The following is a 121,896-nucleotide window of genomic DNA, read 5'->3' as shown; positions in this document are numbered from 1 at the left end:
AAACTGTGGTACTTGACGTGCTAATAACTCGTTAATGAGACGTTGATGCTCCTAATCTGCGATGTAAATTTTCTCGCTCGCCAGAGTCAGAGAGATCATTTAAAACAAAACCAGACTAGTCACTGGGTGCTGTGTGTGTGTGTGTGTGTGTGGGGGGGGGCTTTCTAGGAGCGCAATGACCTTCGTGTGTCCAGCGGTGAGGTGCAGAACAGACCCAAGTGACCTCCCCCAAGTGCAACACTTTGCTGTGGGATTGTAGTGCTGCCCCCCTCCACCCCTCAGGGAGGTCCACTGCATTAAAGGAAATCTAAAGGGTCAACCCCCCTAGAGCCTGGTTGAGACCAACGTTAATTCCACAGCCGTCTCTCTCCAGCTCTTCGGGTTCCGGAGGAAGATGATGGAGCATCTCTCTCTCTCGCTCTCTCTCTCCCCGTCCTTCTCTTACTGCCTCTTTGTTTACTTGTTTGTTGTTTGTTTTGTGTCTTCCAGCTTCACAGGGACTGTTTTTGGCTCTCGGTTCCGGAATGGATCAGATGGTAATGGATCTGCATCTTTTCGTCACACACCTCGTCCACCTGTTCTGCCTCTGCAGATGGCGGGAATTACGAGGTCCGTGACATATCTCAGCTTATGATGGTGGGGCGGGGCACCGCGAGGGGGGAGGGGCACCGTGATGGGGGTGGGGCACTGCGATGGGGGCGGGGCACTGACCTGTGGGAGATTGCTCTGGATCCCATTCTACATATTCGTTATGGTGTTGCACTTAGTGCTCATCCCACTTTCCCAGCACACCTTGAGCATTGCTGCCGCATGTACATGTGTACATACGTTTACATACATGCGGATGCATGGCTGCACATGGACGTAAACCCTTACATCTACAAGTGCAGACACACACGGACATACAGATGTATAATTATACATAAACACACACACGGACACATTAAATGTAGGTGAGACTGCCTGTCTGCGTTCTGGCAGGATGCCGCTGCCGTGTCGGGAGGGGAATCGGACAGACGGTAAGTAGAACCTGGTGCCGTTCCTCTGGGACGGAACATCTGCCGGCGGGGTCCCCGTAAACAGCCGATCGGCTCCCAGCGGCCCCACGATGGACGTGACTCGCTGGACTCCACCGCACGTCCGCCGTGCTCAATCACACACACGTGGAGCCTATTACAGTGCTCCTATTAGCCAGGAAGTGGCGACGGTTGCATTTTAATTGGACAGGAAATGTTAAAAGTCACACATTAGCTGGACAGGAAGTACCAAGAGACAGATATTGGCTGGGCAGGAAGAGGCAGGAGAAGAGAGAGCGATGGAGGGGTCAGCGGGCCGTATAGACTAAGGGACGCACACATCTTCCCAGTGTGTGCATGCAGTCACGTGTCCTGATGGGGGAAGCAACGTCCTCTAACTGTCTTTTTCCAAGGTTTCCCTGTGTCAGGCGCCACGGCGAGGACCCGCAGCCCCCGTGCCGTTGAAGCCGCCGCCTTTCCCGTCGCGAACACAAACACAGACCCGGGAGTCATGTGATGCGCGACCTTTTCTGGCTCCGGCGCAGCGGTTTCCACGGCAATGTGACACAGGTGACGGGTGGAGATCGATGGCTGGCAGCCAGACGGTTGATGGGCAGCGGAGGGCAGAGACGCAGTTCTCACTACTGCCCTTAATGAGAGTCTCTGCCGTGCGCTCGCATGCGCAAAAGTCGTCACCGGCTCTTCTAATCCTTTTTAACGATTAACTTTTATCACAATTTGCTTATTTCTTTAGCTCGTGCAGTTTACGCTGCCGATTTATAGAGCGGAGTAATTGTTACTCTGTCAATCCGGCGTTGATCAAGGGTACTGGAGCAGGAGGCGAGATTCGAACCTGGGTCTTTCCGCGGCAGCTCTAACCGCTATGCCACCTGCTGCCCCCTTTGGAAAGCTCTGCATTTGGGATGAACTCCATTGAGAAGGAGGTTCCACAGCTTCTCCTCATGTGCTTTAGCACGGTAAACGCACCTCCGCCTGCCGGCCTAGCGGAGTACGTGCATTCCGCCGGGTTGTGCTCTGTTGGTCACCTTCTGGGTGCCACTTGTCTGCTGTAGGAACCCTGGGTGGTCATGCTTGGTCCATACACGCGCGCCTCTGCTTTGGCTCACGCGTGACCTGTGTGTGACTCTGTAGGCACTTGTGTGTGTGTCCGGGAATAACAAGGTCTTTTACTGGGGTGTGTTTTGCAATGAAGGCATGAGAACCTTCATATGTTTTACCCTTTCGACCTCTGGCGTTGCGGACTGTTGGGTTCGTTGAATATCTTTTGCGTGTTTTACGTCCTCCTGCTTTTCTGGTTTGTGTGTTTTCTTAATTAAATGTGACAGAGTAGGATTTTTAGACAGTTGAAGCGGTGAAGAGCAGCAGGAGGGCAAGAGGATGGGAAAGGGGACAGGGAAGGGTCGCGGTGCTGTCCCGTTAGCGACGCACCGCAATCTCACCGAGCGCCGTGTGCTGTGCAGGTCATGGCTCGCGCTCAACGGTCTGACCGCGAGAATCACGGAGTCGGCAGCTGCAGGTTCGCCGAAGACCCCCCGGCGCCGAGCTGACCGACACGTAGGACGAGAGGATGCGAAACGCACGACAGGCACAAGGATGTCAGCGTGCGGATTGATGGGAACGATCACAACCACTTTATTTTATGAATGTATGGTTATATTATAGCGAGTATGATGTGTACGATTATGATGATACAACTTTAGGTTCTTTTAAAGTGATGAGGAGCAGAACAGCAGAGCGCCAGGTCACAGTGACAGAGGCAGCGCAGTGCCAGGGCGAAAGGGGACCGCATGTGTTTCACAGGGTTGGTCCGGTCCTGTCCTGTCCTGTTCTGTACTGCTGTCCAGAACTTCCCGCGCTCATCGCAATTATGATGCTGCCCAAATGTTAATTTTGCCGAGAAAGTCGGACACTTGAACGAACCTCATATTCTTTGAGTCTTTGATGCTTTTGATCTTCTCGCCGAGCGAGAAAGAATAACCAGCGAACGATTCGCAACTTCGTCAAGAACGTGGTCGAGCTCTGTCGTGAGGCGACAGAACGAAGGGGGACAAATCAAACTTTTAGTGAAAGGTTTTCCAAACTGTTGCGTGAACCCACCCTACACGTTACCGGGACAGATGTACCACGGTGTCCGGATGTCCTCGTGAACGTCCTGCGAAGGTCCCGCGCGTTGGGGACGGTCCTGTGAACGAACCTCAGGTTTAGTTCCCGGATGTCGGGGGAGGTGCAGGCAGGGGACACTTGAGCACATACAGCAAATACAAAATCGTGTACAGTTCTGCATGTTCATGTGAGCAGCGGATGCAACGTTTTGAATTTACGGCTGCGGTTCAGTATGGCCTGAAAAGGAGTCCCACACTAATGCGCATCTTTAAATGCGTGTTCCTTGCATAATTTTTACATGTGGAATTTTCAGCGAGAGTGTGTATTTATGCACAAGTATTTTTTGTGTGTGTGTGTGTGTGTGGATGTGCGCGCACGTACGTGCGAGTGTGTGTTCGATCGGGCTCGTCTCTCAGCTCGCTAACGCTTGGCCTCTTCCCCGGTGGATTTGGCCGCCCCTCTGCGGCGCTCCAGCCGGGCCCGGTCACTAATCGCTCTCCGTGTCCCGATTGACTAATGGCAGCTCCGCAAGTGCGGCGTCACGCAGCATATCATTTACTCGTCAAATAAACAGGAGCCTGGGCGCTGACCCAAAAACATACCGTTATCCTGAGCAACAAAACCGGGTCTCTTTCTTCATCGCACTACATGGACCCACCCCCATAGCGGTTAAGGATCAGGAGCTATGAGGAAATACGTAAGATTATTAAAAAGGGCACTGATGTTGTACCCTAGAGATAAAGTATCTATGTTGAATCAAAAAAAAGGCAGCGGGGGCGAAGTGGTTGGAGCCGCAGCTTCCCGCTCATAGGATCCAGGTTCAAACAGCCCTCCTGCTGCAGAACCCTGTATTTCCCCTGAACTGATGCAGTAAAAATGATGCAGTTCTATAAATAGGTAAACTGGTGTAAACTGCTTGAATAAATACGACTGTAAAATATCAGATTTTCTTTGTTGAAATGGTGGTGATGTCAGCGAGAGGATAAGGATATTTACATAAAGTAAATATGGTGATCGGTACTGATGGTCAGTGGGAAGAAACTGTGGAAGCAGCCGTCTCTTTGTGTGTGTCTGTGTGTGTGTGTGTGTGTGTGCGCATCTAATAGAAAAGGCCCCCACCCCGACACCAGACAGGAAGCTGTCCAGTCTCGAGTCTGGCTCGGCCACCGTGACACACTGCAGAGTGGCGCATTCCTAGTTCCGCCGATGGAGCGACCGGGGTCCCTAATCGCATCAGGGGTCCTAATCCGAGGAGCAGGGAGTGACAAATCTCATTGAGGCCTCATTGATTCAGTCTGGGCGTGTTTGATTTCATTTTTATCAATGGAGATTCATGTGTTCTGCCGGGCTGTAATGTGATCAGCCGGCGAGGAGCTCTGCCCAGGCCGGTTGTTTGGGTGAAGCCCCCCACCCGCCGCTGCCCCCGTTTCGGCGAGTGATGTCACCGCTCCGCAAAGCCCTGCTCTTGCGCTCCCCTCCGTGTCTCCGGCGCCTTCTCCCCTACGCCGCAGCCGACCGCATCTCACGCCCCCTGCGGTTGCGCGGTGCGCCGCGATCATACCTTACCTGTGGATCTGTGATTTTTGGCAACGTGGGAGGGCTGCAGAGGTCACCGTGGCAACCGCCTCCTCCCAGCCCACCTCTGCTACCCCGCTGTTTGCAGGCGCGTGAAGAGGAGAAGCCTGCCACAATGTGGATGTTGATCATTGATCTGAATTCCGACAGGCTGTTCTCAATTGGCCCTTCAGACGCAGCAGTACGTAAACACACACACACACACACACACACAGAGTCACAGACATTCAGATACAAAACACACGCAACTCTTCGTACACAGACTTTCTGCTGCTTGGCCCAGTTTGGCCTGTCAGACTTGGCCTCTTGGTGAATCTCCCCGAGTGCTCTTTGTTCCGACAGCCTTCCCACAATCCGCTTCCGGCGTGAGCTGCTGCATCCTGCCCGTCTGCCGCGCAGAAAGAGAATGGCTAATTGCTCCGATGGAACCACTTCTGGCTTTCACGTATTTATTTGTGTAAGTAATGGACTTCACTCACCCACTGCTGGAGTGGAGAGCCACAAACACCTGTGTGCACTCGTCTCTCTGTGTGTGCATGCATGTGAGAGGAATACAGGGGTGGCTGATGGCTGAATCACCGGAAGTGATTCGGGGGGGGGGGGGACTCTGCTTAACAAGATTTAATTTCCTCTGATATCTCTCACACCAGCATGGTTTGGAGAGAGAGTCAACAGTGTGTGTGTGTGTGTGTGTGTGTGTGTGTGTGTGTGTGTGTGTGCGCGCGCGCGCTTGCATGCAAGTCATTAGGACATCACTAAGGTGAAATACACTGGCAAAGCTGAGATTCACAACCTCCCTGCTGCTCTCTGTGTAAGCAAAGGGGTGGGGGTCATTAACCTTTCTGATGTCAAGGGTCACGGTTCTTTCTCAGGTCGGGGGTCACTGATGTTTCTCCTGGGCATGCTGGGCCCTGTCACAGCGTCACCTCCTAATCAGGAAACGGACCAGTTTAACCTTTTATAGAGCACAAGGACATCAGTCAGCACTTTATCTGCACTGAAAAAGGATCAGCATTTGAAGGATCTGAATAATATTGAGATGAACGCTAATGGCTGAACCTGAGTAGATCACCTGAGGTCTGCCTCGCCTTCTTTCTGGGAGCATCTCCTGCACTGCTGACGTCTGCCATGTAATCAGGAAGATTGGACCACTCCCACTATAAGTAAAGATGGTTGGGTGGGTCGGCGAGTAGCGCTTCTGTCTCACAGTGCCTGGGCGGTGCAAGAGAATGTGGGTTTGATCCCCGCTCAGTCTGTGTGGCGTTTGCATGTTCTCCCCGTGTCTAAATGGGTTTCCTCTGGATGCTCTGGTTTCCGCTCACACTCATGCTGTTCAAGTGGACTGGTGGCTCTAGAAGCACCCATAATGTGTGAGTGAGTGACAGAGCGAAAGTGTGTTCCACTGGTGTATGGAGGAGTGACTCATGGTAAGTACCGCATCTAGCGTTGTAAATCACCTTGGCTTTAATTAAAGTTTGAGATTACAATATGGTGCTTATTGGAAGGAGCTTTGGAGAAAAGCCTCTGTGAAATGAGTACATGTAAGTGTATATAATGTAAAGACTGCTGCACCTGGTGTGAACATAGACTTGGAGGCGGAGGAAGTGATGGGCTCAAATGCAGAGTTTAAATGATCATGGTGAACGGGGCTGGTGATCTTGACACAGTGACAAGGATGAACATGATGGTGACAGGTAGCACTATGACTAGGGTTGACACGAAGATGGGACAAGCACTGGGACTTGGACATTGTAACATGCACTCTTTAGAGTGGGTGACACTCTTTGGAGTTGGTGTGGCACTCTAGAGATTCCAAGAAGAGTGCTTTGTCTTCCCAAGGTTTGTGCTGTCCTAGAGTAGCCAGATGTGGGACGGATGCATGGGGGCGGATCATCTGCAGTTCTGGGCTTTCCCCTGGCGAGTGTGACACCTGCATTCACCCTCAACTCACTTGTCTGCATTATTAAAGATAGATTTAAAAAAATCTGCCAGGGAAGAAACTAGTTGGATATGATTTAACTACTCAGTTCAGCAGGCAAACTCTTCATCGATAACCACATTAACCACATGAAGTACACTGACTTCTTCATTTTGAAAGTTCTCCCCGCTCCTATCACAGTGTTACATATTTAATTGGGACCAGAGGAGAAAGTTCAGCCAAAGTTGGAAAAGCGGTGTTTTTCTTGAGCTGCCTCAAGGAATGCCCAGGAAGACGCGTTCGGCTGTGATGAATATTCCGTTTCCATTTGCATGCGCTTAACTCTCCCTCTGCCTTTAGCCTGCTCACCTTTGTGACTCATGCACTTTTCAGTGCTCCGCCCTCCTTGAACATCACTCCTGGAACACTGCCTCCTCATTGGCACCCTGTGGGTCTTGGAGACAGACAACCCAGGTTGCCATCTTGGTGTTCAGAGGTAACGGCAGAATCCAAACACAAAACGGCATCATGATGACAGGGAGACTCTTCGCTGGTGGTTTGTCTTCTGTTCCTTATCAGCACATCTTTGGAAAAGTATCTGCAGTTGCCCTGAGAGCAGAAGGAATTGGTGCCATTCATTGCATGTCTTTGCAAACTTGACAAAGAGTGCCAGGTTGTGGCTGAAAAGTGAGGGGTTGAGGACCAAAGAGTGCTATGATGTAGCTGAAGTGTGCCAGGTTGAGGGCGGAAGAATGCAGGGTTAAGGACCGAAGTGTGCCAGGTTGAGGGCGGAAGAATGCAGGGTTAAGGACCAAAGAGTGTCAAGTTGAGGGCGGAAGAGTGCCGGGTTAAGGACCAAAGAATGTCAAGTTGAGGGCGGAAGAGCGCCGGGTTAAGGACCAAAGAGTGCCAAGTTGAGGGAGGAAGAGTGCTGGGTTACAGACCGAAGAATGTGAAGTTGAGGGCGGAAGAGTGCCGGGTTAAGGACCAAAGAGCCTCAAGTTGAGGGCGGAAGAGTGCCGGGTTAAGGACCAAAGAGCCTCAAGTTGAGGGCGGAAGAGTGCCGGGTTAAGGACCAAAGAGCCTCAAGTTGAGGGCGGAAGAGTGCCGGGTTAAGGACCAAAGAATGTCAAGTTGAGGGCGGAAGAGTGCCGGGTTAAGGACCAAAGAGTGCCAAGTTGAGGGAGGAAGAGTGCTGGGTTACAGACCGAAGAATGTGAAGTTGAGGGCGGAAGAGTGCCGGGTTAAGGACCAAAGAGTGCCAAGTTGTAACTGAAGTGTGCCAGAATGTGAACCGGACGAGTGCCGGGTTGAGGGCGGACGAGCACCATGTCACTGCAGCAGGCTGTCTTCAAGATGAATTAGGATCTGCGGTAGTAAACCTCGGGGCCCCCTGCAGTCACAAGGGCTACACATCCTGATGTGACCCATCGCTGTGAGAAAAGAGTTTCCCTCATTCCATCCCCAGCTCAGCGGCCTTTCTGGGGTCTTCACCACAGGGGGCGTCACTGAACCAGTACATCTCGGTGAGCTTCTCCACGTCACCAAAGAGCGTGACCAAGTTCGGCAGATCCAACGCGCTTCACAGTGAGTCCTCAGTGCCTCCCCACTGCCTCACAGGGACACTTCTCAAAGCCCCGTTAGTATGAAAGGCCTGGTGACAAGATGATTGTAAATGCTTTTTCAAAACCTCCAAGGGAACCGCAAGGGACCGCTGTCCTCCCTGTGACCACAGACAGACCGTCTTTCATTGTTCCTTTGACTTTGTTCGTTCACTTCAGTCTTTTTTATTTCTTTGGTTTGTTGGAGGCCGTATTTAAATCGCTAGGGGAAGGTCTGCCCGCATGTTTTATTAATGCTCATATGCAACATAACCCAACATCTGAGCCAAGAGCAAGACGTACTTGGCGTTTTTTAAGGCTGGTGAAAGACACGATCACACTGCGCTTCCCGTGACGTGTGTTTGGCGTGTTCTTATTCTTCTTTCGAGGGGAGCGCGGTGGCGCAGCGGGTTTGGCCGGGCCCAGCCCTCTGGTGGGTCTGGGCTTCGAACCCTGCTTGGGGTGCCTCCCTTCCTGGGTGTGTCCCCTCCCCCTGTGTTGCCAGGGTAGGCTCCGGTTTGCTGCGAACCCGCTTGGGACAAGTCGTTTCAGACTCTGTGCGCGCATGTGTTAGTCGATCTTCTTTCCCCATCATTTGCTCTTGATTTCTGTTTCACTCACTCACTTTTGTTACCCGTTTGTCCTTGTGAGGCCTGCAGCGGTCCAGAGCCCATCCCACAATCCCCGGGCTACGAGGGGTACGTGCTGGATGGGACGCCAGTCCGTCGCGATGTCCTTTCAATTTCCACTCCTTTTATTTCACATCTGCTGCGTTTGAGCACTTTTTTGACCCATAACAACCGCCACACTGACACTAACGATCTGAGTTATGGCACCAAATTCTGTAGCGGCTCTCGGATCTCGATCAGAACCCTACAAAGAACACCGACCCACTTCAGACAGTTCTCTCTCTTGGCATTTAGAGACAGAGCGAGTCACAAAGATGAGATGAGCTGTGCCCCCCCCCCCCCCGATCATCGGTTGCACCTCACTAAGTGGCAGGATCCGGTGTGGGCATCGAGTTGAAATGGACCGTCATCGACCCAGGTTGTCGCCCTGCGCAGCTCACGCTGCTCTGGATTATTTTAATTCTTTTAAAATTATTAATTTTATTTATTTATTAATTTTGGGGGGCGCAGTGGATTGGATCGGGTCCTGCTCTCCAGTTGGTCTGGGGTTCAAGTCCCGTCTGGGGTGCCTTGCGACGGACTAGCGTCCCGTCCTGGGTGTGTCCCCTCCCCCTCCGGCCTTATGCCCTGTGTTGCCGGGTTAGGCTCCGGCCCCTCGCGACCCTGTATGGGACAAGCGGTTTAGACGATGCGTGTCCACCCTGTACTGTCTCACACCTGGTCACTCCCCAAACTTGGCATAGCCAGTGTGCCACAGATTGATTTCACTGTTGATTATTTTTTTTTCTTTCCTAACAAACTTCCTAAATGAAAACTTAGGAAGTCAACGTGTGCGTAAAGGGCTCTGCGTCTTTTTCGCCGTTCCGGTAAACGGTCCCACTTGGCTTAGTGTCGGTGCTCCAAGCCTGAGGTGACGAACTCCTTGAGGACCCACTGCACTGATGCTTGAGGTCCACGTCATTCGCCAGATTCCACGGTGGACGTCGCATCACAACCAGAATCCCTTGGGGAAAAAAACAACCAATCAGATCATAGAAATGAGGACACGCATAATAAAGCATACAGTGTATATCTTATGGGTGAGTGTATACCTATGGTGAGGAAAGAGTCTTTTTCTGAAGCGTCAATTGTCTCATCTATATTTATCTATCTATCTGACACTTTTACTCTGATTTACCCATTTATAGAGCTGGGTAATTTTTACTGTATCAGTTCTGGGTAAGTACCCAGCTCAAGGGTACCACTCTTACTGCTCTTGCTCTCACTTCTCTCTAATGTTTACCATCTGCTGCTCTTGTTCTTTCTCTGTTTCCTCCACATCTTGTTCTTTGGTGTCGTTCTTCTCCCTCTCCGCACGTCACTGTGCCCCCCCCCACCCCCACCTCACCTGAGTCGAGTCCATTATGTATTCCAGGTGTGTTCTCTCCAGCTCCTCTCCTCCTTTCTTCCGCTGACCTGGTTTTACACGTCTGTTGGCAAATGTTACCTGTGGGATGTCTTTCTGGGGGGTGGGATTCGGGACAGTGGGTTCGAGGGAAGGACACGTCGTTTCTTCTGCTTTGCAGAGACTGATGTTGAAATGCAGAGAAAAGATGATGGAGCTGAGAGGTTGTGTGTGTGTGTGTGTGTGTGTGTGTGTGTGTGTGTGTGTGTGTGTCAGGGTCAGTGTGTTTGCTCCTCTGGACCTGGTTCTTCAGGAGAAGAAGCACTTCAACCTCATATTGCAAACCCTAAAATACACATGTAAACACACACACACACACTCCGACACACCGACTCAGGTACAGCGTTTGCACATAATCTTCCGCACACCCACACTGATCCACAGACGCACATACTCATAAAATGAAAGACTCACACCAACTCTCTCCCACACACCTGCTCGTATTCATAAACTCTCTCTGAGACACACGCGCACACACACACACCCCCCCAGTGGGGATGAGAGCAGAAGAAGACCATTGCAACACAGCAGTTTGTCTTTTGTGATAAATTCCTGTCGGTGTCCCCAGAGACGTCCGACTCACGCTGGCAAATCAACACATTTTTCACTCGCTGTGCCCCCCCCCTTCCCCCCACCCAGCTACAATCCCCCACCCCCTGACTTCGTTCCCTCCAACAGCCCTTTCTAGTCCTTTCTTCCCCTTTTCTTTGAGCAGCGAGCAGCAGTGGGCCGTGTCTCCGACAAACTGCAAGCCCTTCGATAGGACAGCAGGCGGCGAAGCGGTTAACGATCTGGACCCCTGAATGTGGACCCTGGGAGGAGACACTGCTGATGTCAAACTTGTCTAAAAACGTGCCACTGCGATCGTGGGGATGTCCGCACTGGTGCATTATCTGATACTTTCCTTCAGAGCGACTTGGAATTTTACGCCGATAAACCCAGTCATAGAGCAGGGTAATTTCTACTGTGTCAATTCAGGCCTTGATCAAGAGCCCAGCAGGAGGAGGTGGGATTCAAACCCAGGTCCAGCCGCTCTAATCGCTAAATTATCCGTGTGTGTGTGTGTAAAGCACAAAGGTGGGGGACGACGATGCAGCTCGGTTATGAGAAAACCATTTATTCATTTTAATAAAAAAAGAACTAAGGCTGACAGGTACACCATTGTGGGTCCGATGGACACGTGTCCTCTGAGCGGTACAACGCGCCACCAAGGAGACGACGGTTACTGTTTTGTGGGGGGAGGGGCCTTTGCACTGATCTCCTGTTGATCTCTATGGAAATGGGAGGGGGGCACGCAGCACCCCCATGCCTCCCGGCGCTGCTGACTCCAGCACACGGTCACGGCGAGGCGACCTGACGCAATACGGAAGGGAGCAGCCGAGCAGGACGCCGATACACCTTCTTCCCGAACGCGGCTCCTCGCTTTCCGGCACAATCCCTTCTGTGGAAAAAAGGGAAACAGAAAAAGAGGAAAAAAGGAGTGAGCCCACCACCCCCCCAAACCCAATTCCTCCCCATTGATATTTAAAGAAGCTACGCTTCTGCGGAACCCCTCTGATTCAGGATGTTGTGTGGATTGTGTGGATTTCGTTCCCGCTGCGCCACCTTGCCCTCTGCTCTCCTCAGGACGTACATTTCCACAGTTGGACCGTCCCAGCGTGTCTCCCCCCCATCGCACCATTATTCCTCATTATTTATTCACGGCCCTTATCTGCAAACTGCCACATGGACCCCCCCCCACACTCGTCGTCGTCGTCGTCACTGGAAGGCGTGCGCCGAGACGGGCGAGAAATCTTATGACCGCGCGGGAGCATGGCCGCGGTGCCAAACGTCTCCACGATGAGATCTCTGTGCTGACAAACGCTGTCATAATATTAAGAACATCTCTCGACAGCAGGGGGCGCTCCGGTTAGAGGTGTGGTTAGAGCTACCGCCCAGCACTCAAAGGTCCCAGGTTCCAATCTTGCCTCCTGCTCTAGTACCCTTCATCAAGGTACTAACTCTGACCCGATACGGTAAAAATTACCCTTCTGTGGAAATGGGTAAATCAGTGTAAGTAACGGTGTACAACCCGAACACTGTAAGTCACTTTGTAGACAGGTGAGAAAGGAGAGCTGTTCTTCTTCATGGCTCGGGAGGACAGAGGTGTGGGGTTCGAGACCCTGAAACATGAGCCGCAGAGGGACCGTGAAGAACCCTTGGAGAGACGCAGTCAGAGCAGCTGTGGAGATGATTAAAGGTAAATCAGACAAATTCTGGGTAAATTTGCATGTCACGGTATGCTTTGTGGTATGCTCTGCAGGTTGCTCTGTGTGTGTGTGTGTCTGAGGGAGAGAGAGCACGTGAGAAGACACTGCAGTAACACAGCTCTCACTGACAGCTCTCCTCCACAGGCTCTACAGCACATGTGTCTGGACCCGTGTGCAGATCATACCGAAGGAAGTATGTCGACATTTCCTCCAGGGTTGAGTGCTGATTTGTGCGTGTCAGCGTGTGTCACCGCGCACCCAGTGTGTGGCGTCAAGAGTGTGTGCGCTGCCCGAACAGAGACCAACCTTTGACCGCAGTAGCAGAAACAGTTAAGGTGTGTGTGTGTGTTTGTGTCTAGTCTAGTGGTGTTATTGTGTGGCTCCAGGGTGGCGTTGGTTCACTACCTGCGCATCCCTAGCGAGGGAGTGCAAACAGTGTGTGTTTCAGAACTGGAGCTCCAGGTTCGAGACCCCTAATGGAGCATGTGGACCTGCCTCGCTGCTGTCTCCATCATCCCCACCATCTCCATCCCTGTAAAGCCCTGTGAAGTGTGACACTCCCGATGTTTATGCGAGGACTGCTACGCAACAAGGGAATACGGAACACACGAGAGCGCAGACCACGTGTGTGACATGTAACTTCTTCAAGTTGTGATGCACGTGGCAGTGCCAGGGTGGAGGGCATGCTCTAATAATAATACTACTACTCCTACTAATAATAACAATAATAATAGCGATTAAGGAACCACACACACAGACACACACTCGAACCCGTGTCCGCCCTCTCTCTCCTGTCTCCTCCTCGTACCGACCCGCGGGTTTCTATTGGCGCGCCGCGCGCACACCCTCCGCCCCAGCGCGAGCCCCATTGCGCGGCCACGACGTCAGTCCGGCCCCCCCTCCCCCGCACCACCCCCCAGCCAACCGAGCTGTGAAATAGGCGCTCGGCGGCGGCGGCGCGCAAAGCCACGGGCGGCTCGTGCACGGCGTGCTGGGGCTGCGCGCGACGGCAGGACGGCGGGACGGACAGCGGGGCGATCGGACAGTGGGACAGTGGGACAGTGGGACGGGGTGGGGGCGCGGAGCGCGAGAGACATGAGCAGAGGTGCGCGCGCCTGTCCGGGGAACCATGAAGCTGCCGAACACCTTGAGCATCATGATACTATGGATCATAGTGGCGCTGCGGAGGGAGCGGGGCCGTGCGGAGGAAGGTCAGTGTGTGTGTGTGTGTGTGTGTGTGTGTGTGTGTGAGAGAGAGAGAGAGAGTGACTGAGTCAATCAGTGTCTCTGCGTGCCTTATAAATAACTGTCTCTCCAGATGAGTGTGTGAAAGACAGTGTTTCACACACACATGTGTGTGTGTGTGTGTGTGTGTGTGTGTGGGAATGAGTTTGAGGTTTCCTTCTGTCTGTGTCTTTTTGTCCCAGTGTGTGTGTGAAATTGAGCCAAGTGCTCCGCTCACACGATGAATGACGACCGCTGTGTAAAGAGTGTGTTTAACTCTAGTTCCCTTCGACTGTGTCTCTATCCATTCCTGGAGCCACCTGGACAGCTAGGGGTTCGAACCCTGGGATGGAGCTCCGCCTCCTGCTCGTCTCAGGGTTGAGATGCTCTCTGGGGGTCTGACGCTTGGTGTGCGAGGTGTTCCGGCTCAGGGTTTGGTTTGCCGTGAAGTGTGTTTGTGTGTGTGTGTTTTTCCGCTCCATTTGGCATCGACCCCATTCCACCCCAGTGCTCCACTGTGCTCAGGTGTGTTGATGGACTCGTGGATCACGACCCAATGTCCTCAGTCCTCATTCCTCCTTCCCTTGCTAAAGTCTGCGGTGTGTGTTTTGCACACTTTGTGCCCTGGGGTGGGCTGCCTGGGGGGGGTTTGAGGAGGTTTGGGGGGGCTCCCACCACAGGGGGCGCCGGTCGGGTTTCGGGGTCGAGCCGTTGCTTTGGTCTCAGGTGAGACCATCAGAGCATCCTAATCGGGAAGAGCGGATAATCGGCGGATCCCTGAGGCAGCGAGATGGGGTGAGCGAGCTGGAGCACAGCTGAGCTGCATGTGCACGTGTGCGTGCGCGCGCGCGCACACACACACACACACACAACGGTAAGCATCACTTTCACATGGCACAAGTAAGTGTAGTAGCGATTCTCTTACGGAAGCATGACAGTGATTAATTGTGGCATGCTCAGCAGGTTGCTCTGTCTGTGTGTGTGTGTTTTGTGTGTGTGTGTTCTATCAGGTAGTAACTCTTAACTGTCCCACCCCATGTCTCTACATCAGGGTGAATCCTGCTTTCCATCTGGGGTCCACTGTGTTTCAACCACGGTACCCCCACCGCTGTCACATCACCGTCACCCCCGTGTTGTTCCCGTGTTGTTGGACCACGTTAACCCCCCCACCCCCCGCAGTCACGCCCCCGATCACACACGGATGAGCCGTGTTTCTTTGCGTGTTTTCCAGGTCAGTAACAGTAGCTACGCCGGGGAGCTGCGGGGGATCTGTGTTGCCTGCCGGTGGGTGGCGGGGGTGTGAGACCCTCCTCTTCCTCTGTGGCTTCGTGGTGGCACCAGTGAGTCCATGTGGGGTCCATGCCCCCCCCCCCCCCCCCCGGGCACACAGGAGGTCAGGGGTCTTGGTGAGGCTGGTAGGAGTGTGTGTGTGTGTGTGTGTGTGTGTGTGTGTGTGTGTGTGAGTCTTACAGGTACAGGGGATGCTGTGGAGGGTTCTGGTGCCACTCCTGCACCCCAATACCTTGTGTCTACTGGGGCATTGTGGGTGGGGCCGGGGCGGCACTTCAGGTGAAAGGGGTGGAGACATTGTGAGGAAAAAAGAGATGGATGAGTGATGGACAGGTTGAGGATGGATGTGGACCTAGATTAGGGGTTTAGGGTTGGGTTGCCGTGTGTGAGTGGAGCGCTGCGCTCTGGTCTGCCTCCTTTTCGGGGGGGGGGGTCATTACGTCATACTTAAACGGTTTATATGTTTACCGCAACAGTCATTACCCCCAGCAGAGCCCTTTCTGAGTGCCGTTTGTGACGGGCAACTTCTGCCGTTTGACTTGCAGCACGAGTTGCTCCCTCTGTCGGCTACCGAGGAATCTCGGACGGGAAGGGCCCCCGAACCCGCGCCACGCCGCTGGGGAGCCGGTGCAGCGTGGGATCGGGGAGCGAGCGTGACGTGCGTCTCCGGCATGTTCCGCCCCCGTGGCCCATTGACGCGAATTTGCTGGGGAACCTGGGATCGCGTGTAGCGCTTGTCGCCCGGAAGCCTCTGCGAGATCCGTTCCCTGCGGAGTCTCCCGTCACCCCTGGGTCTCGTGGGAACTCGGCCAACGCTCATCTAGGGGGCGCCGGGCATCCTGGGAGTGGGAGCGCCGCAGCACCTCCACCGCTCAGACGCATGTGACTGAGGAACACTTAGCAAAGGACAGCAGGTGGCGCAGTGGTTAGAGTCCTTAGTTCTCAGTGAATGGACCCAGGTTTGAATCCCATCTCCGGCTGTAGCACCGTTGATCGAGGTGCTTAACCTGAACTGAAGCGGTAAAAATTACCCTGCTGTGTACAAGAATAAATATTTATCACTGTAAGTACTCAGTGTCAGATAAATGAATGAATAAATTAAATAATAAAGTTGAATGTGGGTTTGGAAACGTTTGTTCCTGGACAGGCTGGTGTCCTGTGTGCGCGTGTGTGCGCGTGTGCATGCGTGTGCATGCGTGTGTGCCTCCTTCCTACTGCCCGCACCGTGTGTATCTCGACTCGTGGGGGTGGAGCTCCTCTTAATGCACTTTCCGTGTCTGCTGTGGTCGTGGTGCCGGAAACACGTGTTGGCGTGTTGCTTCGTGCTGAAGGGACTTGAGCCTCGATGCGTAACCCCCCGCCCCCACCCTCGGGTGCTGACTGTTAAAAGATGAACTGTTCCTCCTGGGGGGGTTGAGTGGTGTCCTTGTTGTACTTCTCTGTGTGTACGAGTCCGGGGATCATGAGAAAGCCTCCTGGCCCTCGAACCCAGTGTCATGACTCCGTGTGCATGTTAGCTGCTGGGTTTGTTCCCGTGCGGCCTGTCCGGTGACCCCCCCCTCCACCAGCCCAAACAAGAGGTGGTTGTACCAACTGGTCACTCGTGGGTTAAAACTGTAGCGTGAGTGGGGCCAGCAGGTGGTGCAGTGGTTAGAGCTGTTGTTACACCTCAAATACCCAGGTTCTACTCCCACCTTCTGCGGCAGTAGTAGTCTTGATCAAGGTACCTTCTGTAAATGCGCGCGCACACACACACGCACACGCACGCACACAGACACGCACACACACACAGTCTGAAATCACTTGTTCCAAACAGGGTCACTGGGCTGAAGCCTAACCTGGCAACACAGGGCGCAAGGCTGGAGGGGGAGGGGGCATACCCAGGATGAGATGCCAGTCCATCACAAGACACCCCTAGTGGGACTCGAACCCCAGACTCACCAGAGAGCAGGCCCCAGTCAAACCCGCTGTGCCACCGTGCCACTGCGTCCCCTTTCCCTAAATGGATACAGTAAAACTTACCCTGTTACACTGAAAAATCAGTGTAAGTCACTTTGGAGAAAAGCCAGATAAATATGGATAAATGAACAATATTGTAAATATAATAAATGAGCTGCTATTACTGTGGTGGGGGTGTCGTCTGGTGTTAGCTGGTGGAGTTGAGGTCAGAAGCTGGATACCGAAACACGTGCTCCGCATCACACGTGCTCAGGTGCACCTGCGTCCCTCCGGAGGGTCACGTGAGGACAGGTGGGGGTTGATGGGGGGGCGGTGTCACCACGCTGATCCCTGCCTGTCCGTCCCTGCAGCGAACACAGCGGTGCTGCGGTCTGGGGCCGTCCGTCAGGATCCGTCGCGTTGCGTGTCTGTGCCTGCAGAGAGAGGGGTGGGGCTGAGCGAGAGGAAGTGGATTAAATGTGAGTGTAAGTGGATATGATTGATGGGGGGGGGGAGGGGCTCGAGGTGTGAAGAGGAGCGAGAGCCGTGCTTTACACGCTTACTGTTGTCGGAATCAGTCTGGTGTCAGCCTTGACTGATTGGGCCAGGCTCTTTCTACACACACACACACACACACACACACACACACACACGACAGAGAGGTGCTTGCAGCTTCACACCTCTCGGTCAGTGGTGGTCAGTTGAGCCTCTTGCACCTGGTTTTGTGCAGAGTGAATCAGACTGAACCCACCAATGTTCCCGATCCATTTTGTGTGTGTGTGTGTGTGAGTGAGTGAGAGGGAGAGAGAGGGGCAGTGGTGGATGTCTGCAGGTCGAACCTGAGCATCTTCAGCACCTCCTTTAGTGTCTTCAGGGCCCAAAGCTACTTATTATTGATGAGTTGCCTGATTGAAGCCCCCCCCGCCAAGTCCGGCACTTGCGTAACCGGATGCGTCACTGCTGCCCGAACATCTGAGTTGTGTGTGTGTGTGTGTGTGTGTGTGTGTGTGTGTGTGTGAGAAAGACTAAGACACACACAATCCACAGTAGTGCTCTGGGTCGGACGCTCCCCTGGGTCTGCAGGGTCTCGCGCTTCTGGGCGGGAAGTTCCTGTCCGCACCGGTGTGCCACGTGCCATCCCGGCCAGGGCCCCATTTTCCAGCACCTCCGCCGACTACTGCGGGATGGGGTTGGGTTTGAAACCTGCGAACCTGCCCAAAGGGGAGTACCCTTGTAGCTTTTCGCGAGGTTCTCGCACTGAGCTGCTGGAGAAGATGTCATAGTGCTCCACGTAGAGGAGATGGATGCAGCGAGGGGCTTTGCTCCGGGTTCTACGCTTGGAACGGGTGCAAGTTATGAGCCAACGCCTCTTCCCCCTGTTGGGCACCTGATGGAGCCTCTCCTTCCCTTGTGTGTTTTTCATTGTGGGAGTCAACAGGTTTTGATTTTTGCTGCTTTGTTAATTTGTGTTTCGTAGACCTTTTCATCGCAGGCCCTAATTTGAATAAGTGCTGTAAGTTTCCAGTTGTCCTGCTGTGTCACGCTCACACTTGACCGGTTCTGAAGGAGAACAGCGGTTCCGTTTCACTGACCGCTAAGTGTCCTGCTGGGGTGTGTGTGTGTGTGTGTGTGTGTGTGTGTGTGTGTGGGGGCGGGCGGGCAGGCGGGCGGGCGGGCGGGCTGCAGTCTTTGCTGTGTGGTGAGCGATGAGGTTGACCCCGTGTGCACCTTGGGGAGCAGCGCTGTGACCTTGCGGAGGGTCTGTGCTAGGAGCACTTCCTGTTCACGTCCCATGTCTTCTGGAGACCCTGCAGGTGCGTGCGTGCGTGCGTGCGTGTGCGCAGGGCTGACCTTACGCCAAGTCACCTATTTGACCCCAGTGGGACCTGGCATCAGGGAAAGGAGCTTTTCCAAATGAATACTGATCAAATCTTACCAGACCAAACCTGCTGAGACAAACTCAACAGCCTTGAAGTATCATCCATAGAATGTGATGGAAAAAACTTTAACTTGGTCAGAGTTTAGAAACAGTTTGCAGAGAACAAAGCAAGAAAAATGTCTTTAGTCATTTATCTCACTCTTTTCTCCAAAGCCACATACACAGTTACGCTATTTACAGCCAGAGGCGGGATTCGAACCTCTGACCTTTGGGTCTGAAGGCAGCAGCTCCAATCGTTATGCTACCAGCTGCCTGGGTTCATAGTTTTGTGGTTATATTATGTAAAAATATGAGCTAATAAAGAGTGTTTTGTTTTCTTTTGTGGGGGCGGTGGCGCAGCGGGTTTGGCCGGATTCCACTCTGTGTCGGGTCTGGGGTTCGAGTCCCGCTTGGGGTGCCCTGCGGCGGACTGGCGTCCCGTCCTAGGTGTGTCCCCTCCCCTCCAGCCCTATGCCCCGTGTTGCCGGGTTAGGCTCCGGTTCTCCGCAACCCCACTTGGTACCAGCGGTTTCAGACAGTGTGTGTGTGTGTGTGTGTGTGTGTGTGTGTGTGTGTGTTGTTTTGAATACAGTGTAATAGCGTATAGCCCCGATACTGATATGTTGCTGATACTTAACTGCAAATACTGTAAAGTCCAGGAGCTCCACCAAAATGGTCCACATTGGGCCCCGGGAATGTGCTTCAACCCCCCGTGGCTGTGAGCTGGTGCGAAGTGCCCCCTCCCAAAAAGCCCTCACCAGTAGAGCGTTCTACAGCGTCGCGGCGACCGCGAGAACGTCTCGGCGCTCGGTGGCAGAGGGCTAATTAGGCTACATAATTAAATCCAAACGAGCCGACGGGAGATGTTTCCTCTCGCATTTGCATAATGAGTCGAATTTGCCATTTTAAACAATGAGTTAGCGGATTAGTACTTTTCCATTACCAACACGCAGATAAGTAAATAAACTATTGTGGGAGAGCGGAAGCGGGACAGTGGCGTCCGAGGCGTGCCGTTGACGTTGGCCTTGCGCGGTGAAAGCCTCTAGACGGGGTTTGGGGGAGGGTCGGGCGGGTTCGGGGGCCGGGCTGCAAGTGGAGAGCCTTCAATCAGCACAGAGCACTTTATCTTTCATTGGGATTCAGCTTTGATTCCATTAATTACCGGCGCGGAATGTGTGCGGCTCGACATAATCTGCATTTCAGATTTGTCTGTGTTGTTTGTTTATTGCTTCCGTTCGATAATTAACGCAGTTGTTCGGGGGGGGGGGGGCGGTGCGTGTCTGAACGTAGGTGCCCTTGTGCCCGTGAGCGTGATGCTCCATCAGTCCCGCCCTGGACGACCTTTAGCTCTTACTGGTGCTGAGTGTTGTGATCGTGTCCTCCCTGCGATGGACTGGCATCCCGTCCAGGGTGAACACTGTTTAAAATAAAATAAAAGCGTACGGTTTAAAACATGAATTAAAAGTGTTTTATGTGCTACATAAAAGCATATAATGGATAATGTGATGCATTACACAGTTAGTGCCCTTTAATAAAAGTACAGTTTAGCGTCATCCATTGGAAAATGGTAAATTAGCTGAAAAGTGACTGTGATACTTTGCAAAACGTTCAGAATATTGTGAAAAGATGGGATATATTTAAATGCACCGTTAATTGCACTTAAATAAAGATATGGACATAATTGACAGAATTTGTGCCAGATTCACCATTGCATTAAGATGAATTGGTTTAAAGAATCAATGCATTGTGCCTTTTTTGTGATATTTTTAATATATCCATTTTGACATTTTGGGACACAAAAGAATAAATATAAGGAGCACAGTGACATATCTGTATACACTGTATCGGATTTCAGCCAGACAATGTTTGCGAAACCCCTCCGCTGCCACCGCAGAGCTATTCTCTCACCTTCCTTGCACCTAGCAGCCCGATACAAGGTTAGACTGCTCATTTGCATAAAGGGCAGGGCTTTCTGGTTAATAGCCAGTTGTTTTGCTGATGGATTGTTTGTGGCACTGTTGTTTGTGTCGTTGCGCTGTTTACGTCACGTGTTTTTGCGTTGGGTTGGTCTGTAGTTAAATATTTGGTTTTCAACATTTGGCATTTTGAAAACCGTCAATAGGAAAGCTGACACCAGTAATGGGTTGAGTGACAGTGACAGCTGCTTAAAGTGTGGAAGATTCATGTTGGTTATTTGCTGTTAACAATGATGGATGATGTCAGTTTATGAATGTTTCGTTCTGCTTATTTGTTGATTTTAGCTTTTCTGTGGTGCTTAATTTTTTTTAATGAGTTTTTTGAGTATATTGAGTTTGTGTTGGTAACTGATGATTTTACTGAGAAATGTGCCAATGTCTGTTTTTAATTTGAATAAATTCAATAAATGGGAATAAACAGTGATGGTCAAATATAGTACTTATATTTGTGTTCAAGTGTAATTCTTCATTAAAAAACTCCTGTGACACTTCTAACAATGTAGCCAGGCATCCTGTACCTCCAGGATAGACTCTGCACCACTGTGACCCTGCTTTTGGTTCAGTGGTTATAGGCAGTGAGTCTGGTGCCAAAGTGCGGCAGCAGAGCCCTTCTTGGAAGCGGAGCCTGATATGTTCTCATCTATGGTCCAGCTCATTATCCATATCCCTCGCGACGCCTTGGACTCAAAGGGTCGGCGCCAGGCCGGTCGCCCCGAGTTGGAGACCTTCAGCTATTTGCCTGCTTCTCTTTCTGGCTGAGGCTGGCGAAGACTCAGGACCTGGTCCTGCTTGTTCCTCAGACCGTGTGTTTGGCGACGTTCCTCCATTCTCCACACAGATGGATTGCTGTCCTCAGCTATTGACTGCTGCGCACCTTTTTCATCGAAAGACGGTTATGTTGGCGGTGGGTTGATTGACCGTGCTGCGCTTCGATCCTGTGGTGCGGAGATATGTTGATGGATGGCCACGGTGGACGGTCTGACTGGACCTGATGTCACCCATGTGGGGGAGGGGGGGAACAATGTGACTGATAACGGAGTCCCGTCGTGGGACAGACAGGGACAAACGGCAGCGGCGGCGATTCAGGAAATGGTCTCCCAAAGTGCGCAACACCTCTCTGTCCATTTCCTTCTACTTCACTGTTGCTCTGTCACCCTTCATCTCCTCCTTGTCCCTCCTCTCTGTTCCCATCATCCCTCCTCCCCCGAAAATGAAAGTGCTAATGATGGTCTGAGGAACCAAAGCAATGAAACATGGAGAGGGTTAGTTTCAGAAGGATGACTGAGCCTGAGAGCAGCAGAGGACAGTGATGAGTGTGATTCGTCTGAGAGAGGTGACTGATTTCAAGGGGCATGACGGTGTTGATGGAGTTTGGGGGCAATGAGTACTTTGTAAGATGAACGAATGAAGACAGGAGATGACTGAGCGTCAATGAGATGACTCTTGCAGTCAATTCATCCCTCCCTCCATCTTTCTCTACTTCGTATCCTTGAACTTTGCAGATAAGTGAAACCAGTGAAATTAATGTTTAAACACATTGCTGAGCTGCGTAAAAACCATTGTAATTAATAAAATTCTTAAAATTAATGTCAACTTGTTTCCTCGGGGTGGGGGGATGGACCGATCCACACGACAACGACCCTCGTTGTCCCGCTCGCTTCATCCATCTTTTCTGCAGTCGTTTCATAACCGGCGTTGATGCAAGAAGCTGAAAAACCGGCCGCACGCAACTTGCGTGTCTATTATTTAACAAACAAATGTGTCTTGGCTTTGAGTTGCTCACATTTTTCGGGTAGAATATTGTTCATAACGTAAATATAAAGCATTCTTCTGCTGACAATACTCATGTGGCAGGTTAAGCCTGGTTGACCTGTCTGGGCCAGATGACGCACAAGTGCTCTTTCTCAGTGTCACCGCAGGAAGGTTTGCGAGAGCCCCGAGGTCACTGAGGTCATGTGAGGATTTCCGAGGTGGGTAGGAGAGCATGAACATGGGGGGCATACTGTACATGTTGCACATCCTGGGCTAATCTGTGCTGGATTTTAAACTCGGATGGGTGGAAACCCAGGCTGCTGAACTCCTGCTCTGCTTCCAGAATAACCTTCACACAGAGAATGGTTATTAAGGAAGTGTGCGTGTGTGTGTGTGTGTGGGGTCTTAATTCCGATTTACTGAACACCACACACGCGTGGCACCCAGTTCCTCGTGCAGCCGTTTTTCTTTCCCTTGACATGTAATAAAAAGAGTTTGAAAGTGAGGACTACCCACGCACAAGAAGCTCTTTCCTGCATGACTCTGGCTCAATGAACCCTTCAGCTGCCTGTACAATAATTAAAGACGTTCGGGCGCCGTGGGTCTCGTGTCCCGTGTGGCCGGATCAATCGGAAGACGATCGCTGTAGTCGTTCCGAGTGTGTTTTTTTTTTTTCCTCGGGGTTATCGTGCTGCCGCGTGCGTTTCCGCCGGTCCGGATGCGCAACTTCACGATGCGGGTCTGCGTACGCTCTTGTGTGCGTCTGTGTCTGCGCGCGTGTTTACGTGCCTCTGCTGCACCGTTTTGCCCCAGCAGCCGTCTCCGTTATGTAATGGCAGACAGCGCCTGAAGGGGCGGTGCGGTGGAGCGTGGCGCCGTGGAGCTCGCTTTGGCACTGCGCACTCGCACCCTGTGTGTCGTGCATCTTAAGTGGGTGTTGCATTCTGAGGATGGCGGCCGGCGGACTGAGGCCGCTTGTTGTGCCGGAGCTTTTTTTTTTCTTTGCAAATGAGTCGGGGTCTAGTGATATTGCTGACGCTAAGGCTGTTTGCTTCCGCTGCAGTGTGCGTGCGCGTGCGCGTTTCCCTCTGCCACTGCCGGTGCCCTGAATGGAAGTTAATGTGGAGTGGCACATGAACTCAGGGTTGAAAGACTGTTACATCACACGCCACGCGGGTATTTCGGGAGCTGCAGTGAAGAAGTTGCTGGAAGCCTCGTTTCAGGCCCCGACTAATTGCAGCGACGTACGCGTGGAGCGGGAAGTCCTCGGCTACAGCGAGGGATGGATGGATGGAGCCTTCTTGAGGGACCCGTCGGGACAAACGGCCCCCAGCATCCAGGTGGAGTGTCCCACGTGGGTCAGTTGCAGAGCTGCTCCGTCGAACCCTCTTGCCGGCGAATTCGCGTGTCCTGCCCTCGCAGTAAAGCTCCAGTAGGGTCCTTGGAGCAAAGACCAGGAAGGTCAACTTGCCTTTTAGGATCCGATGCGGCAAAATGAGATCGCAGGTCTTTCAGCCCATCTCGCTGCAAAAAAGGTTCTCTCGATTTCACAAGTCTCCGAATGGTTGTCTGGAGTCGGTCGTCTTCAAGTTTCCTCTTTCGCTTACCTTATACTGGCTTCTCGACCAACGAACGCAACTGGTGCCGGAAGTCAAATGTGGTCAAATCCTCATGCCCTCGGTTGCTTTTGCTCAAGACCGGCGAGATTTTGACATGCCAGCTTCTCCATGCACCTAGGTTGCTCTGGGTTGACCCCCCGTAGTGCAGCGGTGGTATTGTGTCATAATGGCCCTGTCGACTGCAAATATGATTCCGCAGGGACTCTCAGGAAAATAACATACATTGACAAAAAGGTCTTCTTTCTGTGTATTAAAAATGGTACAAATCTGCATCCATCTCCAGTGCAGATGCTGTGTGTGTCTTGCATGTGCAGCGTTACCAGATTGTATGAAGGTATCAGTGGGTTGTATCATTTCATTAACCGTCAGCTGCCCTTTTTTGCGTCTTCAAATGAATCCAACGGGTTATCGAGCTGAAGTTCATCACAACTTTTATTGTTCTGCTGCTTTCACCCGCAGTGTTGGCCACGCAACTGGAAAGGGAGGCAGTCAATGTGGTTGTGAACCGGTGTGTCTGGTTCTGTGGCCTTTTATACGGATTATTACATTAACCCTGCTCCGTGTGAGGATGTCTTCGAGATCCGCTCCATATTATGCAGCAGTGATGTTTGAGCTCTTGTGTGACATTCACCAGTATGTTGTTGGTTCAGCTCCCCATTGGGATTGCTTCTCTGAGTACATGCGCAGTGCTGAGAGCAGAAATCCTCCAAGGTTCCTGCGTCTGGAGAACATCCTGCAGTAATAATGATGTCAGCTCTGGATGGAGGTGGGAAAGAAGCAGCTCTTTATACCGTATTGTCAGAGATGTCAGTTTAACTTGGACCATGTGCTGTACTGGTTTTAATGGCTGCCTCGGGGAGAGGCGCTGGCGCCGGCGCCCTGCTGCTGCCGTGGCAAGACGAAAAGCTAAAGACCCCTTATTTATCCTCCCTCTGCACCTGTCTGTCTTGCGAGAGTGCCAGTCATTGTTTGTTCAGTAGTATTTTGTGAAATCTGGACTAAGATTTATGGAAATTCATTAGGGGCAGTAAAAAATCCTTTCATGCGCAGATGTGTAAATCAAATGTCGGAAAAATCCATGTACTGAAATAAAAGCGTTTCCAGACACCACACATCCTCACCCTCTCCGAATACCTGTTTCTACGGCGCACTGATTAGCCGATTGGCTCTTTCGATTGGCCAGCAGACGTATTCGTCCCCGCCTCCTTCCGTATACAGGTACTTGGTTACCATGAAGACGGTGCCCAGTGCTCACAAAACCCATTTACTTATCAATCAGTTGAGAACAAGATTGTCAAATGTGACAGAAACCATAAAATAAAACAAGTAAGTGGAGATAAGTGCTAATGGCAACAATTAAAATGCTACAAAAATTATGGTAACAGTTATAGTTGTGTAACAAGGTGTGTGACTCTGCACTAATGAACGTTTTGTCGGGGACCTGCTGGCTCTCCCTTATACCCTCATTAGACTGAACTGCTGTAATGGGACACAATAGGCACCGTGTGTGTGTGTGTGTGTGTGTGTGTGTGTGTGTGTGTGTGTGTGTGTGTGAGTGAGAGAGGGAGAAATGCCTCCCTCATTTCCTTCCTGGCCTCCCACCTCTCCCTGTCTCTCTTTCCAGAACCCATAATTGGAGGATAACCAAAGCACACCATTGTACCCCCTCACCCCACCCCCACTCTTTGGGCTCCTTGAGCCCCTCCCCATTCTCTGTAAGGTGTGTAAGTGTTTGGCAAGAGGACTAAGCAACATGTGGTTAATCCATTCAGTTGAACTTTGCATGGTGTTTTTGTGCAATGTTCCTCTTCCCCAAGGAGTTTGTGTGTGTGTGTGTGTGTGTGTGTGTGTAACAACTGCAGAGTGAAACGTGGTTTGCATAAATTAACGTGCTGGTGAGGTCGCAGTCCTTTGACCTGTTCTTTGAAATGTGTAAACAAATTGATGTTTTTGCAAGAATTGATGCTTTTGCGTCAGGATGTGTGTGAGGGAGAAGTTTGAGTTGTGACTCATTGGCCAGCTTGAACCCTGGTCCTAGATGGCGGGGAGACAGAGAGGAGTACTCGCTCTTTCGGTTGCCTTCCTGCCAGCTGGGAAGCGGCACGGGCCAACGTTCGGCCGTGTGTCCGCATCTCTTGCCGTGCGGACTTGGTGCAAAGCCCTGATGTTGGTTGGATGCTGAAGAGTGACAGTTTTGCTCTGATGGCCTGAGCCGCAGAGGCTGAGCCGAGATCCCCGACTGGCACGGATCCTCATCATCTTTTATTAACCGTGAGCTAAAAGCGTGCGGTGTGGAGTCCAGAGCCACGCCTCGAAGGCCGTCCGCCGCTCTCTGTGGCTTGCAGAACTTTGGTTCCTTAAACAACGGGCTTTCCGGGTTTTGGTTTTACTTGGTAAAATATAATTTTATTTGGATGTTGTGTTTTCGCTTCGCTGTAGCTGAAAATGGTCTTTCATGCGACCGCACCACGTTCAGAGCAGAGCCACGGACTGTCCTCCTCGGTGGCCTCTCTGCCATTCCAGCAGGAGCCCCGCTGATATTTCCTTCCCCTGCTGATCGGTTAACCTCACGAGGAAGCTGATTAAGAACCGGGCCAGCAGGTGACATAGTTGTTAGAGCTGTGACCTTGCGCTTGAAGGTTCCAAACCTGTCTTCTGCTGTAGGACCCTTGATCAAAGTAGCCTGAATTCCATCCCTCCGTTGCCAACAACCGCTCGTCCCGAGCGGGGTGTTGCGGCGAGCTGGAGCCTAACCCGGCAACACAGGGCACGCGGCAGAAGGAGGAGGGCACACACCCAGGATGGGACACCAGTCCATTGCAAGGCTCCCCAAGCAGGACTCGAACCCCCAGACCAGCCACAAAGTGGGCACCGGGTGAACCCACCGTGCCACCACACCCCCCATGTAGCCTGAACGGCTGTATGAATAGGTAAATCACTGTGAGATTCTTAGAAAGAAGTGTTAGATAAATGTATAAAGGTGGTCGCGAATTCCTTTGTCATTTGTGGAGTCATTTGTGGTCCTGAACATCCCTGTGACACATGTTGCCAGCTGCTGTCCGTGGTGCTGATGCCGGTGCCGCCATTGTTGTTGCGGGTTGCTGTCCGTGGTCCTGAAGCCAGAGTGGCACTGCTTCGTCGCCAGTGCTTGTCAGTGGTTTTTCCTCGCAGGGTTGAGCCACTGATGTCGTCCTCTCCACGATGCGCATCACTTGGGGGGTGTGCGTGCGCGTACGCGTTTTTCTCTCTGGCCCTGGCTATGTTCCCAGCTCACACAGGGCTAGGATCCTAGTCTAGAAGCCTCACGGACTTGATTTTTTTGGGAGGCCGATGACAGGATGAAGGGCGGGGATCGTGAGGGGACGCTTCTCGACACCCCGGGCTTTTCCGCTAAGCGCCTGTCGTGCTGGAGTTTAATACGGTCCGGTCCACTGGAGTGTTACTGCTCTTGTCCTGTTGTTACAGCTTATTATTACAGCATGTTCTTACGGTCGGCCTGAACTTGAATCTTTCTAAATATGAACCTGTCTACCTATTCACCGACTCATCCGTGTGTATATTTACTGTATTGTCCTCCATTAATTCTTCTTTTTTCCTTTTTTTTTTTTTTTTTTGTATTCTTTTTATCCTTCATTAGTTTTTCATTTATCTATCTGTTGTTCTTTGTTTCTTTTTTCTTCTGCTTGTTCGTTCTTTTGGCCGTTTCATTTGTTCATTTTCTTTTTTGGTTCTTTCCTCCACTTTTCTATTTTTGGGTTTCTGACATTGCTTTGCTGTCCTTCCCTCTCCTCTAGTTGTCCTGCTCAACTCAAAGGAATCTCAGGCAGAGCTGGGCTGGACCTCACACCCTGCTAATGGGGTGAGTATCTGAGTGTGGATTACAGCTTTTGTGTGTGTGTGTGTGTGTGTGTGTGTGTGTGTGTGTGTGTGTGTTCCTGCTTCACCTTGCCACACCACCAGGAGTTGGTCTGCCTAATGGCCGGTGCTTCAATCCAGCCAACATTATAGTGAAATTGACGGAGATTAGACATCTGGACACCATCACCCAAAGCCCCTGTCTTCCCAGAATAGACCCATCACGTAATGAAACGGGAGGGTAATCCCCGAGATCCCATCTGAAATTGTGAAAATCACGTAGAGAGAATCTACACGAAGCGGCGTAAGCGAAACGCGCTTGAGATCTCGACGTGGAATTGACCCGGTGCGGTAGTTGGTTAACGGAACCCCTCCGTTACGGCACATTATTATTCATTGGGTACAGTGGTATTCCCATTAGTCTGCAGGACTGTTGGCTGCGCGTTGCTCTCTGCGCAAGCTGTTATTTATTTACCTTGTTAATTTGAGATGCGGCGCCGATTAAATTCACTCTGCCGAGCTGCACGACTTGGGCGGCTGCAGCTGCGAGCGTTCTGCCGCGCAGACGAGCCGAGCAGACGCCCGCCCCCCGCGGAGACCTCCTCGGAGCCTCCTTAACGCACGCCGATAGTCATCTGCGAGACGTGCGTCTCCGTCCCGTAGAGACTCCCCCGGCGTCTGCGCTGAGCTGTGCGGCCGTTGCCCAGTTCGTCCCGTAGGTGATGGAGGGCGCTGTATTTTTGGACGACGCTCAGCAACGCGCGCTTCGCGATGCTCACGTCTGCAAGCGCATCTGTAATTTACCGGAAAATATTTTCTCCTTTTTATTAATTTTGCAACTCTGGTGCTCATTTCGAACGCGTAATGCGTTACATCGGCAAATTCATACTCGGTCCCTGATTCCGACGTTACCGTGTACAGCATGTACGTTTATTAACCGTTTCAATTATTTGTAGATATTATGGAGTCGATGCTTGATGCACGAGTAGGAGAACCCGGGTGTGAAGATTTAGGTCCAGATGAACCAGTTCCCACTACATTCTCACCCCTTGATCTTATCTTTTCTTATATCTACAGCTGTATCTGCATCTTCCTCTCCATCCGCTTTGGTTTCGTTACCTTTCGCTCCTTTCTTCTTCCGTTAACTGTTCTCCCATCTCTAACGTTTCAACCTCGCTTTGATTCCCCATTGCTCCTCTCTTCTCTTTCCCTCCGGCTCTGCTCTCCGCAGTGGGAGGAGATCAGTGGAGTGGATGAGAAGTACAAGCCCATCAGGACCTACCAGGTGTGCAACGTCATGGAGCCCAATCAGAACAACTGGCTGCAGACAGGCTGGATTTGGCGCCAGGGCGGCCAGCGAATTTTCATCGAGTTGCAGTTCACGCTGCGTGACTGCAACAGCATCCCGGGCGTGGCCGGCACCTGCAAGGAAACCTTTAACCTGTTGTACGCCGAGGCCGACTGGGACTCGGGCCGCGTGGTGCGCGAGGACCGTTACACCAAGATCGACACCATCGCGGCCGACGAGAGCTTCACGCAGGGCGACCTGGGCGAACGCAAGATGAAGCTCAACACGGAAGTGCGTGAGATTGGACACCTGAGCCGCAAGGGCTTCCACCTGGCCTTCCAGGACGTGGGTGCGTGCGTGGCGCTGGTGGCCGTGCGCGTCTACTACAAGCGCTGCCTGGCCACCGTGCAGAATCTCGCCGTCTTCCCCGACACCGTGGCCGAGGCCGCCTTCGCCACGCTGGTCGAGGTGCGCGGCGTCTGCGTCAACAACTCCGAAGTGGAACCGGACAGCGCTCCCAGGATGCACTGCAGTGCCGAAGGGGAGTGGCTCGTGCCCATCGGGAAGTGCAGCTGCAGTGCCGGGTTTGAGGAGGGACACAGCAGCTGCGAGGGTAAGCGATGCGGCGGTTGAGCTCGTAAGGGATGGGGCCGGGGGTGCAGCCGGGATGGGGATGGGATCAACCGTAAAGCCGCTAAGTGGCGAATTTACGCATCCCGTACTTCATTTTATCACAGCTGCTCGATGTGAGGTCCTGCACCGTTTGGCTCGCTCGCTGCGCCGGGCTGTGGGGGAGCTGCGGACGGCTCCTGCTGGGCCGCGTGGCACCCGCGCGTTCGGTGCGGCGTCCCCGGCGACCCTGCTGTCCTCACGCAGCGCTCGTTACAATCCGGATTAACCGACACTCACCTCGGTAGCGTTACCTCCTTTCCTGGGCTGGAGACCCGACTTCGACCTCACGGGACATCGCGACGTCCGCGTGGGCTCCGGCGCACGGTGTCGCTTTCTTCTCCTCGTGGGCTTCTGCTGCTCCCGGCAGGGCGACCGCTGCACCGTCTCGCACAAAACGGTGGCGGAGTGGCGAAAACAAGCTCGGAGGCAGAGTTAGGAACGCGCAGAGCCTTGGGGAGGGAAGGAGGTCCGGGCGGGCTGCGGACGAGGGAGCTGCCGCGAGCCCGCCTGGCGCCGGCAGCTCTTCCCCTCCAGGTTACGGCTCCATTCGGTGGCGACGACATGAATATGCAGCGGCAGCCAAGCGGCTCCCTGGGCTGCGCCGCTATTGATCAACAGTAATGCTTCGCTAAACTGTGGTATTAGGCCGGGAATGAGTCCGCGGGCCCCCCGAGGATGCCTCTGTGCATGTCTGAGAGCGGGAGATGAAGTCTGTGTGCGTGGGTGTGTCACTCTGACAGAGGCGGACGGTGAGGGAGAAGGTGTGTGTGTGCGTGCGTGTGTGCGTGGGGATCATTAACAGCACAGTGTCAGTGCTCTGTGTGGGTCACATTCAGTCTGGCAGGAAGACAGGAACCGTGAGCCTGGGTTACTTCGTTCTCAAGCGCCGTTGAGTCGATCCTTGTCGACCACATATTTATAGTTCTTCTGGAAAGTTCTGTCCTCCACGTGTGCCCAGTGACCATGCGATCGAGTCCCTCCGTGTGGCTGCTGCTCGTCCTCTTCTTCATTTTCCTCCTCCTTTTCCAGTCGTCACCGTCTTTTTTGAGAGAATCCGGTCGTCCTGTGATGCGCAGACAGTTTTTCCAAGCGCGACATCCTCTGTCCCGTCGTCTGTGTGAGTCAGACTTCCGGTTTTGATCTCGGTTTAGATTTGATGCGGAAAGTAGAAAGGGGTCCGTTTTTTTTCCCGCCCTGCTCCGCGTCTCCATCGTCCACCTTTCCCACCCCTACAGCGTCACTGGAAATACAGGTGAGGGTGAGCGTGTTTGACGAGTGTGGTTAATCTCCAGAACTCTGCTTTGTCCCTGATCGACAAGCACATGGATGAACCGTTGGGGTTCGGATCCCCTGCTTTCCCACGGGGCCGTGCCGTGGGTGGACTTTGCGTACCCGGCGGTCTCCTGGTCCCCGCGATTCCCTCGTTCCGCATGGACTCCGCTACGTTGGGCTGCTGTTGCTGCTGCCGGGGAAGTTTGCCCGTTTATTTCAGGTTGGTGACATTTTGCAAAGTTAATATGCAGCGCGACGTGTAATTTCTCAACAAGCGACTGCCGCTTTCAGGCTGGTTGGCAGCGAAACGGTGTCTTCAAAGGGGTTTTTTTCGCCACAGATGCCTGTGAGGTCGATGGAGTTCCGCTCACGTATTTGACTCCTCTTTGGAGGTGCTTTTTGTCTTTGTGTCAGCGCGGCGCCGTTATGTAATTCGTTCACACCTGGTTTGCTTGAACCCCCCCATCCACTTCCCTCCCCTCACGGTTCAGGCTGGGCATCAGACCCAAGAGCTGAGAGAGCAATGAAATGGAAGGAGTCCGACTCCAGGGAGACCATCTGGTTAAGTGGTGTCAGGCTACACTGCTGTGTGTGTGTGCGTGTGTGTGTGTGTGTGTGCGTGCGTGCGCGCGCGCGCAGAGCATCATTCTATGTGAGCACACATACCTGTGAAGCCACCTCACACTCCAGCTCCCATCTTCTCCCTGCCAATGGCTATGCCTGAACTGGGGGGGTTGGAAGGCCAGGTGGGATTTGAACCCCCGTTCTCGCCACCCCCCCCCAGGTTTACGTGCGGCGAGCGGCAGGTCCGCACCCATGACCCCCACCGTCGGGTCCCTGCACTCCAGGGCGAAGGAGGAGATAATACACCTGTGTCTAGAGAGTCAGTATGCGGAGGCAGGGTGGTGGGGGTCTTAATGGCCTGATGCCCCTGTCTCTGCCCATCCGGAGACAGCGATGGTGACGCGGACGTCCAGAGACTTTCTCTCTGTTGCTCTCTTCTGCTCCACTCTTGTCCTGCTCTTTCCGTCCCCTCTGTCCCCCCTACGGTGAAATTAAATAATTCACGCTATGCCCAGGAGACTGAAACCGTCCTGCGCTTTCCCGTTTACTGAGCCCTTGTTCGTCCGCTGCCCTCCACCCTGAGCATCGTGTGTTCATCCTCAACAGCGCTTGTTTTTTTATGAAATATTCACTGCGCCGAAGACATTGAGATTCCGAGGCGTGTAGGGTTTGCGCCGAAGCCGCAGCGTGCGGGTAGTATTGACTTCGGGGGGGCGGGGCGTGCGCCTCGCGCTGACTGGTGGGGCTCTCCGGCCTTATTAGCTCAGACCGGGTCACTTGTGGCCTCCGGTGCCTCGGTCCCTGTTAGCGTGTTGCTCGTCAGCCTGGCAGAGTGCCAGCTGCCACTTTGCTGTTCCGTTTACTGAAACGGAAAGACGGACGACGTTTCTCGGGACACCTGCGCCCCTCTGTGTATCTCACACGCACACCTACACCCACACAACAACATTTGTCTCTCTCATTCCGTCTTCTCACTTTGAAGCGCACACACGCAGAAGCACACACTGTTACACTTCACAGCTAACACATGTCCACAGACTTTGGCAGACACGTGCTGGATATGGTCTCGGTCGACGTCGCAAGTACGCTCGCGCAACCAGGGGTCTGGGGCTGAAGTGGAGCCGCATCGCAGAGCAGCGACACGCGGCCCGGCCCGACACGCTCCTCGCTCGCGTGCGTATTTTAGACAAACCGTGACTGCAGGCTGCAAGGCGACATGATGTAGAAACACTTGAAGGGGGAATGAAGTGTGTGTGTGTGTGTGTGTGTGTGTGTGTGTGTATGTGTGTCTGAAGGTCCCGGCACTTGAACAAAAGTGTGAATGCGGGGCATCGGGGGAGTTTGAGAGACAGCTGCCCGATGTTATGGGCACCTTGGAACACGGGCCCCAGGGGCGCAGCCGCGCTTCGCCTTTCAGGGTTCCAGAACTCACCAGCAAATTCCAAGAAGCTCGATGCGTCTCATCCCCGCGACCCGAGCGTCTGCCGGTGTCCAGCTAGTGTGGCGCGAGGGCTCCGGAGCGCCTTCTGAAGGGCGATGGGTAATGGGGGGGGTGACAGCGGCGGTGAAAGTTTCTAACAAGTGCCTTTTCGTTTGTGCTTTTTCCACCATCCTGACTCCAGCTGCCACCCCCTAAATGGGGAAAGTGCTGTATCAAATATTGATGCCGGTAACATCCTGTTCCCTATTAGCGATTCACTTTCGAAACCGCATACATCTCAGGAATCTGTCTGAATCCGAAGTGTTTTTCCCTCCTTTTCCGTGTTAATGTTTGAGGGCCGCCCTCCGTTGACCGTAAAGCATATAGCCTCAAGGGTCGGTGACGAACGCTTCTGGAGAAGACGCTTGCTGTGTTGCCGGTGCGAGACGTGCCGAGAGATTATCGCGAAACATCAGCGCTTATTTGTCTTATTTATTCCGGTTGGGCCTCCGTCCAGCTCTTTGCCCTGCAATCTGCTGATGGTAACACACACACACACACACACACACACACACACACACACACACACACACACACACACACACACACGAATGGAAGCAGTGGTGCCGAGTTGATGAGCCCTGGAACCATGGACCGCCCATCAGCTGTAACCTAAAGATGACGCCGATCGTCACTTGTTTAATACGACCTCGTCGACTCACGTCTTTGGAATGGAAACGCGGCGTTGGACCGCTCTTTTTAAACCTACCGCCCTTCGGGTGATGGAGCCCCGCTGAGTCCCGCTCTGGTTAGTCACCGATGACCGGGACAACGGGATCGTAATCCGGCGACCCGTCGGGTCTGGACGCGAACCGGTGCCGCGCTGCCAGGACACCGCCTTTCAGCATGAAACTGTTGCCTCTTTGCTTGCGGACAGACGTCGGGACCGGAGGGAATAAATTTTCCGCGACGCTTTGGAGCCGGGGGAATCGATTCCCTGTGACACCTCAGATAAGGGCTGCTGAGGGGAGAGAGAAAACGTAAATTTTCCCGTCTCGGAATATATTATCCTTGACAGAGGGCCGGAACCAAGTTCCGCTGACCTTCAGTTGTCGTCATTTGCATGTTATCAGGGAAGGTGCGCTGAGCCCTCGCTATGAAGATGTCTGCGAGGGCATTCCAGGACCTCATCTCCCATTCCCAAACACTTTCCTTATGCAGATTACCTGTCCAAGATGGTAATCTCTCTCTCTCTCACACACACACACACACACACACACACACACACACACACACACACACACACACGTCACATTGTTTACATGTCATTGTGGGAGTGTCAAATTGACTCTTTTCAGTGCAATACACAATAAGTGATCCAACTGCAACAAATTTTAAATTAATTACAAAGATTTCCGGGGGAAAATATATATTTTAAATTCATTCTGTTTCATGGTTACCTCCCCGCAAGCTGTTTATCCAGGGTTTACTGTTATTGTGGGCGACTGTTCCCTCAAATATAAGATGCGCACAAACACACATAAATGTTAAATATGTTAACGCACCATTTCTCCATCTCCAAGGTGGAAAATAGAGATGATCTTCAGCAGAACAACACAATTTTAATTTTCATATCATCTGCTCTGGCTTAAGATATTTTTTTTTCCTTTTTTTTCTTCCCCCTCTCCAGAATTTTTTTTCCCTTGATTCCTGGAGCCACACTGCCTCGGTATTTAGAGAGTCGACATTTTCTAGGCAACTGTCAACCTTCACCTATTGTGTCCCTTGTCAGTCTCCTGAGGATTTCCAAAAATCAATTCAGCATCTTGATCCTTATTGAATCCTTATAGTCATTTGTTTCCTCTCACCCTCCCATCTAAGTCACTCATAATTTTGTAAATATCTTGATCCAATAGCTGACAGATGAATGACGTGAAAAGAGCCTCCTGGGAACTTTGGGACATATTGTGTCACATACATGAGTTCCTTATTCATTTTGATGCGTTTTTTTTTTTTTTTTCATTTTTTAAAGAAGTTCCACTTTGCTCATTTTTTCCCCCCCAAATATTTTCTAAAATTCTGTAAAATACGTTTAGTAAAATGTATATACTGCACTTTACTGTGTGGTCGTCCTAATATCTGGTCACCTAAGGTGCAGTCATGCATGGATGAACTGTGCTGATGGGCACAACTGTTAGACTTGAGAAATAAACCATGGCACTGAGCTCTCATGGTCTTGAGAAGAACTGCTCCTTTTCTCCTTCTCTCAGAATTCTCCCCCCGGCAGCAAGAAGCACATTGTTGAATTGAGAAAAAAATACTCCCTCCTCTTCTCTACTCGCTCTAAGTTTGACTAACATCCTTCTCCTGCCGAGTTCTTTTCTGCCATGTTTGTATATTGGATCACTGCCCTTCCTGCTCTCCGTGCTCTCTGCGTTTTCAGCGGGCTGTGACCCACACCGTGCGCTGAGCTCCGATGCCTCCTCTTCCCTGCCACGGCACCCCATCATGCTTCCCCACGCTCCTGGATGGGCTGTTTTGGGTGATGAGATCGCTGCCCTTCACTTGAGGCCGGTCCTTCAAGTGGTGACCGATTGGAATTACGCCTCCCCCCTCCCCGACTGCTTGCGATGGGTCGATGGTGGCATCGGCATGACGCCACCCGGCAAACGGCATTGATCCGGACCCGCGGCGCAACGATGGGTCTCGGCTCGGCGGGAGCGGAATGCCAAGTAGAAGGGGGTGCCTCGCTGACATGGCTCCCCTGTGACGAGTAAGGGCTTTCACAGTGGGAGTGGTGCTGGTGTTTTCCTGGTCTTTCCTCCAATGGCCTGTCGATTATTGCCTGCGTATGGAAGTCAGGTCGTGAGGCTCCCCCCCCCTCAGCTAGCAGGTGCTGTTCAGCATCCAAATCACTCTGCGGCTCTCTCACGTAGACCTCTTCTGCTCGTGTTAGTTGTCAGAGTTTTGTGTTGCTCCGAACAAAAAAAAAACAAAACAAAACGGCAACAATAAAAAGCAGCCACGCTGAGATGATAACCACGGTTCAAAAGACAGAAAGGCAAACAAACAATCCAGCAAATAGAAATCAATAGCTGACGAAACACAGCACAAATGAGTGTTTGCCGGAGCTCATCAAGAGGAGTTTGTCTTTGAAGTGACTCTAACTTGCTCCCACTCCTACACACACACACACACACACACACCACACACACACTCGCTTGTTAACAATCAACAGTGTAGGACTCCTGGAATATGGCTTTTCTCTAATTGGCTTTAGATGCCTAGCTGCGCTTGTATAGTATGGTGAAGTTATGGGCACCGCGCATCCTTTCTGGACCGGGTGCCTCATTTGAATCTCATTTGCAGGTCTTTGTGATGCGGTCTCTGGTGTGGATCCTTTGAATCGCTATGCATGCTGTATGGTCTAACCGAAGCTCCGGCAGGTGCTTTTGTTTTGTTCTGCAGCTTGATGTGTCCTCCTTTGGTGGTGACAATAGTCCAGGATGTATCTCTGCTGGGCCACTGAAACTGCAATGTGTTTTGGCATTACTGATGCGTGCCTGCTGCACGTTTTCACCATTCCAGGCCATGTTTTATTCACTGAAGTGTGTGCACGTGAGTCCGTCTTTCTGCCAATCCATCCCAAAGGACCAGGAGCACCACCCCCACGCGGCTCCACCCGTTTCCCCGGCCTCCACTGGCGCATGAATGCAGACCGGACCAATGCGGTCGGTCCAGCTGCGATGCTGCGTGTTTCAAGGCGCTGGGAGAGCGAATTCCCGAGTGCGGATTGCGATGAATGTAATGCGATGTTACGTTGAAAGCGTCAGCGGACAAATGAGTAAACAAACAGCCCTGTAACGATTGCTGACGCTGTGCTTTCCGCACGCTATAGATGGCGAAGTACAAGCTCAGCACGAGGATTTACTTGAGCCTGCGGACACACCGGTGCGTGTCTGTGTGTGCGCATCCCACCTGGACAGGTGCTGAGTGATGCTCAGCCCCAGTGAGTTCCTGTCTGAGTCCGTGTACCTTTCCATGTCTGTCTGAGGGGTCCGGGACATGATTTGGTTTTTGTCAACTCCGCCTTTGGTAGTATCTCGCCGCGTTGGCTCCAACACCGGCCGTCCCACCGGCTCCTCTGCCATCCGCCACCTTTATTTGGATGCCTCGGCTCATTTTGCAGAGTTCATCTGAAGGTTTTGAGCGTGACTGCGCCGCAGTGTTGGCAGGAGATGGAGGAGGAGGCCGATGATGAAGAGCGTAAGCCTCGACTTTGTGTATTTTGTAGTCTCCTCACTATTGGTAAGCACAGGTGGGCCGCTCCGGTCCTTGCGGGACTGCAGGGTGGGCTGCTTTCCGCCTGTCTCAGCTCTGTAATTGCTTTATTGAAGTTATTAGTCTGATGGCAGGTCGCCTTACCTGATGTTTTCCAGAGAAAACTGGCGCTAATTGAAATTTATGCTAAAATCGGCAAGACGGTGTCCCAGAAGGAGCTGGAGTGGTGTTCCCCAGCTGTGGAGCCTGCGAGTAAGGCTGTGTTTGCAGTGAGTGAGAGGACAGATGGAAGGGAGTACCGGCGGTCAAGGGGGGGAGGGACGGAGGACTGGAGCAATGGTGTGTTCGCCCAGCCGCTCCAAGCACTGTCAGGGTCTCCTTATTGCTGCTGCGGCATTGCCACGTTGCCTCGTCTCCCGTCCACCCTCCAGGAGACTAGGTGACGATAGAGGTCCTCGGAAGCCCAGAGACTGCGGCCGTTCACCGGGCAGCCTTCGAAGCGGTCCCTCTTCCGTTCTTCCCTCCTCATCGGCACCCCATCCATTGTCTTCTGCCAACCCCTCTCCGATCAGATGCGGGCGCGTGGGTTTGCGTTGTTCAGCTCGAATCCACCAAGGCCTGGGAACAGGTGCCGGAGAGCGAGGTGATGCTGGAAACAGAGACGCGTTTCTGGGATCTTGCTCAGAATGTGCCAAAACCTAGGATAAATATCCACAGAAGTTGTGGTTAAGTCCTCAGTTTAATCTTCTCTCAGACTTGGTTAAGTCTTCATCCTGCTTGGACAGGAGGAGCAGAGTACGGGATTGGCAAATCGGTGGTGGTAGTTTGATTGTGGGAACGTTCTCAGTGTTTGAGTAAGGCTTAGTCTGTGTGTATTGGGCTTGTTCAGGTCTACTGCATCCTTTGACCTCTAACCCCTAGTTTCGTTTTAGCCTTTTCTGTCCAGTGTTAAGGTAGCTGACCTCTTGAGTGATGAAAATGCTAACACTGATGGCGAACAGGACGCGGAGAGGAAGAAAACATGGCTTCGTGCCCCTACCGTACCCTTTCTGCTGAACCCCGCCGATGTGAGATCAAACACAATTAGGCGTAGAGTTGAGTGTGCAGTTTGCCGAAACAACCCCTGCAGCACGCCTGTGCCCATTGTGTGTGTGTGTCTGTGTGTGTGTGTGTGTGTGTGTGTGTGTGTCGGAGAGATATTCCCTGCTCTGTGTGTGACGGCACTAGTGTGGCACACCCACGCAGAGCTGCCAGACGCGAGGATAAACTGAGGGAGACAGGTCTGAGCGGAGTTATTACAACAAACGAGCATTGTAAATGAATGCTGTAATTATGCAGATTGGAGGCTGTGTGCCGAGGGAAGAGTGCTGCGCACGCGGTCACGCGCGCGGACACACACACATGCACTCTCAGCGTGCGCAGGGGAGCTCAAGTTAAGCATCTCTTCACGAGGCGTCTCCATTAAGCATGCTCGGTATCGCGTGCCGCTTAACGGGTCGCTCGTCCGACACGCAACTGCTCGATTGGCAGAGTTACGGACGATCTGGGTCCCTGGTGGACCGAGCCGAAACGGGTCTCAGTATTCCAGACCAGACCAGGTCAGAAGGTTTTGGTTTTGGCTTTAATCTGCGGATTGTGGCAGATTGCGGACACCTTTTGGTGCGTCAATCTTTCTCAGCTGTGTCGCAAGATGTCCGATGTGGATGTGTGTGCGAGTGTGTGTTTGGATGTGGGGTTCGAAAGGTCAGCCTCGTGGCTTGTCCTTGGTCAAGGAGAACCACAGTAGAATGAATGGCTTATTCAAAGTTCATTTGGACACTGAGAGTGGTTGCCTGGCAACCCCTTTGTTTCCCAGTGCGAGATCGATCTAATTGGCCGCCTCTACTATTGCCTGTGGTCGGGGTATCTTCTGCAACCAATCAGGGCCTTACAACATGCTCCAGGTTTAAGTAAAAAAGAATGGATGGATGGATGGAGGAACGAATGCTCCTTGTCGTCTTATTGACCGGAGTGTTCTATCTGTGGTTTGCTGAGACCTATTGTCTGTGTTTCTCCCCGAGGGCGAGTGTGGGACATGGAAGGTCAAGTATTCGTACGTGTGTGTGTGTGTGTGTGTGTGTGTGTGTGTGTTCTCTCTGCATTTAGCACATGCTCCACCCTACAGTCCCATCCCTTGGGGAATAGTTAGCAAGGCCGCTGAGTTCTACTGAAGATCAGAGTCATTCCGTTGGACACAGATGGTTGCCGTAGGTGACGGCATGCTGTGCATTGTGGGTAAAGAGCAACTATGTCACAGTTGTGCAGGGAAGAAGCCCTCAGACGCTGTTGGATCTGAAGGCGCTTCCGCCGTTCTCCTCAGCAGTGCTTGACCTGGCCGAGATCAGCGTCGTTTGGAGCGGTGTGTGAGGCAGCACGAAGGGAAGGTTCCGGCATGTTCCGAACACATGGGTCTTCAAGGTGCTCTGCTGTAAACGAACGACACGCTGTGGGATTAACACGGAACCAGTCGTGCTTCTCGGCAGCAGCTGTGCTCTGCTCGACCGGGCGACGCTTCGCTCAAGCGCACGAACAGGGTCGCGCTCGCGGCGTTTCTTTTCGCCTTTCCGTACAGTTTGAGCTCGATTGGTGCGGACGATCACGGTTCGCTCCTTATCCGGGACCGGCGGTCAAGTGATCATCCTCCGTCCGGCCCTTCGTTCTGCCGGCGTGATACCGAAGCGACTGGCGTTGGGTCTGCACGACGTCATTGGAGGGAGGATCTCACTCGTTTTCGTTAATTCGCTCTTAGCTCACGGTTTTAACCAAGGCAACTTGAGTGTTGGCTGGACGTACCGAGCTATTTATTTACCCATCTATTCACCGGGGTAATTTTGACTGCATAGCTTCAGGGTAAGTAGCTGGATCAAGCAGAAGGCGGGATTTGAACGTCGGACCTTCAATTACAAGGCGTTGGCCACGACGCCACCTGCTGGCTCTGAGCTCTCTGGATGGTTGGAGGGGGGCATCTGCAGACCTTCTTTGAAAGTTCAAGTCCTTAACCACTCCACTACCCACCTGCTTGTGTTTATTACGGCGGTGCTGTACATCCTCTTTGTCTGTCTGATTGTGAACTGACTCAGTGTGTGGGGGTGCCTCGCACGAGGGAACCGCAGAGAGAGAGAGTAGCAGTGGTGCCCCGAGTTCCGTCTCCCGACGTCCTTCTCATAAATCCTGCTCTGGTTTCTAATATTGCTGCCATAACTGCTGTCACTCAGAGTGTGAGAGTGATTTCCACCGAGGCCTCGCAGTCTCCCTCTCCCAGTCTTTCTCGATCACTCGCTCCCCTCGTGTGTCACAGGCCGACTTGCTGGTGTGTGTGCGTGTGTGTGCGCGTGTGTGCGTGTGGGGAGGATAAAGAGCTGCGGGGCTGCTCTGTCGGCTCCGTCAAGAGCGGCTGCCAGCTGCGGGTCTCTTCGCTACAGCTCTGTCGATCTGCCACCGTCCACAGCATTGATCTGTGTGCTGGCGTGCGGGTGCTCGCCCTCTGAGGACACGCGTGTGCTGCAGGGCTCGTGCGGAGTGTGTGTGGGATGATGGGTGCGACTGTGTAACAGTCCGTCCTGTCTGTCTGTGTGTGTGTGTGTGTGTGTGTGTGTGTGTGTGTGTGTGTGTGTGTGTGTGTGTGTGAGAGAGACACAGTGGAGCATCACACATCCACCGCTTACAGTAATGTAAAGATTTGTATTTATATCAATTAAAACTCTATGAGTAAATATATTTACAGAGACATTTGTTGGAGAGACACCGAGGGCCGCAGTTCAGTCACACGTGTCGCTTTTACTGGTGTAAGTGGAGGAGAACAGACATAGAGACTAGGGTTATGTTTTATATCTAGTGATCAAATATATTTCTTTACGTACACATTTATTTTTGGACATTGCAGTGACACCACGGATCTGCCGGACTCCGTCAGTTACAACAGCGTAAGCAGAGTAGTAAAGGTAGTAAAAAGACGGGTGTTGCGGCGGGGGAGGTGCTCGTGCTCCATCTGCACCTCGATCCAAGATTTTAATGTACAAAACGAGATGAGAAGTTGATTGATTGGCTCTGCTCCTCTTACCTGTTTTGTCTTGAGAGCCGGGGATCGGCTGGGTCCGGGGAGGGAGGAGCTTCAGGGGGCGGAGTCGCGACAAGGTCCGTCCGTCTTCCGCACGTTTGCCCGGCCCAACGCCGACCGCGTGCGGTTTCCGCAGCGATGCTTCGGGATCCACCCCGATCCGGGGTAAACGCTGCTTATCCCCAGTAAACACGCACACGCACGTGTCATCCTGAGGTTTTATCACACCATTTTTTGGCTCTCTGTGTGCGCGTGTGTGCGAGAACCATCTGGAGACCCCGATCTGGGCAGCTGCTCGAATCCGGCCCCGGGCTCGCTGCTGGAGGCGGGGGGACGCCGCGGCCCTGTGACCTCGGGCCCCACGCGTCGGTCCGGGGCCACGGCTTGGACTCGGTCCGCTTCTGGCCGCGAGGCTGCGACATCGCGGGCTTCGCTTCCGATCCGTGCGGACCCGTTCCAGCACCCGCGCCGTGAGCGACCCGCTGGGCGGCTGTCGACTCGCTGGAAGGTTACAGCAGGAAAGTGGAAGCGGTTCTCTCTGGACGCAGAGACACACACACACACACACACACACACACACACACACACACACACACACACACACACAGTATCGTCACATTCCAAATGTTCCTCTTGATGCTCTTTCACAGAAACATAAACCTGTCTCTATAAAATGTTCACGGTGTGTTCAGATTGCAGTGTAAGTTGACATTTTCACCGCACTTATAACGAAGGACACGTTTACAAACATCCGTTGTTTTATTCACCCGATTCCTTTGTGCTTAGAACCGTCGCCTTGCAGTCGGAAGGTTCCGGGTTCGGATTCCGCCTCCTGCTGCATTACCCTTGATTAAGGTACTTACCCTGAACTCATATGGTAAAAATGACCCAGCTTTGTAAATGGGTAAAACAGTATAATTATAATATAAGTCTCTTTAGAGTCACAGATAAATAAAATTATAATAATTATATAAATTGACTGGGATATGACAGGAATAAAAAAGAAAAATGCTAATTTAAGAAAGATTGACAAGGTCTCAGTTTGGACGGGGAAGAGAGTGGCACTTATAGATAGATGGTGGTTGTGTCTCACTGGTCTCGCTCGTTCTCACACACACATACACACACACACACACACACTCTCTCTCTCTCTCTCTCTCTCTCTCTCTCTCTCTCTCTCTCTCTCTTTCTTCCCTTCAGATTCTGTCTTTTTTGTTAATCGCTCGACTTGGCTTTCAGCTTCTCCCGAAGTCGTCCCGTCTCCTAATGAAAGGCGGACTCTGCGGCGGAGGAGCTGATGAAAGAAGGAGCTGTTAATTACACAACAAGGTCACCGACGCTTTACCTTCACAGCTTAATTGCGCCCCGCGTTGTTTCTGCCTCATTTTTTATTCAGACACGGGCTGACAAATGCCGTTAATTGTTGCTTCCTGATCTCAGAGGACTAGGGGAGCCGCGCCGTCGCAGGCGTAGGACGCTCCTGGGTGACCCCGGGGTTGGGGGTCGTGTCCCACGCTCTCGAAGGTGGCTTCCGTTTCTTCGTGTCCTTGCCTATTGATCCGATTGGCTTATGGATCTTCTTCGTCCCTCATTGTTTAAAAGCGTCTTCGTTATTTTGCATCCTTTGGAACCGGTGTCCTCTAGCGATCCGGGTTCCGGAGGCGCTTCGACTGCCGGCCGCTGAATCCCTGTCATTTTCCGGGTCAGTGACCCCCAGAGGCCACGCCCACTATACTCCGAATGAGCCCGAGGTCCTTCGTTTCCGTCGCCGTCCCCCAAACGCCGCGCCGTTGCACGGCTGAACGAATGTAACTCGGCCACAGTTGCTTCAAAGCGTCTGCGGCTTTTTGTACGAAAGTAAAATGTAGAAGGAGCAACTGGAGCAAGCGGTGAAGATGCAAATCCCATATTTCAAAATGATTATGCGTGTTTTTGTTTCTTTCGTCTACATCTGCCCATGTTTCTCGCAAACGAAGCCGCATCTATGATGTATTTTTCCAAATGGATTCCGTCCAGGAGAGGAAGCGGACGCTCGACTGGGATGCTAGGTAAAGTGTTAATGCTCCCGGTGGCGTCCAAACGGAACAGGAGTGCGGGACCGTCTTAATTCAACTCGCTTCCGCAGTGTTGACAGCTCGCGTCTGGTGTTCCTGACCAATCGCCACACGAGACACGTTGCACGAGTTGAAGGCCGTCCAACAGGAGTGTGTGGACCGTTGAAGAAGGGGTTCATAATTTAGTTGACACTTGCACCATGTTTCGTAGCGTCTGTTGCGTTGATTCTTGACGCAGCGCGGGTGCCGTGTGTGTTTTCGCCACGAGACCGGTCAGCGTCTGGGGAGTGTGAACAGCGAAGGGTCGGTGCGTCCCGCACCACGAGGGGAGTTTGCTGCTGCGGGACGATGCCCTATTGGGGGTCACCGCTGCTGCTACAGTCGCGTAGTTTGATTTCTTGCTGTTAAGGCGGGACGAATAAATGGCCATGTGGCGGAGCTCTCTGCTCCGCCAGCTGGGGAGGTTAATGCGGGCGGTCGCTCGTATCCGTGAGAAATCTGGGTGCCTCGCAGGTTCTGGCAACCTCCAGTGGCGTTCTCTGAGCAACGCCACTGAAACGAGCATCCAAACAAAGCTGTGTATACACGCAGGTGCATACACACGCATACACACGCACACACACAGACACACACGCTCTCTGTGTGGCTGAAATGCAAATGATAGTGGCCCAGGCTGGGTGGTGGTGGTGGTGGTGGTGGTGGGGGGTCGATACTGATCTGCTGAGGAAGGTTTTACTTAGAGCTGCGGAGAATGGAAATTGAGGCTCTCGGACTCGATGCCAGCAGCCGCTCCCATGACCTGCTGCCCTCCCGCTCCCACACGCACTCCCACACACACTCCCACACACCCGTATGCCCGCCCGGTGCACAACATGCTAAACGTACACACACTTATTGATACGCTCTGCAGAGACGCTCAACATCTTTCTCTGCCGCTCTCTCCCAGCATCCTTTTCGGTCTCTCTCAACCACACACACACACACACACACACACACACACACACAGAGAGACAGACGGGGAAGTGCAAAGAGGCGCTCAGTGCACTGGGCCCCAGTGGAAGTGCTCCCTGTGCAGATGAAAGGGCACCAATGATGGGGGGCGATAAGTGCAGAGTGGCGGAACGACCGGTGCTCATCAGCGCTGATGATGATGATGATGAAGGGAGCGGAAGGAGTGTGATGTCCTGTGATTGGCACCCTGCTCCGCGCTGCTGCCTTTGTTCTAAGGAGACATGAGCTGAGATGACGGCAGGGTGGTGGGGGGGCTCTGGAAGTGCAGGACACCGTCGGCTCTTTGGTGCGCTTTCTCGAACCCTGGGTGAACAGGGTGACCTTTTCAAGACTGCGCTGCTGTGCCGGTCGGGGGCAGCAGATGGCGTCGTGGTTAGAGATGCCGCCTTACAGCTGAAGGATCCAGGTTCGAATCGCACCTCCTGCTCTAGTAGCTGTAGCACTAGTCCTTGATCAAGGAACTTATGCAGAATTGGCAGAGTAAAATTTACCTTGCCCTTCAAAAGGGTAAATCAGACATTAAGCTCTTGTGGAGAAAGGTGTCTCATTAATATAAATAAATACGTGAGAAAATTAAAAAATAAACGACCGTGCCAAAGTCATTTGGTTGAAGGATCTGCAGGACCAGGTCACTCGTCACACCCCATCCACAGCGCTGTGCTCACAATCCCGGTCACAAAGCGCCAAAAATAGAACCTTTGCTCTTCCGCTTTGGACCTGATGCGGTGCAATGAGATCCCCCTGACCCTCGGAACTGCTGAATCCCCCCTCAGCATTCGAGAACGGTCTCAAAACACACCTCTTCAAGATTCACTTCTCTCCTCGTCTCCTAACTGTTCCACAAACTCCTATCACAGCATCTGTCCCCATCACCTTTACATTTCCTATCGGTTGTGTGTAAAGCGCGTGGGCAGAAACGGTGCCGTCGGACAAACCAGAGAGTCAATGCAGCGACCGCAGGCGGGAACATATTGGGAGCAACCGCACTGTGACGTGTCGCTTTGGCACGAAGCGTCTGCCGAATGAACAAATGAATAAATGTAAATGGGACTTTTTCTGGTCCAAGGCACGGAAAGCAGCCGGTGAGCGGAGGTCAGAGGTCACGCGGCTGTTGCCTAAACAGTGAGCTTATATGGGCTGAGAGAAAGAGCTCACGTCAGGGAAACTGAGTGTAGATGCAGGAGGAAAATGAGAGGAACGGATGAAAGAGGAGAGCGGAGAGAAGGGGAACTTGCCGACGTGCCGTAAACAGCTCACGGAACGGGACCGCGCTAAAAAGTGCGTACAGGGAGACAGCCAGAAAGTTCCTGGTGCCAGATGCTCGTGACAGTAATGTAAAGTAAGGTACCGTGTGGCTCTGGGGATGGAGCTCACGGGGTAGGAACTCGAGTTATTCTCTGGGTACCTTCTGTAAAATTCTCACACACAGCTGGGGAAAAGGAAAAACTTTTCAAAACTTTTTTATGTTTCGATTGAATACCTTGATTAAAACTAGGATTAGTTTGAATTGCAAGAACGTCATCTGGACAGCGTCCGTCGCAAGGCTCGTTGTTGACGAACGTGCGCGACGTCGCTCGCCTTCCTCGCCGACGCTCGGGAGCTGGAAACGCTGCGGGGATGAGTTGAGTTACGGCGGTGCCACAGTCCAGTCCTGGCTGGGTGATATTTACCGCTGTCCGTCGGCTCGGAGGGTAATCGCAGGTCACGTTTGCTCCGCCGCGCACAGAAATTCCGGAAAAAATACGAAGAGTAAAGAAACTACAAAAAAAGGAGAAATCTCGACTTTTGGAAGTTCAGAACTCGAGCGTTCGTACCAGCAGCTGGCGTACCGTGGATTATTGCAAGAATCTCCAACTGAGTTTCGATTGTTTGCAGCTTCAGTCGATTCATTTTACAATTTTACCCATTTCGACAGCTAAACCGAATCGGTTTGCGTAGCGTGTGCGCCTCGACCCCTTTTCCACCCAGAACGCGTGGTCATAAAGCGGTCATGTAGCGCGTCAGCCGCCGAGGTACCGGTTTCTGCCAGCCGATCGTTGCTGAGCCATAAAATCCATAGCATCCTGTTTTGTGAGCCGCGCGGATGTAGAACCGGCTCCTGTTCTCTTTGTCGCCGTGTGTGGCCCTGCAGCCAGGTCAACAGGAAGGCGCCCCGCGTGTAATGCGCTCGGTCTCAAACGTGCCTCCCGATGCAGCGCGCCGGGTGACGGGGTCTTCAAAACAGACCTTTAGCTGGCACATTAATGTGGATTTATTTCTTTAGTTAGCGGCCCTTTCATAAATTAGAATTAGCAGCGTGAAGTCAGTGATCTGAATATGATGTCATGAATTATTGATTCTCCTGCGCCGGCCTGCAAATCCACCCTGGCATTTGGCAATAAGGCGGAGTCGAATTACGGCCCGAAATAATGAAGGCCATTTGGGTCGGGGGTGGGGGTGGGGAGTGGGGGTGGGGTGGTGAAGCAAACCCCTCTCCAATTATTAATATTCATTAATACCTTCTGTCAGAAGCACACAGAAACAATTTATTGCCTGCGTTTAGCGTTTAAAGCCTCCCGTGATTTATTGATGTGTGCCAGTGTGACTGCGCTGCGGGGAAGCACGCTGATGCCGGACGGGCGTAACGATGAGAACGCCGCCTCTCCGGCCTCACGACGAGCGCGGAGATCTCCGAGCGGCGGCGTTCGCGGCGTAGGGCGAGATGAGTCCGTGCGAGGATGACGATGGAATCGGCTTCAGGTGTAGCGGCGGTGCCGCTTCATCCCTGGGAGCGTGAGGGAGATGGAGTTGCGTATCTCTGCGGTGCGACTAGAGAATATCGTGGGTATTTCTACTCCGCGACAGGGTATGATGGATACGCGACTGGGCCAAGACCGGTTGATGAGGGACTCGGGTGGCAGGAGAAAGCAGATCGTTCATCGTGTTCGTCGTGCCTCAAGCACGGTTGCCGTGTAATGGAATCTTCCTGCAACGTCTACACCGCGCTCCTCCGTCGTTCCCGTTCCGCTTTTGGAGGAGGAGCAGTCGTCCACGTGATGGGATGTTCCTCCTTCGTTCTGATTCTCGTGCCCCACGCGAGTCGCTCTTTCACCTGCTCGTGTCCCTCTGTTCTCAGAACGTGAGCCACACCTGGTCTGCGCTTCGGAGCAGTAACTGCCCAGGCTGCTCTGCGGCGCAGTAATGAGCTGCCGAAGGGCCCTGGTGGCGGACGCAGCAGCTGACCGCAGCGGCCGATTGGTGGGACGGCGGCCCCTGGCTCCCTGGCTCTAACCCGGCCCTGTGGTTTCGTCAACGGCGCCATCGGTCTGTCCTTGGCGGAGTTGATTAGTCTAACGATTGTGCCCTTTGCGACCGTAATTGGGGGAGCCGGTGGGATCATAAGTAGAGAGGACAGCGTTTGGGTCCCTGATCCCGTCCCCTCTGGGCTGTTCTCTGCCTGTCCGTCACATCGCGGCGCGCCCTTCCCTGCTCTCGTGGCTCCCACTTATTCTGCGCTATCGGTGTTACCGTTTCCCGTCCGTCTCAGTCATGTTCCTCCCTTTCTGCCTCTTTCACTCTGCTCCGTGTTGTCACCGATATCATCGCTGCTGTTCCCGCCGTTTGCTTTGCACGCACGTATCGGTAGATTGTTCCTCAGGGGCGTCGCCGTTCATCTTCACAGGTCTTCCCAGTAAAATTGGTATTTTCATCATTGATCATCTCAGTTATGGATCACAATTCTCTTGCATTCGATAACGTTATTGATCGTCTTCCCTCCCGCTCGCCGCTGTTGGCATTACTCTCCCGCGATGCTAGTCGATGGTATAAGTGCCGTCTTCGTTATGGTCCCTCTGCGCCCTGGTCACGTGGCCTGTCTCCTTCCATTTCAGCCTGCCCACCCGGCTCCTACAAGATGTCCTCGCGTCAGCAGGAATGCTTCGCGTGCCCGGCCCACAGTGTCGCCGAGGAGGAGGGCTCCGTGCTGTGTGTGTGCGAGGAGGACTACTACCGTACGCCGCTGGACGTCCCCTCAGCCCCCTGCACGCGTAAGGCTCCGCCTCAGCCCTTTCCCATCCATCAAATTTGGGTCTCCTGGGCTTCTTCCCAGCTGTTCAGTGGCTGTATTTGGTCAAAGCATCTCCTCTTCCAAAACTTCCCTTGTTGCTTTGTTTCTCTGATGGCTTCCAATGCCGAACGCGCCGAAGCGACTGGGCAACAAAGACCAGCGATAGAGTTTGGAATTTTGTGGACGGAGAGCGGTGTTCGAGTCTCTACAGTCGTTGGGCAAAGAGTTTTGGTCCACGGAATATAGACTTGGCCTTTTGGTCTCCGACGTGTGGACCTCGGAGATCAGCGTTCGGGTCTGAAGCCGACATTTGAAGTCGGCATTTGGGTCTCTGGGACAAGGTTGGAGATCAGTGTTTGTGTCGCCCATATGTGGATACTAGAGATCGCCCTTTGTCTCTGGTGTGTTGATGCTGGAGATCAGCTTTTACCTGCAGAGAGGTGCCTGAGCTGTTTGGTGAAGGTGTGTCAGTGTTTGGAGGACATCTCGCTCCTCACCCGTGGCCACATATGGACAGCGTTCCATGAAACCTCTGAACACGCAAACGCATCGAGCACACATGCTGAAACGCACATCACCATCCCAACACAGCTAAATGTGTGAATGCTCCAAAAAGTCTGGCTTTGAGGCATTGTTCTCCTGGTGAGGACCTTTTCCTCACTGGTGTCTTCAGCCGAAGAAAACCTGCTCGCTCGTACGCACACAATGTCGTGACGACGCAAGACGGAACTCAAAACACACTTTGCAGTAACACGCAGTACCTGGGACCCCAATGCCTTGAAGGGTGGAGTTACTTCAGTTTACATCTCCATGCTCTCCTCTGTGTTCCTCTCACATTCTCCTCAGGCAGATTTACCGATCAAGACATTTCTCTAAGATGCACTCAAACATGGGGCCAATTAGTGTCGTAATGAAGGATTGCAGTGATGGTTCTGCAGGGGACACGCTGTTAGTCCAATGTCTTCCGTTTGCTCGTAATCGTATGGAGCGGTTTCCCCGGGGGTCGCCGCTGAGCCGTTCTTTCGGCTTGAACTGCATGCCCGTCCCTTCCAGGACCTCCGACTCCACCCAGGAACCTCGCATTCACGCTGAAGCAGTCGACGCTGGTGCTCGAGTGGGACCCGCCGACGGACTCCGGGGGCCGCGGGGACCTGTCCTACGCGGTGGGCTGCAGCTGGTGCGTGGGGCCGGGAGCCTGCGAGCCGTGCGGCGCCGGCGTGGCGTTCCTGCCGCAGCAGAGCGGCCTGACGGAGCGCAGCGTCACCGTGGTGAACCTGCTGCCGCACTCCAACTACACGTTCACCGTGGAGGCCCTGAACGGCGTCTCGGAGCTGCTGCCCAAGAAGCGCTTCTACGCCCAGGTGAACGTGTCCACCAGCTTGCCAGGTAGGTTCTCGTCGTGAGACCGAGGCGTCGGTGCGATGCGAGTGAACCGCGGCGTGTAACGAGAGCGCGAGCTGCTTCGTTTCGCTCCGGTGTAACGGTCCTGCTGTGTTCGCACGCACCGAGTCACGCCGCGAGGAAACCGCTTACGTTCTTCAAACGAGATAATTGTCGTCACGCCGTGACAGGACACTCTGCGTTCCTCCTCGCTCGGCTGCCCGCGTCGTTTCATCTGCCGTGTTCGAGGCTGCCGAGGGCCCGTGTAGCTCCGGAGGAGATACTTCTGCATATGCTGCGTGGCTTTGACCTTTCTGCGCGCGCGCGCAAGTACGGGGCTGCCGGGCTGATTTGGACCCATTACTTAACATGGTTGTGTAAAGCCAACATCTGGGCCTGGCTGCGAAACATCTGGCGTCAGCAGACAGCCGGCGGATGGGCGCACGCGTGGGCATGCGTGAAGAGCTCAGCAGCGCGGAACCCCTGGGATGCGCCGAGCACACGCGTGAACGCACACTCAGCAGAAACACGCCACGCTCAGAAGAGGTCCTTTACCCGGGTGCCTCGTCGCTCGAACCGCTTGCCGCCCGTGCGCTAAATGGGTGTGAATCCCTGCCATCGAAAGGAGGCTGATGCTGCACGTTTCCATGCGCCGACTCTACTGTGGTCCCGTGGAGGCTGTAAATCCTGTGTCAATGGCACAAATGACATTCGGGCGAGCTTTTTCTCGGCTCTGGTTCAACGGGCCCTCTCAAATGACCCCCCCCCCCCCCCCTCGCGCCTCATGTCCGCAGGTCTCGGCGCTGAGGTCACCGGGGGCTCCTCATTTCCACTTGTCTCGTGCTGTAATGACAGGTTTTGTTTCGTGGAGGGGGGCGCGGTGGCGCAGTGGGTTGGACCGCAGTCCTGCTCTCCGGTGGGTCTGGGGTTCGAGTCCCGCTTGGGGTGCCTTGCGACGGACTGGCGTCCCGTCCTGGGTGTGTCCCCTCCCCCTCCGGCCTTACGCCCTGTGTTGCCGGGTAGGCTCCGGTTCCCCGTGACCCTGTACGGGACAAGCGGTTCTGAAAATGTGTGTGTGTGTGTGTGTGTGTGTGTGTGTGTGTTTCGTGGAGTTTGCAAGGTCTGTGGCTGTCGTCGCTGCTGCGATAGATGAGTCGTCGGGGTGAGGGGCGGGGGTTGGGCGGGGGGGTGATGTGCGAGCACAGCCTTCTCATCCGTGTGAGCGTGACGAACCGTGGACCCCTGGGAAGGTTGCTGGGTGGGTGGGTGGGCGGGCGTCCTTCACGCACCAAGGCCGTGCGTTGGGAAGCAGGGTGACCTTTATAAATATTGTATTTATGGCTTCGCTGAGGGGTGCATGGAACTGCGAAGAGCCGGCGGTGGGATGCAGCGCTCTCCTCACGCTGCTGCTCGGTCAGTTGTGTTTGTTGAAAATTTTTTTTATTTTATGTCTTTCGGAGGTTATACGCACTGCGAGTCCCTCCATAACCGTTTTAATGGGATGTGGCTATGCTGTGTGTGTGTCTGCATTTGACAGTGCTAATGGGATTGCATGCCTGTGTGTTTCTCACTCTGCAGATGAGTTGTGTGTGTGTGTGTGTGTGTGTGTGTGTGTGTGTGTGGGCTGAGCAGAGCTAATGTAAGACTCTCGTCCCAAGAGGAGGGCATAGGGTGGGCTAGAGAGGGGATTGAGATTTAAATATCTTCATTGGGGCTTATTCCAGGAAGGCCCCGGCTTCTATGGAACTAGAAGAGTTAAGGTTAGGGATTCTGGCTAAATGGATGATATGGAGTAAAGGACCAGGCAATAGGAAGAGAGCCTGTGAGAAAAGGGAGGGTTATGTTGACTGAACCACCAATTGGCGCCTGCTGTCTGCGGGGGGCTTTTTGTCCTCTAACATCCCCTCGGGGCGTCTCTCTCTCTCTCCTTTGGATCATATGTTGTATTCTTAACCCCTAACCCTGAGGAAGGAGTCGTTTTGTGGGTTCTCACCTTCCGCTTTTTCTCCCCACAGGCCAGGAACAGGGTGTGATTCATGGTTTAAATTCACAGTGGAAAATACGGTAACCGGTAGAGATGGGCAGGAGGACTTAACGAAGCGGGATGTCGCATACTGTCGGCGACATGGGGCCAATGAGAGGGCTTTAGTGCAAAGTGTTGCAGGCTTATGATTGGCTGGAAATGAACACGTTTTGAAATCCTCTAAATTGTGTGTAAGTGGTTTAGGCAGTTTGAATCGGCCTTTGAATGTTTGGTTTGGGTGTGTGTGTGTGTGTGTGTGTGTGTGTGTGTGTGTGTGTGTGTGTGTGTGTGTGTGTGAGAGAGAGAGAGAGAGACCCTATGGGACTGATTGCTCCCATTGAAAACCTAGCGAATGTCCAATGGGAAAGGCAGGGATTCAGCTGGATGCAGATTGTAGGAGGAGGAAGAAGAGATGCATCCCTGTCCTTCAAGACCAGCTTTTTTTTTTTTTTTAAAAAGACTTTCCTGGTCCTGGTTCCTCCGGGCGTGACCCCCCAGCCTCCATGATGACTCAATCGGCTGACACTCAAGAGCTGAAATGTCTTCCTTTCATGTCTGTGAAAGGTGACGAAATAAACCTAAATCACTTCCTAAATCCCCTCTTTACTACTCTCAGTATCGCACTTCCTCTCCCTCTGTGTCCTACGCGAGGTTGGTGCCATCGCTTTGGACGGGAGGGCTGCATGTTATATGGGGCTGACCCAATAAATCGGCCGATAGGCTAACGTGCTAACGTGCTAATCCACCACTATGTTCAGCGGGTGGGTGTGAGCGATAAGGTGGCTCTCGGTGCACATCTCAGCGGTGAGGCTGTGTGCTTGTGTGTCTCAGAGCACGTCTCTTCGTTTGCACGTGTGTATCTGTGTTTATCTGGGTTTCTTTCCTGCCCTGACCCAGCGGTTTCTCGTCTCCGCCACACAACCTTCTGTGCCCGAATATATATCTCACAGATGTTCCTCGCCACCGTACCCCTGCTTAACAGAGACGAATGGCGCTCGTCCCGTCTTATTTCATCACGCGTTGCCGCGCCATAATTCTGCTGAAACGGTTGCTCTGGGTATTCGCTTTTAATTCCACCATTTATCTTCTGCTGCGGAGTAAAGTTGGGCCCTATTAAATACAGCGAGGCACGTTGGAGGGGAACATGACTGGCACTCATTCTCTCACAGCCTCCCCTCCTCATTCATGGCTGTTTGTCCGTCCTGACTTTTTCTCCATCCATCCATCCATCCATCCATCCATCCCTCTATTCCTCCATCTCTGTCAGAAAGCCTAGCAGGTGTTTGCTGTGAGCTCAGCTGCGCAGCACATAATTGTGTACTTCAGATGGAAATAAAGGTGTCTACGGCAGGGTGCCACCCACCCCCGCAAACCTCCCACCTTGCGAGCCGAACTGTCTCTACCCCGGGGGGGGGGGGTTCATTTTGTTTCACAACACACCTCTCTTTTCCAATTCTCCTCCATAATATAAATGGTAATATTCGGGATAATACGGGACGGCATGCGGGTTGGGCCCCGGCGGGGGGTTCTGGGCGAGGCCTCGGCTCTGGGAGGAGGGCGTCGCCGCTTTATCTGCTCGTGTGCCGGGCTGTTGCTGATACCGCAGATTAAATGGGAGCAGGGAACAGGGACTTCCTGCCAGATAGCACGCCACTGTCGGGCTGCCTGAAGCCACAGATTAAGTGGGAGCAGAGACTTCCTGTCAGACAGCGGCCACAAATGCGATGCCGTCGCGCCCCGATCGAGATCCAGCCTGGCTACGTACGACCGCAGTAGTGCCAGACGAGACTGTCTGCATTGGCATGGAAATATGGGCGTGTAAAGTCTCTTTCTCTCTCTCACACACACGCGCACACACACAAAGTTGTGATTAATCTGGAGGTGCCTGTCCGGCTGAATTGAGTTGTTTCTGACAGTGAGTTATTGAGCCCTCGATGCATAATTCATTTTGCAGACTCGAGAAAAGAAGTGAACATATGGGAGGTGTGTTTGGGGACAGCGGTGTGTGGTTTGTATGTTTGTGGTACCACAGGAAGGGGGTGTGTGTGTGTGTGTGTGTGTGTGTGTGTGTGTGTGGGGTGGCACCGGCAGTCACATCCACAGTGGTTTTACCCACTAACCACCGCATGCTCTGCTATTCAGAGTCCTGCGACGGTCTGCAGAACTGACCGGGCTGTCGGAGGGCTGTCAGACCCGCACTCGTTAGCAGGCAGGGAAGGGGGGGGGCATGCATAATGCATGGACCTTTGTTTATATAAGGGTGGAGATCAAGCTGAAGGGTGGAGGCATCCCGCAAAGAGATCTTGCTCTGTTTGTGTGGGGAACAGTAAAAACTGCTTCTTTGCCGTGTGTGTGTGTGTGTGTGTGTGTGTGTGTGAGAGAGAGAGAGAGAGAGAGAACGGTGGTGAGTCTTCAGTCCTGTCAAGCTGCTGATGGAGCCGTCACACTGCTGTCTGTCTCCTGAGTGATGGGTGTGTGCTGTTGCCTCGTTAATCTCCCCTTAATTACAGGCGGGGGGGGGCGGATTCTAGGATGCCCAATGTTAATCCAGCTCCGCATCTTCGGGGTGGTGGGGGTTGGAGCTGAAATGGAGACAAGGGTTTGAATCACACTGCATTTCTGGACCTCCCTCATGCCTGGTCGAAATCTGAGCTCTTGGTCACTCCTGGCAGCTCTCGGATGGGGGAGGGTTTCTAATGCAGCGCCGCTCTGCGTGTGCCCTCCTTTCCTGCTCTCTCAAACACCCTTTCCCCACTCCAGCCTCCTCGCTGGTGAGCGAGCTGCGTGCGGAGAAGATCGAGCAGCGCAGCGTGACCCTGGTGTGGAGGGACTCTAGCCATCATAACAGCAGCCGCACGGAGTACGAGGTCAAGTATTACGAGAAGGTGCGTGGGACTTCACATCGACTCGTAGTACAGCAACAGCAGGGTTATCAGGTAGCATAGTGACTAGACACACAAACATGTGGCTTCAAGGAAATCACTGCTTCAGGACTTCTGAGCATGGTTCATAACATGAATTGCTCAAATAAAAGTATTCACCTGTAATAGTGACCAAAATGTCACATGAGCCAATTATAATAATCATAAAGGTTTTTGCTTTGAGTGACCAACTTTGAAAATACACATTTTCTTTTTTTATTTCGCGGTGGTCATTTTCAGTGTAGAATCATTCTGAACTGGAAAATCCCCAAATGTTAACCGAGCCTTGGTTTGTTCAACTATATGCTCCTTTTTCAGCCCATATGGCATCACTTTCAATTGAAAAATCCCAAAATGTTAGCTGAGCCTTGGTTTCTTAAACTACGTGCTCTTTTTCAGTCCATATGGCATAACTTTCAACTGAAAAGTCCCCAGATCTTAGCAGAACATGGTTTGCACATTGATGGACACACGCATGGGTAACTGGTTCCCCCCTTCTCTTGCTCACAGGAGGAAAAGGACCAGAGCTACTCCACAGTGAAGACTTCCTCGACTCGCGTCAATGTCAACAACCTCAAGCCCGGCACCACCTACGTGTTCCTGGTGCGACCCCGGTCTGCACCGCCTTCCTCGCTCTCGTCTTCTCCTCTATCCTCCTCTTCCTCCTCATCACTGTTGTCCTCCTCGACTTCCTCCTCCTCATCGGCTTCCTCGCTGCTGGACTACGGGGCCTACAGTGACCCTCTGGAACTGCAGACTTTGGGCGAGTGTAAGTCACCCCTTGACCAGAACCACAGTCTGTGTGTGTGTGTTGGTGTGGTACGTGTGAAGTCTGAGCTGCACCAACGTGCTGATGATCATGAGGAGCCTCGAACCTCACCTGTCTTCCCTTCCTGTGTGTGTTCACTTGTGTATGTGTTGCAGTGGCACTGGCCTCCAGCGAGCAGAACCCTGTGGTGATCATCGTCGTGATCTCGGTGGCGGCCCTCATCGTGTTGCTTTCCATGGGCGCTGGTCTGCTCATCTGGAGGAGGTACTGGTCAAATTAGCTCTCCTGTTGCATTCTCTTGGGTTTTTCTGCAGACAGCTTGGTTGCGTTGTGATTAGGGTTGTCACCTTGCCGTTGCCGGTTACTGGTTCAAGTTACTGTTCCTCCTGTAGTACTCTTGATCAAGGTATATTTGCAGAATTGGTACAGCAAAAGTTACCCTCCTTTTTACGTTGTTAAATCACTGTTTTATTGATTGTCTAACATTGTAAGTCAATTTTGGCAAAGTATTGCTAATAAATGCAACCAGTTATTAATACTAATACATATAATAAATACAAGGTAACATAACAATATCAAAAACACCTGCAGGCATCAAACCTTCCTTGTTCTGGGGACCCCAAGCTGTATCCACGGCCCCCTGGCCCCTCTGTTGCTGTGTGTTTGAGGCTCTCTAGGGGGCGATATGGGCATATTTTCATGCTTCAGTCATCCTTCCCTGGCTTGCTTCTCCATTAGTGCAGAGCACAAAGCATCTGTCTTCTGTAATGGAGACAAAGTGGGAAGCTGAGGCCTCACCTGTGACGTGTGGTGTGGTTTCTCGACTGTGTGCGATTCAAACGCACGCACACCCACTATTGCTTCTTTGTGTGGTCCCCGAGCTGTTTGACCGTGGTTTGTTTCCCGTTTCCTCCTCAGTTGTGTTTTTCATCTTCTCACAGCTGTACGACACGCTGCGTCGCTTCTCATCCCCCCGACAGCTGATGCGACTGCGATGCACACGGGTTGCGGTCACGCGACGCGCGAGGCAAACGGGACAGTAGCGTCTTTATTTTACTCGTTTTTCGCATCATCGCACCTTCTCGATCAGGACAGCGGTCACACCGCGGTCCTCCGAGCTCCAGCAGCTCTTTTAATGTCTGTGAGTGCACACAAATACACGCGCGGAGACACGCGCGCATTCCCACACATAGGTGGGGCAGAGCGATGAGCCGCGCTCCCTCCCATATGGGCTGAAATAAAAAGTGAGGCGACGGCTCCCTCGCATTAATCTCCGTGATGAGAATAGATTAGATCGGGGGAGTGTGAAATGGTTTTCATTCATTGTGATCGCAGGAATGCGCACTGGATGCAGAACTGTTGTCAATCATAGGGAGAGTGTTGTCACACGCTCCCACGCTCCCACACACACACACACACACACACACACACAAACGTGACTCCTGCAGACACACACCGGCCACATATTCCCTCAAATGCGCTCCAGTAAGGCTCCTACGTACACTTTGCCGCACACGCAGTCGCTCGGGTAAGACTCCTACACACACACTCAAGTGCATATAAGTTGCTGTCATTGCGGTGGCCATCAGAGTGGAGTTAAATTTTATTAAGTGTTCATTTTGGATGTAGAATTGATTGGCAGTCAGATAAAAACTCTTAATGCTTAAATTACCATTGATAGAAGCATCCCGGGATCGATTGCATGCAAATGTCTGGTTTACTGTTGTGCCCGTGCAGGTGCTCTGTGTCTCGGCTCCCAGCACAATGGTTCTGGATATGCGGACACACGCACACACACACACACACTCATGCAAACACACACACACAACCACATTTCGTTAATGCTTAGAGCTCAAAAAAGCGTTTTGGCTCTTCTCCTGCTCCAAAGCCCTACAAGTTGGCTTCTCCCCTTTCCTTTCACACTCCTCTCCTTACGTCAGCAATTCGTGAAGGGAAATGGGTTCTGGGCTCAGCGCAGCTCTGCTTTTCCCTCTGTGAGGCCCGAAGGGGACCCTGAACCGAGTTCCTCCCAACCCTTCCAGTCCATCACTCCGTTTTCCCTCCTTTCTCCTCTCTGCAGCAGTGTGTGAAACGGACTGAGAAGATGCACCCCTCCCCTGTGTGTGTGTGTGTGTGTGTGTTTGTGTCTCTGCGTGTACGATATGAGCGTGACCTCTTTCGGATCCTGCGGAGACAGACCCTCGTGTTCACAGCCGGTCTGTCGCCTCGCCGATGTTGTCACTGTGCTCTGCAGACAGAAACATGTTGGGGTTTGTCGCACGCTGAACCGCGCCGTTCCGGTCACTCGTCTCACCGACTGTCTGCTCGTCCCGGCTGGTCCGGCGACTCGCGCGAGGCTTCCGAACCCTCCGCTCGTCTCCGGCGTGACCTGTGCCGCTGCCCTTCATGTACGCTTCCCGCTGTGCATGACTACTTAGAAGCCCTGTCTTGTCAAGCACGCGTTCCGCGTTCTTTGTTCTATGGACCAGAAGGGTAGCCATCAGCGGGAAGCGCAGCTCTTGCTGGATGCCACGTCCATAGTGCCTCTCAGCGGAGGACTAAGGAATAAAAGGAATCGTTGTGTTCGCTCGCAGGACCAAGTAGCTTGGTTCACTGCTGATGTCTGAAATGTAACCAGTGGTAGAGCCTCTCATCAAAACTTTTTCATTTATTACAGCTCTATCCTATTTTTACAGAATGACAAAGTGAGCAAATGGAGGGACATCAGTATTATTAATCCTTTATTGGCTTTGGAGTTACGAACAACTCTAGTTATGAACAGACTTGCACTTCCGGCTCTTTGTAACCTACAGCTTCCTGCGTCAACATCGAGATCTCTCCTTCTCCTTGTTTTCTAAGATGCGTGTCGCTTTGGAGGAAAGCGTCTGCTACGTGAAACTACTGTAGGTAAATAAATCATTCCCACAAAGTTTAAGGTGAGGAGCCACTTTATTTTTGCACCTGTTGACCTTTTCTCTGTCCAGCCCTCACGTACCGATCTCCTGGGGTCACGCAGCTCGCTGTATGGCACCTCCAAAAGACCCATGTCTCTTTTGAGATGCAGGGAGCCTTTTTTCCCAGAATGCATTGCGCCATCGGTCCGTGGTTATTCCCGAGTTCTTCTCTTTGTTGCTGTGATTCTGACTTGACTGTTTCCTCCTGGGAGCTCCAGGGTTGACCTTTGCAACACACACAGAAGGCCCAAGAGCCTTGCTTTGTATCGATCGGTGTAGCTTGTCCAGCGCGGCCCACCCAGGCGTCGTGGAGCGTCCCTGGTTCCCACCACGAGTTCCCTGTCGGAGCCGGTTTCTCCCCTTTTCGCTTTGTCCTCATGTTGTCATTGTTGTTGATGTTTCCGTCTGTCCCCGCAGGCATTGCGGTTACAGCAAGGCGAGCCAAGAAGGCGACGAGGAGCTGTACTTCCAATGTGAGTGACGCCGTCGCCGTGAGTGAGAGAGAGTGAGAGAGAATGCAACCCTGTGAAGTGCTAAACTTCATCTATACTGTAATGACTGCCCTCCTCTCCGTACCTGGTCTCCCGAATCTTCTCTGGAGTGAGTGTGTGTGTGTGCGCACAGCTGCTTGCTCCTTCGTCTCACGGAGAGGACATCTTATCTATAGAGTAGAATTTGAAGCTGACCCTCACTCCCCCATCTTGCTCATGGTCTCCAATTCACTTCAGCTCCTCCCCCAGGTCTCTGTGCCACTCCGCCGTTTCTCTAGCTCCTCCCCCAACGCATCTTGCTTCTCTCAGCCCCTTGTCTGCGGACGGGTGGCTCCAGTGTGGCTTCCCCTGGGCAGTTTGTTCTCAGGTGGCTGCTTTATTACCCCTAGTGGTACAATCCGTCCTTGGCGCACAGAGGGCAGCGTACAGAATTTTGGACGAGGAACAGCTGATGACTCTGTAACCCGTTATCTCCCTCCCTCGCTCTCTCTCGTGCGTGTGCGCACACACACACACACACACACACACACACACACAGAAGGCACCTGGGAGCCTGCACTGCAGTATCTCTGTCCTCTTCCCTACTGCCTTCCTGTATCCACTATTCCTTTGTTACACACACACACACACACGCCCTCGGAGAACTCGACAGGCCAGATGCATCTCAGTGCCAGGGTGTACCAGTACTACTCTATTCAGCCTTTGTGCCAGGCTGCTCTGTGCAGAGATTTACTGTCCTCGGTATGACGGCGCTTACCGGGGCCTTTACCCCACCGTGGTTCGTATCTCGTTATGCAACAGGGTTTTGGGATGACCTACAATCACAGTTTGAACAGGGATCAATCCGGACCGCTGGCGTCACTCTTAGATTAGCTGCATATGCCCTTCCGCATGCGTTTGTTCGTTTTTCTGTGGGTCCCCTGGGAAGGCGAGGTGACCTGGGACAAGGTGACCAATCAGGCTGGGCTTCGCTCCTCTTTCTCAGGTGTTTCAGGTAAGGAGTCGGAAGGATGTGAGACGAGTGGCATTTTGAGGGCTGATGCGGAGTAGTAGCCTCAGATGCGCGGTGGCGTGGCCGAGTCCGGCGAGTCCGGTTCCTGACTGTCCGCGTACGCAAAGCAGGTCCATGTTCACCGAGCGCCCCTTCGGACCCGGGCTTGAGGTCCTCAAACTGCCGAGTGTGTGTCTGCGAGTACGCCGGCGCACGTGACGCTCCGTCTCGCTCTCTTCCCAGTTAAGATCCCGACACGGAGGACGTACATCGACCCGGAGACGTGCGAGGACCTAGTGCAGGCCGTCCACGTCTTCGCCAAGGAGCTGGACAACTCCAGTGTCAAGATTGAGAGGATCCTTCACACAGGTACCGTCGTCCTCCTGCAGAGTCCCCACCCAGTGACTCTCGCATTGATCAGAAAATAGCGCAAAAAATGTGGGTCACATAAATCGCTGGCAAGTTATGAAGAGAAAAGAAAAGACGGCTGGGAAGAGCTCGGCCCCCTAGGAGAGCCCAACGGCACAGATGAAGGATAAGTAACGCAGTGACAGCGATTAGATTATCTGCCTTTTTTTTCTCCTCTTATCTGGCTGAGGAGCACGATCCCAGAGGCATCTCGACGGAAGCGACCTAATGTGCCGAGAAACCGGAGGCGCTCTCGCTTCCCGTCTCGGCATAATTTTAAATGTTTATGCTTGTCTTTATTCCCGCCGCTCGCCTTGAGAATAAGATGCCTACGTCGTGTGGATGCGCAGGTTGTCTGTGTGCGACGTGGTTCCCTGTCAGGGGTGTCCGCTGTCGTCGCTGCGGCTGCTCTGTACCCGTGTGCGTCTGCGTGTGAGCCGCGGTCCTGAACGGGCGCTCCCCCTGCAGGCGAGTTTGGGGAGGTGTGCCGCGGCTGCCTGAAGCTGCCCAGCAAGCGCGACCTGCCGGTGACGATCAAGACCCTCCGCGCCGGCTGCTCCGAGAAGCAGAGGAGAGCCTTCCTGTGCGAGGCCGGCGTCCTGGGCCAGTTCGACCACGGCAACATCGTTCGCCTGGAGGGCGTCATCACCCGCGGTGAGGAAGCTCCCGTCGAACAACCCGCTTCACGTTACCGACGGGGCCTGCGGCTATTCGCTCCGGAGAGCGGAAGGTGAAGATGAGCAGGTTTAGGGAGGTTAGAAAGAGAGCGACGGGGGATCCGTTGGCATTTGGACAGCGAGCGGCAAAGACGGACTGGACCTGTAAACATGGCGTCGTGAGAAGGGAACTGCTCTTCTGTGCTTGACTCATCTATTAACAATATGCGCTTTATTCAAGTGTGACTGGACTTCAGTGACCAGATATCGGAATGACCAGGTGATCCAGTGCGTAAGTGTGTGTGTATATAATGGGACAGCCGGTAGCATAGTGGTTAGAGCTGCTGCCTTTGGAGCCCAATGGGCGCAGGTTCGATCCCCCCCTCTGGCTATAGTACCCTTGAGTGAGGTACCTACCCTGAATCGCTCCAGTAAAACAACCCAGCTTTATGAAGGTGTAACTAATCGTAACACTAACATTGTAAGTCGCTGTGGAGAAAAGTGTCGGCTAAATGGAATACAAAATTTCAGAATCTTCCAAAAAAGGCAGAAAAAGGGTTCGTTAATCAGCTATATTACACCTATTCATGGAGCTGGTACTTTTCTCCAAAGCCACTTTCAGAGTTAAGCTATTTACAATTATTTACCCCTTTATTCAGCTGGGTATTTTTTTGCTGGAGCAGTTTTAGGGTAAGTACCTTGCTCAAGGGTAATCCAGCCAGAGGTGGGAATCAAACCTGCAATATTTGGATCCAAAAGGAGCAACTCCAACCACTACGCTACCAGCTATATGAAACATTTCACACATTAAATATTTAAAATGATTTTGCAGCACATGACTCTCAGTGCACAGCATAAAAATATTGTTTTGACAAAGCAGAATTGCTAATAATCCTTGCATTCTCTACACCAGCCTCATCCTCCTCCGTTTAAATCTGCCTTTTTTAGTTTAAAATCTGTTTTATTTCAAGCCATTTACAAAGCCTGCGGTTCTATACACACAAAACAGAAAACAAAGTATTCCGTTAAAATGCGATGAAGTCAAACATTTTGTGTACCTGTAGAAAGATTACTACGGTATGATGCGAAACACTGTCTCTCCTCTCCCTGCCCCACCTCAACTTTGCTCATCATTTCACTTCAATCCACTTCTTTCTCTCTTGCGTTTAAAGATTTGCTTATTCATCCACTTGGTAACCCATATTTATGCTAACGTATTTTCCTACGATGTACATATTTCTTTGCTTTATGTGTGTGTGTGCATGTACATATATGTCATATGCCTGTATGTTGTACGCTGTACTCTGCAGCAACCAAAGCGAATTTCCGTCTGAGACTAATAGTTTCATTTGTTCGTTCATTCACTGGACCGTTGAGGATGAGCTGTATCCTGAATGAACCGCGTGCGCTTTGTGTGTGTATCTAATGAGTGGATGCAAGTGGCGTTTCGCGAGCTGAGGAAGAGGAGGCGATGAGGAGCGGCAGCGGAGGACAGATGACGGGAGCACCAGCCAGTGAAGTGCACAGCTGTGCAGGATGCTCTAATTGGTTCCGCGGCCTCAGCGGGAGCCTGGATATGAGTCTAATCTCCCATCTTGTCTGTGATCAAGTCCACCGTCGCACTGCAGATGACGCCCCCCTTCTTCAGTCACCCCCTGTGGTTGAAAGCAGCCCCTTGACCCACTCCCCCAGAGGTCTGCCCTGCAGCAAAAGTGCCCACCTTGTCTTTTCCAGGCCTGTTTTGAACCCTGGCTGGGTGGATCTTGCACATCTGACAAATTAACCAGAACAGTTCATTGAGTGACTTATGTAAATTCTGGTACACTTTACCACTGTGATTTGCTCTGGGTGGAGACCATGGATAAGTGAGCAAGACGTACAGGTTAAACGCGAACGGCACAACACCCAACAGGAAGCATGGTAACCGTGAGGTTTGTTTACACTCAATATATGTGTGTGCGCGCACGCACGATCACGCAACGTGAACCACGATTGTTCAGTTGAGATCAGGATAGGGTCGCATCCCACTGCATGAGTCGCATTGCTGCTCAGGCTTTGGGGTGCATTACGGGGATCTCCGTGTCCTAGCAACACATCCATCTGATCCAGCAAAGTCCTGCTGTCGCCGGTGCTCCGTGGGGACTGCAAAACCAGGGAATTATCTCTCCTTGTGTCTTTAATGGAGCCTGGTCATACATGGCTGTTGGGACGTGTCACTCGGGTAGACTTTGGCTACGTGTTCGGAATCTGAGCAACAGCAGACGTATAAACGTACGGAGCACGAGTGGCCCTGCAGTACCGCACCATCTCCATGGTGTAAATGACACTGTAATAGAAAGGTCTCTTTCAGTGGTGCAGCGTACCGTTCGGTCTAACACCAGCCTCCTTGTGTGATATTGTGTGTCTGCAGGCAGCACCGTGATGATCGTGGTTGAGTGCATGTCCAATGGGGTCCTGGACTCTTTCCTGAGGGTAAGTGTATGTGGTGCCTGCTCACAGAATGGGGGTGCGAGCGAGCTTTGCTTCGACCTCTACATTTCCCGGCCGTGTCTGCCACGCGTGTGCTCACCGTGTGTGACGGAGAGAGACGTTTCCTCCTTTTGTCAGTGTTTTGCTGTTTGACGTCTGAGATTCCTGAACATTTTGTTGATGCGCATTCTGGATGGTCGTTAAACTAACACAACAACAAGCCTGAAATGCTCACTGGTCACTGTGCACCGGCCCTTCTTCGCCATGCCCCACCCCCCACCACACCTTGCTCATTCCAGAAACACGAAGGCCAGCTGAGCGTCCTGCAGCTGGTGGAAATGCTGTGCGGTATAGCCGCGGGGATGAAGTACCTGACCGAGATGGGCTTCGTCCACCGGCGCCTGGCTGCCCACAAGGTGCTGGTGAACAGCAGCCTCGTGTGCAAGGTGTCCGGCTTCCGGCCACTGCAGGAGGACAAGGTGGAGGCCGTGTACACCACACTGGTGGGTGTGCTTTGCGTAATACGAGCTCCTCTGTGTACGTGTGTTTTTCCGCCACTAACTGCCCGACTCCTGTTTCTGTTGCCCCACCCTAGCACGGGGGCAAGAGCGCGATCCTGTGGACGGCTCCGGAAGCCATCCAGTACCACCGCTTCAGCTCGGCCTCCGACGTGTGGAGTTTTGGCATCGTTATGTGGGAGGTCATGTCATTCGGGGAGCGACCGTACTGGGACATGGGGAATCAGGACGTAAGTGTGTGCCAGTCGTCCTCTTTCCCGCACTCTCTCCCCCCACTGCCCCGCCGAGGGAACTCTAGCACAGAGCTTTAATCTTATTCAACCAAGAAGGGTGGTGACTCTAAAGATACCGAAGTGGAGACTGATCCCAAGTCTGCTTTAGCCCCGTTCGTAGCCACTTATTATATGTGTTCCTTCCCCTCTCTGTGTGCCTGTGCAGCACGGTTTTATAGCTCGAGCCGAAGGATGTCACGGCGTTTAAAATCAACGTGATCGCTACCGTGTGAGGGTGAGCCGATCGCCGACGAGATACGAGTCAGTTACTGGGGAGAAGCCAATTACTCTCAAGTCTCGGAGAACATTTATCTCCGAGATGAGCTTTCGAGGGGAGCAAACTTCTCAGAGCTGGCAAGCGATTGCAATTTTTTTTTCCTCCTGTAAACAAGGAACTGTAAAAATGTACTTATTTTATTGCTGGTGATTATTGTCATCAGCGGAGTATTCAGTCCGATGGTCTTCACCCTCGCACGGTAGAGAAGCGCAGGCGAGGAGATGAGCGTAGGCGTAGCTAACAGATGAGAAACGTTTTGTGATATCTCCGCAGGCTTCCCACCGTCTCCTGTGGTGTCATCGCCTTGCACTTTACCGTCGCAGCTGCTGTCATACCTGCAGGAGGCGGAGCCTCTTCGCCTTCTCCTGTCTCACCTTGCTTCAACTAGCCTCTCCTCCCGTACAGGTCATCAAGGCCATCGAGGACGGCTTCCGCCTGCCGGCCCCTGTGAATTGCCCCGCCCCCCTGCACCAGCTGATGCTGGACTGCTGGCAGAAGGAGCGCAGCGAACGACCCAAGTTCAGCCAGATCCACAGCGCCCTGAGCAAGACCGTGCGCAGCCCCGATGGCCTCGGCTCTTCGACCCTGGCACGCAGGTACCGCCCGCTTCGGAATCTGACTGGTCCAGGCCGGCTGGCATGCTGCAGATTATTGGTGCTGCAGTCGCTCTGCCTTCTTGGCCTGAACCCTCCTGTTAAGGTGTTGGATGGCCTGTCTGTCCATCTTTGCAACATCTCTTTGCTCCTGCAGGACTCTCAGCTCCTCCATTCCGCTGGCGGAGTGCTCCCTTCCATCGCTGCCCACGTTCAGCTCCGTGGGGGAGTGGCTGGAGACGGTGGACATGGGACGCTACAAGGACAGCTTCACGGCCGCAGGATACTGCTACCTGGAGTCAGTGGCTCGCATGACCGTTCAGTAAGTGCGCTGCTCTGTGCGTGAGTGCGTGCGTTACAGTGCTCTGCAGTATAGATGGGTAGATGACTGTATGGAGTTGGAGTTAAAGGTGTCGGTTAAATAATATCTGATAATTGCTGTTTGTCGCTCTTGAGAAGAGTGAATAAATGCAAATGTGAAAGAGTTGACAAAGTGCGTGTGTGTGTTCTGTGCCTTTTCCCCAGGGACGTGCTCAGCCTGGGCATCACCTCTCTGGAACACCAGAAGCAGATCCTTGCGGCCATCCAGACCCTGAGAGCTCAGGTCATCCAGATGCACGGCCGCGGGGTGCAGGTGTAGCACATGGATGTGCCAACGAATGCGAGGGAGGGGCCACTGGCCCCCGCTGCATGAAAGGAGCTGTCTGTTGCTAAGGGTAACGGGAGGACCCCCCCGCACCGTGGCTCTTTTTGCCCAAGCCACCACTTGCCCATCTTTCCTGGACTCCTCCTCTTCCTCGGATCAGGGAGGAGCCAGCTACTCAGAGTGCGCTGGGCGTGGTTGGGGGCGGAGTTTCCAGAGGCTATATCTGGGGTTCGAACCCTGAGAACACACAGACTTTATAACTGGCGCAAAAGGTCGACGTGCGTTTCAGGCATTTCAGACTGGTCCCACACAGCGTTTCCACGGTTACGCCTGTTTGCTGTTTTTGTTTGAGGAAACTGCACGCAGCCAGCGCTGCTCCGCAGGGTGTCACCTGCACCGCGGTACGCCCTTCACTCTCCATCGCATTAGACGTTACCGCCCCTGTTCCGTTCTTAGCTTTACGGTCACGCCTGTGTTATTTACCTTGTTGACCAGTAACGTAACCTGGGGTTTCACATGTTACTTTTTTTAATGTGCACAACAGGATATTGAACACAAACTGAAGAGCTTTCTCCAGGTCAGCAGTGCATCTCCTTAAGCACTATGCCACCTGCTGGTCAAGTCCTGCGCTGCTCTTTCACAGAGCCAAAGGATGTAGGTCCTCCGTGTCCTGCATATTTGTCCAGGGAAAGTGATTCCCGCGGTTGTTTAGCCGCTGTTTGGAAAAGGAGGTGAACACCGACCATATGAAACGTCCCTTTATTTTGTGCTTTGAAACATGTCTTATGTTCCATACTGACTGAACACGTGAGTTTTCTTTTCTTTTCCTTCATGATTTGTGGGTGACGACAACACACTGGACGGTTTCGCTCAGATGCTGGGTACCAGGCAGCCTGGGACAGAGCTCAGGCCGCTTCTTCAGGCCTTTTCTGATTGGAGGAGGCGGGACTTAGTCTGGGAGGCGGGGCTTTATGTGGCTACACCTCCAAGGGACCATGCGGCTGTCAGCTTTCTGGGGAGGGGGGGTGTGCAGGATGTTTGAATGATCCAGGATTTCTTGTCTATATGAATCGTTCCCAGTCGTGCTCATGACTTCACGGTCGTCCAATAGCTCCGCCTCTCATGGACAAATTTGTTTGAATGGACACACAATTTGCTTAAGAACTTGTGTTTGTGTCTGTGGGTGGGTGAGTGTGTCTTGCTTCTCTCCTACTTCTTCTAGGGTTAGGGTCTGGAAGAAGAGGGAGAGAAGCAATACACACAAACACACACACACACACACACACACACACACACACACACACACGGCTCCCTGCTCACTCTCTCCATCATTATGATCGCAGTGTCTACTAATGTAAATATGTATTTGAAAATGCAATCTATTTTTCTAAGTTCTTCGAGGAGCAGTGTGTCGGCTCTACGTGCCACTGTGTTTGGACTTCCCTGCTCGCGGAACCCAGGCGCTCGCCGTGTTTCTGTCTCCAGGGGACTTCGGGTTTAGTTTTTTCGTTTTTTTTTTTTTTTTTTTTTTTTTTTTTCCATGATTTGTACCTGTTAGAAAACTGATGGCTGTTGCAATATGAAAATGTCTTATTAAAAAGGGCATTACCGTTCACTCTGGAGTCACTTGTGCTCATGGGCTGGGGATTGTGGGAAATGTAGTGCGGTCCTTTACCAGCTCTGTGGTGTCTGTCCCATGAACCTACCACAGTTTTACACCTGTTTCCCACCTTTACCTAATTCTCAGAGATTATACTATGACTATAAACAAATATCCATTTTCCTCTCCCAGTGCATCACACCCCCTCCCATCTCTTTTACAAATGTCAATTCAGCTTTGTTACCCACGGTGGTGTGTGGGTGTGTGTGTGTCCATCCCATGTGAGTGTCTGTGGCAGTGAGGGAACTGGATGCTGAACTAAGTGTCTGTAAATCACACATGACGGCGGGGGGGGTCACCTTTCATTTTGACCCTGGTTTGTGGGATACCAAGCAGGGTGCACAGTGTCATGCAGAAAAGGCGCGTGCGTAATGAAGCTTTGAGGTAGCCCCCCCCCCACAGGTGGAAATAACACACCCACAATCAGGTAATGGCCTCTTGAAACACTCTACCAGGTAACCTGTGGACCAGGAGTCATCTCAGCCAGTCGCAAGAGTTGGAGTCTGAGTGACACCTACCGGTAGGGATTGGGAGGAATGGCCCAGCACACGCCTGGGGGTTGAGGGGTAAACCCGTCTGTGGGAAGGGGAGGGGCTACAACCTGTTTTTTGCTCCTAAGGGTCACCCAGGGTGGTGGGGGTGTTGCTGCTGTCACAATCACTGCAACAAACTTCCTGTCCTTGGGATTAGCTAAACTAATTATTAATAATAATTAATTGTTAGGTTGGAATGGGGCAGCTAGCAGCTCTGTGGTTAGAGCATTTACCTCACTTTACCAGCATTTACACTTTTCACCAAAGTGACTTACAATGTTCATCGACCTAGAGTGAGCTACCTACCCATTTAGCCATTTGTAGAGCTGGGTCGTTTCACTGGAGCCACTTCCAGGGTAAGTACCTTGCTTAAGGGTACTACAGCCTGTTCTGAGATTCGAACCTACGACCTTTGGGGCCTAAGGCAACAGCTCTTTCTATTTGGTACTAGTGTTCCTCAAGCACCTGCATTTGGACCTGAAGGTCCCAGATTTTAGTTCTTTCTACTGTCGCGGAACCCCTAAACAAGGTACGGGACCTCCAATAGAAATCACCCAGCTGTAGAATGTGGTAAATCAGTGTAAGAACCGTAGGTATTATAAGGTGTGCGAAATGTACACGAATCTACGCGAAGTGCACAAGGACCGCAGTGCCTCCTAGTGGCCAAAGTGCGTCTTGTCACCCAAACGCGGAGCGGTGCGCAATGAAGGTGCGTGGCGTGTGCTGTGCTTCCATCTGTTGTCTGCTTTGCGTTACTGCACCACCAGTGTCTCCGCTCATCTTTCCGAGAAAGAAACTCTCATGACAGGGAGGACTTTGAAATCAGGGTCGAGATTTTAATGGCAGTACCCACAATGCCTTGCGAACGTGTGCAATTGCAGGACTCTCCTCAGTCCCGCCACTGGAGGCCCAGCGTCTCGCCAATGAAGGAGAAGACGTGCGTTTCCTCCAGGATGGCCTTGGCGGTGGGTTTGCCAGCACCGTGTCCGCTGCGGGTGTCCACACGCACCAGCAGGGGCTGCTTCTGTCCGGGGCTGTTGCCCACTCCGTGCTGCAGGGCGGCGCAGTACTTGAGCGTGTGCAGCGGCACCACCCGGTCGTCGTGGTCGGCCGTGAGCAGCAGTACGGCGGGGTAGGAGGGGCCGTCCCTGCGGGAGGGAGGCAAGTTGTGCAGGGGGGAGTACCTGGGGAGAAAAAGCCGGAGCAAGTTATGAACCTTGTGCATGTTTTCCTGAAGTCTGGAAGATATAAACTGGACAAAGTTTGTAACTTGGATATCTAGCAGATGCTTTTCTCCAAAGTGACTTCCAATGAACTCTATGTTGTGTTATGAGCCCACACACCTTATTCACCGCGGTGACTTACACCGCTAGATACAATACTTACACTGGGTCACTCATCCACACATCAGTGGAACACACCCTCTGTGTCACTCACTATGAGTGAATCTGACCAGCATGTCTTTGGATTGTGGGAGGAAACCAGAGCAGCCAGAGGAAACCCATGGAGACATGGGGAGAACTTGCGAACGCTACACAAACTGAGCAGGGATTGAACCCACATCCGCTCGCACCCCCCCAGGTGCTGTGAGACAGCAGCGCTACTTGCTGTGCCACCAGCTTTAAATATATTTTCTACCGTGATATGTTCTCAAGAATTTTTCTGTACAGGAATGAACGTGGTGTGTGTTTAACTCTGAGCCAGCAGAAGGCCTTAAAGAGCACCAAAAAAGTATCTGAGCGTGGGGCCCGATTAATTCAACTCGCTTCCGCAGCATTTACATGTCGTGTCACAGCAATATAAGGAACGCTGCATGTTTACGGGACGAACGAGCGAACAATCCGCGTTGAATGGTTTGTGGAGACGACAGATTTTTTTAAATTATTTTCGCTCATTTGTTAATTAGTATTCATTTTAATGTAACTCAATGTATTTAAACAAAAGTCTTAGTGTTTTCTGTACTACAGCTATAGTCAAGATTTTTGCTGAACGTATTCCGTAAAAAAATCGAAGGACGTCTGGATTATTAATGTTTATTGGCTGTAACTTATGCGATGAACAGCTGTGTGTGTGTGAGTTAAGTCGGTGTGTGTCTTTCAGTATATGTGCACTCACTTGATGAGCCACTGGAATTGCTCGGGATCATCGGCACAGCCGTAGTCTGTGGTCCAGGCGTGTCCGATGGTGAACTTGTGGAACTTGAGCATGTCCATGACCCCCACCTTAGCCACAGCGCAGCCAAACAGCTCGGGCCTCTGATTCACGCAGGCTGCTGCTCGCGGCCGACAGACAGACAGACAGACAGACAGACAGACAGAGAGAGAGAAAGAGAGCAGCGTGATGCTCACATACAGCAAGGGGGTTGATTGCTTACAGTCAGATGTGGGGTCACAGCCCATCGGGCCACATTTACTCCTCTAAATTGAGGAAGGTGGAAATGAAAGGAGCTCGTGGTTCGCGTTCCAGTCCTGCACGTCTCTTACAAGATCATCTACGGCTCCGTATCTCCGTAACTTCGTAGCGGTGTCCGAACCCCGTTCCCCGTGCCGTACCCACGAGCAGTCCGCCGTTGGACGCCCCGTTGATGGCGATGCGGCTCGCGGTGGTGTATCCCTCCCGGATCAGGAACTCTGCCGCGCACTGGAAGTCGTCAAAGCAGTTCTGCTTGTTGCCAAGACAACCGGCTACGTGGGGACGATGGACAGAGTCAGTCGCCGAGCGCCGACGTGACGCTGCACAGCTGCCCGCGGCAAGCTGGACACCCGCTGGTGAGAAAAGAGCCAGTGGGAGGTACCTTTGTGCCAGGTCTGTCCGTACTCCCCTCCTCCGCGGATGTTGGCCACGGCCAGGATGCCCCCCAGGTGTCGCACAAACAGCAGGTTGGCCACCCTGGACGGGGGAGGGACGCACACGTGAGACACACACCTGCGTTACGGGCACACATGGTACGCACGTATGTGTTGTCCAAGGTACTGACTTGTAGAAGGGTTGGATGGCGTTCTCGAATCCGCCATATCCGTACAGGAAGACCGGGTGCGAGCCGTCCTTCTGGATGCCGCGGTTGTGCGTGAGGAACATGGGAATCTTGGTGCCATCCTTACTGGGGTAAAACACCTAGGGAGCAGGGTGGACAGAGCGATCAGCTGGTCTGGAAGGTGGCGCCCCCATGAGCATCGGTGTCTCCGTGCCGAGTCTCACCTGTACAGTCTCGTAGTCTGTCGGGTCTATGCCCCTCACCTCCACCTGTCTGAATATGGTGGGCGCCGGAGACGGCTGGCTCAGGTCGCAGTGGTAGATGATCCCTAGGGGGCGAGAGAGAGCGGGTCTAACGCTGGTCCGTCACCGAAGTCCTAACTCCGGCCACCTTTCTGACACCCGTGAGCTGCGTGAGGCAAATGCGTTAAGACTCCCGGGGGATGAGGCGGACGGGCGCGGTTCGATACCCGGGGTGGTGAACGAGGTGAACTTGTAGAAGAAGTCGACGTGTTGCTTCTTGCAGCTGAGGCCCACCACAGTCCCGACGTCCAGCGGCAGGTCTCGGAGCAGCCGCCCAGTGGACAGCTCGTACAACTGCAGGATGTCCTTCACGTCGTGCACGTAGTTCACCAGCAGGTAGTGCTGGTTGACACAGGCCACGAATCCTACAGCCGCGCAGAGGTAAAGAGATGGGTGAAAATGGAGCTCTGATACAAGTGAGGCACAACAGCCTTTGAAAATAGACCGAGAAAACAGGGTATTTGGATCTTCGTGGACCTCGATGCTCAGTGCGGTCTGGCTAATGATCCGTGAGTAGGACACCCTGAGCAAGGTTCTTACCCTGAACTGTTACAGTAAAAGTGATCCTGCTCTACAAATGGATTAATCAATGTATGTAACTTAACCTTGTTGGTCACTTTGGAGAAAAGTGTCAGATAATTATATTTAAAAATAACAGCTGCAGTAGCTTGTTGTCTCTCAGTTCCCGAGATGTCCACTGGAACATGCGACACCAACGTGAGGATCTTCAGCTGGTGAGACGCTCTTCACTCATTCATATGTGGTATTTGGCCTTGTAAGCGGATGCAGCCCCACATCACAGGGTTAAAGAAAATCTCAGTGTAAAAATAAGCCTTACGGGAAATGATGTATGTACGATTTGTTGGGGTGGCAGAAGGTGCAGCAGTTGGGGAGTTTTCGAGGGCTGCATGTTTGACTCAGAGGACGGGCCCTGCTGTTGTACCCTTGAGTCCTCAAATTAAGTCACCGGAGACACATCTTACAGAGTGAGCGTGAGTGCGGACACTCCCCGTTATGTACTTCATAGCGGAACCCCCCAGCTCCATCCTCGGAGGAGGAAGAGGTCCAGCTGTTGCACCAGAGCTCTTCCATTTCCCTCTGGCTGCTGCCTGCGTGCTGTACTTTCCAGGTGCTGTACTGCACCCCGTGCTGTGCTCTCGCAGGGCTGTCCCTGGACTTTTCCACCTCTGCCTTTGCCTCTGCAGAAGCTCCCCCGAGCACCACTTTCTGTCCTGTTCCTCCTTTCGCTTGCTTTCTCTCTGCCCTCCTGCGAAACACATGCTGGAGATGGGGGACCTTAACTCGGCGATCATCAGCGATCCATCTTGATATCTACTGGAGAGGAAATTCTCAGACCTTCGTCCTGGAAATCGACTGCAAGGGAGTCCCCTCCCCCCCCAGCGTGGACCAGCAAACTGTTGCCAAGCCAGTTAGTGAACCATTAGAACCAACCGCCTTCCTTTGATATCTGATATTTGTCATGTTATTCCTTGACGCCACAGCGGATGCCAGGCCCCAGCCTCTCACCCAGGACATCCTTCTCGTGCTGTGGAATGAGAGTGCTCCAGTTAGTCGGGTCGGGCTTCTGCAGGTCAATGTTGATCACGCGGTAGCGCGGCGCCTGCAGGTTTGTGCGGAAGGTGAAGACGGTGCCCTCGTTGGTGATGTAGGAGTACTGCGCCTTAAAGTTCTCCACTAGCTTCACCCAAGGGAGCAGACCTGGGGGAGCGCAAGGGACAACTGCTCACGGCTGTGTCTGCATGTGTTTCGCTCTTATTCTAGAGATGTGTGTGTTGAGCTCTCTCTGTACTGTGGTATAGGTGGACTAACCTGTGATGCTATTGGGCAGCTGCTGCAGGTCACAGTACCACAGCTGGTTGACGGGCTCACAGCCCTCCGTGATGGACAGCACGGCGTACCGGCCATCGTCGGACACCTGGACACGTGTACGAGAGAGGAGCAGTCGTGAAGCATGACTTGTGACTTGATGGAACATTCCATGTCCCCGGTCGAAAACCTGTATCCCTGTTGGGGAGCCCATGGCCCTGAGGTAGACCCCATGTCCTCTGAGCATTTCCTGTGCTCTGTGGTATGATTACCGTGACACTGCTGTGCCACTTGGGATGGTCTGGAAATTCAGCCACCAAGGTGTCCTCCGACTGGCTGGTGCCGATCGCATGATAGTACAGTTTCTGGTTGAAGTTGCCGGTAGTCTCGGTGCCTGCAGGGAATCCACAACATCGGCGGATTAGAGAGAGTGGCATATGGCTGACCTGGGGACGCAGCCTCAGAAACAGGACTGACCTCCTAGCACTTTGAGGGAAATCTATCTGCTACCTAGTGGTAAGCATAAGGTCTCGATGAATGGTGGCAAACGCTTGGATCTTGGCCCAGGGCTCACCATCGGCCTTGCCTTCCTGCTGAGGGTAGCAGTTGTAGAAGATGCCTCGGGCATCATGCGTCCAGGCCAGGCAGCTGAACTTGACCCTCTCCAGCTTGTCGGGCAGTTGGCTCAAGTCGTCGACCCGTAGAAAATGTATGGTCACCCAGTCGGAGCCGCCGGAGCTGAGCCCGTAGGCAAAGTACTCGCACTCCTCGGACAGGCGCGCCACTGCGGGAAGCCAGAGGCGCTGAGGGTTATGCACAGTGCCTCTGTTGCGTCCTCGTATTTGGCTTCGGACCCACTGGTGGAGGAGACTTACTCTGCAGGGCCACTGTGCCGTCCTCAGAAAGCTTGTTTGGATCGAAGAAGACGGAGGCTGGGGCATCCAGGGAGTCCTGCATGTAGAGGACATCCTGATTCTGTAAGCCTTGGTTGTGGAAGTAGAAGTATCTGTAGAATGGACACATTAAATGTAGCAATTCCCAGCATGCACTGCCTTGTGTAACGTGGGAAAATTGGTAATAGACAAGTGGAAAATCTACCTGTTGCCCCTTTTGTAGGGACAGCTGTACTTGGGGTAGTTGAAGAGCTCAGTGAGCCGCTGGTGGAACTTGTCTTTGATGGCGCATTGCTCCAGGAAGGGCATGGTCAGCTTGTTCTGGGCCTCCACAAATGCCTAGAAGGGACATGGAAAGGAGCTGGATGTTCTGCAGGATCAGTTTCTCTCTTTCTCTCTCTCTCTCACACACACACACACACCCACCCACCTTAGTCTCCTCACTGCCAGGGTCCTCCAGCCAAGCGTAGGGGTCTGGGATCTTCACCCCATGGTACTCGTCAACCTGTGTGGAATTGAACTCTATTACATGCCACAGACACACAGATATTGTGTATACACACATACTGGTACACAAAAACTTATGCATACACATGTAGACATACTCAGTGTAACACACACAGCTGTATATGTGGTTTATACGGTTTTAGCTGAATTCTCCATTTCCTGTAGCACGGTGTAAAGAATCAATACATCGAGCTGCTGGAAAATGACAGCAGATATATATGCGCGCGCGCACACACACACACACACACACACACACTGAGTCATTAGTGGACAGGATATATGCACAGAATTAATTCCGCGGAATTTCTGTAGAATTGTCCCCACTACACTGTGTCACGGGATCCTATAGGATATCGCTGAAGGTTCCACAGAAATTCCTGGAAAGCAGACCTGTAGGTTGTGTCCGAGGCTCCATGGAGTTGGAGCAAAGAAGATCTTGACCCCCTGACTTTTGTCTCCCCCCCATATTTGCTGTCTGGGACCAATGCGCTTCTTGGTGTTGGCACAAGAGCTGGGCCCTCTCTCTCGCTTGCTTGCTTGCTTGCTTGCTTTCGCTATCTCTGTTGGCAGCAATCTCTGTAATGCTCTTTCCTCCTAAGCAAGAGCTGCGCTCCTGACCCAACCTCAGAACCTGGGCCCACCTTGCTCTCATCCCTACGGGCTTCTGGGTACTTGAAAGGCATGGCGACTTGGTGTGTCCGCGTCTGTCCGCTCCTTCGTCTCTCTTTCCGCGATTCACTTTAAGCTCAAAGTGAAAGTGGAAGCAAAACTTCCCCCCTGCTGGTTGCCGGCCTTCTGGAGAACCTGCTCGGCTCTGCCCAGACAGGATGTGACCTCACCGGAGAGACTGACAAAGAGAGTTGTGTGCTTGAGCAGGAAGACGCCCACCCCCAGGCGCTGGCTTTGCGCAATCTTCGAGAGGTACCATGGTTTGCTCTTGGCCTCCATCCAAATGGTGCGAGAGTTCGGGGGTGGATTCGTATCTCCTCGATGGCGCGGCGAGCGTTACTAGCACTCTGTGGCATCTCGCAGCTCAGTGTTCTCTCCTCACACGGCGATCTCTGTTATCTTGCCAGATTTCAGTTTGTCTGCTGCTCTGTTGTGCTCTTTTATCAAGACACCAATGTTTTATTCTCCCCAGAGCCCTGTGGATGTAACAATTCACTGAATAAACTAAGTGATTATGCCAAAACAGCTCAAGTCCCAGGATTTGCAGCTGCAGCGCTCATACTGTGACTTCAGATCAAAACACACACACACACACACACACACACACACACACACACACACACACATTTTCTGACCCGCTTGTCCCATACGGGGTCGTGGGGGACCGGAGCCTAACCGGGCAACACAGGGCATGAGGCTGGAGGGGGAGGGGACACACCCAGGATGGGACGCCAGTCTGTCGCAAGGCACCCCAAGTGGGACTCGAACCCCAGACCCACCAGAGAGCAGGACCTGGTCCAACCCACTGCACCACTGCGCCCCCCAATCAGATCAAAACAATTATACAAATGTAAAAATACTCTGCATGTTTCTAGAAAATATGCTCCACTGCTGCATGCCCCCCCCCCCGGTATGCATTGGAAAATCACATGCATGATTTTCAAATATTTTGACATGATTGTAATTTTATATGTAAAAAAAAAAAGTTCATGACAAAAGACAATAAAAACATTTGCATAGCCACTGTTCCCTGTATTAATATTCATAATTCAAAATATTTTTCTTAAAAGTTTTGACAGCAAATAACAACGCAAGTAAATCACTTCAAAAATAGTTTTTCACTTTTCCTTTTTTTTTTTGAAAAAAAATTCTGGAAATGATCCCTTCTCCCTAAACATAGGAAAAACAACGGCGCTCACTGTCCACTTCAGAAAGGCTCACGCTGCCCACTCCCCGCTTACCATCAACGGCACCACTGTGGAGAGCGAGCAGCTCGAGGTTCCTGGGACTGCGCACTGTTGATCGTCTCACCTGCTCCTCACATACATCAGCTCTCACCAAAGAAGCCCAGCAGCGCCTCCACTTCCTGCGATGCCTGAAAAAGTCAAACCCCCCCTCCCCTCCACCCATCCTCACTACCTACTGTAGAGGAACCATAGAGAGCGTAGTGACCAACTGCATCGCTGTCTGCTATGGGAACTGCAAGGCTTCTGATTGCAAGTTTCCCACAATGGGTAGTGAACATTGCAGGAAGGATCACCGGTGCCCCTCTCCCCTCCGCACAGGACACGTCCCACATACGGTGCACCTGTAAATCCGCCAGCGTCAGGTCTGATCCCACCCACCCCTCCCGCAGCCTCTTCGTCACTCTGCCGTCCAGAAGGAGATTCCAAAGAATCCGGACCTTCTCCTCCAGAGTGTGTAGCAGCTTCTTCCCTCAGCCTGTGAGAATCCTCAAGATTCCTCAAGAGCACAAACCCCTGGACCTTCCGCACATCCATCTCCTGACACAGCCGATTGTTTTTTTTTCCCGCATGTATAAAGGAAGCGTGCAACAGTCCTGAACAAAGCACATTAAGCAAATAAAATAACACACTCGCTTATTACTGCTGTAATAGGTAACTGTCTAGTGTCTCTATTTTCGTGTCTCTGCAGTTGTTCTAATCTACAGTTAAATTCCGTGTCCCGTACAGGTTTTTTTGTATTTTTATTATATTTGTGTTTTACGTAAATCTTTTTTCATAGCATTGTGTATGTTTTATACTGTCGCCAGACTCTGTCTTGTCCTGTTTCTACACTTGTCTGTTGTATTTACCAACCGACCAACCAATGTCGACAACCGCTTGTCCCGAGCAGGGTCGGGGCGAGCCGGAGCCTATCCCGGAAACGCAGGGCACGAGGCTGAAGGGGGAGAGGAAACACCCAGGACAGGACGCCAGTCCATCGCAGGGCACCCCCAAGCAGGGCTCGAACTCCCAGCCCGCCACACAGCGAGCACCAGCCAAACCCGCTGCGCCCCCACACCCCCCGTTGTCTTTACCTTCTTTATGAAACGCACTGTATGTTTTGTGTGGCATGGAGGTGCAAAGAGAAACCGAATTTTGTTCTCCTGTATCTGTAACTCCCGTGTAGGTAGAATGACAAAGCTGACTTCGACTCGCATTAAAAATATTGCGATTCGACTGTTTGGTCATTCTGGTATCTCATCAGCTGAGGTTCTGCATGACTGAACTGCCATGGAAATGATGAATGTAAAGTTGTACACTCACAGGTGACTGTGATATTCATAATTTATTAATCCCAAAGAAATTGCATTAATCACAGAAGTGTATAGTGACAATTATGGTGTCGTTGAGTGATTGACACCGATGTTTATTCTACTCCCCAGTGAAGAGTGTGGCAGCAGTATATTGTGTTCTTCAGTGACAGACTTTTGAAACTCAGTCTGGATTCTTGGAGTCCTGGAGATTCTTGCATCTGCTGTGCACCACAGCATTCATGCCCTTGTTGATGGAGCTGTTGATGACCTTTTTCACAACCTTGTCGATAGCCTTGTTACGGGTTCTGTTGTGAGTCTTTTGGGTCACGCTGTCCTTGTCAGCGTTGGGTTCTAAAGATTGCGGTAAAAGCTGGTTCTTCTGCTGTTACTGAGTCCTCAGCACTTTTTCCTGCCACCGCACAACTTTGAGCCTCAATAAAAGGCAGCTTTCCTGGTGGTTCCACCAGGCCACTGTCTTGCTGCCTCACTTCAGCTGACGGGTGTAGTGGAATGAGAGTGAGAATTGTTTGGGTCCTGGAGGAGTTGGAGTGGGAGTACTTCTGCTACTTTCCCAGAAATCACAGTCTACTGTTGGCTCACCTGCGGTAATTCCTGCATTGAGACATTTTGGACTTATTCCACCTGTGCAATCGGGTACCAGAGGGCCGTTTGGGGAAGGAGGGCGTGTCTGTGTTCAGGTGGCTCACCAGTTTGCCTCCCTCTCTCATGTTCCTTCAGCGGGTTTATTTGTAGAACCGGATCAAGCCTCGTGCTCCAAGGTACGGAAGGCAGATGTGTCTCGACTTGTAGGATGGCGGCTGGCCCTGGAAGTCTGCAGCGTAAGGCACAACAACATTTGCATACAAAATGCACATGCATGTGCTTTAAATCACGGCTTGCCAGGAGGTGTGTCGGCCGTCAACTTGTCATCACAGGTGCCGAGGAGCGGTGGGCTAAAGAGGAGACGGAAGGAGACCAAGGAACAAATGACAGAGAAGAGGAACAGAGGGACTGAAGGCTGTGGATAAATCCTCTGGTTGTTCTGTAAAACAAAAAGAGTGAAAGAGGGTAAAGTAACATGATTCCGAATGCAACTGCAGTTGTGTCAAGTGAAGCATGAAAATCAGCACTGTTTAAAAAAGAAAAAAAAAAAAACAGATTCCTTTATTAATGGGAATTAAGGGCTCATCAACCACTGACTAATCAAAAACTCAGTCCCCACGCACTGTCTGAGCCGCTTGTCCCATTTGGGGTCGCGGGGAGCCAGAGTCTAACCCGGCAACACAAGGCGTAAGGCTGGAGGGGGAGGGGACACACCCAGGACAGGATGCCAGTCTATCACAAGGCACCCCAAGTGGGACTCGAACCCCAGACCTACCGGAGAGCAGGACCCGGTCCAACCCACTGCGCCACCCCGAACCCAAAAACTCAGTATGTAACTTTTATTATTATCATTTTTCTATAAGGTTACTTAAAATGTTACCCTTGTATATTAAGCTACTAACACTGATTGACCTATTCATACAGCTGGGTAATTTTTATTGTATCAGCTTAAGATAAATACCTTCATCAAAGGTACTGCAGCAGGGATTCAAACCCACAAACTTTGGATTGCAAGGTGACTGCTCTAACTGCGAAGCTACAGGGTCATACAGTCGTAGAATATCTGATCTCGGAGCAGATCTCAGCCTCGAGACAGATTTGAAGCCTGTGCTGGCAAAGAGAATGTTGCTTTGCTGAACTCTGGTGAACTAGATGGTGGAGATAATGGGGAAACTGCTAATTTCCACAAAACCTTCCTGATACGCTGGAAATGCTCAAATACGTGTCTTCAGTGCTTGTTCTTACTACTTGAGGGATTTACTGTGGTTACTTTTGTTGCACACCGATTCCATTACTCGTCTACATTTATTCACATTCATATTGACTTTCGCAACAGTGATTGCAGATGGATAAAACAACATTTTCCCATTTATTTCCATGACTGATGACTGATTCTGTGAAAATATCGGGATCAGAATATTTAACCTGAGAGAATTTTGGACTCAAGCTTTTGTGCTAGAAAGACGAAGCGAGCACATCAAAGTAGCTGGACTGCGGTGCTGAAGAGCTGATTATCATCATTGGTTTTCTTATTATTATTTATTATTATACAGGCTTCCCTGACAAAGTGTTTGCTTTCAAAATCCCCCCCGAGGACAAAGAACGAAGATTTCAAAATATCAGAAAAAAGAGCTTAATTTCACGTGTCTGTCATCTGCTGTGTGTCGTGTGGGTTGGACGTCTGTTCTCTTCTGGTTCTAATGAGAGAGTTGAGGTGTCGACATCCCCCCCCCCCACCCCCCTAAAGCAAGAGGTGGGGCCACATCTGAGTCACTCTCCGCTCGTTGTGCCCTGCAGACTGGGATTGATGTGGTTGCTGTTTGCCACAGGGCCTCGCTGTGCTCCAAACGCACACCACCACGTGTGGCTCATGTAAACACACCCGACTGCTCTGAGAATTCTAACCGGAAAGCTGTGAATAAGAACCGTGGCTGAGTACTTTCGTTATGACCGCTGGCCTGTCATGGGAAAGGTCTCATGGGAAGACTGAGCCAAAGGTATCTTTCCTGAGCATCTGTCCTGCCCAAGCTTGTCTCTGACCCCTCACACCGAGAGCATGATTAATCTCCCTCTCAGTGCATTATTCACTTATTGGAAACTTTGCCCCAAAGAGATGTTCAACTCCGAGTAAACGGAAGTTCATTAACAGCACACAAAGAACTTTAAACGCAGACATGGGATGAAGGACACACGGCTTGTCTGACACCACCGTGTTGCTGGTTCGCATCCCTCCAGTCGCTCCTATAGAGGTGACATTCAAACAGCGAATACGTAGATAATCATAGCAGATGGACTCATTTATGGAGCCATCAGGAAAGAAATGACCCTAAGAGGTGGTTTGAGACCTTTCTTGAATGCTGGAGGGATTCAGCTGCTCTGAGGGACACTGGGAGCTCATTTCTCCATATTGGGGCCAAACCTGGGAAAAGAGGGTGGATTTTGGACCCTTGCGAGAGGGACCACTGAGTGGAAGAAGCGGAGGACCATAGAGCTTTCACTGGGGTGTAGGGGTAGATCAAGTGCCACACCTACCAATGCAGTCTGTGAGGATGCAAAATAGCAACACGTAAACTCGGCAAAGGAAACTGCAGCTTTCATACCTCCTTTCACAACATTGCACTTTTTGGTTGACTCTCCAAGGTCCTAAGATGGATAAGGTCAGTAAAAAAGGCACAGATGATGACCAGATGACCAGCAGCATCACAGCAGCTTCTCCATCAGTGTTGCTTGTCGCCTGTCCTGACAGATGGAACTTCCCCTCGAAAGCTTCACGTTGAGCTTCAGGCTGAGGGTCACCGCAGCGATGGCCCCACTGGGAACGGGTTCTTCGTCGGTCTGTTTCCTGTAAGAGCCGATGACCGAAAATGCAGAGGGAGTGAATGAAGCGATGGACACCCTCGGATGATACGGCTCAGGCCCCGCTTACCTGACTCGGGCTGTTTATGGGAAACTGAGCTGTGGACAGCGGGTGAGTCACTGTCTTGATGACACACTTCACAGGCTTGGTTTCTGACCACACTTATGTGACACCAGTCACACCATATGGCTGCATTCTGGAGATGCTCGCACATTTGAAGAACTCGTGTGAAGATTCCTGTTTTCTTTTTACGCTGTGTTCTGAACTCAGAAAACACAGCTGGGACCGGGAGTCTGTTCATAACCTTATATGTTCATAAAAGAAACCACTGTGTCGCAGCCAGTCAAATCTTAATGATGGAGGGTAGATGTCCCTCAGCTGATTCACAGGTTATGTTCTATTTGTTTTTCTTTTCTTGTTTTAAAAAAATAAGATATGATACATCAGAATGTTGCATAAACACACACACACACACACATTTTCAGAACCGCTTGTCCCATACAGGGTCACGGGGAACCGGAGCCTACCCGGCAACACAGGGCGTAAGGCCGGAGGGGGAGGGGACACACCCAGGACGGGACGCCAGTCCGCCGCAAGGCACCCCAAGCGGGACTTGAACCCCAGACCCACCGGAGAGCAGGACTGCGGTCCAACCCACTGCGCCACCGCACCCCTGTTGCATAAACTGCATAGCTTATTCCCAGCTGCTGTGTTCCAGAGTCTGTCCTGGAAAAGTTATGCACAAGACAGTGGTTAAGGTGGGCTTGATGCCAGTCCGTGAACGTGTCTATCGTTCCACGTCTTATCGATCACTGACACTCAGGAACTCCAGACTAGAGCTGTTAACACCGTGAAAATCAGTTGAATTAATTGGGTACCGCACTCCTCCTCTCTTTGGGTGTGTTTTACTGACAGCTAATATTTGCATGCAGATATGAAGGTTGACCTCACTCAGCAACAAACAAATTTCTCAGAATAGACGTGTGAAAAAAGTACTATTTAAAATAAAGAAAAAAACAAATGTAGCTGGCAAAATTCACACGTTTGTAACTTGAAGGCCCATATTTTTAAATGTAAGCTGTAGAAACATTAAACAATTAAAAATAATGTAAAAATGTAGCATGTGAAAATGAGCCAATATAATAACTATTATCCTTTCTGGGTACGTTTTATCCAAACTTTTTAATATTATTATGACAGTAGAATGGTGTACAGTACGATGTGGTGTAATTTTAGCTGCTGAGTCGTTCCAGGTTATACAGACAAGACCCCGTTCAGGGGTGATGTCATTGTCATCTATAAGTTGTGAAGATCACCTGTTGCAGGTGACCAAACTGGAGACTCTCTTTGTTTCCCTGGCTGCTTTCACTTTGGAGGGTTTCCTCCACCTTGGGCAAACCCGGTGGAGCCGACCTCCCACCAGAGGACCTACCTGTATCGGGGAACGATGACAATCTGATGATAGGAGTCTGAGGGACGAGGAAAGGTAAAGTTCGGAGCGCACAATGCTCCCTAGGAACCGGGAAAGCACCGACACTTTTCTCCTGAGCAACTTACATTGTTAAGCTACTTACAGTTATTTACCCATTTATACAGCTGGGTAATTTTACTGTGGAAATTTAAGGTAAGTGCCTTGCCCGAGGGTACTACAGCTGGAGGTGTGATTTGTACCTGCGACCTACCGTACACTACCAGCTGCCTACAAACATACCCCACTTATTTGTTTTTGAATCCTATTCATTCTGCTCTCAGATAATCAAAATTTGCCAGGTTGTCCCTTGTTTACCACGTTTTATTGCTTTCGTCCTTGAAGCCGAGAAGTCCCGAGTGTCCGATCTAGAAGACCGAAACTGATGCCGCGCTCGAGAGGATAAAAAGAGCCACGGACCGCAAAGGGCTGCGATCGCACCCTGGCGCACAGAAACGCAAGCAGACGCCAACCAGGGGAAGTGAAACTCTCTCTGTTCAGCCGGCAGGGCGTCCCGGCACCCAGGCGCTGCGGAAGGTGATGTTTTCTCTTGGTTACACACGTTTTGTCAACTTAAAATTGTACATGTGTGCTTGAGTTCAGAAACGGGGTGAATGAGCAGAAGGGGAAATGGGGGGAACGAAAGACAAAGGGAGAAAAGCGGTGTTTCGGTGTCACACGCCTCATCGGCCTCATAAATGGAGCTCGGAGCATGAAGGTAGAACGCAGGACATGGGGTCGCGACCCACACCTCACTGGTGCCTCTGTCCATCTGCTGAGTTTGCTTACAACTGGAAGAGTTTGGGTCCAATCGTTCTACCACGATGCTTCTGGGCCGCTCCGAGGAAGCGGCCTCCGTGGCCTGGTGTCCTGCGAATTTCATTGGTCTGGTTTTGATTTTTAATTGTCTCAGAAAGACAAAAAAATGATAGGGTTATATGAGCAGCAGGTGGTGTAGTAGTTATAGGTGCTGCTTTTCACTCAGAGGACTTGGATTCGAATCCCACATCCTGTTCTAGTGTCCTTCGAGGTCAAGGTACTTCCCTGGTTAAGCAAAAAATAGTGCAGTACTATAAAAATTATCCAGCTGAAATAGAGTAAAATGAGTGTATGTAGAGTAACATTGTAAATAGCTTTGCGGAAAACACTTAATCGTTTATCTGACGCTTTTCTCCAAAGGAACTTACAAAGTTACAGTCCTAACCCAGCTGCAAAAGTGGGAATAGTCTGTAATGTTTAATGGAGTAATTCAGTGTAAATACCGTGCTCTAGGGTCCTGCCGCAATAGCTGCGACTAGAACCTATGCCCTCCGAAGGCAAGAGCCGTAACCGCGACACCATCAACGGGAAAGTGTCAGATAAGAGAACAGAAGTAAATGTATGTGAAATAGACATGACGTCTGACCATCCTCTATTTAAGTAGCTTGTGCGTGCGCTCGCGTGTGCCTTTGTGTGTGAGAGTGTGTGACAGACACATTACTGCAAGGAAAGCCTCTAGGAAGAGGCTACAGCAGTCCTGTTTACCATCTGGTCCTTGCACTCTGGCTTCAGGACTGAGTTCCGGGGCCTCGGGTTTCGGCGCCTGACGGGGCGGCGGTGTAGCGGGGGGGCAGCAGCTCAGGTGATTGGATTAGCAGGTCCTCAGGTGGAAAGTGAACCAGGACAGCAGGTGGCTCGTTATAAAATGGGCCAGACGGATCGGTTGGCCGATGAGGGGGTGGGGCCAACAGCCCGCTGGCTGCACACCCAGTTAGCGTGCGTTAACCGCCGTTACAGGGTGTGGCAAGGGTTCCCTGTGGCCGCCACCCCAGCTAGGCAAGCATAACGAACACACCTCGCTCTCGGAATAAAAACACGCAATCCCACAATGACTCTGGAGAGGTTCTGGACCGGAGCCTACAGAGTCACGCGCTGGACCTCCACCAGCCTCACACACCCTAATCTACCCTCGGCATCTACTCCCCCCACAGCCGCGGGGAACCACCAGAAGATGGCATCAGATCAGGGCCATAGTCCCAGGGTGGGTCCTTCTTCGCTGTTCTTGCTGGGAGATGAATGGAGCAGAACCACTGGGAAGTCAGATGATGCAAAAATTGTATGCACTGGATGGATGGTAATCTCCTCTCTCCACCCTGGAGATAACGCCCCTGGGAGTGAGGTCGGGTCACCGTGGATCTCCGCCATTGGCATTTTCTTCGAATGGATTTTCACGCAACCCTCTGCGCTTTATGAAATGTGTGAATGAGCGTGAAAGTGTGTGGCAGCACGCGCCTCGGCACGTCAGTGGGCGCGAACCATGGACTCAGTCGCTCTGGCAGCTGATAGAGAGACCGTGATACCAAAGGGAGCAACAAACCGGGTGGAAGTAGAGACATGTTTCTGAAAAACGATGCCATTCTGATTGTTTATGTCAGAAAGTTTTATTTGTTTCATGATGCCTTCTTGTGCAATGTGACTCAGATCCATTTTCGTTCCATTTCCTTGGCCTGGGAATTTTTTTCTTTTCCTCACCTCATTTGCCGAGTGGTTTACTTCCGTGTAACTCATTAGCAACTGCTTTCATTTTGCTTGCCCTGCTGTCCTGTGTCGCTCTGCTGTGAACGCTGCTTGATATGTGCTGCATTGAATTATTAAATGTTTATTAAATGATTATTTTTGAGAAAGGCTGATGGGATGGCAACACGCATTTATCCAGTCTGTCATCGGCTGGTTACCTTCTACCCCGGTAAGCACCGTTTTTTACTTGCATCAGTCTGTGTCTACATCTACGGGAGAAACGACCTCAGCTAAGTGAAGAATAGGAGTAGTAAAGAATAATCTGGTCACTTCTGTTATCACAGATACATGTGAGCTGTCAAAGTGCCCGCTGACGTTATATCTGAGCTGCCCGCTCCTGCAGTGAGACCAGTCCACTTGGCAGAACCAGGACGGACCACGTTCTCGTTCGAGACAGAGGTTCAGATGGGCTGACGCCGCCCCCAGTGGGTTACCGTCCAGGCGTCGCGCTCCCTCTGATGGCAACTGATGGTCTGCGCAACTTCTCCCTTACGTTACCAGTGAGACACCACTGTTCTCACCTCCGCAGAATTGCTGAGTCGAAACCTGTTGAGCATTTCCTTCCGCAGACATGCGCTATGCTCTTCAGGCTGTACCCTGTCTCAGATGGCCCAAATCTCCTTCCTGCCAGCCTGTGGCACTTCCTCCTTTTCATACCCAGGGTTGCACTGTGTCAATAAAGAGGGCGCCTAATTGGCATGTAATGAGTGTGTGCCGTGGGGACTGGGTTTCGTGGGACTTATGGGACCCATTGCCGCTTTGAATTGTCCCTTCTCTCCATATGCCGCCACCTGACTACCGAACACTTCCGAATCTCCCCTTCCCCACCGTAATGGGATGGTATTTGACTAGCAGGACCTGGGTTTTGACTCTTAACACCGATGGCAGCAGCTAAGCTGGCATGATCTCAGGTCCCGGGGACCATTTAAAGACTACATTATGTCTCACGGTCATTTCTAATGATATTGCCTTTCAACAGAATTCTTTGTATTTCGTCAGTTCATCTTTCATGCAAAGCTTTACTTTGCTTTTCCAATTTTTCGAACAATGTATCTTTGTTATTGCTGAGCAGCATTGAGGTGGCCACATAAATAGTGTCTCCAAATGGTAGGTGGGACCATGTTGTACTGACAACACTCAGGAGATGACAGGACTGAGAGGGTGGAGCCAAGGCAGATTTGCACAATTAGACGCGTGGATTGTTGTCAGAAAGGAGAAGAGATTGGGGTCAAACTGACGAGGAGAGCATGGGGATTGAGGTCACCGGGATGGCAGGGCGACACAGGACAGCAGCAAGAAGTGCTGCGGTGGGGTGGGCTGGATGTGGGGTGGTGTTGGGAGAACTGGGTGTATTTAGCCAAAAGAACGGAAGTGAACCAAGACAGCGGGATGGTGCTCTCAGGGTGATGGTCTGATCTCACCTCTAGCTTTCATCTGTTTCATGTGTCTGAGTCTCTCCTGACTGACCCTTCGCTCGTCCACCACACACACCTCCTGCTCCCACCCGGCTGGCAGACACGCGCATCGATCCGGCAGATTGGAGAGAAGAAATCCCCTCGACAACAGATATTCTTCCCCCCAGTCCTACCATCCCCCATAACATAGACTTTAGCCCAAGGTCCCCCAACAGCCCTAACTGCACTTTGCGTGACCTCTACATGCTCCCTCCCTCCCAGCTCGCAGGCCCTTTGGTGCTGATGCAAAGCGTGGTGTGTAGATAATAATATCTCTTGCCCTACCATGTGATGGGTGAAGGTGTGAAATCGTGAGCGCTGCTCTGAAACGGGTCCGGCTTCCTGCCCCCCGCCCGTGTGCACGCCCGCGTGCTTGTCCTCTGTCTCCGCACTGCTCCCTGTCCCTCGCGGCCGCCTGCTCGTCCGCTGGTTGTCCGCTGAGCTTTTTCTCACACTGCATCCTGTTTCCTGCTAATCTGTTGTTTCACACAGAAGAACACGTTGAAAATCTTGCATTCTGGGAAACGGAATCCATGCACTGTGAGCTCATGCTCAGAAGCATCAGACTCTTGACTTCTTGCTTCTATAAACTTTGAATGATGTAATCTTGTCTAAAAAAAGCTCAGTTCACTTTATATGCAGATGTTCTGAATGCCTCCAGAATAACAGTTTTACTATGTGCAGAGAGCACTGGCGACACTTGGCTGGTATAATCTCCTAGAAGGAAACACAGGGGCCTTTAAGTGTTTGGGCATTGGAAGTGGGTTTGAATTTGAGTGTGGACATTTGGAAAAGGGTCTGAGTCTGGCTCAGTTTGAAGGGAGTTTGCACGTTCTCACCATGTTGGTGTGGCTTTCCTCCCATAATCCAAGTACATGTGTTTCAGGTGTATTGATGATTTGAAATTTCCCATTGTGTGTGTGTGTGTGTGTGTGTGTGTGTGTGTGTGTGTGTGTGTGTATCACATTGCTCTGCTGTATAAACGGGTGAATAACTGTAGGGAGTTAAGTGTAGTGTATTTAACAGTGTAAGTCACGTTGGGCAAAGATGTCAACTAAATACTACGTACCTAATAATGAATGTTCATCACTTTGGAGGAAAGTTAATGAACAAAAGTAAATGTTGACCACAGTGGTCTAATGTCCAATACAATCTACTGAGCTCTGTAGCTGATTATTAATAATGTTGCTCCGAAGAGTGTGTGCAAACCCAGAACAATGAACCAGAACTCAAATCAGTTCCTGAATCGAAGGTTGCCATGGCAGCCGACAACTTCCAGTCCTCGTGATTTAAAAAAAAAAAAAACTGCTTCTGTCAGCAGTGTGATGAGACACAAGACTTCCAAACTGCATTTCCAAACTTCTGGTCCACCTCTATACTTTTTGATTGTTCACAACCTTCCTGAGGCAGGTAGACCGGCTTGGCCCTTCTTCCCACACGAACATCAGATCTTCAGGCCAACAGGCTGAGGAGAACAAAACAGTTTTGGAAATGGGTGGGAGCACAAACAAAGGGCAGCTGATCAGAGGAATGGAAACAAGCGGAACAATCATATTTAGTTAAGGTTCCCTAAGAAAGATAATCTGCCAGTTTTGATGGATTGCCGTACTGTAAGCCTCAGACAGTCCGTAAACAAGGTGACACGTCACACAGCTCAGCATCTCTGCAAGCAGGGGGTAGAGTGGCGTGGAGGAGGGTGGGGGGGCTGTTGCTAGGGAAGCCCGAATGATGAGGCTGCAGCAATACCTGTGCCGGGTGCCAAAAGCTGGGCAATATGTAAACAGAATTATTAATCCTCTTTCGGAAAGGGGACCTGCCACTTGTTTTTGTTGACCTCAGAAACACGCAGAAGGAAAACAGAAAGAAGAGGGACAGAAGGGGAGGAAGAGCAGAGGAGAAAAAGTGAAAGAACAGAACGACAGATGGTAGGATATTATACGTACAGCGGTGGTAGGGAACTCGAGGGATGGACAATAGCCGAGCTGCTGGTTCTGCAGTTGTGTGCTCTTTCAGATGAGGACAAACAGAGTAGAGCTGTGTCGAGAACTTCACTTGGCTCAAGTGGAACTTTCGCTTGATTTCAGGAGTTAGTTGTTTTTTACTGAGTCAAACCAGTTGGCAGAAATAATCTGGAAATAAAGCACAAATGAGCAAGACTCAGATTCTCCTTGTCCTGGTTGTCTCACCTCAACTTATAATGGGGTTACGCACTGTTGCATCCTTCCTGTTGAGTTCCAAAGTGCACCTCAACTTTCCACAGCCAAGTCAACACTGACCTCAACACTTAGAAGCCAAGTCAATACTCAGTTCAGAACTCAACAGTCAACATAGCTCAACCCTCAACGGACACATCAACACTCAACAGAAACATCAACACTTCATTCAACACTGGCCTCGGTGCTCAACAGACACGTCAACACTCTGTTCAACACTGGCCTCAACGTTCAACAGATGCCTCAATACTCCTTTCAACACCGACTTAGCGCTCAACCACCAACTCAACACTAACCTCAACACCTTACGGTTAACAGTGACAACACTGAGCTAAATACAGGATAATGCTCACTTTAACACTACCTCAACACTCAGCATTCAGTTCAGCACTCAACAAACACCTCAACACTCAACAATCTACTCAGCCATCAAAACTTTCTGTATAGTCCACTCAACGCTGAGTTCAACACTGACCTCAGCGCTCTTCGGTCAAGTCGGTACTCAGCAGAGCACTGATCTCAGCTAAACACTCACCACAAAACTGACCTCAGCACTCAGCCATCCATTCAACAGTCCACTCAACAGTCAGCTTATCTCTCAAGTCAAACTCTGTTCACACAGCCCCAACTGAAACACTGGCATTAGTACAGAAATCAACACTTTACTCCAAACCACAGTTTGGTTGTGTTTTTACGCTTCAGTTCTTCTTTTTCGTTACATGGCTAGTTAGTCCGGAACACTGGTTGGGTGTTGGACTGTGCTGCTGATTGATGTTCTTGTCAACGCCTCCAGCCTCTTTATTCTTTAGTGCACCCCTTCTGCTGTGGGGAGCACTGGGATGATTACTTAGGCCATTTTGTCTTCCGGCTTCTCCAGCCAGTGCTTTACTGGGCCAGATTGAAGTTCCTAATGTTCTCCTTGGGCTGAGGGAGGCACCCACTGCTTTACCAGTATTGAGGCAGATATGGCAGATGTTTCCTTGGATTCACTTATGCTGGAAAGAAAAATGGTTTATCAGGTATCATGTTTTCTCACTGTCAACCCCAGCCCCACGGTTTGGTTTGTATCCATGTGCTGTGACACCTATTCATTCATTTCTTTGTGTGTCTAATCCTTTATGATTTATCACTCTTTTATGTCTTCTCCAAATGGGTCCTTGTTCGGACGATTCTCGATGGTCCCGCTTGTCGTCTCGTGCTGTGTGGTGTCTGACCTCTGACCTGCTCCACTTGTTGTGCTTCTCAGACTCCTGCAGAACAAAGCTATTTAAAAAAGTGGAGTCTGGCTGCTGGGATGTCACACCTGAGACCGGAGGCTAAGCCCTGTCCAGACTGTCTGCTGATTAGAGAAATGATGTGAACATGGTGAGCAGTGAAAGAGCCGGGCAATTGCACGGCACTGAGAAGCCAGGCGCCCAGAATAGCCGACCCACATATGGCAGTCAGTTGACCGTTTCACTGGATGGAGTTATTTGGCAGACACACCAAGATGTGCGTGAGGACACAGACTGGCGTCTAAAGATACACACGCAACTTTGCAGCAGCATACAAAAATACACACACCCATACTGGCGTTACTGCATAACAAAATAGCGCAGAAGTGGCTCATGGCTCAGTGTACATCCCAGGAAACAGATTCTGATAAAAATACTGCATGTGTGAAAGAAGACAATGTAAACAACTGTAAACAATATTAAAATTGTAACTATGTCGAAAAATCGTTCTTTCTTGCGATTTTCTTGGATAAGGGGCAACAGGTGGTGTAGCGAACCATCGCCTTGCACTCGAAGGCCGCAGGTTTTAAATCCCAGCTCTGGCTGTAGAACTGCTGATCAGTGTACCGACTGTGAACTGATACTGTAAAAATTACCCAGCTGAATTGCTGGGTGGATTTTAGTGCACAAACATAAGGGCGCAAGTCACTTTGGACAAAGGTCCTGGATGTGAACAGATGAAAAAGTATAAATAACTAAGTGAACTTTGAGCAGAGAGATGTTGTTAAGGAAATCTGCTTTGGCCCTTGTACAGCTAATGTGTGAAAAGAGGAACTTCTCAAGGGGCTTGTGGCTCCTCCAGACTCATCATTGCAGCACAGTGTGACAAATAGTAGGCAGAGCTCCCATCGCTGTGAATCGTTGTCCAAGGAAGGGGCCGACAGCTGTGTCTTCCCTTTTCCTGTTTCCCTCTCTTCCTTTACTCTCCATCAGGGCTGCGTGTCCCAGCAGGATGTCCCCTTCTTTGTGTGTGTGTGTGTGTGTGTGTGTGTTTGGGTGGACGGGGCGGCAGATTGAGGAGGAACCGTTTCAGACAGGTGTTTGAGCTTGGCACGGCCCAGTCCTTCTCCCCATGCGGTTGGCCGAGCCAACCGGTGCCTGAGGACAAGGAAGTAGGTCAGCGAGAAGCGTCCACCCTGCGATCCTGCGAGACGGAGCGGATGAGACAAGGGGGCGGAGCCAAGGAGATGTGTTTTAACGGGTCCTGGACAGAGACCAAAAAATAGCCATCTGGATCCATCTATTTTTCCACGCTCAGTGTCTCTTTGTGGGTGTGCGTGTAAGGAAGAGAGAGAGAGTGCGAGGCCGTGTTCGCACGTGCGGTTCGTTTGAATTAACTGCTCGAGTGCCAATTGGATCAGCCCGCCCTCATTCATTAATCCCCTCTGTTGCGTGAAACAGGGAGGAGCCAACTGGGTTGAGGCGTGTGCTCAAAAGGCTGCCGCAGCGCCGGGAGAGGAGTTTCGCTGGCGGAGGCGGCGGGAAAAACAAGGGATACGGAGAACGGTTTTTCAGCGGTGGGATTCTTGAAACGAGGAGCAGAACGATCTGGATGCGCTGGAGAATGAGGAAGGCGCTGAGATGAGCAAAGAGATGAACGTCCGCCTTACGAATGAACGCGAGACAGTAAGTGAGACCGTACACCAGGCCCCAGGCGTCCATGTGCGTTGAGGAGGCCACGTGTTTGAATGCGTGAAGGTCACTGATAGCGGGGGTGTCGGTTGAGGAGCGTCAATGAGCTACTGTCCATGTTGGGCTCAGTGGGGCGGTCGTATGACAGATGTAGATCTAGTGACACTGAAGTGGACCTTTGGGCCATTTCTGAAAGCTTCACAAGGTTCTCACCACATCCTCCTAGACTTATGGTTGTGTGTTTGTGACACTTTTAGTGGATTTACACTCTGGTACCTTTGGACTGAAGAGTTTTGAGTTATGAGTCCTTCAGAGAACATGGCAACACCTTGCTGTGGAGGTTTTTAGTTTCGTCTCAGCTAAATTGTCTTCGATGAATAACACCCGTAACACCTTATCTGCATTTAAGAGCCGAACACACGGTGCTTGAAACTCCACCTGGGCTTCAGAACATCGACATGGGTTAAGAGGTGCTGATGTCTTGTATGAGTTTCTGGATTATAAAAGCCACCTGAACCCTAAGGCAGTGGTGTTGTCACCTTACCTGAGTCTCTGGGTGACTCTGCTTCTTCTCCCTCCTCTTCCTCCTCCCAGGGGTCCTGACCTTTAACTCACTAGTGCGACAGGAGCCGAGACCCATCGGGAGCGTCAGTCATCGGGAGCGAAGTGCCACCATGAAGCTGGAGGTCATGATGAGAGACCTGAACCAGTGGGGAGAGGAGGACTTTGCTCGGAACTGCACCTACGTCGTCTCGGACCAGGGATCGGACCCCAGCTTTGCGCTGCCTCTAGCCATGACCTCCATCCCTCGCAACTTGACCTTCGAGTACGGCCCCGACAACGAGGTACGGCGCTCCGCTGCGTTGGAGGTCAGGGAGGTACGCGTTCCCGTGTCTGTGACTCTCGTGCGCTGTGGGTCAGAGTCCGTCCCGGAACGCAAGTCCCCGTCGGGGCCTCTGATCCAGGTCATCACAAGTAATCCCCTCCTTGCCACAAGTCGCTTCGATGCACTTCCGACTGCTCCTAACCCTAAGCCTCAGGAGTTATCTACTGTAGAGGACATGTGTTCGTAGCTTTACCTGCCAAACTGCGTGCGCAAAAATGCTGAGCCCTGAGACGTGCTACAGCGAACAAACAGCTTCCTACAAATCCTTAGAAACATGCACATCCATATTTGCTGTCTCTCACCGGGATATATTAGTATTCACATAATTGCTCATTCATTTTGGTGACACTTTCCTCCAAAGTGTGTGGGGGGGGGGGGAGGGTCTGTTTTGTACACTAAGCTATTTACCCCTTTAAACAGCATGGTAATTTTTACTGGATCAGTTGAGCAGGACAGTAATTGTCCTTTTCTGTGGGAATAAGTGGCGCAGCTGTGGGACACAGACTTTTGTGGTCAAGCTCGTCATGTTTTGCTCACTTCTTGCACCCCCCACCCGTCGCTTTCTCTCGTTTTAGTCTCGGGTGTGAATGGTGTGGCTGCGAAGGGGTAGTTGTGGGCCGCTTTTGCCCGCGGCGGGCGGAGTCAGCACACACTCCGACAGCGTCGCACACGTTTGTCAGGACGGTGACCGAAATTCCCACCGCCGCCCCCCGCACAGGGTGCGCTGCTCTGCAGCTCTTAAAAGAAGGCACATAAACACAGCGGTGCGTGCACGTGCTCACACACACACACGCAACACACACACACACACGCGGCTGCAGACAGTAACCTGCCTCATGTGAGAAAAGCGTCAGAAAAGGTGTGAAAACCAGCAGTGCAAAACGGACCTGATAACAATCGATTTCTTTTCCCACTTTCACAGCGAACGCTTGTGAAAAAGCCGAGTTCCTCTTTCCCCGAAGTGACCTTCGATGTCTTGCTCGAGCAGGCGTGCTCCGGTAGCATGGACCGCAGCACCTGCTGACACTCCCACACACAAGCGTACGCACACACGTTCATAACCCTTTTCATGACAGTACCGATCGCACGTGGACATGTAAAAGCCGAGGCGGCGACCGTTGAAGCGGGCACTTTCTCTCTCGCGCGTCTGTGGCCGACGTGCACCGATACACGCTGCAGGAATGAGCGGACGCACGCACCCGCACCATCGGGTGCACCGGCGTACCTGTGCCGTGGACGCGCGCAAAGCGAAACCTCTTCGCTTTGCTTCCCGCGCCCCTCGTTGGCCAACGATCCACGTTTTGCCGCAGTCCCGCTTATTTACTGACTCCACGTTGCCTGCCGGCGAAAGGCGGCTCTCGAAAGACAGGAGCCCGGGGAAGGAATGAGGGCCCAGCAGTAGAGGAGTCGGTCAGCGAGCGAGCGCAGAGGAAGCGGCAGGAAGGCACAGGAACAGGAAGTGGAAGCGAGGTGTTTGCGGACCGACGCCTTGGCGGCCGACACGGTCGTTCATAGAAAGACGCTCGCCGGATATTGGTTGTTCAATTTCGTTCGTACCTTCGTTCGTTCGTTGCAAGAAGGCCGACGTGCCACTTCTCGTGCGATCCACGCTTGCGTGGCTGCTCTTCGCGGATTCGAGACCTCGCTGTTCACTCCGTACGGTTGGCCCCGACAGGGCGTGCGCCGGTACGTGTCCACGAGCACGCGGCTCACGGCACCCTCCGCCGGGACGGGAGCGAAGGTGCGGTCGGGGTTTCTGGCGCGTGAGCGGGAAATGTAGGTTATGCCGTGTCGATTAGCTTTCCTTTGAGCGTCGGGTGTCAGTGCTGGTAGTTTGCCAGACGCCTCCCGGGAGACGGAAAGTGACACCGATTTCCCCTCCCCCGCCTCTCGGTGCCCTACGCCCCTCCCAGCGCGTAATAACCAGTTCCGATCCACAATTAGTCATGCGACACCAACAAGGAACAATTGCGCCGTCGCGGCGGAGTGCGTCAGGTGGTCCGGCGGATGGTCGGAGACGCCGGTCAACCCCGGCCCCGCATCAAGAGCTCTCCACCCTTCCCTCCGACTCCGCAAACACACCCCCAGCCCCTTCCCCGGCTTGCGCTGGGCAGCAGCTTGTTTCTCTTTGGTCATTTGTTGCTTGGGTCTCAACTATGGACGGTCGCTGGGCCACAGGAAATGACAGCGGGCTGCCATTGGTCACTTTTAGGAAACTGTTGAGGAGGGTGGAATAACCTGGGACAGTTCTGAAAGCCTGTGACCAAGTGTGGGTTGTTATCAGTCAGCATTGAAACACTTTTAAATTGAGGAGGCTGTCATTGGTCAGTTTTGAGGAGGTGTTGAAGGGGCTGGGGTGTCATTGGTCAGTTCTGAGGACTCGTTAAGGAGGGTGGGCTGTCATTGGTCAGTTTTGTGGAAGCGTTAAAGGGGCTGCGGTGTCATTGGTCAGTTTTGGACCACTGTTAAGGAGAGTGGATTTTTGTGATAAATTTCTCAGGGATGACTGCAGATGACTGGCACCTGGTGTTGTACAACCCCAATTCCAAAAAAGCTGGGACGCTGTGTAAAATGTAAATACAAACAGAATGCAATGATTTGCAAATCTCATAAACCCATATGTTATTCACAATACAACATAGAAAACATATCAAATGTTTAAACTGAGGAAATGTACCATTTTAAGAGAAAAATAAGGTAAATTTGAATTTGATGGCTGCAACACGTCTAAAGAAAGTGGGGACGGGGGCAACAAAAAGCTGGAAAAGTAAGTGTTGCTAAAAAGAAACAGCTGAGGAACATTTTGCAACTAATTAGGTTAATTGGCAACAGGTCAGTAGTATGATTAGGTATAAAAAGTTTGTTTTAGAGAGGCAGAGTCTCTCAGAATTGAAGATGGACGGAGGTTCACCAATCTGCGTCTACAAATTGCGGAACAATTTCAGAATAATGTTCCTCAACGTAAAATTGTGAACACTTTGAAAATCTCATCATCCACAGTACATAATATCATCAAAAGATTCCGAGAATCTGGAGAAATGTCTGTGCGCAAGGGACAAGGGCGAAAATCGATATCGGATGCCCGTGATCTTCGGGCCCTCAGGCGGCACTGCATTAAAAACAGGCATGATTCTGTAACGAAAATCACTGCATGGGCTCAGAAACACCTCCAGAAATCATTGTCTGTGAACACAGTTCGCCGTGCCATCCACAAATGCAGGTTAAAGCTCTATCATGTAAAGAAGAAGCCATATGTGAACGTGATCCAGAAACGCCGCCGTCTTCTCTGGGCCAAAGCTCATTTAAAATGGACTGAGGCAAAGCGGAAAACTGTTCTGTCGTCAGACGAATCAAAATTTGAAATTCTTTTTGGAAACCGTGGACGTCGTGTCCTCTGGACTAAAGAGGAGAGGGACCATCCGGCTTGTTATCAGCGCTCGGTTCAAAAGCCTGCATCTCTGGTGGTATGGGGGTGCATTAGTGCCTATGGAATGGGCAGCTTTCACATCTGGAAAGGCACCATCGATGCTGAAAGGTATATACAGGTTTTAGAGCAACATACGCTTCCATCCGGACGACGTCTCCTTCAGGGCAGGCCTTGCATATTTCAGCAAGACAATGTTAAACAGCATACTGCATCTATTGGAACAGCATGGCTTTGTAGTAGAAGATTCTGGGTGCTGAACTAGCCTGCCTACAGTCCAGACCTGTCACCAATTGAAAACATTTGGCGCATCATGAAAGGAAAAATACGACAAAGACGACGCAGGACTCTTGAGCAGCTAAAATCCTGCATCAGACACGAATGGGACAACAATCCTCTCCGAAAACTCCAGAAACCGATCTCCTCAGTCCCCAGACGTATACGGACTGTTGTTAAAAGGAGAGGGGATGCTACGCAGTGGTAAACAAGGCCCCGTCCCAACTTTTTTGAGACGTGTTGCTGCCATCAAATTCAAAATTACCTTATTTTTTCCTTAAAATGGTACAATTCTGTTTTTATTCACATTTTGCACAGCGTCCCAACTTTTTTGGAATTGGGCTTGTACCTTCGAAATAAGTATCAAACATTCATCTCTTGGACGTTTACACGGACTGAAGCGACATCACACAGACCTGTTACAGAATCCAGTTTACAGGCCTGATTTACTGGAAATGTGCAGTCATGTCAGAATTCGGTGTCATTTGCGGAGGCGGCTGCTTGTCCTCGCAACGCCCCCTTTTGACCAGCGTAGGCACTGCCGAGTCGGGATCAAGCGGGGAAGGTGGGGGGGGGGGAGGGCGTCAGAGGCACCGACATGCTTCCGGCACAGCGGCTCAGTAGACCCGGCCGGGTGAAAGTCTAATCCCCTTCATTCAGTTAGCTCATTAATGGGGCGACCTGGGCCAGGCCAGTTCATCTGATCGTTCGTCCGTCCGTCCGTTCCGCTCCCGTCTCCCATCGTCCCCGATGAGCGGCCGCCTGACCCCAGAAGAGCTGTCCGAACTCCGAGCGCCCACCGTCCAGGCGCTCGCTCACGGGCTGAGCTCAGCTCGAGGGCACGGGATCAGTGCCGCTCATCCGTTGCGTACTCTGCTTGTTTCCTAGGTAACGGGCGTGTTCAGTAAGGAGTACATCCCCCAGGGCACACGCTTCGGACCCCTGCGGGGCGTCACCTACCCCGGAGACAGCGTCCCGGCACAAGCCAACAGGAAGTACTTCTGGAGGGTAAGTCTCCGAATGTGTGGTTGAAGTGTATTTACACCTCACTCGCAGGCGATTGCTGCAGGCACGCACGCACACACAATTTACATTTATTTGTCTGACACTTTTCTCCAGTGACTTGCGGTGTTAAGCTGCTTTTGCCGATCGACCCGTTTATAAAAGCGGGAAATTTTTCCAGTATGAGGTGGGATTTGAATGCTGGTCTTCAAAAGTCTAAGCGCTGTGACACGTGCTAGTACGCACACTGTTGTGTGTGAGCCAGCGGTGAGCAAAGCTCCTGGGACAGGAAAGCGAAAGGCGACGGAAACCTCAGACTGCGGGTTGTATGGCTCTCGTCTGAGGAAGGAAAGGGGGCATCGCGATGACTGAGTGTTTTCGTCACATCGCCGCGGCAACTCGGCCCCGGAGCAAGCGAGCGAGTGCGTTTCCCTGCCTTTCGAGCTGTCCGATCCACCTGGAATGAACCTCGATTGAACCACCGCCGTGTGTGTGCGCGAGCGCGTGCGTGTGCGTGTGTGTATGTGAGGGAGCAGTTTGTGGGCCCGTTGCTCTTGCTCTCCTGCCCGTCCACCCTGCAGGTGGCACAGCAGGTCGAGGCCTGCAAACGTACCTCTTTTCCTGCAGAGCACACACCAAACCACACAGTCATTTCTGTCTCTCGCTCTCCTCTCACGCCCAGGCCGCTCAGCCGCCCACATGGGCCTCGCACTCTCGCCCTCTCTCTCTCTCTCTCTCTCCCCCCCTCGCCCCCAGGCCATCTCCTATCATTGAGGACTTTCTGGAGGCGTGAAAAAGTTTCTCTTTACTCACCACTGCTCTCTTTCCTCCCGCGTTTCCTGTAACTGTTGAAGTTCCCGTTCTGTCTCAGGGGATGAAAGGGGGCGGGGCTTCGGGTCGACAGACACGTCGGGCATCGAGGCTCGTACGCAGGTGCGGCGGGATGTGAGTTAGCGACGGTGCTGCATCGAGTTGCTGCGGTGGGTGACTACAGGGTCCGACCACCCCGGGGTGTTTGAGAAGTTTCCGGTCAGGTCCACGTGGGGCGGGGGTCGCGGGGGATGGCGAGAGGAACACGGCACCGCCAGCAGGGCATGTCGGGGCATGATGGGACTGGGCAGGTCTTACCGGAGCCCGTGCTACAGAACTTGACTCGGGGCAAAATCTCCCCGCTGATGGCTCTCAGAGGCACTTCCTGTTCCTCCCACTGGCCCTCCCTGTGTGTGAGTGTGTGTGAGTGTGTGTGTTACTGTGCACGCCCGCACCGCAGCTCCGCCCACAGGCTCCGGCTGATAAAGGGTGGCAGTGAGCTCATGTACAGCAGAGACGTACCGAGTGACAGTGCGAAACGGCAGAGAGCAGCGCCTGTCGAGCAGTGCAGGTGAACGGCACTGAGAGCGCGGAGCGCCGAGGGCAGAGCAGCGCCCCCTGCAGGCGACGAAAAACTGCGACTCGTAGCAGAGCTGAGCTCAGGCAGCTGAGCCGAGAGCACACGCATGGCCGAGGTGAACGCCTTTCTCTACCTTGAGAGCCGGAGGGTCCGGGAGCCTCCCATAACTCCTGGGAGGGGCTGCAAACAGAGTCAGACCGGTGCTGTGCGTGTGTGTGCGAATGGCTGTGTGGGCTCAGAGCAGCAGTGTTCTCATCTGCACGTGCGCAGGTTTACAAACAGGGGGCTGGAGCCCAACACCCAGCGGGAGGCATGCAGCACGTGTAAAACGGGTGTATTTCTCGTGTGTCGCTGTCTCCTGGAAGCGTGTGACAGCCAAGGAGGTGTGTGTGAATAGGCTGTGCGTTGGAGCTTTAAGGACGATGCATTATGTGTGTTTCTCACCATCTTATCTGTGTGTGCGGGTGTGTATGTGGGAGAGAGAGAGGTCAGCGCTCACCCCGGCTCCCCCTCCATCTCACAGATCTACTGCGAAGGCCAGCTGCACCACTTTATCGACGGGTACGACGTGCGCCGGAGCAACTGGATGCGCTACGTGAACCCGGCGCGCTCGGCGCCCGAGCAGAACCTGGTGGCATGTCAGAACGGCGCCGACATCTTCTTCTACACGCTGCGGCCCGTGGAGGCGCAGCAGGAGCTGCTCGTGTGGTACAGCCGCGAGTTCTGCCAACGGCTGCAGGACCCGTCCGACCGGGAGGCATCGCCGAGAAACAGTGAGTGCTCGTGGTGTCCTCCTTGGACCACCGGGCTTCCTTCTCCTCTGCGCCGTCCCGTGTTCTCTCCTCCATCGGGCTCCCTCCTCCCGTGACCTTCTCCACGCCCTCACCTCCTCCGCCGCCTCACCTTTCCATCCCCGCTGCCATCACTTCTTATCTGTGTCCACCACAAGGCTGCAGAGGTGTCCTCTCCTCATTCTCCTTATGCCCATCTATCCCCAAGAAGATGTCTTCCCCCTGTCTGTCCATCCCCACCTCGTTTCGTACCGACCGGGGGGCTCCCGTCGTTGCGCTTAACGAGAACGCTAGAATAAGGACCATCGCACACACTATTGAAGACACACCTGTGCTTGATACCGTTCTCATTCGTGGCCATATAGTGCTTAGTATTTACATTTATTCATTTTTAGATGCCTTTCTTCAAATGAAATTACAGCTCAGAGCAAACAAAGTGCGTCAACAACACACAAAGAGCTTTAGACAGATACCCTGGACTGTGGACACGCAACTTGTGCGAGCGACACCACCCTGTTTCTGGTTCGCATCCCTTCAGTAGCTCCTATAGAAGTGATATTCAAATTACAAATACGTAGATGATCATAACAGATGGTGCTGGGCTCACTGATGGAGCTGTCAGGAGATCAGAAGAGAAATGGCTCTCAAAGAGATGGGTTTGAGACCTTTCTTCAGTGCTGGGAAGGACTCAGCATCTCTGAGGGACAGAGGGAGCTCATTCCACCACATTGAGGCCAAAACCGAGAACCGAAAAACTTTCAGTTTTGTATCATCATGAATCACCAAAGAGCTGCTGGTCATTTCATGGCTTGTTACCACCGATGATGCGCTCAGCCGGCAAATCTACCGATGTAGCATTCCTTGAAAACCCGTGTGTTTTCTGAGTTCCTCATTCTGCTGGGCTGTTCCATATTGTGAGTAAATTTGGTAGGAGGCCGCCGCAGCGCCCTGCACCCACGGACATGGTGCCACACCCCTTCCCGCTTGCCGTGTGTCTACTTTCCTTAGTCTCACACGCACGCACAGAGTCGCGGTCACACCTTTGCGTACTCCCCCATGCGTGGTCATCTGCTCACACCTTCACACACTGGTGCACGCGCGCGCGCGAACACGCGCACGCACACACGCACACACACACACACACACACACACGCGCGTGTACGCGATCTAATCTGTGTGTGTGTCACTTCTTCAGATTTCACAGCCACACGATGATTCACGTTCCCTAAGGGGTTTATGGACATTACGGCACACGCCGGCCCCCCCAGGACAGATTGGGGTGGGGGGGACCTCAAGCTCATCGCAAGTAGATGTTTCCACTTTTGAAAATGTGAACTTGGTTCCGAAGAGACCGATTGCACTGTTTAGACCGCTGGGTTCAAACTCACGGTGGCATGACAGTCACCAGTAGCTCCAAGGAACCTGCTAATTTGCATTTTAATCTTATTTGTGCATCAGTTGTCATGGGCACCATAATCCATCTCGTTGCTTCGCGGGCACACATTCTGAAGACCCGGGTAGACCCGGGTTCGAATCCCACGTCTCGCTGTAGTACTGTTAAATTAACCAAGTTGCTTATCCAGAAGTGACAGTAAAGATGACAGAGCTGCATAACAGGGTACATCAGTGTAAAAGCTTGTTCTCTAATGTCACACCTCTCATGTTAAAAGGCCCTTTGGTGAAATGTGTTCATTAATTATTCAGGATTTATTTCCTATTAAACAATGACTCGCCGCCCTTCTTCCATGGAGCAGAAGTCACGAACTGCTTAAAACACTCAAGATTCAACTGTGGTCAGAACTGCGCTGCTTCTGCTTCTCTTTAGGGGAACGTGGTGACACAGCAGAACGGCCGTCCTTTGTGAAATGATCTAAATGAGACGCACAGGAAGCCGCCGGGTGCGCTTCAAGTACCGCGTTTCATGTAAAACGCAGTGAGATACAGTACAGAAGTACAGAGAAACGCTGACCTCTCCTTGCCTCATCCCAAGGAACTTTATAAAAATGTTACATTTACGTTTTCTTTACTGGATGCTTATTTCTCCAAAGAGATTTAGAGTGTGAAGCAACTTAAAGTGCTTAATGCAATTCTATAGCTGGGTAATTTTTATACTGTATGAGTTTAGGGTAAATACCGTGATAAAGGGTACAGTAGAGGAGTAGGGATTTGAACCTTGGACTGTCTGACTGTCAGGGGATGGTAGTAAGTGTCAGTACTATTACTTGTGGTCCAGTCCAGTGGATAGGGTTAGGGATTTGGGCTTGGGGTTGGGGTTAGGATTTTTTTTTCTTCATGGATCAGATCACATTGTCTTGTGCTACGTTCTGTGTTGCGCCACGGTCTTTGAAGAAACGACATTTCGTTCCGCTGTACACAAGCTGTAGAGAGGAATGACAATAAAAACTACTTGAACTTGAACTTGAATGGATTCACAGCCCAAAGGTGTCCGGTTCCATACACTGTCCAACTGGACAGGGAAAAATTTCTCCGTTATTCATTTCCGACAATTAAAACCTTAACCCAATGAATCAAATCGAAAAAACTGTCACGCCAATGATAAATTCAAAAATAAAACAATAAAATCAATAGAACCAACTAATATTAAGACAGCATGACAGATTAGGGTTTGGATACGGTTAGGGTTAGAGGTTTTTTGTTTTTTCGTTGTTCTTCCTTTTGCGGTTTATCTCGTCCACAGCATCTTGCAGTCTTTTCGTTAAACAGCGTGACTGGGGAATTCGAAACGCAGCGCTGACATTTTACACTCTCAGGTGTTTCTAACTGTCCGCCGGTGGCCTGCTCTGTGCCAGTAAAGCAGCACTGAAGCGGTGACAGGTGGAACAGGTTTTTCGCTGATCGTGCGCATAATCTATAAAGCCTTTCCAACCACTGCAGTCGCAGAAGTGATGTTTTGCGCGGAGTCGCCGACAAACACTTGTTACGGTAACACGGCACAGTCCCGCGGGGCCCGAGAGAGCGGCGAGCGGAAAGTCTGAAGAAGAAAACATTCTCACGGCTCTTTCCTGTTTCGGCTCGGCGGCCGCTGACTCGTCACGAGGAACCGTGACACAGCACTTGCGGCGGCAGGGAGTGTGTGCCTCGCGCTTTTGCTTTTGGAGAATCCCGTAACCGCCCCGCTCTGGTTTTCACCTTTCACTACACAGAAACTTTTTTTTCTGCCTGTTGTGTCATACGGAGACTGACGCAAGCCGAACTGTCATCCGGAAACCGATACTTGTGCCTCCGGTGGGTCCGCCGACTACGGCACAGGCCTTCGGGCAGAGAAGCGAGGCAGGACCAGCCTCTCGGAGCTTCCTCGCACCCTCCGCGGATCGACTTCCCTTCCTGCTCACTTTCTCCTTCTCTCTCTCTCACACACACACACACACACACTCACTCGCACACACTCTCACACGGCGCATTTTCTTTTCAAACTACAAAACGCTCATTTTGCTTCCTGGCGACATCCCCCACAATGTGCGTTTTTCATGGTTTCCTCAAACTCTTCCTGCACATGTGCAGAGAGAACACGTTCACACACGCTGGTATGGTCAGGCACCGTGACAAACGTGCACACAGTTCTCAAATAATTGTTGTTACTATTCATTGGTTACTATTGATGAATTTTGAGGATTTCTAGGAATTTATCTGAGCTCCACCGCTAAATATGTGATGTAATTTAAAAGCAAAGGATGTCCTCTGTAAGTTGGGTACTTCGGGCTCTGTATTGCAGCTTGTACTGATCGAGATGCACGTGTGTCCTCTAGAGTGGACAAAATGAATTGCTGGATCTCATGGTCCAGCAATGGGACTCTGTGCTGAAATTTCATTACAGTCCATCTGTATCTTCTTTCTCCTTGCAGAACGGGTGAGTGTGAGCTCCATGGAGACACGAGTACCCAAAGAGAACCTACCTCACCGGGCCCTGAGCCCGGACACTGACCAAGATAGGGAGAGGTGCCGGAAAGAGGCCTGGAGGGGGCACAGGGAGGCTGAGGAGAACGTAGATGTGGAGGTCCTGGAGAGGGACACTCCTCCCGACACTCCTGATGAGCAGGTCATGGACTTCAGCAGGAAGAAGGAGAAGCCAACAGAATGCATTCAGTCAGCCCGCCCCCAACAGAGAGAGTCAAGCGCCCCCAGAGATCCCTATAGTATTGGATTCTATCCCCAGGGGGATCTGCCCCTCCATCTTCACGGGCTGTATGGTCCTGGGGAAGGCCTTTTACCCTACCCCCTATACCCCACCTCCAGACCCCTAGCATCTCCCCTTCAGATACTCCCACCTTATGGCACCAGCTACCCACACCTGCTTGTGCCCCATTTCTCTCCACCATACCCTGGGCCGTTGCTCCCCGGAGGCCCCCAAGGGTACGGCAACTGCTTGAGCACCGATGCCCCACCTTTCCCGACGCGGACCCCGCCGAGCCTACTGCCCATCTCCATGCCCTACCCCACCCCTCCCCCTGGCGGGCTGAAGGAGCGGCCCCCTAACACATCCCCCCCCAGAGAAGCCCCGGCCACCCCAGAACTCTCGCCATTGCCGAAGCTCCCACAGAAGTCCTCCTTGACCCGTGATGAAGCCATGAACCTGAGCTTGGCAACATCCAAGGAGGGGCCCAGTCCACCGTTACTACCCGGACACAAATCCCTGCCCTACCCCCTGAAGAAGCAGAACGGGAAGATTAAGTATGAGTGCAACATCTGCCTGAAGACCTTTGGACAGCTGTCCAACCTCAAGGTGAGTGACTGCTTCTGGTCAACCTTGTCATCTTTTTGCACCTCCTCCCGCCTGTTTCCATGAAGGAAGTGGGTTGCGTACCTGGTGTGTGTGTGTGTGTGTGTGTGTGTGTGTGTGTGTGTCATCTGACACCTGTTTGTGTCTTCCAGGTGCACTTGCGAGTCCACAGCGGGGAGAGGCCCTTCCAGTGTCACCTGTGCAGGAAGAGCTTCACCCAGCTAGCCCACCTGCAGAAGCACCACCTAGTGCACACTGGAGAGAAACCGCATGAGTGCCAGGTGAGGAGCGAGCCCCCGACCACACTCAACCGCACACATGCACACATGCACAATCCTTGCTGCATTATTTACTGTCAGTCAGTGAAATGGATGGATGGAGTGTTGAGGAAGGCAACAGGCTCCCTTCCATCCAATCTCCAGGTGTCGTCCGTGGAAGTGTGTCGCTTCAATCCTACTTACCTAAGGACCACATTTCTGTTCACTGTCCAACCCCAAAACCCCATTCCATAACCCAAACTCTAACTCTCCCCTTGCCCTCCAGGTGTGTCACAAGCGCTTCAGTAGCACCAGCAACCTGAAGACTCACCTGCGGTTGCACTCAGGTGAGAAGCCCTACCAGTGCAAGCTGTGCAGCACCAAGTTCACGCAGTACATCCACCTGAAATTGCACCGACGCCTGCACAGCGCCCCGGAGCGGAACCACCACTGCCCACGCTGCCCCCGTACTTTCCTGCACCGCTTCTCCCTGCTACTGCACCAGCGTTCTGCTTGCCCCGCCCACCCGACCCTGGGCCACGCCCTCAGCGCTGAGCTCATCGATCGCTTTGACTGCAGCGCCGAAGCCTACGCTCTGCCTGAGGGCGCTGGCCCTGGCCAGGTAGATGCTGCAGTGGAACGTTGGCTTTCCCGTGGACTAGAGGGCAAGGACGACAAGGGTATGTCCAAGATGCAGGAGCTGGAGCTGCCCACCCCAAGCCCCACCTCAAGCTCCTCTTCAAGTCCTGGCTCACCGTATCAGGAACGCGCCAGCGTGCTGCACCTCAACAGCAGCGCCCTGGTGAAGATGGAGGTGTAGTAGGAGGTGGAGACCCAACTCCAGCCGATGATGGAGTCGCGTGATGGCTAAGAGCGAAACTAAAAGATGACCTTCCCATGCAATCGTTGGCCACCACTGACCAAGAGAAATCACTAAAGTACAGGGAACAGGAATTCTTTGATTCCTTTTGTTTGTGTGTGTGTGTTTTTTTTTTTTTTTTAAAAATGTTTTTTGATTCTCAGCTATTAACTTATTGACGGAAACGGGTTACCTGTGTGTTTGTATATACGGTTGTGTGCACATGGACAGGCAGGTGCTGGTGTGCCAGATCCCAAAGTTCTCCTACTCAGGGACTGGAGGGCTTTCTGTTCCTTTTCGAAAGGGACAAAATCTGTGAGCTGGACCAGGACACCCGCACCGTCTCCCTAGGGGGCCCTGTCACTTCCTCAAACCTGCTGGCAGGAGAAAGCCAGTCTCTGTTCCCAGGGATAGAGTGGACTTTGTTGTGTGTGTGTGAATGGGTTCCTCTCCCAAGCAACAGAAAGAGGAAGGCCTTGGGTGTTTGACTGAAAGAGAAATGGGAATTTTCAGGGAAAATTTAGACAGACGTTCCTATTTTTATCTCACAAACACCAGCATTGTTGCATTGTTTTTTTCTCTCAAGTTGTTGTTTTCCTCCCAAAATGTCAGATGAAGATGGAAAAAAGAACCGGAGATGTTGTTGCCAGCACCTTGCTCTGAGAAACACCAAAATTAAAAACAAATCCCGATATATTTCAGACAGGTGTTGGTAGTTGAGGTATAGTCATGGATGTAAACTGGGGCTGTTGTAGGACTTGTACAGTAGATGATGTAGCAGTCATGAATGGACACTATCTGTGACCTGTTGTACACGAGGAACTGGGAACCAAAGAGCCTCATTCATCTTGAACTCTCATATTTCTTCCTAAGAACAGCGTGCAGCGGAGCACTTGTACCAGGCGTCCTTGGAATCGGATTTTAGTATGTCTTCGTCAGCCATGAGGCCTGAGTTCTGTGGGGATGGAGATTGCACCACTATGTTCGTCACTTTTCTTTTTCGAAAAAAGCTTTAAAATGCAGGCATGTTCTGAAACCTTAAGTCAAGTGGACTCAAACCAAAAAGTGATGAGCTGTTGTTGACACTGCGATCTATGCTCCTTGGCCAATCTCGGCCAATCTTCAGCCTGTCCATACCCTATCCATGCTTTATTCTTGACCTATCTTTAGCCATTAGCCAGTTATTACCTTACCCATGCCCTGTCCTTTCCCTATTTTTGACATATCCTTCACCCATCCTTGGCCTATCTTTATCTTATCTTTAGCCTGTCCTTGGCCGATCCTTGGCTGATCCTTGGTCTATCCTTGCCCTGTCCTTGCCCTGTCCTTGCCCTGTCCTTGCCCTGTCTTTGGCCTGTGCCCAGCCCAGGCCCCTCGATCCTTAAAATGTTTCAGGTAAATAGATTGTCACCTTCTGTTTACATGTTAAGGGCTCATCTCCAGATGTGACATACATACTAAATCCTTGCAACAGAAGCTCAATTTGCAGCTTTTCCACATCTTTCCTTTAGCACTTGAAAATGCAGAAACTAGAAAAATGAGAACCAAAGTGTGAGTTTCCTTATGGTCCTTTCTGAACTGTCTTTGCCGATGTCACTGCATTGGTAGTATTTGTACACAGTGTCTGTTTAGATTATTTTTACATGTGAAAGTTAATACTTTATATGTGAGAGCCTATTTTGATTAATTTTTTATTACATATCTAGAAATTCCATTAAACCTGTTCTTCTTCTATGTCACGTCTATGTTCATGTCTTGCCCATTTTGCAAAACCAAGTGCAGCTAAGTTGAGGGACATCTGCATTGTTACTGACTGTGACGTGAGCTGTGAAGGTGATTTTAAATTCACCAAAAAAACTGCGTTACGAACAGACACCTGGTTTTAGTTGGCAAGAAGACGAGCGGGTGCTTTACACATCCATCTGCACCCCAACATTGTTCATTTAGCTGACATTTTTCCGAGGACATAATCTTAGGTTTGTAGACTACACACACACACATTTTCAGAACCACTCGCCCCATACGGGGTCACGGAGCCTACCCGGCAACACAGGGCGTAAGGCCGGAGGGGGAGGGGGATACACCCAGGACGGGACGCCAGTCTGTCGCAAAGCACCCCAAGCAGGACTCGAACCCCAGACCCACCGGAGAGCAGGACTGTGGTCCAACCCACTGCACCACCGCACCCCTGTTCGTAGGCTAAGCCACTTCCAATTGTTCTGCACTCTTACAGCTGAGCAATTCTCACTGCATCAGTTCAGCCCAAGTGCCTTGCTCAAGGGTACTGACATGGGTGCAGGATTCAATCCTCTGTTTCAAATGCAAGGCAAAAGCTTGAACATCTATATCACCCGGTGCCAAACAACATTCCACTAGCCCTTTAACACCAGTGAACAGCCACATCATTGCCAAACACACCATGGGTCCATTCTTCACTCATGATCTTCACAGTGTGTAGCTGTGTAGTGTGTAGCAAACCTGGAACTGTTGTCATCGTATTTAGCCCTGCAGCCATACCTCTATCTGTCACACGAGTCATGCTTATGCCTTCAATACACACCCATTGAAAGGCATACCACACACACACAACCTCAAACCTAGTTTGACTTCAGGTTTGTCCCATGACAGCCTCTTCCTCCTTACAATTCTTCAGAAACCTCATTAAAAACAAGCTACCCTTCAAGTGTAGTTTCTTGGAAGTTAGAGGAAGTGAGACTAACTCAGTCATGCTTGAGTGCAGATTAGATCGCTCGCTCTTTATTTGCATGAAAATGAAACCTAATCATGTTCATCACTACGGCATTGAAATTGTTCAGAAAGAAAAAAAGTAAAATGCACTCTTGGCAGAAAAGTGTCCATGCAGACCACATCAATCAAGGTTATTGAGTCCAAAAGAGACCAACCCTCAGACCATGTTATGCTTTCCTAGCAATCTGTGCAATGCAAAACATTTTTATTTACACCATTAACAACTCAACTGCACAAGATAGAATAAACCCTCCTGATGGATATCTCCATTCTGGTTTCATGCAGACATTCATTTGAATTTCGAGTCTGGTCTGCCCAGTTCATTCCCCAATGGAAGTGGAGGATAATGAAATATATGTGAATGTGGATGTGCAGATTTGTGTATATTAATTTGTATGGGTGGATGAACTTCCAAACCATAGCACTTACAGTTGAGGAAGCACAATTTGTAATTATCGAACTTCACCTCACCAATTGTCTTCTCCTTTCTGCATGCCCTCCACATGCCCACGAGCAGTGTGAAAGAAGAGGGCAGGATGCAGGCGTCAGTCATTCTGTGTCAGCGGACCCCTCTGCGACCCCTGTGATAGTCACATTAGCTGTACAGCAGGATTTTGACCCAACGGATGGTCATGTTTTCCATCCACAATGTCAGTAAAACTGATATTTGGTAGCTTTTTGTTAGCCAGGTAGACTGTCAGCCAAAGTAGTACTGAATTAAGATATATATAATTAAATATTTTGCCTATTTCCACAACGATTGCCACAAAATAGTTCTTGTATAAACTGTTTAAAACAGATCAGACAGTACAAATCAGTTCATTAACTCATGGAAGAAAAAAGAAGTTGTTCCTCTAAACCTTGCTGATGGCAAAGAAATAGCACATGAACATTCAAGAACATGCATATGAAAGTACTCTATTCACCAGCAAAAAAAAGGATAAAGTATAAAACCACACTGGCTGAACAGAGAAGGACAGTTACAACAAATTAAGAATAAAGTGCTAAAATGTAAACCCAATGTCTGATGCCTAATGTTTGAGATCAGTTTTACGTGCATGTGTGTGCGTGTGTGTGCTTGTGTGTGTGTGTGTCACATGTCTCCTTCCAATGTGGCTGTGGGAAGTACTGAATTTTGCACTGGTTCCTGGAGACCTCAGATGAATCTGTACACCGATGAGAGTCTTGAAACAAAAAAAAAAAAACTAGATATAGCACTCTGTTAAAACACTGCAGGTGTTCGTGGTATGAGAGACGAATCTGTTCAGCCTTGAAGCGACGATGCTGCAACAGCTTGCGGCATTCAGCTTTGTATAAAGGGACGTGAATCACCAGGATTAAGAGAGAAAAAGCTGAGTATTGTTAGCATACCAGTAAAAATGAGGAGGAAATGAGAATGGGTTTCAGAGCCAGAGAATTTAGAAAGAAAAGAAATGGGACTGAAAACAGAGCCCTGGGGAATACCTGATGAAATGGTGTTGACTAGGTGTATTTAGAGCGTTAAGAAGCATTCCGATCCAGTTCAATCCCAATTTCAGGAGAACTGGAAATCACTTGGCTTGTGGAGTGTCAACCTGTCCAGTCACATCGTGTTTAATGTGTTATCCAGGATTTTAAAAGATTTGGACCATTGATCTGATTTTGGCTTCAATCAAAGTTTTGGAATTTTTGTGGTATGTTGAACTGCCAGGAGACCCTAGTGAGGTGGTGCACACCTGTGCCCCTTAAAAGATGCTGTGGTAAGAACAGATTTGGGCTCCGTGCCAGAAGTGCTGTGAGGAGATGGAGGAAATTAAAGCAACAGAGCCGAGAAAGCTCATTATTCCAATGTTTTGAGAGAACCAGGCAAAGATTTTGGTTTATTGTTGAATGAAAGTCACTGGTCCCTGGAAGGATATTGTCCACAATGTTCTCCCTGTTGTTTTTGTTGCATTTCCTTGTTATCTCACCTTTCGAAGCACAGAGGGGAGAGGCACTGGCGCTACCTGGAGCCATTCGGCCACACTGACACACTGCGACAGGCGAAGTGACACCAAGGATGAGCCAAAATTCTGAAGGTCTTCACAACTGCTGATGTTGCCAGCCCCAACTGCCCTTGAAAATGCACAAGCCAAACAATTAGTGTTAACATCTGGGGAGCCCTCCGATTGCCAGGTACAAATATAGATGTTCTGCTCAGTAACTGAGGTTCGTAATTCCGCTTTTGTGATGAGTGGAACTAAAGGAGAATAATCTGTACTGCACAGTCACTGTCTCCTATTCACAGTGTCAGTATTTAGCTGTTTTTATCAGCCAGATGAGAGAAAGCCAGTTCCTTTATCGTATTTTCTCTTGCTATGACACAGAGGTGTCATCATGTCACTCTCTGCACAGTAAATGACAGCATTGTCAGGGGGGGTGCTAATTGACTCAGTAAACCTCATTTCCTGTTTCCTCCCTGACGGCTCTGCTTCACATATCACCAGAAACTTCACCCTTCTCCGAAACCCTGCACACCACTTCCTATCTGTGGCTGGGGGTGTGGGGGGAGGGAGGGAAAGGACCACTTCACTTTGTCACCCTGTGCTCCGTATTGGATCGCAATCCGTGTCGGCGGCGCACTCTATACCACCGCACAGCCTGGGTGCGCGGCTCAGTGGACAGGAGCATCACACTGTTCAACATCAACGTTGTTCTAGACATTGTAAGGTGAGAAATGGATTGTGTCATCAGTAAATGAGCCAGGTTTCCGAGAACATGATCCCCTGGTCCAACAGTTGGACTCAACAATACCTGGTTTGACTGAAGGCCTTAAAGGTGCCCTCTTATCGACCTTTACCCACATCCATAGAGAATGATGGGACTGATGGGGTGTGAGACAATTAAGGTAAATGGAAAGAAGGTGAAATCTATCTAAAAACACCAGATTGCTCTGTGTGAGCACATCGCCCCCCCCCCCCCCCCCCCCAGTGAGGTCTGAGCCGACCTCTACCAGCTGGTTGGATGTGTTGAAAACCGTCTCCAGTACTTACTGATCTTACCATGAAGGCTGTTGAATCCCTCTCCTGTACTCAAAGGGCTTGTCATCAAGCGCAGTGATCATTCTTTCCCAATCCCAGAGGTCTTACCGCTGAGTGTGTTGGACATTCTCTTCCATACCTACCTGTCCTACCATCAGGTGTGTTGGACACTCTCTCCTGTACTCACTGATCCTACCATTAAGTGTGTTGGACAATTTCTCACCCACTGAGTGTGTTGAACTACTCTCGAGTTTATTGGGCACTTCCATAGCCAGAGGTCTTCTGACCAAAAGTGTTGGACACTCTTTGCCACGCTCACTGGACCTACCATGAACTCAGTTTTGTTGGACATTTCCATAACCAGACCTCTTACCACTGAGTGTGTTGGATAATCATTCCCATACCCACTGGTCCTATCATGAACTCTTTCAACCATGACTTATACTTGGCTATGGCCAAGCATCCTCCATGTCTTCTTCTGCTGTCCCTGTTGTACTTTGAGCGCGATAATGTTACACACTATCAGGATGGTTAGAACAATTTCACCAGAGGAGAACATTGAGCGCGGCTGTGAACTGACTGGATAAAGAGCGTGTGTCTCGTGCATCGCTGCCGTTCCTTTGAGTGCCAAGCTGGAACCCGGTAGCCAACATTGCAACCTTGGAGCCAAGCCACCTGGAAGAGAATCAAAGGACAGGTTCCTTGGAAGAAAAAGTAAAAGCGAAAAGAATGATATAGCACAACAATAGGACGTTTGATTAGACCGCTTGTTTGTTGGATCGGAGACAGTTAAGCTGCTTAGTAATGATTCCTTTTCTTTGTTTTTCTCTTCACTGTGTGTGTGTGTGTGTGTAGGTGTGTGTGTTTCAGGATTCTGCAATCAGCCACACAAAATAAAGCGAGAGAGAAAAACACAAATAATGGGGCATGTGTAGTGGATTTATGATTCGTGAGCGACGTGCTTCTCTTAGGTTCCGGAGAAACGGCGGCACCGTCGCTCATCCCTCTTTGTGCTCTGGGTCAACATTCAGGCGACAAGGTGGACAAGGTGGCGAAGAAGAACAAAAGGGTTAGTTCATGGGTAAAGGTGTGTCTTTGTGTATGGAACACCTTTCCACTTTTATTCCGGATTCTTCAGAAGTCCCAGGTTATTCATCTCCACTGTTTGATATCTTGTTTTCACTTTCTCCTCAGTGCCACTTCGAGATCCTTGTCAACACCGGGAGGATCAGTGGACATGTTCGCGTGCATGTGTAAACACGCAAATACCCAAATATGCAACTGCACAGCTTGACCCGATCAGAGTCGTAGGGTGCTGCCCGACACGCTGCGGCTCCGGGGGCTCCTGGATGTTCGGGGTAAAAAAACACCATGAGGTGAACACACTCAGGAGGCGCCCCCATGCCGAGATGTCAGGAGATGAGTTTTATCGGTTCTGTAAATGATGTGGGGCTGGTGGCGTTGACCGTGATATCGCTTTGCACAGGGAGCTCCTAGAGAATTTCAGACGTTCTGTTCACCAGGATCTTACCCTGCTCCAAACTCCATCTCCACCACTGTCTCGGCACTTGTGGCCCTGAGCTAGAGTGCAATGGATGTATCTCGGCAGGTTCTTGTGACGGGAACCAGAGACGTGTTCCATGCAACGCAGTCGCACCGCAGAGGCCCTACTGGGTTTGATGCTAAGGGTTTGTCTGTGTTCCGAAGCCTCTGAAAGTGACACCCGTTTAAATTTACTTTTGCATTCATTCATTTAACTCGCTCTTTTCTCCGAAGCGACTTACACTGTTAAGGTTCTTGCAGTTATTTACCCATTTATAGAGCTGAGGTGGAGTGGGTGTGGTGGCACAGTGGGTCTGACTGGGTCCTACTCTCTGGTGGGTCTAGGGTTCGAATCCCGCTTGGGGTGCCCTGCGATAGACTGACGTCCCGTCCTGGGGGTGTTCCCTCCCCCTCCAGCCTTGCGCCCTGTGTTGCTGGTTTAGGCTTCGGTTTGCTGCGACCCTGCTTGGTACAAGTGGTTTCAGACAATGTGTGTGTATAGCTGGGTCATTTTACTGGAACAATTTAGCATAAAGTACCTTGTTCAAGGGTACTACAGCTGGGGGGGGAGTGTTATGCTAAAACATCATCAAATCTGATTCAAAAAGGACAAAGGACACACAGTGCAGTAATTAACATTAGTTATCATAACACAACACGGCAGTCTTGCTTCATCACTCATGACATAACTTATTATTATTATCATTATTATTATTATTATTATTATTATTATGTGTCTGCCAGCACTTGTTCAATTCTTACATCAAAGTTCAAGTTCAAAGTTTATTGTCAGAAGTACAAGTACCATGTACAAAGTACTATGAAATTCCTGCCTGAATGCTTCTCCACAGACTATAGACAACAAAGGATACAAGATAGTACTACAAAATACTGAAATATACATATATACAAGATAAAAATAAATAGCGATATAGTGATGAGCTTAGAGATGAGTGTGAAGTCCAGTGTCGTTGTTGATATGGCACTTTAGTGTGTGCTGAACACTCTTACAGCAGCGGGGTAAAAGCTGTTCCTGTACCTAGCAGTGCGGCTTCGAATAGACCTGAGCCGCTTTCCAGAGGGCAGAAAAGTGCCCGTGCGGGGTGACTGTGATCTCTCATGATGCGCATCGTCTTTCTGAGGCAGCGTGTGGCATAGGTGTCCTCGACTGCTGGTAGTTGCGTGCCGATGATGCCGATAGTTTTACTGACATTTAGAGACAGGTTGTTGTCCCGGCACCACTCTGCCAGGAGCCTCACCTCCTCTCTGTAGGCCGTCTCATCGTTGTTGACGATACCACCATTCTGGGTCTGATCACCAGCAAACTTTATGATTGTGTTGGAGCTGTGACTGGCCACACAATCATGTGCGAATAAGGAGTATAGCACTGGACTCGGGACGCTTCCCTGCGGAGTGCCGGTGTTGAGGATCAGTGGGGAGGAGGTATTACTGCCAATCCGCACACGCTGGGGTCCGTTGGTGAGGAAATCCAGGATTTTGCAATTGCACAATGCGGCACTCGGTCCCAGCCCTAGTAGTTTCTGGATCAGCTTGGTTGGGATGACACTGTTAAATACTGAGCTATAGTCTACAAACAATAGCCTTGCATAGCAGTTTTTATTATCCAGGTGAGACAGAATGGTGTGAAGTGTGTGTGATATTGCGTCTTCAGTGGATCTGTTGTGGCGGTAGGCAAACCGCAGTGGTTCCGGAGCGTCTGGGATGGTGTCCTTGATGTGTCCCAGCACCAGCCTCTCAAAGCATTTCACTGCAATGGGGGTCAGTGCCACTGGGCGATAGTCATTAAGGCAGCTCCCTTTGTTTTTCTTCATACACACTGACCAGAGTGAGTCTGGGTTGCCAGAGGGTTTATGGATCTTTTAAAAAAAACACGCAGCACACATTTTAATGCACAGTTTAAAATGAACTTTCTTGTGTCAAACCGGTTTGGAGTTTCCCTGCAGTTACTGGAGCCCTGTGCCTTCAGTGCCAAGGAATACCTTAGAGCAGCTCATGCAATTATTACTGATTAGCAGCTGCTGAGATACGTAATGCAGTGCTGAGAGCTCCTGCCTTTGGACCCAAAGGTCACAGGTTCAAATCCCCCTTCCAGTAGTAGGTTCCTTGAGTAAAGTACTTACCCTAAGTTGCTCCTGTAAAACTACTCAGCTGTATAAATTGGTAAGTAACTGTAAGTCACCTGGCATCATAAGCCAATTTGGAGAAAAGTGTCAGATGAATGAATAAATATGCAGCAAATGCTCTCGGAGGAACCAGCACTTCACGGTGAGGTGGAAAAAACAGGAGCATTCTGCGATGAGTGACGTACCTCAGTTAGAGCCAGCTCTTATTCTTGATCCCTGACATGCTTCGCAATCTCAAATTCCAGCCTCGCACCTTACAAGGCGTGGTCACGCATTGCCACTATTCTTTTGCCCACAATAAAATTGCAACTCAAACTGATGAGTGCAATGACACAGAAAGAATTCTTTTTAAGCAACAACATTTAAAGTCTAACATTATGAAAGAGGAAACAGGTGTGTTATTAAAACTTATTGGCTCTTTGATAAGGTCTGAAACAAGACCTGCTGGATCTATCGCCAAAGGTTGGCCTGAGAGAGTCACTCTACCCCCTGGTGGCCACATCGCATGAGAACATGTGAACAAATCAAGGTGATTTACTGTATGGATGCTACGTTATGAAAAAATTAGGATTAGTTTGTGCGTCGGGAGCGATGCAGCCAGAAACGAAGAAATGTGTTCCTCACAGGACACGTGCAGGGGGTGTAGCGGTTAGGTGTGTCGCCCTGTAATCCCGGGTTTAAATTGGCTCCCTTCTGTAGTGTCCTTCTGTGGTGGCACAGCGACTAGCACTGCTGTCTCACAGCACCTAGGTGGTGCGAGAGGGGATGGGTTTGAACCCCACTCAGGCTGTGCAGAGTTTGCCTGTTCTCCCCCTGTCTGTGTGGGTTTCCTCAGGGTGCTCTGGTTTCCTCCCACACTCCAGAGGCATTCTCTTCAGGTTCCCCCATAGTGTGTGTGTGTTCCACTGATGTATAGGTGGGTGACCCATTGTAAGTAGTGTATCTAGCAGTGTGAATAAGGTGTGTGGGCTGATACTACTTTGGAGAAAAGCATCTGCTAAATAAATACATGTAACTGTAAATGAGTATGGTACAAACCCCTTTACTCTGGTAAAAATAGCCCTGCTGTTTAAATGGGTAAGTAATAGTGAAGTTGATTTTTTAACACTATGAGCCTCTGTGGACAAAGAGCTTTAGGGTTAGATAAATTTCATAGATATAATGGAACATGTCGTTAAATAAAGCTGCTTTTCTACCACTGTGACATCGTCAGTTTAAAAGAGCTCATCCTTTTTCGACACCGTGTTTCTGCGCATCAAACGTGCTAAACGGAACGACGAAAGACATGCGGAACTTGGCAGACAGTGGACCTCATCCCTCAGCAGGGGGTCACTCTTCCTTGACCCCAACACATCGCCGTACCTGCTGACGTGTCACCTGACAGGTGTGGCCTCCCGCAGCGCTGCGCTTTCACCACCAGGGGGCAGAATGGGAGGCCAAAGAGCGGGCATCTCGGATCCGCACTTGGTCCCTTGTGCCTCTGAGTGAGAAATTTAAGTGAAACACTTTAAGGGGGTGGAATAAACACAGGATGAGTCCATAGTTAGGAACTTTCACAGCTACAGCTTCGTTTTGTGCTCATAAAATTTATTTTAATAAGCTGATCAGTTTCACCTGAGCATCATCGTCAGAATTCTGGAAAAATCCGAACAGGTTTAATTGCGCTCTTAGAACTGAATCATACAGTCTGTTAGTGTTTCACTGCACAAAACTGTCATGACGTTTATTTGCATATGAAAGGATCACTCAGCGTGGTATTAATAATAACTGTGAGAACCATTATGATCATCAAAGGGTTTTTATAGTGCTTCCAAATGTATTTAAAATTTTAAAGCGGGAATAGGAGCAAATATCGGCAGAAAAAAGCTCATGAAATATTGGGGAAAATGGTGTAAAATGATGAAGTGATCAGAGAGTAAGTGCCCTTTGACACGAAAACATACCTTCCTCGGTAGGACAAATTTTAAATTTATGTATTTGCATATGTATTTGTATAAAACACACAGAAAACAAAACTACGCTCAACTCCCACTTTGCATGTTTGAAAGTGTGCAGCAAAAGGAGGAGGTGTGTGTTTCGCACAAAGGAAGAGTGTGTAAGAGTTTGTTTTACAGTTTGTTAACTTTGAGCTCAACACTCTTCCCTCCCCTCTGTACCCTGCTGCACACCAGGAGTGTGGGCAGTACCAGCCCCCCCCCAACCCTGCCCTGCCCCTGCCCCGCCCCCACCCCGCCAGGTGGGTGTGGCTCCTCACCTGTGTGTGACGGTGCGACAGCAGCAGGGAAAGTGGCCCGGAGCCTCGACTGGTGTCTGCAGACCTGCCCGTCTTCATAGCTCTGCTGTCCCAGGGACACGAGGAGGGAAGCAGCGACGTGACGACTGCACCCACCTTTGGGAGACATTTGCGTCTCATCTGCGTTCTCCTCGGGCGACCCCCCCCCCTCCCCCCGCCGGTCGCGCCACTAAGAGACCAAGAGACCACCTGCAGCCGTCACACATTCCTCTTCCCACGTGCGTCATGGCGAGCAGGAGCTCCTCGGCCAAGAGCAGCTTCAAAAGGTTCTTCTCCAGGAGCGAGATGAACCTGAGGGACTCGGTGGAGAAGGACTCCAGCAGCAGGACCGTTGGCTTCTTCGCAAGGCTGAGCAAGAAGAAGAAGGGGCAGAAGAACCCAGGTGGTCGTGACCAGGAGCGAGAAGCCACGTCCAGGTAGGCACACGCTCGGTGCACACACTCCGTGGTCTTTCTGGCCTTTCCATCAAACGAGGGTTGATGATCACGTTGTGGATGCTCTCAGATGGACCCGGAGGAGCTCAACAACCCACATCCTAGTTCAATGTTCCCAACCATCTGGACACCATATGAGCTTCCTGGGAGCTCAGCAGTGCAGTTTTACTGTTACCTGCAGTTATTTCCAATCGCTGTCGAGAACATCTGCTGCTGCTCCTGCTGGAGTAACTCCTTCTCTTCCAGTATTTTTACACGGATATTGACCTTTGTTTATTGGACACTTTTCTCCTCAATTAGCGACAACACTAAGCTACTCACACTAAAGTACCCATGTTTACAGCGGAGTGATTTGTGCTCCATCACTTCATGTATTCATTCATTTATCCAACACTTTTCTCCAAAGCAACTTGCAATTTTACCCATTGATGGAGGAGGGTCATTTTTACTGTGTCGATGTTGGAAAGTATCACTCCTACAGCAGGACGTGGGATTCAAACCTGGGTCCTTTCAGCATCCTGTGGCAGCTGTAACTGCTGTGCCCCCCACTGCCTGATCTAGAACATAACCAAAACATGAGCACATCCCCATCGGTGCCCCCCATGAACATGTACTGCACATTTCGTACATGGCTGCAGTGGGGGACTTGATCTAAGAACAGGGGACAGCAAGCAGTGGAGTTAATGGTCACTGACAAGATGCGCATGTGGGTGTTTAGGGGGTGTGGTGCCCTTCGGTGCAGAAACCGTGAGGCCCCTCCTCTTTCTATCCTGAAGCACTGCCTTTTGTAGCCCAGCGGAGAATCTCATGAGATCACAACCCAGTGCCTGAGATCTGCTCTAGAAGCCATGAAGATGGACCTTCCTGCCGTCCACATGTCCCTCAAGCCCTTCCTGCAGTGGACACCCACTCTGGGCTCTGTTTACGATAGGAATATGGAACAGTCATGTGGTCCACACCCCAGGGCCGTGTTCATTCATGTAATTAATACTGGGACCATCACCAAAAACTGAGGCTGGACTTTCAGTTCCAGTCCTGACCATGTCTTTCCAGAGAAATGAACCAAATCGGCATCGTGGCCCAGTGTGTAACAACCGATGTTCTGTCTCCCATCATTCCAGTGCTGGGCGGTCAGTGGTGGGGGAGGGTCTCCTCTGTGTGACAGTCAATTCAGTTCAATTCAGACCAAGTGACACAGAGAGCTGAAGAAATACGTCGTTGGCTGTACAATGAATTACTGCAATAACTGTTAATTACTAAAGCTATAAGCAAACCAAGTGGCGACGGAGGAAAGGAAAGCAAAAAACTCCCAACTAAAAGTTAAGGGAGGAGAAAAAAACACTTGTGTGCCCCCCCCTCCCTCCTTCCTGGGCATTCTGTATTAGAAAAAGAATTTTAATTCAATGTACTGCTATTTATTTAAGATTGTCACTAAATGCTAATCAGTTACATTCCCTCTTTTGGGCTCAAAGCACACAGGTACAAAACCCATCACCTGCTGCAGTAGAAATGACCCAGGTGTGTAAATGGGTAAATCAGTGTCAGTCACTTTGAAGAAGAGGGTAGATGAGAAAGAGTGAACCCCTCCAGGAGCTCTTCCACTGTACTCTAGAGCCTGTGACCCAGTAAACCCTGCGGGGGCTCTTACTGGGTGGAAGTGCACCTTGTGTTGGGTGGAGGTGTTGACTCAGCTGAAAAACGGCACCGGATCACGCGGATGTCGGTGCCCCGAGGCGGTCCGTGAGGAAGGTGCCCGGCCCTCAAAGTAACTATGTCCTTCTGCTTGTTTATTTACCCAAATCCTCCTCAAGACATGGAATTCCGTGACATTTAACCAGTCTTATCCCGGTGAAAGTTGTACATTTTTCCCTGCTTACCGTTCGACGTCCAGGTAAATGAGCAGAATGTGCACACTGGGCTGTGATGTTCTCGAACCCGAGCTAAAGCTTTATTTTTTATCATTATTTATCATTTATGTCACTTATGGCGGGCACATTACAACTTAATAGCGTTACTTTACAGCAGGACGTGGGGTTCAAAGCCGGGTCTTTGAGTGCAAGGCGGCACCTCTAAGCACTACGCCACCTACTGTCCCTGTTGCGTCGGGGAAACACCTACATTCCGGATCGCGACCGTGGAATATGGAAACACTGGATGCCAACTGGATAATGAGCCCTAGCGATAAACGGCGTCATGATCACCGCGTGTCGTGCCCCCCGAGGTTCAGCCAAAAACGAGAAAGCGGCTCTTCTCGTTTCTCGCCTGCTCCCGGACCACGAGGGCTGCGGCTGGAAGGGGCGGAGCCTGCGGCGCACAGGTGCTCTGCGGTCGCAATAAGGAAAAGCAATGGGTGCCGCAGCACTGACCTCCACCCACAAAATTACAGGAGCAGCTCCTGCCGGTGCTGGGGGACACCGAAGGCCACGAATAGCATGTGTTTCTTTACCTTATCTTTCATTCTATTATTCACAGGACCCCTCCCAACACCACTGACTCATTTAACCCTTTGTGTAGGGCTGTCTAGAGAACCGCTCCCTTTTGGGGATGTGAACACATGATGGTCTCTTATGGACACCTCTCACATGTGAATGCGTGAGCCCTTTGTCATGCAGAACCTTTGTCCAACCTGAAGGTGCGTGTTGTGGAACGCAGCCCCGTCCCCATGGGCTCCGTCCCCCGCGCTCAGCAAGCTGTTTCTCCCCGGACCTGCGGATGGCGCCCGCCCCACGCTGGAATGTCGACCTGAATGTGGCTCAGAGTATCAGTCTCCTCAGGGGCTTTTCAAAGTGAGGCTTTGTGCTCCTCCACAAGCGAGGCATTGTTCCCCACTGTGTGTGTGTGTGTGTGTGTGTGTGTGTGTGTGTGTGTGTGTGTGCGTGTAAACACACACCTCCCTGGGGGGGTTCAGGCCTTTCTGCATTGCTGTCCAAGCTGCAGCCCGAAAATCCTGCATGCTTCACCCGTGACACACAATGCCGGCGACCGACTGTTCGGTCGTCATGGCGACAGGTGTCCGAGGAGGCGAGGAACCCGTCGGCTTTCATGCCTGTGCTACGATACGGCACAGTATCGGATCGCCTCCAGCTCGTCCCGAGGACACGCAGAATTCCACATTGCAGGGCTGCGATCCTATCACCACCCGGGTCTCGGTGCGACTAACACATCTAACACAAGGCGTCACGTGCGTTCTGTGCGGGACATTTCAGTTTTTTACGGCACTATTCATATTCAGTGCTAATGTCTTGTTCGGGCGCAGGGACATGGCACTGTGCGCTTAATTTTCGCTATGTAAACTTCCTGGGACTTGTTGCAGTCCAGGGCGGTGAGAGCCTTTTTATTTCATATTATTTGACTTTATTTTATTTGACATGACAACAGAAGAGGACTGTGTCATGAGAGACACATTAAGCAGACCAACAAAATGTAAGTACTGTCTGAACATGCTGATACACTGGTAAATACAGCACAAGGCAAACAGTTACACACACACACACACACACACACACACATTTTCTGACCCACTGGAGAGCAGGACCCGGTCCAACCCACCGCGGCACCGCGCCACCGCGCCCCCCGCAAACAGTTACAGTATTGACCAGATCAACATTATTTGATGTTTGTCAATATTTGTTTTACTAATCTGGGAGGTTCCAAAAAGGCTGCCTCCCCCCCTCCCCAAGATGATGTGCAAATATTCCAGAATTTACAAGAACTATAGTGCAGGTCCAATGTTATAGTGAAGTTAGACGCCTGGATTAACCACCTATTTGTGGAGGGAGGATCTGACAGTGATGTAAAATACTGTGCGTTACTTATATTTTCAGATAATTAACCTACATGTTCTGTTTTCATAATGAGGAGCAACATCTGGGCTCTGATTGAATGCTCCCTGTTGTATTGAAAGCTCCGCGCTTCACCTCCACAGCCGAGACGAACCCGACGCGCACAGAGCA

At 51.4% G+C, this 121,896-nt stretch overlaps 3 protein-coding genes and 1 long non-coding RNA gene across 8 annotated transcripts; 2 read left to right on the top strand and 2 right to left on the bottom strand.

The window, feature by feature from the left end:
• Positions 1–13,595: 13,595 nt before the first annotated feature.
• Positions 13,596–67,619, top strand: epha10 (EPH receptor A10). Its single transcript, XM_029248340.1, has 17 exons — positions 13,596–13,767; positions 28,068–28,132; positions 29,360–30,029; positions 48,656–48,811; positions 49,885–50,217; positions 54,995–55,119; positions 55,666–55,924; positions 56,080–56,188; positions 59,296–59,351; positions 60,604–60,729; positions 61,237–61,422; positions 63,835–63,896; positions 64,193–64,396; positions 64,489–64,641; positions 65,366–65,556; positions 65,711–65,875; positions 66,079–67,619. The coding sequence occupies exons 1-17, from the start codon at positions 13,686–13,688 to the stop codon at positions 66,191–66,193; spliced, it is 3,057 nt and encodes a 1,018-aa protein (XP_029104173.1). The 5' UTR covers positions 13,596–13,685; the 3' UTR covers positions 66,194–67,619.
• A 1,595-nt stretch (positions 67,620–69,214) lies between these two features.
• On the bottom strand, positions 69,215–75,687 carry LOC108931814 (prolyl endopeptidase). Of its 2 annotated transcripts, none has more exons than XM_018747832.2 (15): positions 75,537–75,687; positions 74,819–74,893; positions 74,594–74,727; positions 74,371–74,501; positions 74,070–74,279; positions 73,768–73,889; positions 73,499–73,604; positions 73,196–73,387; positions 71,836–72,033; positions 71,591–71,694; positions 71,370–71,506; positions 71,187–71,281; positions 70,945–71,076; positions 70,508–70,664; positions 69,215–69,576 (listed from the first exon to the last, which is right to left on the bottom strand). In XM_018747832.2, the coding sequence occupies exons 1-15, from the start codon at positions 75,576–75,578 to the stop codon at positions 69,282–69,284; spliced, it is 2,130 nt and encodes a 709-aa protein (XP_018603348.2). In that variant the 5' UTR covers positions 75,579–75,687; the 3' UTR covers positions 69,215–69,281. The 2 variants fall into 2 exon arrangements, with proteins under 2 accessions (XP_018603348.2, XP_018603349.2); XM_018747833.2 differs by having other exon boundaries at positions 70,508–70,661.
• A 9,393-nt stretch (positions 75,688–85,080) lies between these two features.
• On the bottom strand, positions 85,081–98,915 carry LOC108931852 (uncharacterized). 2 transcript variants are annotated; one of them, XR_001965944.2, is made up of 4 exons: positions 98,562–98,915; positions 88,985–89,170; positions 88,439–88,506; positions 85,081–87,517 (listed from the first exon to the last, which is right to left on the bottom strand). It is a non-coding gene; the product is annotated as an uncharacterized LOC108931852 (long non-coding RNA). The 2 variants fall into 2 exon arrangements; XR_001965943.2 differs by lacking the exon at positions 98,562–98,915 and adding an exon at positions 92,705–92,838.
• A 171-nt stretch (positions 98,916–99,086) lies between these two features.
• Positions 99,087–107,452, top strand: prdm1b (PR domain containing 1b, with ZNF domain). 3 transcript variants are annotated; one of them, XM_018747898.2, is made up of 5 exons: positions 99,087–99,253; positions 99,662–99,911; positions 103,793–104,670; positions 104,820–104,948; positions 105,211–107,452. In XM_018747898.2, the coding sequence occupies exons 1-5, from the start codon at positions 99,245–99,247 to the stop codon at positions 105,742–105,744; spliced, it is 1,800 nt and encodes a 599-aa protein (XP_018603414.1). In that variant the 5' UTR covers positions 99,087–99,244; the 3' UTR covers positions 105,745–107,452. The 3 variants fall into 3 exon arrangements, with proteins under 3 accessions (XP_018603414.1, XP_018603413.1, XP_018603415.1); XM_018747897.2 differs by lacking the exon at positions 99,087–99,253 and adding an exon at positions 99,268–99,521; XM_018747899.2 differs by lacking the exons at positions 99,087–99,253; positions 99,662–99,911 and adding an exon at positions 102,335–103,175.
• Positions 107,453–121,896: the final 14,444 nt, after the last annotated feature.

This window comes from Scleropages formosus, chromosome 23, assembly GCF_900964775.1.
Source record: "Scleropages formosus chromosome 23, fSclFor1.1, whole genome shotgun sequence".
In the NCBI taxonomy this organism is placed as follows: domain Eukaryota; kingdom Metazoa; phylum Chordata; class Actinopteri; order Osteoglossiformes; family Osteoglossidae; genus Scleropages; species Scleropages formosus.
Note: the sequence above shows the minus strand (reverse complement) of the source record. Positions and strands in the feature narration are given on the sequence as shown.

What these genes read in the sequence shown, in the direction of transcription:
- epha10 (XM_029248340.1), top strand. Translation starts at nt 13,686, where the DNA reads ATGAAGCTGCCGAACACCTTGAGCATCATGATACTATGGATCATAGTG. An exon ending in GGTCTGCTCATCTGGAGGAG is followed by an intron (nt 56,189 to 59,295) that starts GTACTGGTCAAA and finishes CTGTCCCCGCAG; the next exon opens with GCATTGCGGTTACAGCAAGG. An exon ending in TCCTGGACTCTTTCCTGAGG is followed by an intron (nt 63,897 to 64,192) that starts GTAAGTGTATGT and finishes TGCTCATTCCAG; the next exon opens with AAACACGAAGGCCAGCTGAG.
- LOC108931814 (XM_018747832.2), bottom strand. Translation starts at nt 75,578, where the DNA reads ATGCCTTTCAAGTACCCAGAAGCCCGTAGGGATGAGAGCAAG. An exon ending in CACCTCGTTCACCACCCCGG is followed by an intron (nt 71,695 to 71,835) that starts GTATCGAACCGC and finishes CTCGCCCCCTAG; the next exon opens with GGATCATCTACCACTGCGAC. An exon ending in CGGACAGACCTGGCACAAAG is followed by an intron (nt 71,077 to 71,186) that starts GTACCTCCCACT and finishes GTCCCCACGTAG; the next exon opens with CCGGTTGTCTTGGCAACAAG.
- prdm1b (XM_018747897.2), top strand. Translation starts at nt 99,360, where the DNA reads ATGGCTGTGTGGGCTCAGAGCAGCAGTGTTCTCATCTGCACGTGCGCA. An exon ending in AGCGTGTGACAGCCAAGGAG is followed by an intron (nt 99,522 to 99,661) that starts GTGTGTGTGAAT and finishes TCCATCTCACAG; the next exon opens with ATCTACTGCGAAGGCCAGCT. An exon ending in GGAGGCATCGCCGAGAAACA is followed by an intron (nt 99,912 to 103,792) that starts GTGAGTGCTCGT and finishes TTCTCCTTGCAG; the next exon opens with AACGGGTGAGTGTGAGCTCC.